The following is a 144,179-nucleotide window of genomic DNA, read 5'->3' as shown; positions in this document are numbered from 1 at the left end:
ACAACCTTGGGTTTTGGATACTATCATCCCTAGCTATGACACCAGATGGAATTGGGTAGTAAAATTCAACCATCCTTTGAGACCTGAGGTTGGCAAAGATTGACACATCCTTTTTGTTCTATTTAAGTAGTTGGTTCAAAGTTAAAGGAAAAATAAACCAGAGTTGCATTATAACAGTGGGAAAAATATGGCTTGTGTTTCAGTTGAGGTGGGGAGAATGTGACTTTCCACATAAATGGGAAGCTACCTGGCTCATGTGTTTATATGGGTTGGAAAATCCCATCCATTTATGACAAGAAGCTTAAAAAGAAAAATATTTAGACTATTGTTATAGCACATGCTATTTTTACCTAGTGCTGATATAACACAGAACTATCCTGTAATCCAAAAACTGAAAATGGTGGCATCTTTCCTCCTAAACCACCAAATCAATCACTAGATTTCCTTAGTATAAATGAAAATTACTGCTGTTCGACCCATTCTTGCTTATTATAAGCCTTGGTGATCCAGAACAACTTAGATTTATTGCTGTTATACTTCAAAAAAGTAATAGGATATCAAGGTGAGTTCTTAAAATAAGCAAGACAATTATTCTTGGATTCAGAATAGCTACATGCAAATTCAACCTAACAAGAGCCCTTAACTCAAGGACATATAATAACAATAAAAGTAAACTTTATCATTGTTTTAAAAAATGGTATTCCCAGTGATCAAATCATTTTAAATCTGGAGCAGCATTCAAAAGTTATCTTAAATAATCACCTAATGATCTAATTTTCATAGAACCATAGCACTAGAAGTGGGAGTTGAGACCAGCCTTTGTTTCATGCAGAAATCCAAATTAAAATATTGTAGCCAAATGATTGTTTACTTCCGCTTAATACTTTTTAAAAAACCCTTCCTTTCTTCGATCCTGAAGTAATACATATAACTATCATCTTTTCAGGCAATTTGTCTCCTTCAAACTGTTCTTTCTATTCAGAAGCTTTTTTTAAAAAAAAGTTGCATTGCAGTCTGCCTTCCTATAACTTAAATTCATTGTGCTGTCTCCTGCTTCCTGGATTGCATAAAAACAAATCTCGACTTCCTTCTATGTGACATCCTGTCAGATATTTCAATATCAATAGCTCCTCTCAGTCTTTCCTGAATTTAATTTAAATTATTCAGTTTAGACATTGCCTGATTTCAACCAACTCTGGGTGGCATATCATAATAGAGACGAATAAAAACAGAATGCAAATTATTATGAAAGAATAAAAGAGGCTAAACATATCCAGCCTTTCAATATTTTTAAATAAGGTTTTGTTTCTGGTCCTTTGTCCCAATTTCTCTGATTTCTTTTTAAACTATGGGGCCAGAATATCTGGGATAGCAATAGCATTTAGAAATGGTATAGGTAAAGTAAAGGTAAAGGTAAAGGTTCCCCCGCACTTGCGTGCTAGTCGTTTCCAACTCTAGGGGCCGGTGCTCATCTCCGTTTCAAAGCCGAAGAGCCAGCGCTTGTCCGAGGACGTCTCCGTGGTCATGTGGCCAGCATGACTAGATGCCAAAGGCGCACGGAACACTGCTACCTTCCCACCGTAGTGGTCCCTATTTTTCTACTTGCATTTTTACGTGCTTTCAAACTGCTAGGTTGGCAGAAGCTGGGACGAGTAACAGGCGCTCACTCTGCTACGCGGCACTCAGGATTCGACCCGCCAAACTGCTGACCTTCTGATCGACAAGCTCAGCGTCCTAACCCACTGAGCCACCATGTCCCTTATGGTATAGGTACAAAAGGGCAAATATAATTTAATACATTACTAAGATCTTAATTTTATATTAATTTCCTTATACTGTAAACAAGTGTTTTTCAACCCTGTCAACTTTAAGAAGCATGGATTTAAACTCTCAGAATGTGCTGGCTGAGGAAACATGTAAAAGTTGACAAAGTTAAGAAGTTAATGTTATGACTCTGTATTCTTTCTGTATTTTTTCTTTCCGTGTTTTAAGTTGCTCCATTTCAAAACATCTCAACTTTCAAAAATATGTAAGCCTTTATTTGAGGTTCTTACTTTGAGGTTATTTCCATCTGTTACAGGATTCATTTTAAAGCTCACTTAATGAATTTCTCAATGCTTCAGCTAAGCACACGGCTGCAGAAAAATAAATTAGTCTTATTGAAATCATTTGTAAAGCAAACCTTGACTTATAGTATTCTTCGTTCTCTTTCTGATTCTCTTCTGCTATCTAGAAGAATGGATAAGAATATCACCTGTGCTGCCTTCTGATACTTTGATATTACTGTTAGATTTGTTCTCTGCAATATTATTTTCCTCTGTATTAGCCAAAAAGAAATCAGTTGCTGGACAGGATAAGTTGTTTTGTCACATACTTGGTTCTTGGCCCTGGAGGCAACATACTTCACAGCTTGATGGCTTTGATTAACATATCCTTATTTCAAGTTTGGTAATACTGAAAAAAATCTCTTTGTCTTCTTAGAGGACATAGCAAAAGCAATAGCACTTAAACTTATATATTGCTTCACAGAGCTTTACAGCCCTCTCTAAACTGTTTACAGAGTCAATCTGGCCCCTTACTTTACTGATCTTGGAAAGATGGAAGGCTGAGTCAACCTTGAGCCAGTGAGACTTGGACTGCCAAACTGCAGGCATTTGGCAGTCAACAGAATTAGGCTACAACACTGCATTCTAACCACTGCACCACCATGGCTCTCACTGACATAACTGCTCATACTCTCTGCCGTTTAAGAATTCACCATCCTATTTGCCATTCTATAATGCTATTTTTCTCTCCCTGAATGCTCTCGGCCTGCAAATTGTTTCTGAGTTCTAGCAATGCAGAACATCAATTGATGTTTCTGTCTTCTGATCGTTAACCGTGCATTTGCTCCTTTGCTTGCCTGTCTTTGTTGTAGAAAATAATTCTTCCACTCTCTATTTCTGTTTGCAAAGCCTCATCTGTTCTCATCCACAGCAGTATGGCCACATGCTGCTCTGATCCTTCGGTGTTTTCTTCAAGAACTCCTATGATATTGCATTTGCTGCAAACATAAGTGTTTTTTTAGAAAGGAAGACAAACATGTGACAAACATTACAGACCACAATTGCATATACCTATCGTTGTGAGTCACACAATGACAATAAAGATATTCTATTCTATTCTATTCTATTCTATTCTATTCTATTCTATTCTATTCTAGTCTAGTCTAGTCTAGTCTAGTCTAGTCTAGTCTAGTCTAGTCTAGTCTATTCTTTCAATTTTCTTCTTAGAACACCTTTACTCCTTTCACAGGAATTTCTCTTGATTTTGAAGGGAAGTTTGTTAGGAATTCCCTCCTTAAACTTTCCGACCAAAATCTACTGAAAAATTCCTATTTCTGATTGCTCTCCTATTCATATGCTCATTTCCAACTTTCTGGAACCAGACTGCTTTTTATTCTCTTACAATTTCTGTTTACTTAGCAGGAATCAGTCACCCAACAGTCCACAACTAAAAATCAAGAGCTCCCAAGATATACCCGTTGCTATCAGCAACTATTAGGAACGTGGCTTTTTTATCCCTTTAGTTCAGCAAACAGCCTTTCAGAACATACAGCTTCCCAGGTCACTCTTCTCTCTTTCACATATTCAATATGAGGTTTTTTTTCTTCTAAAAGCAGTCCAGAATCTTTCATTCTCATGTCTCATATTTTAGTAACTGTATGAGAATTCTGCTATGAAATTATGTGATCTTTAAATACAGCTAAAATCTAAAATAGGCAAGTTTCAATGAAGGAGAATATTTGTAGCTCAGGGCTGAAATGAGATCTCTTTGGTGCTCCCTGAGTTTGGTTGTTTCCTTACAGTCATTTCATTACCCAAACTAGATAACATCATCAGTGCTAGCCCTGATGATGTTACCTAGTTTGGGTAATGAAACATCTGCAAGAAGGCAAGCAAGCTCAGAGAGCACCAAGGACCTCTCATAGGCAAGTTTAGTTTAGCAGTTCAGAAAAGAGGTATTAATGTTTAAATATGTTTATTTCATTTTTCCCCTCTTTAATTATGTTCTGGCTCCAAGAATGGTGTACTCTATTTTTTAACCAATTTAGAAGTTTTTTGTGGTAGGGCTTTGCACCCTGTGAACATAAAGCAGTGATGTGTGCCATATTTCATGGCCACATTGTATCATATGCTAGGGGTTGCATTCCAAAATTTGCGTTCAACTCCAGACATGTGCATTTAACAAAAAACAAATCTAGTTAAGATAACAACTGTATTTTTCCTCCTGTCTAAATAATTTGGTGACAACTTTTGCAAGTCTGTTAAAATTTGTATGTTTTGTTGCCCTGGAAACTTAAGCTGTATCTCTCCAATTTAAATTTTTTTCCTCTGACCCGCTTTTCTTTCTTCAATGTTGTACAAATGAGAAATTGGGATTGGAATGGATAATCAAAGGTAGATGTATCTGTCTAAAGTTCCTTTCTTCCTTCCTTCCCTCCCTCCCTACGTTTAATTAATATTTTGTTATGCACAGAGTTTCTTTTTAGAGATTGTAATAGTATCAATAAATATGTTGTTGATAGGAAATGTGAGGAAGAAACCAGAATATATTCAAGCAAATATGATATTGTTATACTTTGGTTACATCTGGCAATAAAGTCTGAATGAGATAAACAATAAATGAATTCAACAGAGATCATTATGAGAGATATCATTTTACTGATATGTAAAGGAACTAATGGAGAAATAGAAGGAATCATTTAAGGCAGAAGTATTCTTCTGAGTACTGTATACTTTAAAGTTGTGAACCACTCAACAAAGACATGAAAAGTGCAGATTTTGGCACAGACATGTGTTTCATTTCCCTGTAGATTTAAAAAGTACAAATGTGATAAACATACATAGAGCAATAGAATTTCTCATCATTTCCTAAAATCACTTGTTTGAGACATAAGATGCACTTATGGATCTTATATATCAAACCAGAGGATTCGTGAAAGTTGTTGTTGTTGTTAGTTGCGAAGTTGTGTCCAACCCATCGTGACCCTATGGACAACATTCCTCCAGGCCTTCCTGTCCTCTACCATCTTCTGGAGTCCATTTAAGCTCACACCTACTGCTTCAGTGACTCCGTCCAGCCACCTCATTCTCTGTCATCCCCTTCTTCTCTTGCCCTCAACCTTTCCCAGCATTAGGCTCTTCTCCAGTGAGTCCTTCCTTCTCATTAGGTGGCCAAAGTATTTGAGTTTTAGCTTCAGGATCTGGCCTTCTAAAGAGCAGTCAGGGTTGATCTCCTCTAGGACTGACCGGTTTGATTGCCTTGCAGTCCAAAGGACTCACAGGAGTCTTCTCCAGCACCATAGTTCAAAGGCCTCAATTCTTTGGTGCTCAGCCTTTCTTATGGTCCAACTTTCACTGCCATACATTGCAACTGGGAAGACCATAGCCTTGACTATATGCACTTTTGTCGGCAGGGTGATGTCTCTGCTTTTTAGTGTGCTGTCTAGATTTGCCATGGCTTTCCTCCCCAGGAGCAAGCGCCTTTAAATTTCTTGGCTGCAGTTCCCATCTGTGGTGATCTTGGAGCCCAGGAAAATAAAATCTGTCACTACCTCCATTTCTTCCCCATCTATTTGCCAGGAATTGAGAGGGCTGGATGCCATGATCTTGGTTTTCTTAATGTTAAGTTTTAAGCCAACTTTTGCACTTTCCTTCTTCACCCGCAACAAGAGGCTCTTTCATTCCTCTTCACTTTCTGCCATTAGAGTGGTATCAGCTGCATATCTTAGGTTGTTGATATTTCTCCTGGCAATCTTAATTCCAACTTTTGATTCATCTAGGCCTTCCTTTCTCATGATGTGCTCTGCATATAAGTTAAATAGGCAGGGTGACAGTATACAGCCTTGCTGGACTCCTTTCCCAATTTTGAACCAATCAGTGGTTCCGTGTCCAGTTCTCACTGTTGCTTCTTGACCCGCACATAGGTTTCTCAAGAGACAAATAAGATGGTTTGGTACTCCCATCTCTTTAAGAACTTGCCACAGTTTGTTGTGATCCACACAATCAAATGGTTTAGCATAGTCAATGAAGCAGAAGTGGATGTTTTTCTGAAACTCCCTAGCTTTCTCCATGATCCAGCATATGTTGGCAATTTGATCTCTAGTTCCTCTGCCTCTTCGAAATCCTGCCTGTACTTCTGGTAGTTCTCGATCCACATACTGCTGGAGTCTAGCATGTAGGATTTTAAACATAACTTTACTAGCATGTGAAATGAGTGCAATGGTGCAATAGTTTGAACATTCTTTGGCACTGCCTTTGTTTGGAATTGGAATGTAAACTGGTCTTTTCCAATCCTGTGGCCACTGTTGAGTTTTGAGTGTAGCACTTTTACTGCATCATCTTTAAAGATTTTGAATAGCTCAGTTGGAATACTGACTCCTCCACTAGCTTTGTTGTTGCTCAGCTTTCCTAAGGCCCACTTCATTTCACATTCTAGGATGTCTGGCTCGAGGTCAGTGACCATCTCATCATGGTTATCAGGGACGTTAAGCTCATTCTTGTATAGTTCTGTGTAATTTTGCCACCTCTTCTTAATCTCTTCTGCCTCTGTTAAGTCCCTGCCATTTTGGTCCTTTATCATGCCCATTTTTGCATGAAACATTCCCTTCATCTCTCCAATTTTCTTGAAGAGATCTCTGGTCCTCCCTATTCTATTGTTTTCTTCTGTTTCTTTGCACTGTTCATTTAAGAAGGCATTCTTATCTCTTCTAGCTGTTCTCTGGAATTCTGCATTTAATTGGGTGTATCTTTGTTTTTCTCCCTTGCCTTTTGCTTCCCACCTTTCCTCAGCTATTTGCAAAGCTTCCTCAGACAGCCATTTTGCTTTCTTGCATTTCTTTTTCTTTGGGATGGTTTTAGTTGCTAGCTCTTGTACAATGTTGCGAACCTCCGTCCATAGTTCTTCAGGCACTCTGTCTATCAGATCTAATTCACCTCTACTGTATATTCAACAGGGATATGATTTAATTCATACCTGAGTGGCCTAGTGCTTTTCCCTACTTTCTTCAGTTTAAGCCTAAACTTTGCAACGAGAAGCCCATGGTCTGACCCACAGTCAGCTCCTGGTCTTGTTTTTACTGACTGTATAGAGCTTCTCCATCTTTGGCTGCAGAGAGCTATGACCATCGTATTCTCTTGACAAAATTCTGTCAGCCTGTGCCCTGCTTCATTTTGTATTCCAAGGCCAAATTTGCCAGTTATTCCGGTTATCTTTTGACTTCCTACTTTAGCATTCCAATCCCCCATGATGATAAGGACATCGTTTTTTGGTGTTAGTTCTATAGGTTGCTGTAGGGCTTCATAGAACTGGTCAATTTCATCCTCTTCAGCACCAGTGGTTGGGGCATAGACTTGGATTACTGTGATATTGAATGGTTTGCCTTGGATTCAAATTGATATCATTCTGTCATTTTGGGGATTGTATCCCAGGATTGCTTTTCCTACTCTTTTATTGACTATGAAGGCTACTCCATTTCTTCTGAGGGATTCTAGTGTACCTGATGGTCATCTGAATTAAATTCACCCATTCCTGTCCATTTTAGTTTACTGATTCCCAAGATGTCGATGTTCAGTTTTGTCATCTCTTGTTTGACCACATCCAGCTTTCCTTGATTCATAGATCTTACATTCCAGGATCCTATGGAGAAAAAATCGGACTTTCCTTTCACCACCAGATACATCCACAGCTGAGCATCCTTTCGGCTTTGGCCCAGTCACTTCATTCTTTCTGGCGCTACTAGTACTAGCCCTCTGCTCTTCCCCAGTAGCATATTGGATGCCTTCCGATCTGAGGGGCTCATCTTCCAGCGTCATATTGTTTTGCCTTTTGGTACTGTCCATAGGGTTTTCCTTGCAAAGATACTGGAGTGGGTTGCCATTTCCTTCTCCAGTGGATCACGTTTTGTCAGAACTCTCCGCTATGACCTTTCTGTCTTGGGTGGCCCTGCACGACATAGGTCATAGCTTCATTGAATTACACAACCCGCTTCACCACGACAAGGCAGTAATCCATGAAGGGGTCGTGAAAGTTAGTTCTGGTCTACTATTCTGAACCCTAAATATGTATTTGCCTGAAACATAGATGCTAGGGAAGAGCAAAAGGTTCAATTTAATTTAAATTAAATTAATTGTTTTGTTTTAAACCACAATATTTATGTGTGAGAAAGCAGCCAGCAAGCAAATTAAATTTGGCTACTAAGAATAAGCAGGTGATGAAGCGGTAAATCCTGGCAGCAGACAGAAAATACTTTGGAACTTGCAATGCTGACATGCCATTGAATATGATCTTAAACAAAAGCAGTGGGAGCATCAGGCTGGGTCACTGAAGGGGAGCTCAAACTTCAGAAGAAAGTCTGAGACTGAAACATCTGCAAGCAGCACCAGTGAAGAGAAGCTGGGGAAACCCACCCGCCCAGGTATTCTCTTGCCAAACAGTCTGCACTGAAAGCCAGAATTTTCCCATCCTTCATATTCCATCCTCCCCCTTATCCTCCCTGATGCTTCCTTCTCCTGCTTCAGATCAAAAAGACAGCAACAGCAAAGCAGTCTGCCAAGGCAAAGATCCTGGAGCATCTGTTCTAAGGAGCCACTTTAAAAAAAATAATTGCATGATCGCATGGGGAAAACATCTGGTCAGCGTGTAAAAGACCACCAGTAACACAGCGGTGGAAGATGGGATAGGAAAGAGGAGGAGAAGAAGGCCAGAATTGGGGATGGTGGGAGGGAGAGAGTCGAAGAGAGCAAAATGCCCTGTGGGGTGGCATGACCTTAAGAGAGGAACTGCTTATTTGGTGTCTTTAATTTTGAATCCTACACCAAAGGGAGAGAGACTTCTCGCCTGCTGAGCTGTGTATATTGGCAGGTATTAGCCAACATGTGTGACTTTGAATAATCCCTAAGGAAGATTGCCTTCCAAACTATATAACAAAAAGGATTTTGACTAAACTTGATTCTACTTCCCACCAATATATTCCAGGCAGGCGTGAATTTGAGAAAGTCTACCATGATGGAGATAATCTTTAGGAGGAAGAAAGCTGACTGCCATTTCAATTCACTAGTCAGAATTGCATTGGGTTTTTATATGATCCATGCTATCCAGATAAGGGAGCTGACAAATTCAAAAGCAGAGGCTGCTTCAATCTGACTGTAGTTGTAGGCAAAATGAAGTAGTCTCTTCAGGTAGTATACTCAAGATGAATGGTAGAAGGGGCTAAGCTTGCAGCAGTGTCTTGATTGCAGTAAAATATACAGCATTCCCCAGTCATTGGCTTGATACAATCATCATTCAAACAATTTTCTCAAGTGAGGCATATTGGCTATCTAGCTACAAGGAGTGGCAGCTAAGGGTAGGGGTCAGAAATGATAGATCTGCAGTTGCAAGTTGTAGCCTTTGTCCACACTGTATAATATTTCCTCCAAAGAGAGGGAATTGGTATCATTGTAATGTGTCATATTCATGGACCTTCAATGGATATTTAATCTACCATCAAAGGAAAAACATGCTGAAAGTAAATTTATTTGAGCACCACCCTTCACATAATTTTTATAAATAAACACTTTGAAAACTTCTTCATGAATCTGATCATTTTAATTAATCCAAACATTTTTAATTACTAAATGCAATATGCATCTCATTAAAAAAAGAATACAGAATAATAGAGTTGGAAGGGATCTTCAAGCAGGAGACCCTATACCATTCCAGACAAGTGGTTGTCCAATCTCTTCTTAAAAGCTTCCAGTGATGGAAACAAGCCATTTCATTGGTTAATTGCTATTACCATCAGGAAATTTCTTCTTAGTCCTAGTTTGCATCTCCTTGATTAATTTCTTGTTTTGTCTTCTGATGCTTTGGAAAATAAGTTGAACCCCCTCTTCTTTGTGGCAGCCCTTCAAATATTAGAACTATTGATTGAAATATTAATCAATCAGTAAAACAAACTATTCTCTCTCTCACTTCCTTTTTGTTCTAACAAAAGCTTTTGCTAGCTTTTTGCAGGTGTCCATTTAAAAACGCAATTGAATTTGGAGTATTTTTGAACTGCCCAAATGAAATTTGACTCTTCTGTTGGCATTAGTAGCCATTTTGAATGATCCATCATCTATTAGTGTTCCTACAATCTACTTATTATAATGTTCTTCGATGATGTAAAAATACCCAGACACAATCAATAACAGTAGAACAGTACTTAGACTTATATACTGCTCCACAGTGTTTTACAGCGCTCTCTGAGCAGTTTACAAATGTCAGCATATTACCCCCAACAATCTGGGCCCTAATTTTACCAAGCTCAGAAGGATGAAAGGCTGAATCAACCTTGAGTGAATCAGTATTGAACTCCTAGCTGTGAGCAGAGTTAGCCTACAATACTGTATTCTAACCATTGCACCATCACAACATCAAGTGTGTAGCTTAATGCCAGAGTTTGTTCTCTCTCTCTCTCTCTCTCTCTCTCTCTCTCTCTCTCTCTCTCTCTCTCTCTCTCTCTCTCTCTGTGTGTGTGTGTGTGTGTGTGTCTGTGTGTGTCTGTGTGTGTCTGTGTGTGTCTGTGTGTGTCTGTGTGTGTGTTTTAAGCCTAGTAATGGATTGATGCTTGCAGTAGTGTAATCATGGCCGATAATTTGAAGATCATCTCTTAGCACCTGACAAGCACATGGCTACATAAAGGTGTCCAGTGTAGTTTTGAATCCTGTAAAGTTAAATGTCTGTGGAGATTCTCAGTTATCCAGGTCATGATTGTCCCAAAGGTGCTTTTTCAAAAAGCAAAAGCATCTTTGAAAAAGTATCTTTGGGACCTGTAAAGTTAACATTTTGCAGACCTGAACTGGGGTTAAAAGAATTGAAAAATGTTAAAGGAGTTACCCTTCCCCGAAATACACTAAATACACTTAGCATAATATTTTCCAACATTGCATCAGGACCAAGGCATAACTATTTTATTTTATTTTATTAAATAAATTCTAGTAATTAATCCCATTGTATCTCACTTTTTTCCTCTTTCTATCCCATTAAATTAAAACATTTGGAGAAGTTCTGGGGATATATTTTTAAATATCTTGGAACTGTAGCTCTTACATTTTCTATTTTCATTTTTTCATATATTTTTAAGTTATCAGCATGCGTCCACTTTGTATTGTTCTATAATGCCTACTGGAAGCCTTTTGGATTGCAAAACAAGTTTTTTGTCTTAAAACAAGAAACAGGAAAAATGCCCTTTTAAGGGATGAAACATTAAAAGATGATTGCCCTATTATTCTGCTTGCATTATTCTGCTGCAGAAGAAAAGCAAATAAGCATCCTTGTTAATCAGCTGCTGAGTCTCTTCCTACAAAATGCTTCATTTTTTGTCATTTGGTTAAAAATGATTGACTGATGTTGGAAAAGAACCAAGACAAGGTCTTGTTTGATTTGGACATCATATTTAAAATTATATTTCATCAATGCATAAGAGCCATTAGAACTGACCCTGAGAATGTTGCTGCATCCAGCTAGGTGATTTTGGACAGAAAAGTCCTCTAACAAGCTCTCTTCATAATTGCTAAGGAAATATTGCAACAATTTTGGAAGTTGTCTGTTAGGAATATAATTGGTTTTACGGGAATCTTTCAATGCCACAATTGTCTATTCCTCTCATGGGGCTGGCCAGAGCAGTTATGGATTGCTCTAATACCCAGGTAAGCAAAAACTAGGACCAGATAAGAAATAATTAACAAAGAAACAATACTCCACCACCCAAAAAACTAAGAAGAAACAATGCCTCAATCCAGGCTGGTAAGACAAGTTATCACATGTAGACAGGTAGAAACTCCATTGCTCCATGCATATAAATTACCTAAACTGATACTGAAATGTCTGGAAAAAAGAGAAACCAGCTCTTGGAACACCAAGAACCCTCCTTTATCATACATCCAGTGGTGGGATTCAAATATGTGAACAACCGGTTCTCTGTGTGTATGCCGCTTCCAGAAGTCCATTCTGGGCCTAGGCAACAAAAAAATAGCTACCGGTTCTGCTGAAGTGGTGCAAACTGGCTGAATCCCACCACTGCATACAACTTTCTGCAAACATTTCTTGGTCAACTTCATCAGGAGTTTTGCCGGCAACATTGGCAGGTGCTGTTAAGTTGGTAAAGGAAGTGTCCCATCTGAGTCAAGGGCACAGTACTTGTTATGTTTCAGGTTTGGACAAGCAAGAAAGATGCCAGGCACATGAGTACAGAAGAATAGTTGCTTTATTCATAACCGTAACTATACTGAGGATTAGGGGTATCCATGCAGTCTTTATATAGTCTCCCATAGTCTGAACAACCAATCAGATTGAACCCATCATTCCCGCCAAGTTGACTGCAGCCTGGACTGGAAAGTCCCATCTGTGTTACCGGAGAACCGTTAGCTTTCCAATGTACACATGATAAGGTCTTCCCAAAAGCTCAGTACATAACAGTACTTATCTCCATTTCTAGGCAGAGGGAGCCAGTGTTGTTTGAAGACATTTTCTGTGGTCAGGTGGCCACCATTGCTATATGCCAAAGGCACACAGAATGCTGTTACCTCCCCATCAAAGTGGTACCTACTCACATTTGCATGCTTTCAAACTGCTAGGTGGGCAGGAGCTGGGACAGGAACTGGATCTCAGGTCTTGAAACCGGGCAATCAGCTTTCCAGCTGATTATTTATTTATTTATTTATTTATTTAATTTGTATACCGCCCTTCTCCCTAGGGACTCAGGGCGGTGAACAGGGCAATACATAAAAATTAGATACAAAAGTTAAAATTATTAAAACATGATTAAACAATGCCCATAAATTAATACAAATTTAGAATTAAAATCATTTATAAAAATCCCACCCCATCCCATCAGGCCAGGCCAGCTTATTTAAAGAGATGGGTTTTAAGATCGCGCCGGAAGGAGCGGAGATCGGGCGCCATCCGGAGCTCGACCGGAAGATGGTTCCATAAATCCGGTGCACCCACAGAGAACGCTCTCCCCCTGGGGGCCACCAGTCGGCATTCTTTGACCGGTGGCACCCTGAGGAGGCCCTCTCTGTGGGAGCGTACTGGGCGGAGGGAAGTTGACGCCGGCTGCAGGTGCTCCCCAAGGTATTCTGGACCCATGCCATGAAGGGCTTTGTAGGTCATTACCAACACCTTGAACCTCACCCGGAAGACAACTGGTAACCAATGCAGCTCGCGGAGCAGAGGTGTGACATGGGAGTATCGGGAGACTCCCAGTACAACTCTCGCGGCTGCATTCTGTACCAGTTGGAGCCTCTGAGTGGTCTTCAAGGGTAGCCCCATGTAGAGAGCGTTGCAGTAATCAAGACGAGAGGTCACGAGCGCATGAGTGACCGTGCGTAAGGCATCCCGGTCTAGATAGGGCCGCAACTGGCGCACCAGGCGAACCTGGGCGAAGGCCCCCCTAGTCACAGCTACAATATGGTCTTCTAAGGAGAGCTGTGAATCTAGGAGGACTCCCAAGTTGCGAGCCCTATCTACAGGAGATAATGACTCACCCCCCATAATGAGGGGTGGGATATCCTGAATAAGCTGAGCATCTTTAACTATTGATCCATTGCACCCCCTGCTTTTAAGAAGGACAATACAAAAAAAGAAAGAAGCAAAGAAAGAAGCATCAGTTCCTCAAAAATACTACCGATGATGATGATGATGATGATATAGGATTTGTTGACAGAATTGGAATGGAGAATGAGATTTTTAATTTAATTGATCAATTGATCATATATTGTTCTCCCATTGTGGCAAAGGTTTAAAAAGGAATGCTGAAAAAATAAGGTGGCAAATTATGTGGAACTAAATGTCAATTGGACTTTTTTGAGAAGACATCTCTAGGACTTTGTTATCAAATATTCAAATTAATTGTATTAGAAAAGTCAATAAATCCGAAGTATTTCCAGGTTCTGCTCCTAACTTTCTTGTCTACTTCACCCTGAAAGCATCCTGGCTCCTGGTAGCTCCTGGAGCATCCTGGCTCCTGGTACATTATTTTCCCTAGACCTTGGCCCTAATTCATAAGCTTCTACCCAGCCTTTGTTTCCTGGCCTGCACCCAAAGGAACAACATTTCTGAACAAAAAAGTTGGCAATCCAACCAATATAAAAATCTTTAATTTAGTGGCTCCTTCTGGAGCTAGTTATCTAAGGAATTCCAATAGATATTTCTTTGACGAAGAACATTTTGCTTAGAACACAGCTGGTGTCTCTGAAGCAATGATACTTCTATATCCTTTGCCACCCCCACCACACTATGTTGCTCTGCAATTACCCTAACCCTCATTTATCGTCTAACTCCTAGACAGGAATCCTGTGATCCACTAGATGTTGCTGTTAAACTACATTTCCCAGCATTCTCCCCAGTCAGCATAGCTGATTGGGGACAATGCCCAAGAGTTCCAATTTAGCAACATTATTAATTCAGCCGATCTGAATCCGACCGATTGCGACTAAGAACCCATATTAGGTCTTATCTCGCAGCGATGAGGGTGGCGAGGTCTAACTACTTCGCTGCCCTCATCACGTCCGCAGATAATCGCCTGGCCGCCCTGTTTAGGGTGACCCGCTCCCTCCTTAATCAGGAGGTGAGTGAGGAACCCTTGCAGGGGCGTGCCGAGGAGTTTAGTCAACATCTGTCGGACAAAATCGCTCGGATCCGGACCGGTCTGGACTCCGACTGGGCAGCATCGGACGATCAGGACATGATCGGTCTTGTCAATGTTACCTGGGAGGAGTTCAATCCTGTAACTCCGGAGGAAGTGGACAGGATTATGGGGAGGCTGAGCTCCACCACATGTTTATTGGACCCGTGCCCTTCCTGGCTGGTTTATGCAGCCCGGGAGGGGACACGAGGCTGGTTCCAGGCGGTTATATCTGCCTCTTTGAGTGAGGGTAGTTTTCCCGCCGCCTTGAAAGAGGCGGTGGTAAGACCTCTCCTCAAGAGGCCTGCCTTGGACCCGGCTGTGTTAAATAACTTTCGTCCAGTCTCCAACCTTCGCTTTCTTGCGAAGGTTGTTGAGAGTGTGGTGGCGCATCAGCTCCCTCTGGTCCCGGATGAAGCGGATTATCTAGACCCATACCAATTGGGCTTCAGGCCCGGGTACAGCACGGAGACGGCATTGGTCGCGCTGGTGAATGATCTCTGGAGGGCTCGGGACAGGGGATATTCCTCTGTCCTAGTCCTATTAGACCTCTCAGCGGCATTCGATACCATCGACCATGGTATCCTGCTGCGGCGCCTCAGGGGATTGGGAGTGGGAGGCATGGTCCTTCAGTGGTTCTCCTCCTATCTCCTGGGACGCTCACAGTCGGTGTTGGCAGGGGGGCAGAGGTTGACCGCGAGGCCTCTCGTTTGTGGAGTTCCTCAGGGGTCGGTCCTCTCGCCTCTCCTGTTCAACATCTACATGAAACCGCTGGGTGAGATCATTCATGGTTTTGGAGTTGGGTATCATCAGCATGCAATTCTGCCCACAGACTGGAATTCGATCTTGACGGGCTTAAGGTTGACTCAGCCTTCCATCCTCCCAAGGTTGGTAAACTGAGGACCCAGATTGTTCGGTGCAGTTTGCAAATAATGCTTACATTGCAAACTGCCTGGAGAGTATTGTAAAGCACTATGGGGTGGTATATAAGCCTAAATGCTATTGCTATTGCTAAAACAATAAATATAATACAGTTAAAACTTCAATTCATTGATTTTATTTTAGTAGAGATGGCAATGTTTTGAACTCTACCGAATAGAGTTCACACATTTTTTCAGAAGGCTATATTTTTATACATGGAGGGTAATGACAAACATGATGAAGGGAAGGTTCTCCCTGCCCTAACATTTTGCGGGGATGGGGGTGGAAATGAAAGAATGACATAATAGAATAAGAGAACAGAATAGCAAAACTTTTTTGCTATCAAAAAGGTAGAGCTATTGAGATAAAAGAGTTCTCAAAACAATCTGTACTGAACAAGCAAACTAAACTTAACTTTGAACTAGTATATACAAAATGTACTTGGTTTCTATCCAAGATGAAACTATTAGAATTTTTCTAAAATATACACTCATCTGATTTTTCCAAAATCTGGAAGGCTGGTCTAGCTGGTTGCGTGCCATTTTCCATGCTTTATTGCCTATAGTAAAAAACTCCAATTTCCCATGCTTTATTTGCAATAAACCTAGCATGGCAATGATTTGTGCCAGTTCTACTACCAGTGTAGCATTTTTTTTTCACATCATACGTAGGCATGTATCTGTACATATATACTTTTATACTGTGTAAAAAAAAAGAAATGCACCATTCATACGACAAGGACAGTATATGTTTGTATCAAATTTGAATTTGCTAATAGAAAAGTCATGATTTTTTAAGTACTGCATCCAGGTAACTCTTTACCAGTCTTTGCTTTATTGTTGTTTCTATTTGTTTTAGTTGTTTTATCTATATATATATATCAGGTTTGGACTGAATTGCCCTTAAAACAGAGGAATATCTTTTGGAGAGACAGTAAGTCCGAGCATAAATAAAGAAACAGAGGCAAAAAAAGGTTCTAATTTTCCAACTATCCAAGTACAGGAAAAAATCGTTTTATTTATAGTAGCGACCTGTGTAAATAATAAATTCTATCACTTGCCCCAAATCATATGTGTGAGGTATCTGTACGCTTTTGTAAGTGTGGTTGAGATGAAAAACAATTTGAAATCAACAAAATGTTTCTTAAATCTGTTTATTCTTCACCTTTTTTTTCCTTTGCATCTCGTCCTCATATTGCTGTCTCTGCTTGGAGTCATTTCAGGCTGTTTACAATCATTTGCAATGATTCAAACTTTCAGCCACTCATTATTCCGTCACTCTATTATTCTAAAAAGGGCTGCTTTGTGGATAAATTGTAAAAGGCTAAAGGACATTATATTTATATAAATAATGTATTTAGCCTTTTACAATTTATCTACAAAGCAGCACTTTTTAGAATGTGTGTGTGTGTGTGTGTGTGTGTGTGTGTGTTTATGTGTGCATATATATGATGGGATTAGCCATTCTAATAGATGTCTATTAGAATATTGGGAAAACTGTGTCTGCATCTAATTCATGGAATGAAACAAGACAACTTGAGCCCAACAAAAGCAGGCACTTCATTTCTCCAATGAGCACTTTAAAATGCCTGAAAGTATCCCAGCCCTGTGAAGCACTTTTTAAAATAATAGTACAGAAGGATGTAACATGAGCTTAATCATTTCCAAATGGATCTTGAAAAATGTTTGGAAATTTACTATTACACAAAATCACAGCAATGCTACTAGAAAGTTACAACAGTTTCCACTAAACTTGAACTTTTAAGTTTCCTCCATGTGGTCAGTCTCAGAACATCCAGTTCTCCTCTTTATTATATGTAAAACCTAATTACGTCTTTCAAGGTCTTTTTAAAATATTGGTATTTATCAAAGTGTTGAAACTGGCATTCAAATACAAATTATGTACAAGTGTTCCACCTCTGAAGACTCATTGCTAGATGTAAGAGGATTATATATACCCCAGCTAGTTTAAGATGCTCTTTTTCTAAAAGGCCACTTGACATTACATGTTACCGAATCATGACCCAGTCAAAGCAGTTCGTGTAAAATTCCTTATTTTCTCTACCAATATGAAAATATTAGGGAAAACGCCAGTTATGAAGCTGAGCTGGTGTCATTCCTGGACATTTCCTTCTTGCAGAAAGATTTAGTATCCTTTCATAAAAACCGTCTGTTCCCCATTGGCTGACCACTGTGACTTTACATTGGCAATAAATATACTGCTGGTGCAGAAATCCATTGCTGGATTGTAATAGTTTCTCAAAGGAAACAGAGAGAGATGGTCCTGTGCGGCAGGCAAAAAGAGTCCTGAGATCCAATTTAGAGGTCGTACTAGAATAATCTGAGAAGCAGAAGGATTAAAAGGACTACAGAGACCTAAAATTCTGAAAATATCAAGTCTCTTGATTGTGCAATGACTGTGTAGAGCAGGGGTCTTCAAACTTGGCCCTTTTATGACTTGTGGACTTCAACTCCCAGAATTCGTCAGCCAGTGTGCCTGGCTGAGGAATTCTGGGAGTTGAAGTCCACAAGTCATAAAAGGGCCAAGTTTGAAGACCCCTGGTGTAGAGCTTAATCACTTATGCATGGAAAGAAGGTTCTGCAGAAGAATTCATCAGAATGTGTGACAGTTATGACAACGTCTGCAGAAGCCTTTTCCCCCCTCCCCCACTGATTTACTGGAATATTTGCATGAAAGTGGCAAACTTCCAGCCACTTTCCTTGTAAGAGCCCAAGAAACCAGATAAGAGGATTGCAGTCTATGTAGAGGTGCTTAAAGTACTCATTAGAATTCTTGCTACTTTAACCTAATAAATATTACTAATCCAAGGTCTGTGATTTGTTTTGGGGATTAAGTGTTGTTAGGGGTAAAATTTCACATTTATTGCACCTGTGGATTGTTACTCAGCAGCACTTTATAAAGTGTCTGAAAAAACCTATAGCAGACTGCTATGACAAGGTCACCCACCACTTTGTATGTAAAATCTCCAACATTTTCCCAGAACTGGAAGTGAATTGAGAAAAGTCCTATGAGATTATTGGGTTCCAGCCTCATCAGATAAACTAGATCAGGAAATCAATTCCACAGGAAGATTAAAATTATTTTTATTGAGATTGGTTATATATTAGAATATTGCAATTCTGATTATACTGCACTTCTTCCTCGCATGTGAATTAGGGAGGCATCCGTTTCAGCCACTTCCTAAAGCTATCACACTGTTCTGGGCTTAAAAAAAACTGGACTGTTTCTTCATACTTCCAACAAGGTCATCTTGCTTCTTCTTTATGATGGAAACTATCTGACAATACTATTTGGTACTTGATCAAGCCTGGACAGATTCCTCAGTAAGTCCACTACTGCCACTTGTAGTCTTGATCCATGCTTCACTACTAGTATAAAAAGCCAGGGAGTAGAGAGGTAGCTAAATCTCAGTAGTAATAAATGCCTCACTACTTGAGGGACAGATGCCTGCAGCCTTGAAAGAGTCACATGCATGTCCTTATTCAAAGAAGTGATCATTGAATATAGTTGTAATAAACAATTTGTTATGTGTGACTTTGAGTCAGTGCTAAATCAATACTGTTGAGCTCCTGGCAAATGCCTGGATAAGTCCCTGCAGTATTCTTGGCAAGATTTCAGAAGTGGGTTGCCATTGCCTACTTCCTAAGGTTGAGATACAGTGACTGGCCCGAGATTGTGGGTTCTCCATCACTGGAGAGCCACTTGTCTGGAATGGTATAGAGCAGACATGTCAAACTCACGACATCATGTGACGTCATGCGATGTATCAGGACTGTTTTGCCATTGCCGGCAATGGGGTGGGCACGGCTTCTGTGTGACATGTCTGGCCTGCGGGCCGGCAGTTTGACACCCCTGGTATAGAGTCTCCTGTTTGAGCATGGGGTTGGACTAGAAGACCTCCAAGGTCCCTTCCAACTTTGTTATTCTGTTTCTCTTCTTCTACCCAGCTAGCTTTCTGGGTAACTTGGGACTAGAACTCATGGTCTCCAGGTTTCTAGGTTGATGTCTTGACTATTGTACCAAACTGGCTATTTTTTTAAATTAAACAACTATTTCCTGATCTAAATTTCTTTTTTGTTGAAGGTTTGTATAATAGCAGTTTGAAAAGATTGTATAATAGCAGTTACAAAGAGTCCTGAAGGAAGTAGATAAGTGGTGGGATTCAGCTGGTTCAAACCGGTTCGGTAGAACCGGTAGCTAAATTTTGTTGAGGTCAAAGAATTGACTGAACCCATGCTGCTTCTGGAAGTCCATTGTAGGCCTCGGAGGCCTGGAGGAGGCCTCCCAGACCTAGAACAGCCCACAGGAAGTGCATGGATATCACTTTCAGAAGTCCATTCTAGGCCTCAGAGACCCAGGTCTGGATCCACGCAGAGAATCAGATGTTCACGTATTTGAATCCCACCACTGAAGTAGATATATGGACCATTGTTTCAGTCAATGTTTAGTCATGGGCATGGGATAAATGTTGCATTGGTCACCTTCATGGATGATCCATGTCAATACTTTGATGAAGGGGACTTCTTGCCTTGCTGGATCTCCATGCAGCATTGACCCTGGTAGACTACTGAGTTACCTGTAATGGGTTGAGATCTGGGGGCCTATTTTAAGATGGAACTTGAGTGGTAGATTTCAACCAGGATTATGGAGAGGAATGGTTAAGCTGTAAACAATCCAGTACACTGGGGTTTGGCCTTTTTTCCATTTTGTTTGACAAAAATATGAAACCATGGAAAAAGTCATCTGTTTTAGAGGGTACTTATTATTTATTTATTTATTTTATTAATTTAATTTGTATACCGCCCTTCTCCCGAAGGACTCAGGGCGGTGAACAGGGCAATACATAATAAAAACAAGATACAAAAATTAAAAATTATTAAAAGTAATTAAACAAAGATGCCCGTAATAAATTAGTACAGATTAAAAGTTAAGTTAATTTATAAAACCCAACCCCATCCCATCAGGTCAGGCCGGCTTGTTCAAAAAGGTGGGTTTTAAGATCGCACCGGAAGGAGCGGAGATCAGGTGCCATCCGGAGCTCAACCGGAAGATGGTTCCATAAATCCGGTGCACCCACAGAGAACGCCCTCCCCCTGGGGGCCACCAGTCGGCATTCTTTGACCGGTGGCACCCTGAGGAGGCCCTCTCTGTGGGAGCGTACTGGGCGGAGGGAAGTTGACGCCGGCCGCAGGTGCTCTCCAAGGTATTCCGGACCCATGCCATGTAGGGCTTTGTAGGTCATTACTAACACCTTGAACCTCACCCGGAAGACAACTGGAAGCCAATGCAGCTCGCGGAGCAAAGGTGTGACATGGGAGTGTCGGGAAACTCCCAATACAACTCTCGCGGCTGCATTCTGTACCAGTTGGAGCCTCCGGGTGGTCTTCAAGGGTAGCCCCATGTAGAGAGCGTTGCAGTAGTCAAGACGAGAGGTCACGAGCGCATGAGTGACCGTACATAAGGCATCCCGGTCTAGATAGGGCCGCAACTGGCGCACCAGGCGGACCTGGTCGAAGGCCCCCCTAGTCACAGCTACTATATGGTCTTCTAGGGAAAGCTGTGAATCTAGGAGGACTCCCAAGTTGCGAGCCCTATCTACAGGAGGTAATAACTCACCCCCCATAGAGAGGGGTGGGATATCCTGAATGTCCCGAGATGCCGGTACACACAGCCACTCGGTCTTGTCAGGGTTGAGTCGAAGCCTGTTCCTCCCCATCCAGACCCGGACCACCTCCATGCAATGGGACATCACGTCGAGGGCATCACTGGGGTGGTTTGGGGTCGAAATAAAAAGCTGGGTATCATCAGCATACTGATGATACCCAACTCCAAAGCCACGAATGATCTCACCCAGCGGTTTCATGTAGATGTTAAACAGGAGAGGCGAGAGGACCGACCCCTGAGGAACTCCACAAACGAGAGGCCTCGCGGTCGACCTCTGCCCCCCTGCCAACACCGACTGCGAGCGTCCCAGGAGATAGGAGGAGAACCACTGAAGGACCGTGCCTTCCACTCCCAATCCCCTGAGACACTGCAGCAGGATACCATGGTCGATGGTATCAAAAGCCGCTGAGAGGTCTAATAGGACTAGGACAGAGGAATATCCCCTGTCCCGAGCCCTCCAGAGATCATTCACCAGCGCGACCAATGCTGTCTCCGTGCTGTACCCAGGCCTGAAGCCCGATTGGTACAGGTCTAGATAATCCGCTTCATCCAGGATCAGAGGGAGCTGATGCGCCACCACACTCTCAACAACCTTCGCAAGAAAGCGAAGGTTGGAGACCGGACGAAAGTTATTTAACACAGCCGGGTCCAAGGCAGGCTTCTTGAGGAGAGGTCTCACCACCGCCTCTTTCAAGGCGGCGGAAAAACTACCGTGGCTCAAAGAGGCAGATATAACCACCTGGAACCAGCCTCGTGTCCCCTCCTGGCCAGGAAGGGCACGGGTCCAATAAACATGTGATGGAGCTCAGCCTCCCCATAATCCTGTCCACTTCCTCCAGAGTTACAGGATCGAACTCCTCCCAGGTAACATTGACAAGACCACCCGTGTCCTGATCGTCCGACTCTGCCCAGTCGGAGTCCAGACCGGTCTGAATCTGAGCGATTTTGTCTGACAGATGTTGACTAAACTCCTCGGCACGCCCCTGCAAGGGTTCCTCACTCACCTCCTGATTAAGGAGGGAGTGGGTCACCCTAAACAGGGCGGCCGGGCGATTATCTGCGGACGCGATGAAGGCAGCGAAGTAGTTAGACCTCGCCACCCTAATCGCTGCGAGATAAGACCTAATATGGGTTCTTAGTCGCAATCGGTCGGATTCAGATCGACTGGACCTCCAACCGCTCTCTAGGCCCCGTCTCCGACGCTTCATCTCCCGGAGCTCCGCGGAAAACCATGGAGCCCACTGGGATCTGCGCCGGGTCAGGGGCCGCAAGGGTACAACTCGGTCAAGTGCCTCCGTGGCCGTCCTTTCCCAGGCTTCCACTAAGGCATCTGCCGAGCTGTGAGCAGAGGAGGCAGGTGGGGCCCCCAGTGCTGCCTGGAACCTCTCAGGGTCCATTAAGCGTCTGGGGCGGAACCATCTAGTTGGCTCAGCACCCCCACGGTGGGGAGAGGCAAAACGGAAGACCAGCCGCAGGAGATGATGATCGGTCCATGACAGGGGCATAACAATTGGAGAGCCCCCACCAAGATCATCTAACCACCGTCTAGATAGGAAAACCAAATCCAGGGTGTGACCTCCCACATAATACTCAGTACTCAAGATAGTGCCTTTTCAGAGTCTGAGAAAGTAGATAGCTATTTGCAAAATATTGCTAGTGATCCACAATGTTTGTAGGAAACATATTTTAATGGTGCATATTTAAAGTAATCTGGAATGCCATTGAGCCCATCTCTGAACATAGAACACAAAAGAATAAAGTTGGAAGGAACATTGGAGGTCTTCTAGTCCAACCCTCACTCCAGCAGAAGACCCTATACCATTTCAGATAAATGGTTGTCTATTTATCTGAAATGTACAATTTATCCAATACTATAAATGTACTAGAGATTTATAACTATACTATACATTTATACATTTATTTATACATATTTATTTATACATTTATAAATACTATAAATGTGCCATTTATCCAGTACTAAGTGAAAAGTTCAGAATGGTGATTCTAATTTATTTTTCCCAGCCCCCTCACCCCACCCCACCTAAAATCCAGACTGTTTACGCAAGTATCTTGGCAAGTCCCAAACTGGATTCTCACTTCATACTGTAAATAAGCAATTACAAATTGCTTTGTTACTCCCAGGATATGCCCAAATTACCACCTTGGGGATAATTACCCCCAGTTTAAGAACCACTGGTCTAGAGTCTCCTTATTGTTCTGCACATGAATTGTGAGTGTTAAAAAAGGAAATTTTTAATACATTATGGTAGAAAAAAATTGAAAATCAACATGTCCAAAGTACGCTGCAAATGTTCTTATAACCTTAGTGTGTTTCTTACAACTGAAAATGCCTGGTCTACAGACGAATCTATAGTTTCTCAGCATCAGCAAATTTAAGATTAAACTTCCAGAATTCCCCAGCCAGCATGAGACTTGAAGTCCACACATCTTAAGCCTGCTGATATTGAGAAACTCTGATTTAGTTAATTTGGCTTTGCTTTCATCCAACCTTGTTTGTTGGAGAACTCTTCACTTTTCTCAAGTCAGATTTAGAAGTCTGAAAGTGTGCATATTTGGGGGTATGTTCATCCAATGCATAGCACTAAAGCTGCTGGGGATGTATAATTTTTCCTAATATGTGCATTTTTGTACATAAATTTTGTCACAAAAATCCAGAAAAAGTGCAGTTCTGAAGCAGTGTAATGTTGAACCCATCATTGCACTTGGAATCTGGGTTGCTTGCAGTTGAAGCTTGAGCTGGTCTATTTATTTAACTTTTGCCTTAAATTATTGTTTGCTCCTGCTGATTTGGCCCCTCCAACTTCTCTGGACAGTTTTCAATCTGTCTGGAAGAAGCCATTATCTAAGAAGAGACTGGACAGCCATTTGTCCGAAATGGTATAGGGTTTCCTGCATGAGCAGGGGGTTGGACTAGATGACCTCCAAGTTCCCTTCCAACTTTATTATTATTATGATTATATATGGATTTTCACTGAGATTTTTTGTTTCATTGGGATCTTATAGAATGAAAACAATTCTTGCCTTGCCTGCTTGGATACCAACGCGCAAAGTTTTAAGGAAAAGTTTTCCTTACTAAGGTTAGATTTTTAGCATTTTAGTCCAAAACAGTGGAGGGCCTTTACAATGGGGTATCAGGATAGCTGTTTGAGGGACAGCCTTGTAGCACCCACTTACAGGCATTGAAAAGATGATGGGATGTGTTCTTCTATGCCAGGGGTGTATAATTTTCCTAAGGGAACACATGAGAAACTGGAACTGTTGTGGAGGGCTGAACCAATATGGCTCTGAAGGTGTGTAGGTATGCACACATGCACATATGTAAATTGAAAAAAAACACCTGTTACCTGCAAAATAAAAGCAATCTATGCAGGCCAGACATGGACTGCCAAAGGGATGGACGTGGCCTGGGGATCATAAATTGCCCTGGTCCAAGACTTAAACTTGTTTGTGTTAACATTCCCCCCCCCCCACAAAGTCTATATTTATAAATATAAGAACACAATACCAAATTGGATGGTGGGTGCAAGATGCCATTGTATCTATCACACTCTGGCTTTATTTGTCTCTGCTGCATTGTAATTGTAATAACTTTGTTCACGTTCTTCTGTAGAAACCCTAGAAATTGTTTGGTTCAGATGTTGGCCAAATAGATATCCAACAGAATGTTCATAAATAAATGTAACTTCATGTTTACCTATTAACTCTTAACCTTGGTTCAGACACATTAAATAACCTCATATTTACCTTAAGTCATTCATTTGTCACATTAATGCAATATTCCAAGGAGCAAAAGTAACCACTTTGTCCTTACACTGAATTTTAGTCTGAAGGCTGCAGCTGATTGCAACTTTGAGAAGAAAGTGCATTTTGAATGGAAATATGTAATGTAATATGTAATATACATATGTGGCTAATTTGTATGCCTTTTAATACGGCTTCATTTTCCTAGCTATTTGGGTGGATCTCAACCAAATTTTGTTACAGAATAGGTTAGGGTTACACTTTGCTCCTGGTAGATGAAATCTTTCTGGCCATTGCTTGCTGATGATGACATCTTAAATTACAGCATATCACGCTGGGAAGAATCGTTTATCTAAAAGAGATTTATTATAGTTTTTTTTAAAAGAATTGGCAACGTTGCTGAAACATGGGTGGAATTTGGCACTTACTGTAGACTAAGAAGTATGCAGAGGATTCAAGCAACATAAGACTGAGAATGCTTTGTTGAAGAACAGTGGCAAAAGATAGGAAAGATAGCACTCAGGCTTCTAAGCTATGAATTTGATTTGCTGACATTGAAGATGAAGAGTCCCTGTGTTTGCATGTTTTTCTTCAGACAAAAAAAAGACTATTCTGGCCAGCTAGAATGATCATGGAATTTCCATTCTACTGTTAAATCTTCAACCCCATCAACAGATCATATGTGAAAAACAGATTACATGTTAGTCTTTGGATACATATGGGAACAATCAGTCAAAACTGGAAAAAAAACCCACTATATGTTAACACTTCAGATTCAAATTCTAATATCTTAAGTTTAAAATATCCCAGAATTAATGGAATTCTAGAACTAGAATAATCCTTGGAGATTATCTAGTCCAACTTTACTCATCTGCTCAAGGAAGAAATCTGCATGCTCCAGTTGCCAAGTGGATTAATTACAACTATTTCAAAATGCAGACGATGCAGTTAATATTTTCAGATGCCTTGCTTATAGACACTTTATTAATGAAAACTGTGTGAAGTATGGTAGGGAATCCAAAAAAATAACTCCAATATTGTTAATGGTTTTTGGTCAGACCAGAAATCAGATTGATTCACTGCTTATGACAGCTTAGACTATTTACCTTACTGAATCTACCTTGCAGCTTCTCTCAATGTCTCAAGAAGGTGTTCCTCACCCTCTAAAATCTTTAGACAGAGATACCAGGGTTTAGATCTTGAATTTTTTTCTATACAAAGCATCCACTCTTCAACTGAGCTATGTTTCATATAATTTGAATAAGCCAAACTTAATCAAAGAACAGCTCTCATCCTTAAAATGTAAATGTTCAAAACCTCAAAAGTGGGACAAGGAAAATATGTGGCTGAATCCAACCTTAGCTGGGTTTTATGCATTTGTAATATTATTTTAAATTTTCTGGGTTATTTTGATTAATCTTTCTCTGCACAGCACACTCTTTTTATATTGTTGTTCTACCCTCATTCAATCTAGGTGGGTTTCATCATTAACACATGTGGAACCATTGCCTCTCCTACACCTTTATTTCAGGTTCCCATTTCCTCTCGTTCAATATAGACTGTATGCTAACAGATGAAGCACTAAATCTGTATAAACCTGTGATAGTATACCATTTTTTTATAGTAGAGGTGTGTGTGGGAAAGCAGGAAGGAAGGAAGGAAGGAAGGGTTTTTAACATTTTTTGAGATTTATTTTAAAATTATAGTAAAATCAGAATTTAGTACCGCAATTATAAAAAGATCAAGAATATAAGAATGAAATTAAGTTGTACTAGTCAGACACAGACAACATGAATTTCAACAAAGACAAGATGCAGACATGAATGCACAAGGGAGTTTTGATAACAAAGGCGACATTTAAGAGTGCCAGTGTGGTTTTTACCAAAGTTTAAATGTCGGAAAATAAAGTACATTTCAATCCCCTACAACAGTCTCTGTTTATATGGTTTTGTGCCAATAGTGGGGCTAATAATAACTGGCTATGGAGATACTTTGGAAGACATCTGCTAAAGTTATTTTTCTTCATCATTTGATCATCCTTCTTTACTTCAATAAACCAACATTGTCAGTTGCTTGATTGACTTCAAGATTACCAAAGAAAGAAATATAAGAACAAAGGATCTTTATAAATCAGTAGGATTCTCTTTCAAACCTAAAATAGTAGAAATGTCTCAACTACAATAAATTTAGTTGCTCGTTCTGAATTGACTAAAGCAGAGCAATGCAACGCGAAGGAAATGCTCAATAATCATGTTAAAGATGAAAATAGCAGAACTTGGATATTTCTAAAATTAAAAAAAATCACACTGTTTGGATGGAAGTGATGAAAGACGATAGGATGGTCTCAAGAAGTAAATGAATTTTGTGCATCCACAGATATAAATATTTACAGACATTAATATTTAATGGAACAAGTACACAGATCAAGGATTCATAATGTTCACAAGAAAAAGGAAAAGAGAACTTTAATCCCTTTTTTTAATTTGTTGATAGGAGATCATAGTGATCTTTAAACATTATTTCCTGATGGTCCTGATTAAGATATTCTGCCCAGCTGATGATTGTTCTAATGGGCAGGACAAAAAGGGATGTGGCTCTGTGGTTGTCCTGTTACATTTCCTTGTTCACGAATGACACACAGCATCTACTATCTTGCTTCCTTCTTCCTCACCCTTGTTCCTTAGTTTGGCTTTAATTGTATATTCCAATGAAAATCTGTGAGAGGTTTTTGAAATAAATCTTGCACCTTTATATTGTAACCAATGTATGCCTAAAGAGAAAAAAAAATCTAATTCTAATATTCTGGTTTCCCCATCAAGAACTTAACTTTTGACAGGGAAGAGTAGTAAGGACACTATTTATGCCGTCAGTTCCTACATTTCGTGACCCTGGGCTGGTCTTTGAAATTCCATTCAACATTTCTTCTTGTTGATTCCCATTTGGCATATTAGAATAATAATCAGTGAGTTTAATGAGTTCTGGCAGTCTCTTTTGTCATGGCTTGAATACTGACTTCCTGAAATGATATGTCTAGTTTGCAAATTCTCGCCTTATTCTTAGTAGGGAGTCTCCAACCTTCACCACATGACTCTTCCTTGGGCATCCAAGAGCATGAGATGGTCTCATCTGCAGATGTCCCCAAATCAAAAATAATACCCTAGCATCAGATGTGTAATTCTACAGTCACAAAATGGTTTTATGATGTTCCTAATCCAGTGGGGAAGGTTCTACTTGCCTGCCTTATGTCTATCAACATTAAGAGAAATCCCAGGCAGGATATAACCTTAGGCATCCCAGGAGTAGGTACAGGCGTAGTAGCCTTCTTGGGGTCTGTTTTCTGTAAGACACATTTACCTAACCAAAACTTGTTGCAGCTCTTTCAACTTCTGCCACTGATATGGATCACTACAAAAACTGGCTTCAATTTTAAGTGTAACAGAAACCTAGGAACTCTTCTGTATGTGCTGGCCACTGTTTCTGCTTTTCCCGCCAGGACATTTATGCTTTGGCATTTGCATACAGCTGTCCAGCTGATACTGACGCACTCTGGGTGGCCCATTTACCTCCTGAGATTTCACAACTGCTGCTGTTGCTGCTGAGAAGTGAACCTGAAGATTTCCAAACTCTCCTACAAACAGATGAACTTGCACACAAATCGAGTGATTTCTCAACACTCCCACAGAATATATTTTTTTCTTCAGATAGTGCTCCATCTGCTGCTTAATTAGACAATTAGATTGCTAATAGTCTGATCTGATCCAAGGCCTCCTTGCATGAATATATGTCTATAGAGATAATCTTCTCATAAGAGTAGAACTATTTGCAAAGATCTTCAGTGCATGTTCTAAGCCACATCCTCAAAATCATCTTTTTTATGTGGAATTTATATTTTGGTAACTATTCTTTTCTGAAGGATTGAAAAACCTAATAAGAAAATTCACAACTGGAAGCTAAAGGTTTCACTGAAACTCTGGAGAAGTTTCCAGCTGGTATGACTATTACTCAAGTTGAAAGTTTCCTTTCCCATAGGATGCTTCCATAGTTGATTATAACCAAAATCTGGAACAAACCCAAATAGCAAAAACTAGGGCTGGGTCTCTCCCCCTCCCACTTCCTCAAGAAGAATTAAACATTCAGATAACTGGGTAAGATTAATCCCGTCATCTCTCAAGGACCAGCCAAGCTGGAGTCCCACTTCAAGTGGATCCAAGTCACTTTGTCCACCAGATGCTTAGTAGAGCACATTCCTCACAAGGACCCTGCACAGGGTTCCCCCCAACTCCTTCATTCCTAGGAGGAATCAAATAATGATAAACAAGGTTACTGGGTGACTATCTGTGGATACATTAAGACAAAGAAATAAGCAGGTTTTGCTGCCTTTATTACCACAAGCTAGTCCTCAATGGAAGCTCTTATTAGTGCTCAGTTGGACTTACTCTTTGTCTTTGAGTAGTACTCCAGGAATCTCTTGCATCTCTTCATTTCCTCATGATATTTACACAATAGAATTTAAAAGATTTGCTTATCCCTGAATCTTTATGACATGTGTATGAAACCAGTAGGAATAATAATCTTGGAATCTATGAGTAACAGAAGAAATAAAGCTTTTCTATGGTCAGCTGATGATGGTCACAATGAACAGATATGTAATCAGGTGTTCATTATATGGAAACAAAAAATGAAGATGTTTCTTACAGCTCTGAATATATAACCCTGATTAATTGCTCACCACAATGCAAAGTGACATTCCTCTACCTAGTTAAATGTAATTTATTTTCTCCTGTGAAAGAGGCAGGATCCCTGATATATAGTGGTCCCTATTTTTCTACTTGCATTTTTACATGCTTTCAAACTGCTAGGTTGGCAGAAGCTGGGATGAGTAACAGGCACTCACTCTGTTACGCAGCACTTGGGATTCGACTCACCAAACTGCCGACCTTCTGATCGACAAGCCACCACATCCGTATAATAGCAGCACAACTCACCAATTCAGGTCTAAGGCTGGCAGCTGAGACCAGCCCATCTACTCAAAACACATCCCCACCCAATCAGAACACAGCCCCCATTCAAAACACACTCCCACCCAATCAGAACACAGCTAACCCCCCACCCAATCAGAGCACACCTCCACCCACAGACCACACCCCCTCTGGCAGTTTAAAAAAGAAGAAAAAACAGCCACTACCACACACTTCTCCCAGAAGAACGAAGCTAAAGTCACCATTATATATATATAATGTGTGTGTGTGTGTGTGTATGTATGCATGTAACAAGCACACACTCAAATACATACGTGGTATAACTTTTTTTATAAAGTCAGTAAGGGGTTACATTGAAAAGTAGCCTTGATAAAATATTACTGGAAATTTGGTCTTTTATGTAAATTTCTCTATTTGGGATTCAACCATTTATTTTAAAATTATTTAATTTTAACTTCTGGTTTTAATGATCCATTTTGGATACACAATCCTTTGTGTATACAGAAAAGGAGAATAGAATGTCATAATCAAGCGAGTAGGCAAACAGCACAGAAGAGATTTCACTGAAATTAGTGTAAATATAAAAAGGTATAAATTCGGGTACAAATTTAGTTCATTGATTCATTTTTGTTTGTCAAGCTCTTTTTAAAGTACATGCTTTCTTCTAAAGTCAAGGTATCTAACCACAGATGTGCACATATATGTAGATTTACTCATTTGTTCAACTGATTAATTGATTAATGCAATCAACTGACAAAAAATAATGATGATTAATCAATTGTGATAGTAATGTTTTGGTCCATTTATATTTTCTTACAGCTGAGAGTGGAAGCTCTTAAGGGAAGGACTAACTGATGGTAATATTCAAGAGCAGGGCCTTACTTCAGAAAGCACAGGGCCAAGACTTAATTCTACTTAAAAATACACTTGACCCAGACCTTTCCATGAGAAGTTTAGTCTCAGGAATTGCTGAGGACTGTGTGCTGATTTGAGTGAGCTTCTTACTGGAAGTGATGACAAGAGCTTTCTAAAGAAATGAACAGCATTTTAATTTCCCACAATGCTTGGTTATTTACTCTTAAATGTCACCTTGGCACTCAGTGGGGAAAACATGATCTACCTCCTGAGCTCCAAGAGGAAATAAGGACATTATCTTTCTGTTTGGTAACAATACTTGGCATGAGGTTAACTTTTTGGCTAATAAGCAAGGCCAAAATCTGAAATATAAACAAATTGGTTTGCTTAGAAAGCGCTTTTTGTTTATTCACAACTCACTGCCAGACTGTTCCTTAAAAAGTATTTCCACGAAAAGATCCTCTGTTATGGAGGTGACACCATCCAGAGTCATCCTTTGAGGGAGATGGGTGGTTTCTAAATTAAAACTTATAATGGGTATGTGTATGCGTGTGTGTGTGTGTGTGTGTGTATGTAACAAGCACACACTCAAATACATACATACACACACCCCATTTTAATGACTGCTGGTTGAATAGTAGGCCTTATTCCAGGCCTATATGCATTAACTGCTGAAGCTGTCTGCCTCTAAGAAATCAATTGGAGGGTCTTTACCACAATCCCTACTGTTCTTTCACAATACCCCGAAAGGATAAATATCACCCAATGAATCAAATTGTCATATACTGAAGCTAAGAGTTGTTATTCTTTTCCAACTGACGAAAAAGGAGTAATGTAAGGAGCAAGTGGTCCTGGAATTAACTTAGTTTGGCTAAAAGAATACTGAAATCTTTTCTTTGTAATTCTGTTCTTACATAGAAATACAACCAGGTGGGTAAGGGCATTGTGTCAATGCAACCAATTGTGATTCAGTAAATAAAACCATGATTTAAAATGGTGGCCAAACAGAATGCCAGACTTCACTTTTATCAAACTCCCTCTCAACTTTGTGTATTTTAAATTTCATCTCCAACCTGATTTCCTGCAGATGTGGCGCTTTATGAATCCCATCATCCTGCATAGCTTGCACAGAGAAGGGTCTTCTTAAGAAAGGCTACCCTAACGACTTCTCATTGTGGCTGTTTTAACCCAAAAGGTAGTTCTTTGCCCTAGCTTAATTCTTCTGCTTGTCAGTTTGAGTTTTTCAAATACTTCTTCTGGAATTGCAGCAAGTCTTCAAAAGCACTAACTGTTCGTTTTTCTTTGTTCCCATCAAAGATGAAAATTCCTTGCCAAAGTAACAAGGATTCCCATTTAATTTTGACAGTTGGACCTGAGTTAGTCAAAAACCACCCAAAGGTAAATGGAATAAAGGCAGCAAGAGGGTGGTTTGTGGGTTGGGTTTTGGTGGGGGTTTTTTTTCTCTGTGGGTCAGTGACTCCTAAATCTTTCTTTGGCATGTAAATCGAAAACCTCTTTCCAAAGTTGGTCTGTGTTGAGGATGATTAACTAAAATTTGGACAGCAAAATTAAGCATTGCTGATGCTGTGTTCAGGGAAGGATTTTGAAAACTTGATCAAATATACATTCCAATAATATCGTTAAGTCCAGCCTCTACATTGCCCTAAATCAGTGTTTCTTCTTAAGAGTTGTGGAATTACTCAGGCAGCATGCTGGCTAGGGAATTCTAGTAATTAAAGTCTGCATGTTATAAAGTTGCTGAAGTTGAAGAAAAAAGATAAAGGTTACCCCTGTCCAGTTGTGCCTGACTTTAGGAGGTGGTACTCCTCTCCATTTCCTAGCAGAGGAAGCCAGCGTTGTCTGAAGATGCTTCCATGGTCACGTTGAGAAATACAGGATTAGACAGCAAAGGGAGATAACCTGGATTGGTTTGGATGGTTTTTCACATACTGTAGCTATAAGAGTTTTTGGCCAAACAATTTGTGCAAATGCTTTCATCTGTTTTATTGTGTCAGTGTATTTCTTGGTCTGTCTTTCCAGGCTGGCAATGTTGTAAACCTTACATAGATCTACCATATCACATTGTTGTAAGTTAACCTATCACTTAGGAATCTCCTCCAATGTGATAAAGGTGAGTCCCTGGAATCCATGCTCATTCGAACCATTCCCCCGCATTTTGAGATTTTTATTTTTTATAAAACTGATGCAAAAATCAGCCAATATTAGTCTCTAATTTTAGGACTAATTTTTAAAAAAATATTTTGTCCATTTAAGTTGCAAGTAGTTGCATTCAAAAAAAACAGTTCATTTGCAGTGAAAATTACTCACAGGTGTAAAAAAAATGCTCACATAGTTTTGCATTAGTAGTTCACTCTACAATACTGTCCGTGTCTACTCAGTTGTATGTATTGTTATATTTAATGAAACTCATTGTGTACAGCAGTCCCAGTTTTGTGCCTTGAGATATTTAATTGTTGGAGAATTCAAAAGTTGTAATCCAACATATCAGGGAGATATAAAGTTGGCAAGAAAGGCATATTCAGATTACTTTAAGTATATAATTTGTATGTTTTAAAGAATATACTTATTTGTTTTGGTTCAGTTATTCAAAGATCATTAAGATAATTAAAATATGTGGACACTAAGTTGATCTTGAATTTAATTACGGCAGCGAGACTTTTAGTAGGGCAATATTGGAAGAAGGAAGAACTGCCGACTATAGAAGAATGGACTTTAAAAGTTTCCAACCTGGAGGAAATGGCAAAGATTTCAGCGTACTTGAAAGACCAGTTGCAACAGAGATATATTGTGGAGTGGAGAAGATGGATTGATTATATCCAGAATAAATATGGGACTAAAAAGTTTCACCTAGCATTTGAATAAGTATTGATGTGATATTTATATTGCTTGTAGTTAGTTTATAAGAGTTAAAGTGCGATAGATTTAATAGTTTATTGTTGTTTGCATAAGGTAGTCTATGATTGTTTGTATTTTTATACTCTGTATTGAGCTCTGGGAAGTCGGGGAGGGGGGAGGGGGAAGGGAGGGAGGTGTTGGGGAGGGTTGGGGAGAGGGGAGGGGGTTGGGAGGGGTTTTGTTTTGTTAAAAAATGTATTGTAAAACTTTTCAATAAAAAAAAAGATAATTAAAATATCATAGAAATACCTACAATGAAAACATAGGTGATGTTGTGTAGTGAGTTCTTCGGAGGCAGTAAGCGAGACGAGAGGTTGCAAACAGCAACATTACTTTATTGAGGCAAACAGGAACAGAATTGAAACAGAGGCTTCTGCCCAGCTACTTATACGGTTGGGCACTAGGTGGCGGCCAATAGGTTTAAAGGAACCAATTTCTGCCCCAAATCCTCCAATGATCTTCTTGGAGACAGCTTGTCTGGCAAGTCAGTGACCATTACACAGATACACCAATTGAGCAACCTTAAGCAGCATTCAAAAGACACGTGAAAACAGTTCAAGTAAATCCCAATACATTACAGGTGACATGTTGATTTGTGAGATTTTCAAGCATATTTACCAAAAGAGTGTCAGATGTTGGGATTCCTCATCTACCAGAATTTTCAACTGTGTCACCAGAACTTATTGTCAGAAGGGTATGCCATCCATTTTATGCTGATTTTAAACTGTATTCAGTTGCATGAGTTCCTTTCCCTCTAGTCTGCTTCTTTTCTTTCTTATCCTCCCATCAAGCAAGCAAGCAAGCAAACAAACAAATAAATAAATGCTCTAAATGTATCCATTTCCTTTTTTTGGTGATATGAAGGTGTGTCTGCTGTGGAACCGACAAAACACTAAGTAATATCTTTACCATGTTTTGACATTTTCCCTGTTGTTGCTTTGTCATTTTAATTTATTTTATTAGCATGGAAACCTCCCATATGAGGAAGTTCCACAACACTAATTGTGGAACCAACAATATTTAGTTGATTTATGCTGCCTTCGAGTTAGTGTTGACTCCTGGAAACTGCCTGGACAAATCTGTGAAGTTTTCTTGCTAAGGTTTTTTTTTGGGGGGGGGGGAGTTTGTCATTGCCTGTTACTTGTGGCTGAGAGGGATTGACTGGCCCAGGGGTAGGCAACCATGGCTCTTTTATGACTGGTGGACTTCAACTCCCCCAGAATTCCTGAGCCAGCATGGCTGGCTCATGAATTCTGGGAGTTTAAGTCCACCCAGTCATAAAAGAGCCAAGGTTGCCTATCCCTGGACTGGCCCAAGGTCACCCAGCTGGCTTTGTGCCTCAGCAGGACTAGAACTCCTGGTCTCCCAGTTTCTAGTCTGATGCCTTAACCATTACAGTATATCAAATGGGCTCAGGTTGAATAATTCAGTTCAATTTCACTTCCTGTGCTAAGCACATTGGGATACAAACATACTCCACAGTTGAATATTGCAATAAGTAGCAAATTATTATGGTTTTTAAAATCTGCTTTTTAAAATTTTTAAAAAATCAGAAAGCAAAGTTCTGTGTTAGGGTGATGTCATCGAACTTGACTTAAAAGTAAGCAAGAGCTGGTCACGTTTGCAGGTGATACTATGCAGTCTAGTAAAAAAAAGGTGATATTATGCAGGGTGGTAAAAACCATACCAAATATGAAGTGTCTCTTAAATATCACTCAAACAGTACATTCAGCTTAACTAATATACATTAAGGCAAAAACTCTTAACTTCACATATGCATTGAGCTCTCTGCAACTAAGCAATAAAAACAAATCCTTGAGGACATAATGAATCAGACAATAAAGACGTCAGTTCAGTGCTGGGCTGCTGTAAAAAAAAGTCGAATTCTATGCTGTAGATCTTTAGGAAGAGAGCTAGAAATAAAAATGCCAACATTTGTTCATACAATCTCAGGATCTGAGATATTACAATTCTGGTTGCTATGCTTTTAAAATTTAGAATACAGCTGAAAAAAAAACCCTGCAGAATGGAGCCACCAAGTTGATCAGACAGCACAAACATCTTTCTATGATGAGAATCATGTGTCTTATGACTAGTGAAGTTTCAAATATGTAAACTAAAGAAAGCAAGGTCATAATGGGGCTGACCTCACAATCATTCAAGTGGTTTTTTTGTCTGTTTCCTTTCTTTCTATATTCCTATTATTTGCACAACAGTTTTATAGTTTGTTATTGGGAATTGACACAGAAAGAAAAAGAATGCCAAGGTGAAATTGAGGTGATGGAAAATATCAATGTAATGCTGTCATCTAGTGGACAAAGAAAAATTATTATTGCAATACTAAAATATTATACAGTTGCAGCCTGCCTTAATTAAGGTTGTTTGCAGATGCGGCCACCACTATAGGTGCCATTTAAAATATTGTGGTCAGAGTAATACCATTACTTGTAATCTTACAACACATTAAGCTATGGTTTGTACACATATAATACACTTGTAACTCATATAATACACATGTAATAAAGCATGGTTCACAAACCACACATCCTAGGTCAAAATACTGTAAAGTCTTGTTAAGTTTTCAACTTTGAATATAGTGCTAATCCAGCCTTTGGTTTGGTTTCGGTTTCAATTCATATATTCTGAGTAACAAAGTCGTCTATGCACACTACAGTGTTTCTGCACTTTGACATCATTATTCTACCAAATGTTCTTTTTTAAAAAAAAATCATGATCAGGAAAAAATACAGGCATACAAAATAATTATATATTTAATCCAGTTAATAAACATTTTTGATTTTACTTTATAATATAAACTTTAAATTAAAGTTGATTTTAAAAATTGTATTATTCAATAGGCCATATTGCGAATATGGAATAGATATAAACCAAGGTGGTGCCCAAAAACTCTTCTGTGGATTTCAGCATAGCAAGCATTTTTTAGAAGAAAAGCAGCAGGTGAAAGAAGGAATTATCAGAAAATTCTCAAGGGGAATATAATATTAAATCAGGAGAGCAACTAATAGCAGAAGGATATAGTTGTCAATGGTCTTCCTATTTACAGTTAGCAGAATGATTCAAAATAGGTAAAAAAACTTATGGAACAAAAGAAGGCATAGTTTGAAGTACAATATGGATCTATATTGAACATATAATTGCTATTTTTTTAAAAAAAACTTTGTTGATATTTTAAACAGAACAAGAACAGGTTAAATAATGTATGATAAAATCAGCCAAGAATTTTAGTTGTAATATACAGATGGATCAGTGGAAAAACATGCAGTTAAAAGGGTTCAAATTTATATTAGGGTTGTGATCTTAAAAATAATGCGACTTGAACTTTCATAATAATGCAATTCTGGGTGATGTATTTATTTACTGTCTTTCATTTACTTACAATACGAAATAAATAACCATGCAGTGTTACTAGACAAACTGGCAAGACAAATCATCATAGTCTAGAGATCAACTGATTAGACAAATAATCTCAACAAAAGAATGGATAAACAAGTAGGTACAATGAATTTGGTCTGCTGCTAGACATTTTAAAGTCTTAAAAAGAAATAAAAGAAGACACTATTCCAGAAAAGAGAAAAGATAATCAGAGCTACTTTAATTATCCACTATTAATGGAATATAATAACTGAGCCAGTTGTAGATGAATCAGATAAATTCATGAAGGACAGATTTGCCTATCACTATTTAGTCATGAACTCCCATGTGCAGAAAGCCTCTTTCATGGTGGCATCTAACTAACTTCCCAGAAAGGCCCAATGGGACCTTCTTTATGTTCATTGCATGAAGAACTCTTCTCCACTCCCACCGAGAATGTGGGAGATTGTGCAAATTTTAATAAACATGATTATTTAAAGTACATGATTTGTGCTTTCCCATTTTACTGTGGCACTTTATATAAAATATTTATGTTTACAGTGATATACAGTATCCTCCTTGTTTTGTCAGGACTCTTTTATTTTAAAGTTTTGTCACCTAAAATCATCCAGAGAATCCTATTACTAGGCAGGGTGCAAAGAATGATGATATTGATAACACTGATTTAAAAAACAAGATATAAATCCTAAAATGTATTCTTCCCAATCACAATTCCTGAACAACATTGACTTGTGGACTTTCCACAGAATTTTAACTATCAGTGATTGAGGGCCTTTGATCTAGTCAGGCAGGGCTACATCAAAAAAACAAGACAATAAAGAAATACAAATGACTTGTTTACAAGCAGCAAACTTATTTTCCAATAAAAGGTAATGCAAGAATAAAACTTGTTTTCCAGCAAAATGTAATACAAGAATGAAACAAATTGTCATTGAGCATTTCCCCCAAAAATATCTGATTTGCAATTCACAAGGCTTCTTGTTCCTCTTGTTTGGCAAAACCTTTCATTGACTTTCTACATTTAAATGGACTGATTGCCTACTCATTTTTTCCAGTATTGCAGACAATTTACTTAAATAAGGAAAGATGCTCACTATTCTAATGGTTGTCTTATTCCTACTATAAATTAGGACCATTATTTTACAAAAACTTTTCCAAAACATGGCAGAGAGTTATCAGTTCCTCTTTCAAGCGAGTGGCAATTTCTGATAGTTTCTGTGGTGAATCAAGAACTTCCACATTGCAGGTAACAGGGTTGTAGTGAAGAGGAAAAGGCTTCTTGATTGTAAGAGCATATTTCCTATGGAGCAAGGAACAAAAGATGTATTTCTGGTCTGAAGAAAAGAATGGTCTTTTCCAGTTGCATGACAACATAACGTGCCATTACCTCTAGCACTAAAGCAAGATTATTATTATTTTTTAAGATGGGTGTGCTATCTGAAATATGAGGGGAATCTCATGGTTCTTCCCCTGCCTTTGATCGACCTAGACATATATCATTAGGGTTTTTAATAAGAACCTTCAAATGTTAAAAAAAATGTGAAGGTCCTAGTAACCTTTATTTCCAAGAAGACATCTGGGACCCCTTTTTTGGAAAATAAAATAGATGAATAGCTGCACCCCAGTATGTCTAATTGCCCAGAAAAGGAACACGTAAACATAGATAGCATAGAATGTTCTAAGGAAGTGAGTGGCTAGAACAATTGACATACGTGCTCTGTAACTAGTTATGTCCATCATGGGAATCATTCTCTGAATGGCTCTCACCAGCAAATAATTTATAATTGCATCCTCAGTATGTTTATACACTCCAAAGATACTAATGCCAACTGTCTAAAAAGACCAGGAGTCCCTGCTACATATTAATGAAAGAAGTTCTAAACCAAGATTACACAACTTTTTAAAGTTGTGGGTTCCATTCACCTTGAAAGTCACATCGAGTTCATGACCAAAAAAAAATATGGATGGGATTACTTTGCTTCAAACAAAGTTTAAATTTAATTAACATTTCATTAAATTGCCAAATATCGTTTATGATTATTCCCATATATCTAATAGTTTTCCTTCCCCCAAATTGAAAATCATATCTCAGGATCAGTTTCACAAGGATTCTACAGAATATATTTGATCATGGGCATCTAGAGATTGCAGGTTTTGCACTCATGCTATAAATTCAGATCAACCTAATCTGGTGATATGAATCTACCATCTTTATACTTACTGTAGCTGAGACTTTGCATCTTCAAAACAGTCTGCTACAAAGTAAATGGATTGAAAGGTCTGGTCATGATAAGGTTGGACCACCATCACATCTGGATCAAAGGGTTTATATTCTGGCTTTTCTGATAAAGCATACTTTTAGTGAAGAAGAACAGAAGAATTCATTTTAGATTGAAGTCAACTCTGTTGACAACACAATAGATAATTGAGAGGAACCAAGGATCTGAAGTGAATGGATGGATAGGGTGGTAGAGTGAAATTTCCATGAAATCCAGGGAGCTTCAAGAAAAGTTGTTTTAAATTTTGCTTTCCCACATCATAGAAACAGTTTTCTGTGCAAACCAACATTTAATTCAGCTTTTTCAGAGTTCAGATTTATTTGATTTGCACATTGCTAATGTCCAGCTTTGTACATTTTTAAAGACAGGTGAGAAGGAGCAAGCTTAAGCAAAACCTATTTCTCATCTAAACTGAAAAGTATTCGATTTTAATTTTTAAACTCTACATGGAACTACTTAAACTGTGAATTGGGACATCCTGTTACATTTTTCCTTCCTTCCTTCCTTCCTTCCTTCCTCCCTCCCTCCCTCCCTCCCTCCCTCCTTTCTTTCTTTCTTTCTTTCTTTCTTTCTTTCTTTCTTTCTTTCTTTCTTTCTTTCTTTCTTTCCCTTCTAGTTAGTTTTGATTCCTGGCAAATGCCTGGACAAGTCCCTTTCTTGGTAAGATTTCATTGGTTTGCTATTGCTGCTTTCCAAGAACTGAAAGAGAGTGACTAGCCCAAGGTCACAGAGCTGGCTGCATGCTTAAAGAGAGACTAGAACCTCACCATTTCTGGGTTTCTACCATGATGCCTTAACAACTACACCAAACTGTCTCTATTACACTAAGCATCATGTAAGGTAAAGGTAAAGGTTCCCCCGCACGTGTGTGCTAGTCATTTCTGACTCTAGGGGCCGGTGCTCATCTCCGTTTCAAAGCCGAAGAGCCAGCGCTTGTCCGAGGACGTCTCCGTGGTCATGTGGCTGGCATGACTAGACGCCAAAGGCGCACGGAACGCTGTTACCTTCCCACCGGAGTGGTCCCTATTTTTCTACTTGCATTTTTACGTGCTTTCGAACTGCTAGGTTGGCAGAAGGTGGGACGAGTAACAGGTGCTCACTCTGCTACGCGGCACTTGGGATTCGACCCGCCAAACTGCCGACCTTCTGATCGACAAGCTCAGCATCCTAACCCACTGAGCCACCGCGTCCCTCTAAGCATCATGATACGGAATCAAATAATATCTCTCCCCAATCAACTAACGTGACTCATAAAAGAAATACATTTTACTCTTGCATGCAAAAAGGATGTGGCTGCTTTAATTAATAATAAAGAGGTGCTATGCTCATGCCCAGATATTTCAAAGGACATTTCCAGCAAAGTATATTGACCAGTCTCTTTGGTACCTGGAGCATTGTTGTTACTGTAGTCTTTTTTTTAAAATAATAACTTTATGAAAGTTTATAAGTACAAAGATAAAAGACTAATTCAAACTAAGAAAAAATATAGAAAGCAAAGCAAAGAAAAAGAGAAGTGCAAAGAGATTTTTAAAAAAGAAAATTTAAAAAACAAGAAAAAGAGCTATATAAAAGATTTCCACTCTCTCTAGTCAAGTATAAAACGTAACACCTTCTCTAATATTTTTTAAAACTCTTATTCCCATATCTCATCCCTTATCAATAATCAAACTGTAAAAAGGTAGCATTTGGTACTAATCAACAAAAATTTGGTAAAAGCTACTAGAATTAGTAACACACACATACACACAAACACATTAACTTTAATCAAATAAATCCATTACATAATCTAACCTATCACTTTCTTTAAGAAATAAAACAAATCTCTCCCCTCTTATAAACAGATCTTTAAAATTTCATTGTTCAGTCTTAGTAAAAAAAAAAGAAAATCCATTTATAGCTATCAGAAACTGGTATATATTATTTGATCTTGGTCAAATAAGTATATTTTATAATCCTTCTATTTACTTTTTTAAAATTTGATTTTTAATCCCATCAAATAACATCCCATAGGCTGATTTCTTAGCATTTGCTCTTTGTTTCCTTTCAGGAATAGCTTCAGGAGTTTAGCACATCCCTTTTGTAAAGCCAAAATAAAAAAGCTTTCCAAATAATTGTTCCGAATTACTATTCGTATGTTTCCTTTACATAGTATCAGCTGGTTTTGTTTGTAAGTCCATTGTGCCATCTTTTTCCATGTCATATTCTGACATTTTTAAATCCATTTTCAGACCCAGTGTCTTTTTTCCATGTCACTTTTGTAATCTCGCATATTTTTAAAAATTACATTCAAATCAGTCTCATTCTCTGTATTATCCAATAAAATCTATGCTTCTTCTATATCCTTTGTTTTAGTATCAGATAATCTTACATAATTTCTGAGTTCCATAACAGCCTTAATTTCTTCTGTACTCAAATAGTATTGCTCCCTTGGATCTTTTCTCCTTTAATTATACTTAATTCTCTCAAATTCCCTCTGGTCAATCTTCAAAATTCCCTCTTATCATCTGTTTATTTTCCAGTCAGCAAACCTTTCTTTCAGGAGTATTTCTTACAGTTAATTTGAAAGCCTTCATATATTCTTTTATTAAAAAATTAAACACCCACAGGAAATATGGTTTCAAGTGCATCTAAGTCATTAACTTTCCAACATCCACATTCTAGTCTCTTTTTTTTTTGCTGTTTTCCAAAAAAGAAAGTTCTTCTTTTTAATGCTTAAACGTACATGGAACTTCTTTCATCCAGAGTAGAAGGAGATTCTCCCAATGGAATAAAGCATATCCTTTGGAAGGTTCTACACTTCTAGTAAATGAATAATGAGCAACTTCCTAGATTAGTTAAGAAAGGCGAACCCATTGACTCTTTGAAGATGCTTAGCCATGGCTTAGGCAAGATGTTTTCCCCCCTGGCTCCCAGAGCTATCAAACTGGATTGAGATGGCTATCTCTTTGTTGGGAGATACTGTATGGTGCAAACTTGTGGGTGATCATTGTTCTCTCTCCTTGATCCAGAGAGGAGTTCCAAGAAGCTGATACATTTACCAGTTCCTCTAGTCCAGGGGTAGGCAACCTCAGCTCTTTTATGACTCGTGGACTTCAACTCCCAGAATTCCTCAGTCAGCATAGCTGACTGAGGAATTCTGGGAGTTGAAGTCCACGAGTCATAAAAGAGCCGAGGTTGCCTACCCCTGGTCTAGTCAATTCCTCTATTGTTGACTCCACAAACGTGGAGCTGCCTTCAGTCTGCCATTACAACCCTGGAAGTCCTTGCTACTGTATTTCTTAATTTCCAAAAAGGTGGAAAAAGAGTGTTCATAGCAGCTTTACCCAGCTTTGGCACTCTCCAGATACATGGGTTCTCAATTCCCAGGATTCTCAGGCACAATGATTATTGCTGAGATTTGATTTGGCAGCTGGAATCCATGAATTTGGATGGTGTCCAGCTTATGTAAAGCTGCTCCAGAGAAACATCCTTGCCTGTGTCCTCATATTATGACTCTTATTGGAAGTGTCAGGAAAAGAAAGAAAAAGAAGAAGAGATAAAGAGGATGTCTTTCCAGAAATAATGATGGTATTCTAATATAACTCAATAAATCCCAAATTTAATTTGTGTCAAAACTGGGCAAATCTTATTGAAACTCCTCTGATTTCTAATTTGACCCCTCCCTGATCTTTTCCATGCTCAAAAGTTACACAGGATCAGATCTAGTTGTAGCTGGATGGCTATCACTAAGGAATTCCAAAGAGGTAAATTAAACTGGGAAGCTAAAAAAAATCCATAATAAAGGCACTGAGAGGCTGCTTCTAAGGCTGGCTTTTGGTCATGTACAGGAATCATAAGGAGTTAAACTAGCTAGCCTGAGAGTATCTTTTTTCTGTACCAGCCTGCTACCGGCCCTGCAGAAAAGGCAGGGACAACCCCTTTTACAAGAAGGCAAGAGGCTGGAACTAAGCCTGCCAAATTTATTAACATAAAAACATAAACAGAGCAAAGAGAGCAAAGAGAGCAAACACGAACCATGAAACAGGAGCTATTCAAACGGTTGCCTTCAGCAAACCAGCCCTCCCACACATTCCCCTTTTAAACAGTTCAGGGCGTGGCTTCTCTCTGCCTCCTTCCGAGGTGCCCCATTGCCTTCCTCTGTTTACTCCTGATTGACTGCCTCCTGCGTCGGGCGTCCTTGAACAGGGCCAGCTGTGGGTCATCTTCATCCACGCTGTCAGGCTCACACAGCTGGGTCTGCGTCGTGACCAGATGGGAGGGGCCTGGCTGAGGGCTCTGTGGAGCCTCAATATTATTCTCAGCAAGCTCTCCAACACCCCCCTCCTCCTCCTCTGAATCGTCCGACCCAACTGCCGAACCCACAAGCTGACCCTGAATCACAACAATCTTTATATTTTGAAACTTATAATATCTCCCAAAGTCAAAATAGGAAATTTAGGACAAAAAAAGCAGCCTTAATTCCCTTCCAAATGCTGAATTTTAGCTGGACTTAAGCTCTATTATTTACTTTGTAATTGCATGGTGCTTAGTCGATTCTCCCTGTGAATATTCCTTAAATCTAAACTAGATCCATTTGTAATAATACGCAGATACATAATGCTCGAGGCTTACCAATACATGTTGAAAAGTTTTTATAATCTCAGACCCAGCTTTTCTTTCAGAATCTGTCATCCTTGAAGTGGGAAGATACGCTTAAAAAGTGCTTGATGACCCCACATAACCCTTCACAATGAAGGGAGGTTTGTTTTTCAGCAAATGAAGCACGCAGAGGAAAAACGCCTGCCAGCTGTGAACTATGGGCCATTACATTTTACTGTACATGGGCTCAACTCCAGCCTGGGTGTTAACACAAAATTCATTCTATATAATGCAGAACAGCTGAACATACAGTAAAAATATAGTGCAAAACTGAGTTTGTTGGTCAGTTTTCTAAAGTTCAAGACACATCACATTCACTGGCATGGTAAGATATGGGTTCAGATAGAGTATGTTTAAATGTCACCTCCCATTTGAAGGACAAAACCGTGTTACAAAGCCAAATGGTACTTGAAAATGAACTCTGAAATTTGCCTTCTTTTAAAAATACGGCTAGTCATTGCTTTATAAACAGATGTATTTAACAACAGCATTACAACTGGAATCATTTTGGATAGCTCCAGCTAGGACAGCCAAGTGAAATCTTCCACCCATAGTGGTGCCTTAAAGATATACCAGACTACGTCGCCTGTAATTCTCAGCCAGCATGGTTAGAACAAGTGAGGTAGATGCTGGCGTAGCATCAAGCAGTGGCCAGGAGTATATACATTAGAGGCACTTTATGTCTCTATAAAAATTCATTGAATTTAAAGCAGGTCCATTAAAAACAATAGGATTTAAATTAGGCATGACCGACTGTAAATCTCATCTACTTAACTGAATTACTGTAAGTGTTACTAATTTGGGGGAAAATTTAACTTCAGTATGTCTGTATGCTAGGTCATCTGAGAACAGTTCTAAATGAGATCTAACTTAATTCAGGGGCATCCATAGAGTGGGACATGAAGGAAAGCAGATATTTAATTGAGGTCCCGTTCCTTTTTTCCATGTGCTACATATTTTTATGCATATTGTACATAAAAATAAATTGTCATAAAAAAACCACCTCCGAACATTTCTACTGTAGTTCCATTTATTTTAATGGATCCATTCTACTTATGACTAGGTTTGAATCCAAGCCACACATTTTAAATACAGGTAGTCCTAGGCTTATGACTACAATCAAGCCCTAAATTTTACATTGCTGAGCAAGACAGTTGTTAAGTGAATTTTGCCCCATTATACAACCTTTCTTGCCGCAATTGTTAAGCGAAACACTGCATCTGTTAGGCTAATAACACCGCGGTTAAGTGAATCTGGCTTCCCCATTGACTCTGTTGTTAAAAGGTCACAAAAGGGGATCATGTGAACTTGGGACACTGCAACAGTCATAAATAGGCCAATTGTCAAACATCCAAATTTTGATCACATGCCCACAGGGATGCTGCAATGGTCATAAATATGAAAACCAGTCATAAGTCACTTTTGTTTGCTGTTGTAACTTTGAATGGCCACTAAAGAAATGAATGTGTTGTAACTTTGAATGGTCACTAAAGAAATGAGTGTAAGTTAAGGACTCCTACACTGAAAGCATGACCAATCTGAGCCTTCATTATAATTGGTTGATGAGAAGTATCTTGTTCATCATTAAAACCCTGTGGAAGTTTTATTTCATTTTAAAATAAATGTATAAACCTCTGGCTCTGAGCTACTTCCAGTGTTCATATAAACCTCTGGCTCTGAGCTACTTCCAGTGTTCCCGGCTGGTAATCCCTATCTATTGCTAAATATTACACACTTCTAAGCTGTTGATGTTTCTAGGGAAGACATATATCAGACAAAAATATTTTAAAAAACTTACTATCAGTTCCCCATAGGAAGAGAGGAGACCAGCTCCATAGGCTTTGATAGATTCATTTTGTTTGCAGAGACCGAACTCAACTGTAAACCAATAGAACTAAGAAGAAGAGATTATTAGAACTTATCTGAGAAGGAAGAAACAGATTAATGAGAACAAATTGTGAGGAGTAATAGAAATTTTCCAATTCTTAATCCAGAATTTGCTACCACTCATCCTTGTGTTAGTGGAATTGTTTGTTCATCTGCCTTGGTATTCCTTTGTTGTGATGAGAAAGTATTATGTTGGCAACCTTTCAATTTTATCACTGTATCTCTACTTGATACAACATTTGATGCATTCTGGAAAAACAACAACAGCACAATATCCACCAGCTGAATTGGGACCACCAAAGTTCACTTCTGTAAAGGAAAAGGGGGAATGCAAATATGTCCCAATGGGAATTGCTTCTATCTAACCACTTTTTCCAATGTTACACCTTCCTAGTGTATTAGAAAACACTTCCTATTTGGATGGTTGGAGATAGCCATGCTATGGGTGCTTGGATCCTGGATGGCTGGATATGGGGAGGAATGCTATACTATGAGAACATTTTGCAAGAAGTACCCAAGATAATAGAATATCTCTCCCTTTCTCTCAACATGTCTGTAAGGACAGCACAAGCTGCATTTTCTTGCAGAAAATAAGTAATATTTCCTGGCTCTTTGGAAAGCATAGAATATTTATATGATATGTTCTATTGATGTGCATTACTGCATACATGTGATTCCTTTGGCATTGTATTTCTGCTGTGAAAATGTGTGTAGGAGATGACCAGGCTGAGCCCGAGGGAGGGGACAAACACATCAAAAGTCAAGAGTCCCTGCATGCCTGCAAGAGATCAAATGCTTTTCTTATCTCCCGCTCATTTCCCTTAACGGCCAGTTGGTCAGATTCTTGTAGAGCGCTTAAGCTTACAATAAATCTTTATACTTATTAACTGCCTGAATCTCCTGATTTCCCCTGTGCTTGACAATGTGATTTGTACTCACTGTTGATAATTTTTCAATATCTTCATCAGATGCTCCAAGAGAAGCCAGCCCAATATCCTAAATCAAGCATATTGATTTTTATTAAAATCATAAGATGTTTTGCCACTCCATTCCATAAAAACCTTTCAGAATTATATCTTCTTTTTTGTTGTTAAAAAGGAAAAAAATAACAGAACACAAAGAAATATATATATAGTAAAAAAAAAAGAAAGAGCAGAGTTATATTATTTTCAGTAGCATCTTCAGGAGGTCACGACCTCTCCCCACGAGGGGCAGGGCTTGCACGGCAATGCTACATTTTATTTATTAAATTTTTAATGCCATCCATCATCCCTGCAAAGTGACTCTGGGTGGCTTACATGTTATAAAACAAGTTAAAAATAATAATAATAATAATAAAAATTTTAAACATGAAATATTAATGTTATTTTATTGTTAAAAATCATTATTGATTTAATTATAGCATTAATTATTAAGGTTATAATAAAAATATGAAAGCATTGCTTTGTCATTCTGTTTCCCTACTCCTTCCCTTTAGGACCCAGCAGCGTACCATACCAGTCAAGAAGAAAGAATTAAAAAATATGCTGTAAAAAGTCCCCTGGTCTGTAACTTAAGAAGGGGAAAAAATTTGGAAGCTGAAGACTTCTCATGTGAACTAAACTCAAGCAAATGTTCAGTTCGGAAAACTGTCTCCATTTAATCCAGTATACTTTTGCTGACAGTAGTCACTGAAGTACTGTAGGTGCAGGAAGCCAAAAGATTGCTCACAACGTTGTCCTTCATCAACTGACCAGAGATATTATATGGTTCCCTGGAACTCAGAGGTCTAATAACAATAGCTGGACACGTTCTCCATTAATTTACTTATGAGAACACAGAGCCTTTTCCCAGGAATGTTTATACTGCAATCAAGGTTGTCATCTTTAGGATAAACATCTGTAGGGTTTGTTCTGCCTGCAACTTCCCTTAGGTCAATTTATTATTTCGTGATTGTTAATAATGCAATATAGAGCCAGGACTTCATATTTGGATTCTTATTTAGCCAAGAAAAAGAATGTATGGAAGTGAAGCATATACTCTCTAATATGAAATAATCCACCCCGTGTGATTTGAACATCTGGCAACTTCGGTGCAGAGCTGTAAATCAGATGGTTTATCCTAAAGCAATTTAAGCCAGCGTTGCTCAGTCCAACCCAGGCAACAGCTGCTTGCTGAAAATGGCCTGTGCAGCATTTGAAAGGAGGTATAACAGGAGACAGTTTGCCATTATCCGCTGCTGCTGCTACTGTTGCTCTCCAGAAAGTTATGGAACAATCAGCTGGTCCAAAATGCAATGACACAGGAAGTGTGGGCCCATTTTAATATGGCCATGAAATTCCACCACTCTGCAAGCTGCACTGGTTAACACTCAGCTTCTAGGTATGATTCAAGTGCTCGCTGTTGTCTATAAAGTTCATCGTGACATGAAGTCAGGTTATTTGAGGGATGGATCACCTATATCCCATATTCATTCATTAATATCAGGCAGAGCTGGTACTTTTCAGCTCCTTCAAGTAAGCTATGCCAACTATCAGGATCCAGGAAGTGGTGCCATGGCACCTGTCCTTTGAAGTGCTATTTCCCCTCATAAATGCATGTGACTTCCACTTTAATGATATTTTGGGGGGGTCTTCAAAAATGTAGATATTGTCCCAGGCCTTGGGATAGAGCACGTGAAGATTTTTTAAACATATGGGATATGGTAAGTTTTTTCTATCAGCTGAAATCTATCCTCCTCCACCTCCTCAGGAGCTGTGGTGGTGCAGTGGTTAGAAAGGAGTACTGCAGGGTACTTCTGCTGACTGCCAGGTGTCAGCAGTTCAACAATTCGATTCTCACCGACTAAAGGTTGACTTAGCCTTCTATCCTTCCGAGGTCGGTAAAATGAGGACCCAGATTGATTCTGTAAACTGCTTAGAGAGGGCTGTAAAGCATTGTGAAGTGGCATATAAGTCTAAGTGCTATTGCTTCTATTGTTGATGTTGCTATTGTTATCATCATTATTTCCCAAACTTTAAACTTATTACATGGTAAAAATGCTTTTAATAGACATGTTACTACATATTTTTATTTTTGAAGGAAAATATTTGTAGCTCAGGGTTGAAATGAGGGGTCCTTGGTGCTCTGTTTTTCTTGCAGACGTTTCATTACCTTAATTGATGATGTTACCTAGTTAGAGTAATGAAATGTCTGCAAGAAAACAAGCAAGCTCAGAGAGCACCAAGGACCCCTCATTTTTATTTTTCTACATCACCCTACTTTAAAACCTTGATTATGTTTTGCTTTTATGCTTTATAAATTCCTCTAGAAAAATATTTTTAAAATACATACAAATGTACAGTAGATAGACTCAGCCTTTTGTTTACACTTAAGAGCTAGAGTGACCCCTTCTGGTTTCATGAGTGAGGTTCAGAATCCACATAGCTGCCTAGAAAAACTTACCTTCTCTATCAAATTTCCTAACATTCCTCCAACTTCTGCTGTGTTTTGCAAAACTTTGCCCTAAAAATTAATTCTGCTTTGGTAGGTACCATTAGACAGAAATTATGGTCATCTCCTATCTGGTCTAAATTACCAAGTAAGATGTCAGGTAGAACACTGCCTCATACTAGGTCAAGCTGTTTGTCTAGCTCAATATTAACTATATTCTCTGAAAGAGTTGAACAAAAGAAAGTTTTTTGCAGATGTTAATAAGAATTCCAGAGGAGGAAATAATTTTTGTAGAAGACGTAAATGGAGTGCTAGATCCAAGCTTAGACAAATCATCCCAAAGGAAAAAAAAGGAAGACAGCTTCCAAGAAAAGAAAGATAACTTCCAAGTATACATACAGACAAATTTATATATATATAGAGAGAGAGAGAGAGAGAGAGTGGATATATATATTTATATATATATAAATATATAAATCCACTCTAATATTGACATAACATCCCAATGTTAATTCTTTTAAATTTGATTGTGGTTGTTGTTTGTTTTCATTTGTTTGCTGTGTTGTGCTGTGTTAGTTAATGGTTCAGAGAATTATAAAACTCAAAACATGGGTTAATGATTTAATTACTCAAGTATATTCCATGAACACAATCAATATGTGAACCATCACCATGCCAGGGGCATTCCTTCCATCAGAATAAGGAGAACAAAATTACCTGTGAAAACTGAGCAAAGTCCATATCAGCTAACATGGGAACATGGCCCAGTAGTTCGTGGCAACAATCCCTGCCAAAATAAACAGATTAAAAATTGCCATAATGGTGTCACCTCATTTTTAATAAGTGAAAACTCTTGATTGCCACATCAAACCACAGAAATCCTATGATCTACAGTATATATGTACCGTCTTGTTGTTTCAGCGGTTTGTTTTCTGCTATACAGTATTGAAAAACCTTGACATAACCGATTCTCCAGGTGGCGTGTGGATTTCAAAAGCTATGCAGGACTCAATTTCCTACCTATTTTGCATGTTTACCAAAGGACTACCCTGAGCAGACACAATCCAAATTCAAAGCAAATGGAGCATCCATAGACCAGTTCCCAAGGTGGCCCAAAACTACTGCAGCATACACCTGGCATATTCAGTCCTCTATCAGTTGAGGAAGTCAGAAACCTTGAGGGACAGGTATCAGAACACGAGTACTTTTAATTTGGAAAGGTCTCCAAATGATCCTATAGCCAGCCATTTCTGAAATGGATGAAATGGCCAGCCAGATGAAGGTGCAGCTCCATTATGAAATATTTTAAAATATATCTTATTCTCTAACATAAGATTTAGATGAGTGAATCAGCCAGTGTTTTGGAGTTTAATAGCCAGTCAGAGTGCTGGCTGGAGTCTTTCGTCATAATAATGCTTTGTCTGGTTGCACATCCCCAAAGAAGTAACTGATTAAGTCAGCTCACCACAGTGCTTGGATATATAACATGCTCCATGTGTACATGCACAGCTACAGTCTCAACTGGGTGGTTGGCATAATACACTGGCAGGTGGCATTGAAGGAGAGATGGTAGCTGGGGCGGAAAGCTGGTGGTCATGGAAACATGGTTGCACAGTTTCTTTTTTAAAAAGGGGGCAGAAGCTCAAACATAAAATGATACACTAATTCCCACAATATAAGAGTGGATGGTAAAGGTGATGGAATTAGCGGAGATGGCAAATTGTTTTAATTGTTCCATGCGCCTTGGAGTATAGTCATGCTGGCTGCATGAAAATGGAAGCATCTTCAGACAACACTTGGCTAAGAAACAGAGATGAGCACTTGCCCTTAGAGTTGGACATGACTGGACAAGGAAAACCTTTATCTTTTATCTAGTTTTCTTTCTACGGTATTTGGAAACTACTGGATTTTTGCTTGAAACAGAAAAAAAACCCAGAACTTTGATTTTAGGTTTTGATATTAGAATGAATTAGTTATTATATAAATGGCTTGGAATGTTGTGAAATGTAAAGAAAAAGGCTGAGGTTGTAATTATTTTTTTGTATTTTATTGCACTGAAATAAGTTGGTAGTCACTATTTCTTTCTTTCTTTCTTTCTTTCTTTCTTTCTTTCTTCCTTTCTTTCTTTCTTTCTTTGCACTTCACTCTCTCTTCCTTTCTCTCAGTTCTCTAATTTTTGTTTCTTTTTGTATGTTTATCTTATAATGAAACTCAGTAAAATCTATAAAGAAAGACAGCAGCAACGGGGTACCAGCCAATAAAAAGATCTTAGGGATCCAGTGATGGCTCAGGATCCTCCCAAACCAAAATGCCAATGTATATTAACATTGACCTTAACTGTGTTGGCTGGCCCCATTGAGTATTATGGTGTCAGATCACAGATACCCCATCCAAGGAACAGACCACTGTAGTGCTGGTAAAGAGGTTTTATATTATATTGTTGTTTTAAATATCATTCATTACTGTATAAGACCTGTGGTGGGACAGTGGTTAGAATGCAGTACTGAAGGCTACTTCTGCTGACTGCTGGCTGTCAGCAGTTCGATCCTCACTGGCTCAAGGTTGACTCAGCAAATGAGGATCAGATTGTTGGGATCAATATGTTGACTCTGTAAACCACTTAGAGAGGGCTATAAAGCACTGTGAAGTGGTATGTAAGTCTAAGTGCTATTGCTATTGCTATATAGAAGATGTAAGATACATACAGTATCATGAAAAATTCCGAATGAGAATGTTCCTTCCTTTTTACATGAGCTGCATACAATTCCATGCCTTTGCAAAGTTGTATTTAGGAGGAGTTTTTTCAGACTAGGTTTACACTACAAATTGTTCTGTTCCATCTTTTCTTTGGTAGCTGACCAGACTACCATCTGTGCCTGTAAAAATATATTGATTTCTTTTCCACTTTGAAAAACTACAAAACAAACTGCAAAGTAAAGAAGGAAGAATACCTGTCTCTTCCAATATTGGTCTCCTATCAGAGAATGCAACTGGAAGAAAGAAGGGAGAAAGAGAAGTAGGAAGTCTGAATGGGTGGGAGTACACATGAGCAACCCATGTGTAGTTTAAATTTCAGAGAAATTTATACAAACATTTTTTAAATGATAGAATTTGGCAGTGCCCATGCTGATATTGCTATTGCTAAGCACATTTGATTTGTACTTAGACTGTAAGCCGCCCTGAGTCTTCGGAGAAAGGCAGGATATAAATGGGATTAAAATAAAATAAAAATAAAAAATATTGGATTCTGATGTCAAAAGTTGAAAAGAATGTAATAAAATATGGCTGAAAACAAAACTGATGGATAAAAGAAATGAGTGTGTAGCCTAGCCAGAAAAGAGTGTTGGGTGTGAACACATCATAAATGATTGAGGCTGACAGTGAACAACTGTGTGAGTGCTAAGTGAGCAAGAATCTTAAATGCTTCCTACCTTTTTTTTGCCTACAAGTTACTTTTTAAGAATTACATCCCTTGTGTCCCAATTCTGGAAAAACTGAAATGCTGGCTTTGCCTTCTTCAAACTGGAATCATCCAACATTTTGAGACCATGGTTGGCAATTCCAGGGCACGGCATCAGTAGCAGCTGTTAAAATGCAGCCTTCAGTGACACACTTAGAAAATCATGACATGTACCAAATTACTTCTACTTACGGTTCTGGAGAATGCATGGGTGATGACCAATGTCTTATGTACTGAGTACTCTGGAAGACACGAAATGCCAGGGCAGCAAGGAAATCCCGAGCAGATAGTAGCCCTGCAGCTGGTCTCAACCTGAAGCCTGTTCTTTCTATAAGAGAAATTTACAATGCAGTTCGAGTCGTGGTGAAAATATATTTATACCTGAGGAATGATGCAATGTACCAAGCTCTGCTGTTACTTTATTATTCCATGTTCATGTTTATTGTTCTGCCCTGAAAATGTCTCTGTTTCACACGTGCACTTCTTGTTAATGTAGGGCTCTTCCCTTTTGTATTCTATTCTTCTGCAGGATTGTAACTTCCCATCTAGTCATGGAACCTTGGATAAATGATTTTGGAACTTTCTCAGGGTATTTGCCCCTCACAGAGCAACATGCAAAAATGTAAGAAAATCAAACAAGTTCACAGTGATATCTCCAAGGGAAGTGGGGGAGGAAGATCTGAAAATGAACTCTACTACTAAAAGAAAGGTGATGCCTGCTCAGAAATGTCAAGGATTGAGTATGAGCTGTTCCCATAGAGTCAGAAGCTTTGCCCCAAAGTTGGAAGCTATCCTTGGGAACATTAATCCTTTCACCTGCCCTTATCTGTTGTCTTTTCTGGATAAAACTCCCCACAGACTTTTCTGGGCTACTTGAATGGATTGGTATCTTTGTCCTCTTCTATTGTCTCATCAAAGATCAGGAACTCAAGGCAACTCCCTGTGAACTACTGTAGGCTGGCTTAAGAAAGAGTCACTGATCCAAAGATTCAAAGTGGATCTCCCTAATGCCAATTCCCAGCCATTAAACACAATGCTGTCTAAATGGGAACCATGAGGCTATAAGCTAAAACACAGAGGGGAAACCATTAAGCTATAAGCTCATAGTGTTCAAAGTCAGCAAACGTCATCAACTGTGTTCTTGAGATGTTGTCATGAAAAGAGAAGCTGTTCAGTATAATTGATTTCATCAGGTTTATAGCTCTGGTGGTGCCTGTGATTCCATAAAAGCTGCTATCATCATCTCTTTCAGAGGTTTCCTTTGAGGTCAATTAAAGTCCTCTTGAATCCGTGAGAATAAGTTTAAGAAGGCAGTGTGACAAATGACACATTTCAACTCTAACTAGCAAGCACGTATTGCAGCACATGGATAGGAGCTAATAAGGACAGAAGCAGCACCCATTTGAGACATGCAGACGGAGTACTTATGGGGCTCTTTTCCGGCTAAGGTTTAAGAGCATACAATAGTGGCCAAAAAGTGTACAGTAGAAATGCCATCTTTGGTTAAGTTTCCACCAATTTTTCTTCTAATTTCTTTATAACTGTAGCCTTGTTCACTTAATAATACTATTTTACATTGCTTTCTGGGCAACCAGTCAACTCTTTGCACCATTACTTTAATTTTATTACGTTTTACAAGCTCACTCAATGAAAGAACACAAAAAAACTCCAACCAACTTGATAGTGATCACATGACACACTGACAAATGTCCCCCTCTCAGCTTCAATACATGACATCAATAACTGAATCCTACTGTGATCTGATTGGCTCATTCCCAAAACAAGATGACACCTGATTGGCTCTCTAAACCCTCATGCTCATTGGCTACAATCAGATGAAGGAAAGCTACCTGATATCAACCTAAGCAAGTTGTGCTTCCTTTTTCTGGTTATTTGACTATAGCTTTTCATAGAATACAGTACAGATAATCGAACAAACTTTGTTGCATTACATTCTTGATTAAATTATCTTTCCACTGATAGATAATGTCATGGTACTACTCCAAAAAAAGTGGTGTTATTAGCCATCAAACCTCACTTTTTTAAAAATTAACACCAGTGTGTAGGTTTCCAAAGGTAGTCCTGGAGTACTGCTGCCTTTGGCAAATTTCAAAAACTGGCTGACTTCCCAAAACTACGAGCTTCTTCAGCTGCATAAACCTTCAGAGTAGAATGCTAATTATTGGGCTAGAAACAGTGGTGGGATTCAGCCAGTTCACACCACTTCGGCAGAACCAGTAGCTAATTTTTTGTTGCCCAGGCCCAGAATGGATTTCCGGAAGTGGCATCCACACAGAGAACCGGTTGTCCACATATTTGAATCCCACCACTAGCTAGAAAGAAGTGCCACATTGCTTGGCCTGGAGGCTCCTTGAAGTGTGTTTCTACACTAGCAATCCTACAATTGTGCTAACCTGTTAGAAAAGCAGAGACATCTTGGAGTTGAGGGATACAATCCGCTTGGTATCCACAATATTTTTCTAGTTGATGAAAGGCTTCCAGGTACTGCTTACAGGCATGGGTGGGGTAGAGGGCACTCAGCTTCTGGTAAATTTCTTTCCTGAAAATAACAATTGTTAACTAGCAAAAAGTTCACTTAAAAATGAATAAAAAATAAATCAGAGTCTGTATTTTGTGTCCACTGAGTCTACAAATGGACTACCATGATCACCATTTTCTTATTTTGACCCTTCCCTCCTCATGGATGCTTCTGCTCCAAAAATTCTTACTATAATGTTTTATGAGGAATCCTTGGTGCTCTCTGAGTTTTCCTGTTTTCTTATAGACGTTTCATTACCCAAACTAGGTAACGTCATCAGTGCTGGTAAGGAGTGGGATTTGCCCTCCATTTATATTCTAGTAACCTTTCCTACTTTGGTGCCCTCTAGATTCAATGGACTGTGTCTTTTATCATCCCCAATAAATGTGGGGTGCTTCAAATTGTATTCTAGTACATTGGAAAGGTAACAGTCTGGAGAATTTGGCCACATGAATAGCTGAACATTTAAAATAAAAATAAATATAGTGTTGGTGGTGATGTAGTGTTATATATGACAGCATAAGGAATTATTAAATGTAGGAATGGTAAGAATAATAGCAGATATATTTTATTTTAATTACCTGCAAATGAAATGAAATGATATTCAGTTTGTATTCTGGACCCGTCCATTAGTGTGAAGAATTTGGTCTACTCAAAAATCAAATACAGATGCCAAATGGAACCAGTTACATATCTCGAGTTTGAAATGGAATATTGTACTGGCAATACTAGACCAACCTTTCCTACATTGGTGCCCTCTAGATTCAATGGACTGTGTCTTTTATCATCCCCAATAAATGTGGGGTGCTTCAAATTGTATTCTAGTACATTGGAAAGGTAACAGTCTGGAGAATTTGGCCACATGAATAGCTGAACATTTAAAATAAAATAAATATAGACAACTCAGCTCGTTTCCTTAAGTACCGTAATATGACTGCTCTTTTTTCTAAGGAAAGATGGGCAAAGACATGTATTTTTTATGGGTGTGAAAGATACTGTAGCATACAAAAGTTCCATGAATCACTATTTATCTAAACTGCAATACAAGCACAGCAAAACGAGCTTAAAGTACTATTGCAGGTAGACCTCAACTTACAACCAGAACTGGGATCAGAATATCCATTGTTAAGCAAGGCAGTTGTTAAATGAGTCACACCTGATTTTAATGACTTTTTTCCACAGTTGTTAAGTGAATTGGTGTAGTTGTAAAGTAAATCATGCAGTTGTTAAGTGAATCCAGCTTCCCCCATTGACTTCGCTTGTTGGAAGCCAGTTGGGAAGGTTGCAAATGGCGATCACATGACCCTGGGATGTTGCCACAGTCATAAATTCATGCTGGTTGCCAAGCATATGAATTTTGATCCTATGATGTGGGGCTGCTCTGACAGGCTGCTCTGAGAGGACCAGTTACAAGTTACTTTTTTCCAGGGCCATTGTAGCTTTGAATGGTTGCTAAGTATTTGATTATAAGTTTAGGACTACCTATACTGTAGATGAACATGAAAACTGCAAAATAGCAATAGCAATAGACTTATATACTGCTTTACAGCCCTCTCTAAGCAGTTTACAGAGTCAGCCTATGTCCTCATTTTACTGACCTTGGAAGGATGGAAGGCTGAGTCAACCCTGAGGCAGTGAGATTCGAACTGCCAAACTGCAGGCAGCGAGCAGTCAGCAGAAGTAGCCTGCAGTACTGCATTCTAACCACTGTGCCACCATTGGCAGTGGCACTGTCAATTCCCCATATGCAGAAATCCCTTCCATGAATCACTATTTATCTGACTTCACATACGTTGAAGTCATACACTTACCAAGTAGCAGTTTCTTCAGCAGTGTACTCAACTCTTGGCAAAGGGTCGCCCCTGGAAAGGCAAAGAGAATCAAAATAGCTTCCATCTTTGAGCTTTTTATATTCGGTATATATGATCCATATTGCCAAGCTTCACACAGCCAGGCAAAATTAAGAAAGCAGATTTCAGTAGGCTATCTTTAATGCTAAGCTGGAGTAAATACAGGAACCTAGAAACTGCACTATGATTTTCCTAAGCTCATTTATAGGAGCTAATTAAGGCAGAGTCTCTGAATACTGTATGTTCAAATGCTTTTTCCCAGAGTTTTCTGCACTTGGGCTGAGTTGTCATTTGTGAGATAAGCTGTCCCGCTGCTCCCTCCCCCCCATTTTTAACATATGTGTTTTCTTCCATTTCTCTCTTGGTCTCCCCAAAACCTCTCACAATTGCTAGTTCTTGACGGGTTTTCTTAAGGTATTTTATCAAGGAAGGCTGACAACGCAGGAAGCCATAGATCTTTAATGAATCAACCCAGTGCTCAAATTTTCAGGCAGAACTGCATAGCTGTTGGCTTGAGGGCCACACCAGGCTTTGGAGAACATATCAGGGCTGCATTCTGAAAATGAGTGGAGCCATGTCCTGTTTTGGGTACCTTAAAATTAAGGACGAAGGTATTCAGATTACATAAAGCTTATTCTTTTGTTCAGTTATTAATTTGTTGCACTTACTGTCTATAGTTAAATGCCAGCTCAGCAATAAAAGCCCTCCTTTTCCTATATTCTGGATCAGCATAACCCTAAAAGAAAAAGAAGAAGAAAAATGCTGCTTGCCAAAATCTAGTGCTTGGATTTAATTGTGACAATGAAAAGAGAATTTTAGAAAATCTGAAACTTAAGTGAACATGAACAAGAAGTATATATCGGAGGTGGTGACCCTTTGAGAGCTGTATGCAACGAAGTTTCATTTTGATGTATGCCGATTGGTGTACATTCAAAGTGACAATAAAGTTATCATTACATTGGGACAAAAGATTTCAGATTTTTTTTCATGGTGCCCTTAAAAAGATGAGAAACAGAGACACGATAAGCGATTTGCTGACTTGTTTTGAGTAGGTGGGTTTTGCCTTGCCTTTCAGCTTCACTCTGGAGGCAGTGTATGAAACCAAACTCGCATAAAATTAGGAGTTTGTTGTATTCCTTGACTATAAATGGGGAGGAAAGAACCAAGTACCAGTAAACGAGAATGTTTGTAGCTGAGGGTTGAAATGAGGAGTCCTTCCGTGCTCTCTGAGCTTGATTGTTTTCTTGCAGACTTTTCATTCCACAAACTACATAACCTCATTGGTCACTAGCATTAGTCACTAGCACTGATTATGTTACCTAATTTGGGTAATGAAACATCTGCAAGAAAATAACCAAGCTTGGAGAGCACCAAAGACTCCTCAAAGAGCCAAGTGACAATTGACATGTAGAGAAAACCCTTCCATACTTTTGGTGTAATTGATCCATCTAGGATTCCATAAAATGTTTTCATCTTTTGTTCAGTTTGGTTCAATAGCTACAACCAAAACCCAATTTGCCATTGTTTGGGACTATAAGAGTCTTGCCCAGCTCTTATTTTGCCTTCAGTGGAATATGTGTAGATCTATTTGGATTTGAGCAAGCATGTGTTGTTGCAGTTTCATCTCTCTTCTACATAAGCCCCATCACTATCAGTCCTCCTTCATTAAAAAAAATAGTTTAGTTTTTAGAGGACAACATCAGCATGGACAGCCAGTCTTCAATCTATATTCTGAACAGTGGTTGTAAGAAGAGTAATTATGCTAGGAAAAATAAAAAGAGCAACTATCTTCAACTGGATGGTTATGGTACCAAGAAGCCTCTATTTTATTATTGGTCCAAGATTTGATAGGGATGTTGGTAACTCCAAGCCTAAATAATTTAGAAAGATACAAACTTAACTTACTGGGTGGTCAAAATTCAGATCAGGGTCGAACTTGGTGATCAGATGATGGCAGTAGTCGAGTTCTCTGATTTTCTTTGGGAACCATGGAACTGTTGACAATAGTATCAATTGCACATTGTAAGAATGTGACATTTATAGGCTTCATGAGAGTAGCAATTTATTTGTTCAGGGGTATCACATACACTATTTTTTTTCAGTGTGGTACCTTCAGAGATGTTTACCCCACAAAGCCACAAATCGAAAACAGTCTAGAAATTCTGATAGTTGTAGTTTCAATATTTCTGTAGATAGGCTCAAGCTATACAGTCAGACAAAGAAGTTGATAAATGAGATCATTATGAAAATAATCTTGACTTTACCAGCTGAGGGATTGTTTAGGAACTGATGAATATAATGCCAATGTTCCTTCATTATCAATTGAAAGACCTCTGCTTATCAACATGACATTTTGTTACAATAATAAATAGAATCTAAATCCATACAGAGAAACTATTGTACAGACAAAATGTGGCTCTTGAATCACATATTATCTTTAAGATTCTGTCTAATGGCCTTTAAAATCTTAGCATGTTGGTTTAATTATAGGAATCCCTGGTGTATACTGAAGAGGTATATTAGGAAGAAAGAAGGTAAAAGCCTTTTATGACATACCTTTTTCTTCTCTGATAGCTTCCACATCCTCTGCCACTCTCTTCAAGGAATTTAAAAGACTGCTAACCTCACAGTCCTGAACTTCACATCTTACAAAAAATTCAAGGTTGCCATCAGCGTTCTTTGATATTCCAGCTGCTCTGCTTTCAAAATGATGGATTTTGGCTTCAAACATCTATAAAAGCCCAACACAGGAAGACTTTTTTTAAAAAACCACTTTAGTTTGTTAAAGTAAACGAAGCGCAAACCTGTTTTTTCTTCTAAGAATATTTCCCTTTAATACTCAAAACAGATCAACCACTTCCCAAAATATTAATCACTCCCCTAATAAACAATTCATAATATCTCTTGTTTATTTTCACACAGAGTAGAAGCTACAACCATAGAACTCTCCAATATATCTGAATTATGCTTAGAATTCCCAAAGATGCTTCCGAGTGTGCAAAGTGTGAACCAAATCTAAAGGCAGCTGTGTGTTTTGCCTGTAGATGTGCAACAGCTCAGAAAAAATGTTGTTACTCCTGATAACAGAATTATTATTTTTGTTCTCTACTTCCCCTTTAAGTTGAAGAGTGCTGCTGATACAGGGCAAAAGATAAAGATGTGTTTAAATCTGGCAGATACCTCAAGAGAAAGAGTACAAGAACAGCCACGAGCTCACAGAGATGCTGTAGGAGGTATGATGTTACAATTAAAGGAACTAGTAGTACTAATTTTAAATCCCCATCTAGCTCCAAAAAAAAATCTTGGACTAGTTAGTTTCTCTGTTAAAATCATCCCATGGAATTTTCATTAGGATAACATGATGAGGAAGGAAGAGACAGTGTCTGTGCTACTTTGAACTCCTTGGAAGAAATCCAGGATGGGAATTTAATGTACTAAGTAGCACAAACAGTACTGAATGAACGTGCATGAAACATCAAAAGAGAATGGTTGAGTTTCCTTGCCAAAAATATCCAAATATATGTGTGAAATATATTAATGCAGTTTATCGTTTGCCTTCTACTGCTAAGCTTGTAAGCTGCCCTGAGTCTTCGGAGAAGGGCGGGATATATTTATTTTAAAAAAAATTAAAAAAAAAATGGGCTGGGTATCTATTGATATAATTCCATACAGCAGGAAATCCAGCCTATCCTGAACTATGGAATTGGGGTAAAGTGTGCCAGGAGGTGCTTTCAGTGTCAGCTTTCTACAGCCTGTTTCCTTCCACGAACCGAACCCCAAGCTTTAATGGCCTTTTCTCTTTAGAAGACACAAGGTGTGAACCTGTCGGTATAAGGCGGAACTTTCAACAGACGTACCTCGAAAACTCGAGCTGTCTTGGAGATGCTGGCTTTCTTCTTGTTGCTCAGGGCGAAGGTGAGGGTCAGCATAGCGCTCCGCTCTTCTCTTCTCCGAGTCAGATCCGGGGATAGCTGCGTCTCTGACGGCTCCATCTCTAGAGATCCGAAGAGCTTGAGAGCGATCCGAAGAGCTCTCTCGCGAAGGTGACGGCGGTTTCCCCGACGGGATCGATCTATTCAGCTGCCCAAACGCGTCTCCTAGGAGCGCGGCGGTGGAGTTGCCTACCTCCTTCGGCCGGGGAGAACCGGGGACCGGATTCTCAAGTACGGGACAGGTGGTTCCCGTAATGCTTCCTCCTTCTCCTTCAATTTAGTGCCTCCAGCGCCAATGTGAGGCCGTCTGGGGATGACGGGAGGGGACTTCAGCACATCCGGAAGGTACCAGGTTGGGGGGAATGTTTGGCACGTGATCTATCCCACTGTCAGTGATCGACCCTCGGAGACAGAATAACTCTTGCCCTCAAACTGGTTTGACAATGACTTTTGCGGTTCTTGCATTGTGGTGTAATGCTGGGGTGTGTGTTTTTTTCTGGCTTATGTATCAAGTTTGCCCATTTTTTAACTGACCACTAGCTGCTTTGAGAACCATGTGTGTTCAGAGACACTTAGAAATGACTCCGCTCACACACGTACACACACACACACCCGAAGAAAAACAACCAAAATAGACTAGACAGAACATTCGATAGCAGTCTTCAGACCGCTTAGGCTCAGAACATTTCAAAGGCTTTATTCTAGTTGTGTGAACATTACTCCTTTTTCCCCCTCCTGCTCCGGTACAAGAGGGATGCTGTTGGCTGTCAGCTAAATTGATCTGCTGTAGTGGGTAAGAAGCCCGTTACACATTCAGTCGCATTCGCACCGTACGCTGGGCTTGCCTGGATTTGGATTGTACGTAGTTCCGACGTTGTAGGGAAACCTAGCTATTGTGATTTGATATTCTGTGATTCAGAGCATCATAGATTTTATTTGAACAAGCAGATAATAGGAACTCAGCAGTTGTGCTTCTTTGTCGGGGTTTATGGATAAACGTGACATTTAAGTATGGTTCTTCAGTTTACTTGGTAGAAATTCCACGGAATTCAGTGGAATTCACCCCAAGGCAGATGGTGGCATCGGGGAAGCAACCTCGCTCGAAAGGCTCTGAGGAAGGTTTGCAGTGTAGAATAATTTGAATTTAGTACCAAGCACATTCTGTCAAATTAAAAAGAAATCAGACGTTTTTGATTTTCTGTCAAAAACATGTACAAGTTGTATTATTAAGGGTACCTTAAAATCTCTTGAATGAATAGACTCCCTAATAAATTTGATCCTCCCATCCCCCCCTCCTCGGCAACACCTATTTTCTTATGTCATTTCATCTGCCTCTTTAAACTACTCTCAGTCCCTGCCGTTTAAAAAAAAAACAACCACCTTCGTCTGTTCTTTACATGGAAAGGGACAAACTGGGTGAAATATGCCCAGTTCCTTGATATTGTCTTGGTAAATGCAGAATTGCCACATTGCACGAATAGAATCTTGCTTGAAACCTTTCAAGGAATAAACTCTTAAATGCAAACAACACCTGCACGATTTTTGCAAAACCTACGAACCCACAACCCAGACTCCAAATATGTGTTTAAGGTACTGAAGAGCTCCCTTACAAGAATTTAAGATCCCGTTGCTCGAGACTGAAACACTTCAATACCAATTCAAAGCGGTTGGACACCATTTCATCCTTCACCCCTATGGGCAATTGCAAATTTCGTAGAGGCACCACGGTGCTGTCCTCGGTGCTGAAAAAAAATGCTCGACAGCTGAATCCACACCAGTGGATTACATTGATATAGTTCTCTTTGATTTGTGTCTCCAATTAGTTTTCATTTAAGAGGTGATAAATGTGCTTGTGTGTCTCTGTATATCATTGTGAAGCACAATTTCTTCAAGATAGTATAGAAGTCTGCTTTTGAGGATAGCTGCTCATTATTTTTCTTTGGTTATTAAACCCTTGATTTGAATGCAATTTAATTTAAATTTGAATGCAATGTAATGTAAACTGTGATACATAGTATGTATATATTAATGTGCCATGATTTTTTTAAAGTTGGTATATATTAACTATTTTATGGGAAACAGAAATGTTATTTCTAAAAGAACTTTAGAAGGAAAATAAATATTTTGTTGAAAATTATTGTTTTGTTTACACTGTTTTTATTTTTTTATTTTTATCCCATTTATATCCCGCCCTTCTCCGAAGACTCAGGGTGGCTTACAATCTAAGAAACACAAATCAACGTGCTTAGCAATAGCCTTCACTCTATGTATATGCCTGCTTATTAGGGCTTTCGGAAATCCAAGAGAGCTAAAGGGATCTAATTGATTTAAGTAACATAGTAATAATAATATAAAATGTTTATCAGCAAAATTTGAAGACTGTAATTGATGGGTGATTGTGCTACAATTTTAATAGTGGGATATAATCATAATAGAAATGTTAATCAAATAATTTTCAAGCAGATGTATGATTTTATGAATATTTGTAATAGTAGTTAGGGTTTTAAACAGTAGTTCAATTAATTGTAATTTCATTGAGAGAAGCATGTTCAAGAAAATCCCAGAAACTAGAAGGAGAATTCCAAGAATCTGTCTATGGGTGAGATGGGAGACAGGTTTTTAAAAATGGATAAAATAAATAAATAAAAGGTATACAGTAGATTTCTCTTTTTGAAAGGAATTGGTTAGTTGCATACTGAACAAAAATTGTTTCAGGACGCATGAGGAATATAAGTCTGTCTCATAAAATGTGAATTAGTCATTTTCTTAATAAGTCTAATGATATTAAAGTATTAAGTAATTATATGAAATTTATTCTTGTATTCATCCCTACGTTGGCTAGGTCAATCCCAGGTGATTTTTTTAGATACCTCTGAGCTGCAGTGACTCTTACAATTAAGGACAACATTCAATCTTAATTAATTTGCTCCTTTTTTGTCACAACCTTGGAAAACATGGATATAATTTAGCCATATTAAGCGATGTTATATTTTATCAGCTGAAAGAGTACTTATTAGGAGTCTAGCAGTTGCTTTTCAGATTGCTACTAGACAATGAAATCTTAAACGTCCAATTAAACTTAATCCCATATAAAGAAAGTAATTGCTGCATACTGCGTTCATTTAAAATGTTAATTGGATGATTAGCTGGATCATATGAAATGAAAATCACATGGCTTCTCATATTCAGCTTATCTTCATAATTCCGTTTTTTTCATATCAGATATATAATGCAAATAGAAAATTTTCCAGTAACATCAACCTAGTTCACAACATACCCATTCCTTCATTTGTGGATTACCAGATTACATTCCATCAGAAAACCACTTATGCATATATTTTAACAAATCTTTTTATTAACCCCATTGCATCTGTTCCTATCTTAACATGAACCATCAAAATTTCATTGAAAATGAATTGAAAATGTAAGTCAATTGTAATTAATACATTAATTTTAGAGAACAACTATTATGAAAACCATTAGGTTCCATGCACAAAAATATTTATTTATTTATTTAGATTTATATACCGCCCTTTCCCGAAGGACTCAGCAAATGTATTGTATTTATTTGAAATAATTATACATTTTAAATATTGGTTTAAGAAAAATATGATTGACATTTGGGTAATCTTTTCTACAAATTAGCTAGCAAAGAACTTAAATGTTAGTATAGATTAAAATGTTTAGCTTTACATTAGCTAGTATTTGAATCATTTGAATAAGGGTATTAATGTATACTCTTCTTCAGATGATAAATGTAAATAATTCATATATATATTTAAAGATAGCAGTAAAAATTGTATTTTTCCCTGTAAACCATGAATTTGCCAACATATGCAGCACATAAATATTCTGCCACTGTAATGGTTCTACCAGCAAAAATATACTGCTCAAAAAATAAAGGGAACACTTAAACAACATAATGTACTGTATTTAATAGTAGGATGTGTTATCTTGTGTTCCCTTTATTTTTTTGAGCAGTATACATCAATAGAATGTGTAAACTGGGACAGAGTTGTATGTAGGACATGAGTAGTGAAGAAAAAACATTTGCACAGCATGCTGGACTTTTGCATGTCACAATTATCTTTTTCCCAATAGGTTACCTATGGAACTTTACAACAATCCCAGTTGATCAATTTAAAATATTTATCTTTAACCTATTGGACATTATTACACAATAATATATGATACCTAACATCAACATAATCTTGATATCTAATCCATAGATAATTAGCAGTGTGAGAAAGTAAAAGTAAAATTAATAGACTTTCATGGTTCAGGTGTAGCTTCTTGAATTCTTTCCTGAGATGTATTGGATTTTTTTTTTAAATGAAACCTTGACCATATGCAATCATTTTCAATTTCACTCTTTCTTATGTCATTTCTTCTCCTACTCCAACTCTGATCACCTGCCATAACATTTTCAGAGAGTTACCCTGTTAACAGAGTCTTGATAAGCTTCACAATGTGATATTGGATTGGAAAGAATAAAAGTACACTTCAAAAATGTATAGCTCTTATATAAAAGATGAATTGAGTATGCTTATCTTTTCTACTATTTTCCTACATTTTGCCTTTTCAATTATATAAGTTGCATTGGTTTATACCAGGACTTACTGTAACATTATAAGCACTTAGCATATAGAAATCATATTTGAAAGGCCTACTTAAAGAATTATTTGTATTAATTTTGTAGAGACTTATATGATCATATCAAAATCTGGAGAGGGATTTGTTTATAGATATACATAAGCATATAATATATTAGATTTTGTTACTTTTCTGCATTATATGTTAATTATGGGCAAACTGACTTCGTTAAAAGAAAGAAAAGAAGCAAGGTGAGCCGAGAAGTATCTCTTTCACTTTATCTTCTGGAGAGCATTGCAAAGAAGTTCCATTTCATCTGCAAAGACATCAAGAAAACAAAAGTTTTACTTTGCTCTATATGTATTACATTTGCATTTTCTTCATGGAATACAAGGCAGTGCGTATGGAGTTATTCCCGGTTTACTCTGTCAGTAGAGATAATAATGCAGAGATTACTGGGCAAACAAAAGAAAACAAATAGTACAAACTTATTGCCATAGGAAGAATGCAAGGCAATTCACATATATGCTGATAATATATGTGTTTGGAGGAAAAGTATTGCGTGACCTATGAAAAAAAATGAGGTGATGAACTGTGCTACAACTGCAAATTTATTGTCTATAGATTCCATACAACATAGAAGCTCCCACTGACACAATAATCTTTTTGTGCACAACCATTAATAAACACTTTTTCAGTTCTTCAGATCTTTAATAGGAAACTATTAAAAAGACATTATTGAGGCTGATAAACAGCAGATATGCATATGGTACATATACAAAACTACATTCATTATGAAACTCCTCTGAATTCCAGGAAAGAATGAATACAACTGTCACCACAATCTAATCACAAAAGGGTTTATTTTAAATATGCTACTAGAATTGGAGTTTAAAAAACCTGCTTTCAATTTATTATGGATGTGAAAATCATGATACTTGATTCCATCTATCTCATATAGTGCTTTGAAGTTTAAAAATGCACTGGAAATCAAGCATCCATTTCTTTGTACATAAGGAATTATTAGTTGAATAAAATGAAAAGACAAAAGCACACATATAAAAGATTCTTGGCATCCGAATAAAGCCATCCAAAGTTGTGATTTTAAATACTTACTGCCAATGGCATCTGCCAAATTCTTTAATTGCTTGATATTGTCCAAAACTTCAATTCTTTCAGTATATGGATTGTAGCGGACTGAAAATGGCCGTGAAATCGTTGAGGCATATTTTCTGTACAATGCAGAGCAAACATTTAAAGGTAGCCATATGTTCATTTCTTTTGGCGAAATGTCATTCTTTACAGCTGGCAACTGTAAATTTTATGATTTGTTTGAAATGTAAAGATGAACGATAAAACTGAGATCTTGTGCAATAAATAAAAACTATTATGCATGCCTTAGAGGTGGAGTGCAAGCTATTCCTTTCCTTTGATAAGGGGACAAAACAGAGTGTGGTGTTTGTTTGTTGGTTTGTTTTGCTCTTTCAATGTATTTCCTGCAGTCTCAATTTCTCAGTCTTCTCTGGTTTATCCCTTGGTCCAGCTTCTCTGGGTTATCATTTATATCACAGGTGACCTTTTATTAATACCTTTATAACACCTTTTTCAAATTAATGATTGCTGTGGTAGCTGGCAGTAAACCTATGGTACTGATACCCGTGAAACCACTTGCAATAATCTAAGCAGGATGTCAACGCTGCTAACATCGAATGTTATTGCTTGACAAGAGATGAAGAAGTAGCCATTTCATATGTTAAACTTGTGTATTGCTTTAAGAGATTGGGAGGGGGGAAGAGGAGGATTGTTCCTCAAGGCCATCTGAAATTAAAGAAGATAAGAGCTTGGTAGGTTTTCTAACGGAAGGGAAACTGATTCTTTAAATTAATAGGAGAATATGATTAATGACAAAATTAGAAAGGTGGAGAATTGTGTTTTAATATATTGTGCAAGGGGGCGGAGATTTCAGATTCCAGCTTCCTTCGAGCAAGCAATTGCTGGTGTATTGGGCTAATAAAGGACTTTTAAGGTAAACAATGCCTCAGAGTCACTTGAAAAGCCCATACGTCAGAAACTTGACACAGATCCTACCTTAACTTCTGTTTTGCATCTTCAAAACTTTCAGCTACGTAGTAAATGGGCTGGAATTCAGTAACAGGATATTTTTGGATTGCAGTCTTTTCCAAGATGAGAGGTTCAGTGACAGGTTTATCTGACAGAGCGTGCTAAAGGAAAAGGACAGAAGGGTTTTTTTATTTTAAACAGAAATTATTGTTGCAGCCACAATTGAAGCTTAGTAAATTCTAATAATCCTTTCCAGTACTGAATAGAATTGGGGAGTGTCACTGTATTGTAGTCAAGTATACAGAGATACGTCCTAGGAGTGTAGAAATGCAAATTAAATTAGAGCGCCAAAATATCAAGGAAAACAAACAAAAAATCTGGCTGAGCGCTTAGCATCCTCATAACTCAGATTTCAGAAAAAATATTGGAAAAAAAAGGAAACATGTGGCCATGATGGAATGTCTTTACAGAAGGGAATTATGTGATGGCAACTCAAAACTGGGATATTCCATTTAGAAGGATGATTATATTCCATTTTTTCTTGCAGTACTGTTTTATATATTAATTAACAAGGGTGATAGATTTATTGATGCCTTCGTGGACTAAAAGAAGATCCACTATCTTACAACAGCATTCTTTAACACGTCAGCCTCCAGATGGTATTGGAATAAAACTCCTATTGTGGTTAGAGTTAGCAAAATATTGGATACGCTGACTGATAATAATGAAGACTGCAGTACAATACTTCTGAAGGCACCAGGAGTTCAGGAGCTCTACCCAAAATTCATATCATTTCTGGCCAGTCCTTTCCAATGACCAGCATAACCACAAAGGAATCCCTTCAGTTCAATAGGACTGAGATGGACTGTAGTTTCACAATTTAGCATGTCCTAAGTTTATCCATTGTTCTAATGGGTCTATGGGAAATACCGTATATACTTGAGTATAAGCCGAATTTTTCAGCCCACTTTTTGGGCTGAAAACTTCCACTTCGGCTTATACTCCAGTCAACAAAAAAACTTACCGAGGACTTGTGCGCGGCCGAGGCTTTGGAGCTTCCGGGATCGTGCTCACCTCTCCCAAGCCGCCGTCCGGAGACCTGCCGAAGTTTGGGGAGGTTTGGGGAGGTGCGCGCGCACCTCCCCAAACCTCCCCAAACGAAGCCGGGTCTCCGTTCCTCCGCCCCCTGCCTGCCTGCTTCTTTCCACAGCGGAAAGAAGCAGGCTGGCAGGGGGCGGAGGAACGGAGACCCGGCGACGTTTGGGGAGGTTTGGGCGCCTCCCCAAATATCCCCAAACGTCGCCGGGTCTCCGTTCCTCTGTGCCCTGCCTGCCTGCTTCTTTCCACAGCGGAAAGAAGCAGGCTGGCAGGGGGCGGAGGAACGGAGACCCGGCGACGTTTGGGGAGGTTTGGGCGCCTCCCCAAACATCCCCAAACGTCGCCGGGTCTCCGTTCCTCTGCGCCCTGCCTGCCTGCTTCTTTCCACAGCGGAAAGAAGCAGGCTGGCAGGGGGCGGAGGAACGGAGACCCGGCGACGTTTGGGGAGGTTTGGGCGCCTCCCCAAACATCCCCAAACGTCGCCGGGTCTCCGTTCCTCTGTGCCCTGCCTGCCTGCTTCTTTCCACAGCGGAAAGAAGCAGGCTGGCAGGGGGCGGAGGAACGGAGACCCGGCGACGTTTGGGGAGGTTTGGGCGCCTCCCCAAATATCCCCAAACGTCGCCGGGTCTCCGTTCCTCTGTGCCCTGCCTGCCTGCTTCTTTCCACAGCGGAAAGAAGCAGGCTGGCAGGGGGCGGAGGAACGGAGACCCGGCGACGTTTGGGGATGTTTGGGGAGGCGCCCAAACCTCCCCAAACGTCGCCGGGTCTCCGTTCCTCCGCCCCCTGCCTGCCTGCTTCTTTCCGCTGTGGAAAGAAGCAGGCAGGCAGGGCACAGAGGAACGGAGACCCGGCGACGTTTGGGGATGTTTGGGGAGGCGCCCAAACCTCCCCAAACGTCGCCGGGTCTCCGTTCCTCCGCCCCCTGCCTGCCTGCTTCTTTCCGCTGTGGAAAGAAGCAGGCAGGCAGGGCGCAGAGGAACGGAGACCTGCCGACGTTTGGGGAGGTTTGGGGAGGTGCGCGCGCACCTCCCCAAACCTCCCCAAACCTCCCCAAACTTCGGCAGGTCTCCGGGCGGCGGCTTGGGAGAGGTGCGCGCGATCCTGGAAGCACCGAAGCAAGTCCTCGGTAAGCTCTGGGCGGTCACTTGCTTCGCGTCTCCTGAGGGAAGGGGGGGCGACTGGAGCAGGCATGTTTCCTCGCCTTCTGGGCACCGCGATTTGCCCGGGGAACGCACGTGGAGCGAGGAAGCGGACAGCCAGGGCTTCCCGGAGAGCCAAGGCCACACAGGGTATTCCTGTGTATTCAGGCTTGCAAAATGGCGGATCGAGCCTCTGCTGGCGGCAGAGGCTTGCAGAACGGCGGATCGGCTTATACTCGAGTCAACAACTTTTTCCAGTTTTTGGGGGTGAAATTTGGGGTCTCGGCTTATACTCGAGTCGGCTTATACTCAAGTATATACGGTATATCAATCTCATTTCTACTCACAAGAAGAAAAATACAAGATGGTCGCACAGACTAAAAACCTAGCCAAAATAATACAGATGGAAATGAACTTTGAACCCACCCTGGTTCTTTTATCAAATTTATTTTAGGCATATCACCATGGCTTTTCTTTCACATGAACCCAATAGTCCAGGCATATCAAACCCATGACGTCACGTGATGTCGCGGAACGTATCGGGACAGTTTTGCCATTGCCGGCAATGGGGTGGGCGCGGCTTCTGGATGACGCATCCGGCCTGTGGGCCGGCAGTTTGACACCCCTGCAATGGTCCATAAATAGCACACTGATATTATTTTTGAAGAGCCATAGTTTATTGATTGATTGATTGAATCAGTGTATACCACCACCCATCTTGCAGTTGTCACGCACACCTTTGTTTTCTTCCTTTTAATTTTAAAAGGGTTGGAGAAGGCTTGTGCAGCATGATATCTTTCTTTCTCTAGAAGGCATTAGGAAGAGGAGGAAGAGGGAGCAGGACATGATCTCTGTTTATTTAATTATTATTTTTTTATAAGACAACATGTCACCATGAATTTGGGACTCCCCATACTGAGAGCATGAGGGTGCTGCCAGGGTTGAAGTTTCAAGCACAGAGTGACCACCTTCCATACTGAGGGTGCTCACTCTGTGCTTGATCCTTCAACCCCGGCAGCAGCAACTTAATGCTCAGAATGAAAATGAAGTGGGCTTCCACAGTAATGGATAGCCTGTTTTAAAATATTCCTTTGCCCCAAGATGGAAAGTAAAGATGTGGCTTGCACAGTGATGTCACAGCGACTTCCCCCCCCCAGGAAGCAGAATAGCGTTAAATTTGAAAATTTGTAGAATAAGGATTTCAAGGAAGAAGAAGACCATAAGATACCAGAAAAAAAGCCACCGCATTTAAGGTAGATTGCATTTGAAACAAAACTATATAAACATCACTAGGCCAAATTTTTACTTTGCAGAAAGGTTCAGCAACTTCATTTGCAGAAATCATGAATTCGTACTTGCAGTTCACCATATGATGACAAGAGTCCAGCACCGTAGGCCTTAATTGCATTGCCTTCTTTACAGAGGCCAAATTCCACAGTGAACCAGTAAACCTGATGTAAAATAAGGTGTAGAGATTATTTACTGTGGCCTACAGAATTTCAGATGATGCTGAAATAGGGCTATGAAATAAATGAAAGGAACAGAATCAGTCCTAAAAAGGAAAATTTTGTTCTATGAATAGTTCATCAATGGATACTTTCTTGATGATTCTATTATCAATGAATAATGGTTACTTCTTTATTTGGGTAGGATCCTGACTCTCTCTGCATATAACTAACCTTCAAAATGCTATTTGTTTCACCTGTACATAATATGCCAATGCATTAATGGTTGTAATCTTTTGGGAAATATTTCAAGCTTATAACAGTACTACAATAGTTAAAGAATTTTTAATGGTTAGCTACATTAATATAATGTACTTATCATGTAAAAATGAATTATTTTTCAAGGGAGAATTTCAAGATAACTCTGAAACCAGCCAGCCAATTAACCAATTAATTCCTTATTAATTGCAGGATGTGACTGAAGCTATTATCAGAATTGAACACTGACCGTTGCAAGTTTCTCAATATAATCATCTGGAGCTCCTAGAGAAGCCAATCCAATCTCCTGTAGAAGCAAAACATTTTCAGTTTTTTATTTTTATTGTCATTTACACACATTCCTGCACACACACATGCACAAACAACTTTTTTAATCTGAAAAACGAAATAAAAGGGAGAAAAATTATCAAGAAAAATATTTCTTTTTTCTATTTGTAAATTGCATTTCCTTCCAACATGGGGAATTACAGACATTGTTATGTATGTAGCTTGTAGAGGAAAAAAATGCATCTATGCAACATGCATACAAGTTGCAAAATTGGGTGCAACTCACTTAACAAACACCTTGCTTAGCAACAGAAATTGTGGTCCCAGTTGTGATTGTAAGTTGAGGACTACCTGTATAGGAATGCAGCTTTACTGATAAAAGTGAACTTGAGGGTGAAGGTTCGTTCTCCGAGCTTGTGGGTTGGTTTCCGAACATTTCATTACCTGGCTAGGTAACATCTTCAGCGGAGTTTAGGGGATGTCAGTGTTGGTGTTCTTCTGCTTACAAGGGCTTTGTGTGGTTAGTAGATCTTGTGATGGGTCAGGTGTGGGTGTGTCAAGTGAGGATCTTGTGATGGGTCAGGTGTGGGTGTGTCAAGTGAGGATCTTGTGATGGGACAGGTGTGAGTCATCAGTGGGAGTCTTGTAATGGGTCTTGTGAAGGGGAGGTTACATCAGGTGAGGCTCATCCTACATCCAAGCTACAGATATTCACCACTATTGCAAAATTGAACTTTCTGTCACAGTATTGGTGTTGCTAGTATTTCAATAATTTTATTTAATGTAGCTATTTAAATTTATTGGCTACCCAAGTCTGATGGGCTCTGCATGATATAAAAAAACTAAAAAAGCATAAAAATAACTAAAAACATTAAACCAAATAGGGAGCCCAGACTAAAAACGACAGAATCAACAGAGCAAAGCAAAACAAAGCAACACAAAACAGGGCCTTAGACAAGTAATAAGCATCAGCCTCAGGCCTGGGACCAAAATCAAGTTTTCAAATCTTTCTGGATCCCTTGGAGAACTAATGGATTCTCTCCTGCCTGAGTGAATTTCCTGCTGGTCAACTATCAACATTAAAATTTAGCTTTTACTTACTTGAGAAAACTGAGCAAAACTAGGGTCAGCAAATAGAGGGACATGTCCTAGGAGTTCATGGCAAACATCACTAAAAGAAAACATAAACCAGTATGAAAACTTTATGATGGGATGTGTTTGTGAGAGGGAAGAATCCTTGCTGGGAGAAGCAATGTCTTTTGCTACACATGTTTTGGACTTCTTTCAAGCTTAGCCAGCCAAAAGCAAGAGAATGCAAGAATTTTGGCCAAAGATATATGGAGTATACCAGATTACCTGCTTTTTTTGGCTTGCTAACAAAGAATCTCAGAAGGGTATGGCTGACTTATGAGAACAAATAAGTTTGAAATGATCATATCGGTCTCCCTTTATTCTTTGTTAGCAAGCCAAAAAAAATTTTTTTACACAAATATGAGCTGCCACTGCTGTGGCTACTGCCTGTAGATGGCCTTGGGCTAGGCTGAAACAGGAAATAAGATTTGTCCCGTGTCTGGGACTAAGCAAGTGTATTCTGAATGCTTAACAAACATTTAACATATATATATATATATATATATATATATATATATATATATATATATATATATATATATATATATATATATATATGTAAAGGTAAAGGTTCCCCCGCACATATGTGCTAGTCGTTTCCAACTCTAGCGGCTGGTGCTCATCTCCATTTCAAAGCCGAAGAGCCAGCGCTGTGTCTGAGGACGTCTCCGTGGTCATGTGGCCGGCATGACTAGATGCCAAAGGTGCACAGAACGCTGTTACCTTCCCACCGTAGTGGTCCCTATTTTTCTACTTGCATTTTTACGTGCTTTCGAACTGCTAGGTTGGCAGAAGCTGGGACGAGTAACAGGCACTCACTCTGTTACGCGGCACTCAGGATTCGACCCACCAAACTGCCGACCTTCTGATCGACAAGCTCAGTGTCCTAACCCACTGAGCCACCGTGTCCCTTTTCCAACATATATATATATATCCTTCCCTTTTTTTCTTGTTCTTTGTTGTACCAACTTATAGACTCATGATCTCTAAATAAAAACCAATCATCTCTGGAGAATATTCATGCATATCTTCTACAAATTGACTATAAAGTTATATGCACATTTCTATACTGTTTTGGTTCACTTCCCCTTTGATCTTGCATAATAGTCCAGGCTTCCAACTATAATACAACTGTATACTTTATAAGACCAAATACGTACGGTTCGGGTGTATACATTGGTTTTGATGAATGACGAATGTACTGTGTAGAGTGAAATACTCTAAAAGCCAAGCCACCCAAAAAATCTCGAGATGAAAGAAGACCAGCCACGGGCCGTAAACGAAATCCAGTACAGCCTGGAAAGAACAGAAAAGTTCTAGATTACCATGTGGCTGAAATCAGATTTAGCTATGCTCTAAAGTTCAATTCAGCATTCTTATTCAAAAATCATTGAATTACTTACTCCTATTAATATACGGACAGAACTGCAGCCTGATGGCTTCTGATACAGAAGTCATGGTTTTTCAACCAGTTTACTTACTTCTCAAAAAGTCTGAGACATCTTCGAGCTGGGGAATGTTATCTTCTTGGTAGCCGCAGTATTTTTCCAGGAGTGGAAAAACATGGTTGTGTTCATAGCAAGCATGCGTAGGATAGAGAGTCTTCAGCTCCCTAAAGACTATCCCCCATGTCTTCTTCTCTTCCTCAGTGTAAGTCACCCTGGGTATAGGTTGTCCACTGAAAGGGAAGTCAACACAAAAAACTGATTGACCTCTAGGAAATACATTCCCATCTTATCAACATCAACACCAGAAATTCAGTTCATTCAGTCTGATGTGCTGTGGCAGATCTTTACAGATTAGGCAGGGAAAGTAATCATTACGATGAACTTTTTGCTACATACATGCATCCTTTGATTTTTCCACTGTAGGTTTAAGCAACTTTATGCTAATATTCAACCACCACCACCACCCCGCCAAATATGCAACTGCTTATAGTTCAAATACAAATAAGGCACCTCAAAGATTAATGTATGCTAAAATTCTCCTTACTCATAAACACCATATTCTGGTTCAGGTAGCCCACTTTGAGACAGCTTGATTACTGTTTTTATCATGTTTTTCACATATTAAACTTGTTGCGGAATAATTAGAGCAGGGCTTTTCAACCTTTTCACCCATTGTACCACTTTTAGGATATGGCAACATCCGAGTACCACCAGTTGCCTAGCAAGGTGTCAAAAACTTGATGACCGAAAAAAAAGGAAAAACTGATGAAGTACAGGTAGTCCTCGACTTACAACAGTTCGCTTAGTGACTGTTGGAAATTACAACGGCACTGAAAAAAGTGTCCCCCAAGCCATAGTCAAGCAAGACACCTGCCTGTCCACCCAGCAGTGCTCTTCCTCCTGTCCGAGGTTTTCATTGTTGTGAGCATTTCTGTTGAGGATTGGCAGTGGGGCTGGGGTAGGGGGTGTTTGGTTTTTAATTCCCCCCCCATCTGCTGGGTGGATGCAGCAGGTTTTGGTCACTTCACATGACCCTGGGACACTGTGACTGTCATAAATATGAATCAGTTGCCAAGCATCTAAATGTAAATCACAAGACCCTGGAGATGCTGCAACATTCCAGCTGATCGGTGCTTCTTCCAGCTGGAGCCTGGTGCTGATCCTGGCACTTCCACTGAGCCAACAGCCCTGAAGAAACGCTGATCCTGGCGCTTCTGCTGAGCCCTGACATCCCTGCAGCTCCAGCCATCTCTCGCTCAGGCTTGTGTGGTGCTGCCACCGGTTCAGCTCATTCCCCTCCGCCACTACTTTTCTAGGATGGTCACGTACCACCTGCCAGGTGCCAATGTACCACAGGTGGTACCCGTACCACTGATTGAAAAGCCCTGAATTAGAGTCCTGATCATTTTATTTCAGTCTGCTATGTCCATATGAAGTTGTCTTATATTGGATCAAACTGACATTATGCTGATCTTGCAATTTCTGAAAAAAAATTGCATGAAGAAAAGGTTGCTTGTTAGGCTTATTATCAGATATTTGGTGGCTTTCTTCCACTGAGAAGCAACAGAGGACATAACTACTAGGATTGCTGTTTTCTGCTAAGCCATCTTTCCATTTCTCTGAGGCTTCTGTAGGTGCCCAAATCCTTCCATTCTCCACTATTCAGGCAGAATGGAAGAAGCTTCTTGGATGAGAAGCGAAACATCTTCAAGGAAAAACAAAGTCCAGTTGCCTTTTGAAAATGCACCTTTGGGGTAGTTTGGAAAACTTTCCAAACTAAAACAGGCTGATAGGATTTTCCATCAAGTTTGAAGAGAAGTGCAGAAAGTCAGGACAGATACAACTCTGAGATATAACACTCCAAAGAGACAATTCTATAATAAAAGGCAGGGCATTCCTTGGCCATCTTATAATGTAGCAAACATGCTCCATCCATCAAAGTACTATGGGGAAAAAATCTTTCCTCCACTGAAATAAATTTTGAAAACTATTTCTCTTTCTTTAGAATGAATGAACGCCAGAAAAAAATGTAACAGAATTTTTCAGCACAGCATTAGGTTGAATTATTTAACAATGAGAGGGTTTTCTATTGCAATCTTCCCCAGTCTGATGCGATTCTGAGAGCTTCCAGAATTCCCAATTAGCAGGTAGATCAGGTAAATAGGTGCACAGAGCAACAATAGCAAATGCAACCCTACTGTTATTATAAAAAGAACAGAAAGTGTTCTTTGCAACACTTTCTCTTTGCTCTTTGCAAAAGAGATGAACATACACACTTATCTCTTTTGCCCCACCAAGAGGATAGCATCAGGTTTTAAAAAAAGCTGATTTCTAATGAGGTCTCCCTTCCGATAGACTTTTTAAAAGCCGCAGCAAACAAGCAGTGCTCCACAAAGTTGGGCTCTAATTCCTAAAATGCTTCAGCAAAAGACAATCTGGTATAACACAAGCAATTTAAATATTTAAGAAGATGCAGGAAAAAGAGATGGCAAAGAACACTGCTAGGATTCCAGAAGATCTGATAGCTACTTTTGTCCCTCAACCATGGCACTCTGTTATTTATGGTTAAATTACATGAATTTGGGGAAACAAAACACCTGTTGGGGATTAATTCTTAAGAAACATCACCACCATTCCCAACGTCCTTACTTCTTACTATGCAGTAACAGTTTGGCCTAATTTCTCCCATGCTGTTCTTGCTTTGCAGCTTTAATGATCCGAAGGTGAAATAATCTGATGTACATGTCATCGACACTGAAAACCAGGCCCGTGTACAAAGCAGCTGAGCTTAACTAAACAATGCCTTCAATCTCTCCTGGCCTTAAAACTGGGGTGCTAAAAGTCAGCCCAGGTAATGGCTCAGCAGGAATGGCAGATCTGTTTCTTCCCTAAATATAGGTCCCCAACAGTCAGCCTGGCTCTGTCTTGAACCCAAAAGGAATCCTTTGACTTGCTCAACTTGTTGCCTTGACATTAAAACCAGGGGTGAGGTGGTGGTGGTGGGGAGATCGGCTGTTCAGAAAATAATTTTAAACATAGACAGGCGATTTATCTAAGCCTTTCTCTCATTCTGCCCCAAATCAAAGCTTCTTTTTTTTTCTTCCCGCAATTGAATAGGGTTTGTGGCACCGTGGGGATAATAGGAGGGATTTCTAAAGTGGCAGCTCTTTGTCAGAAGACAAGTGAGACTCCCACCATTCCTTGTCCCTTCACTTCAGCCTGATCCTAGGGGCAGTCCCCCAATAACTGTGCAATTTTCTGTGTCTCTGCACCAGTCCTCCTTGATCTCTGGAGCCTTAAACATGATTTTGAATGAGATGGGGTGTGTGATGAAACTGCTTTGGTTTCTATAGCATTGACATTTCTCATTAATCCTTAGGCCACCTTCGTGGGCCTAAGAAAAGAGGAGAGGTTTAAGGCTCTGCGAGACACAAATTTGAAAGCTGCTGAGATCAATAGACCAAGGCTCAGGGTGGCAGGTGAGAAGGAAGAAATGAAGAGATGGGGGTGTAAGTGTGGGCATACATAAAGGGGGGGGAACATAAAGATGAATGACCGAAGGTCTTAAAAATGAACCACACGACGCCATCCTAAATTGCCCCTCCTGCTCCACCGATTGTCCTTGAAAGAACTATAATTTGGTGTTCACAGCTCCTATTTGTTTGCATGTTTATTGTTTACCTTTATACACATACACATGCATGCAATAAATACTACACCTTGCCTGATTGCCGGTTTATTTTATTCTCTTTTGAAGGAGCTCATCTGACATGCATAGCTTGGTTTCTTTCATCTTCATAGCAACTTCAGGAAGTGGGCTTGGTGGAAAAGAAAATTCACCCATCGGCTTTGTGACTTCATTTGAACCTATTAAACCGCCTATCTCTACAACTCTTTGCCATGAATCCATGCCAGCTCAGGGATGTTTTAATGCATGGTTTTATCCATATATTACACCATAAATTATACTTTATAAATCACAATGGCAAGGAAGGAAGGAAGGAAGGAAGGAAGGAAGGAAGGAAGGAAGGAAGGAAGGAAGGAAGGAAGGAAGGAGGATAGTCTCTGGCCATACCATTCCCCACCCCTTTGATTTATTAGCTATTAAAGATTGGTTGTCTTATGAATTTAAAATGAGTCCTACTTGAGATAGACAATAAATAAATGAATCTTCTATAGTTCAATACCTCAACATTTGCCCACCTATGTTTGGATAATTTTAAAAAATTGTATATTGTTTGATGAGCTTAAATGGACTCCAGAAGATGGTAGAGGACAGGAAGGCCTGGAGGAATGTTGTCCATAGGGTCGCGATGGGTCGGACACGACTTCGCAGCTAACAACAACAACAATATTGTTTGATCAATTTTGTTTTGTTTCACTTGCTTTGGCTTTTCCTTTGTTGTTCAGTGAATATATTGGCCGTTTTATAAATAAATTCAGGAATGCAAATTTTGGTGAATTATTGGCAGAATAATTAGCAAAAGAATATATATTGGCAAAAGAAAGCTCAGGACCATATAGGTTGAAAACATGCAGATAGATAGATAGATGATAGAGATAGAAAAAGAGAGAGAGAGACCTATACATACATACATATGTCTGTACTTCCTAACCCTAACCCTAACTTCCTATTAGTTGCTAACTAGATTTAATTATCAAATTTCATCAGGCATAAAATTACTCCTACGCTATCTCTTCAGTCCCACAATCTAGAAAACAGTGTGAAGACTAACCAGCTCATTGAACATTTTATCATGCAGCTGGAAGAGTGACGATAGTCACAATTAGATCAAGAACATACGCAATGCATTATTTTAATCTTGCTCATAGTCCTTGCTATAATGCAAATTATAGACACTTCTTTCCTCTCCCCTGTTTAATGTGAAGCACCTGAGATGCTATTTTATTTGGTGCCTGGTGCTTTGTAGTCGCCTCTGATGCTGCAGCACAATTAGATAACAAAGCTTTGTGGGGGCTGGAGGATGATCCTCATCTGAATGCCATTTATTACCAGAAGGCTATAATTGGAGGATAAGCACAGTCAGAGGAGGATCTAACAACAGAGGAGGAAGAAAGCAAGCATGAGAAAATAAATATTTTATGGAAAATTTGACTGGAAAAAACTTTGTCTGATGGTCCGCTTTATTTAGACTCTCAGTGAATTCAGGTGGATCCCACATGAATGAATCTAGAGTTCACATTAGACCTTCCACCCTCATTTGCTCTGGTTAGCCTTTTCTTATTTAATTTGATTATGAACGATTTATTTAAACTTTTCCTCCTTTCATTCCCTTGATTTCAAAATACCTAGATTTCCTCTCTGTTCAAAGGCTTCCAGGTCTGCTACTGATAATGCTACCAATGAAAATAAGATTTTTGTCCATCTTGAGGATTCTTTTTGATAAGACTGGATCTTAATTTAACATTCTAAAACATACTTATCCAAAGGTAAAAAGATCCACAGATGCTCTTAGGATTTTATGAATTTAAATTCAGCTGAACAACAAGAGAAATGTTGTGATGGTCAAGATAGTTCAACAATCAAATCAAAAACTTACAGGGAAAGTGAGATGATCCTTGTTGGAGATCTTTGGCCAAAGATTGAGGAATAAAGCACTATGGACACTCCAGCTCTGGGAGACACTGATCTATTATTCTTTGAACATCTATAGATAGCTTGGCTGCTAGTAGTCTGGAGTTCGTTATTATTCTATTATTTCATGCTGCATCCAATCCAACCTGCTCTACCCAGAATAAATTCATTTCACTTTTCTTCTTCCTCCTTCAGGGCCATAATTTGCACCATCCCTCTCACTGACCAAATGACCAATGCCATTTCCACATCCTTCTCAGCCAAGTGGTCAGTTCCTCAACATTTTCAATGAAGCAGTACTGTTGCAAAGAATAAACAGGGAAAAGCAAACCTTGATTTATACTGTGTCTAATATGCTCTTTATCACTTCTAGATACCGTAATTCAAGATGCCCATTTCTGCAGTATCTTCTGCGGGACTCAAACTTCTTTACTGATTACTAAATAAACATTCAACTGACTGGTGGTTGAAGATCCAGAGGCCATTACTAAGGCAGTGAATGGTCCTGGACAGAAGATCGATGGTGAATGTGTCGATGCTGTTGTGGGCCATCATCTGGACTCTGTGGTTTAATGTGGTCTGTAGACCACTGTTTGAAAATCACTGATCAAAAAGAGCACCTATTTTGTGCCAAAGAAGTTATTTTAAGAGTAGTTTCTTCTTTCTAATCTGCATACTTACTGCCTGTAGTTGTATGCTATGTCTGCAAATTCCTTTCTTCTGGCCCGGTAAACTGGATCTTTGAAACCCTAAAAACAGATAATAAAAAAGATTGATTTGTGAGCATTTAAAAATGTAGGTACAATTTAATGAAAATGGATATATTGCAAGTTGATTTAAGGCAAATCATGCTTTAGAAGGGAGTGGAGGAGTGAACAAGTTTCACCAAAAGGTTCAAATACCTGACCTAGGCATACGAGGGAAACTTGACAGCAAGTTTAACAGAAATATGCAATAGTACAGCCCTGGGAGAACATAATTAGTTTTCATTGTTTTAAAAACACCAATTAGACCTCCATCCTGTCCCACATTGGAATAGCCTTCCTGAAGAGCACTGATTCACTGATTTGTATTGGTTTTAATCCTATGTTAGCAGCCGAAATGAGGCACCTGCAATTTCAGTGGTCCTATAAATTGGATTAAAGGGACGCGGTGGCTCAGTGGGTTAGGCCACTGAGCTTGTTGATCAGAAGGTCGGCAGTTTGGCGGGTCGAATCCCGAGTGCCACATAACAGAGTGAGCGCCTGTTACTCATCCCAGCTTCTGCCAACCTAGCAGTTCAAAAGCACGTAAAAATGCAAGTAGAAAAATAGGGACCACTACGGTGGGAAGGTAACAACGTTCCGTGCGCCTTTGGTGTCTAGTCATGCCGGCCACATGACCACAGAGACGTCCTCGGACAAGCACTGGCTCTTTGGCTTTGAAACAGAGATGAGCACCGGCCCCTAGAATTGGAAATGACCAGCACGCATGTGCGGGGGAACATTTACCTTTACCTTTATAAATTGGATTAAATAAATAATGAAGACATTTTTCATTATTTGTAACCACACAGTAGATTTTATTTATTTACTCTTCAAAGTTTAAATGCCTGCCCATTTTAATGAAATAACTCTAGGTATTTAACAAGCATAAAAACAAAAACTCTCATATAAAAACATTAGGGGGAAAAACCAGCAAAAATTCTCCCTAAAAAGTCTGTTAACCAAGAGAAAATCAGAAATCTGGCTTAACTATTGGTAGGTGCTAAAGCCTGAGAGATGACCTGGATTTTTAAAGTTTTCCAAAAGGCCACAAGAGCAGGATCAGGGACACCTTAAATCAGCTGTTCTCCAGGGCAGGCACCAGAAGAGATCCCAGATTATTTTGGTATTTATGAAAATATACTAGTATTCTAACCCTGGATTTTATAAATCAAACAATAATATACTTACTATAGACAAATGGTTGGAAAGAAAATGCCTACTTTTTAATTATTTAAAAATGAAAATAAAAATGTAAAATGACAACACATCATAATTAAATACAATAATGATTATGATTATAATGATAAATTGTATCAGAAGAGAGAAATACTGAGTGATAACTGTCAACCAGCCTGCCTATTCTAGAGTCCTGCTTTTCTTAGTAAATCCCAAACCCCCAAAAGACATTTTCAATGTCCAAAATAAGGTATTGGTTGCAGATACAAAATGGAAACCAGTGCAGCTGTATTAAAAAAATATTCATCCCTAGAAGAATAGCATCAGGATCACAAGAGTGATCACTCTATATTAGTATCACTCTATATTTCACTGATGACGGGTCTATGACAATTTGCCTTGGCCAACTCACCATGGCCAACTCACCACAGCCAACTTGTGGTCAACTTGCTGCAGGATAACTCGCCATAGGACAACTGCAGGACAACTACTGCAGGTCAAATGTTACACTGATATCAAAGAAATAGTGGGATAGAACCATTGAGGAAAGGATGCAAAAGGAGGGACAGAATGAAATGTGAATGACAAAAATTAAAATATTTTTAAATTTATTTTAAATAATTAAATAGAATTGTTAAATTGTCCCGCAGAGAGTTGTCCCACGGTGAGTTGGCCATGGTGAGTTGTCCTGAGGGAGTTGGCCATGGCGAGTTGGCTGCAATGAGTTGGCTGTGGCAAGTTGTCCCATTCTGCTAATGAGGCCAATACCTGGAATATTTCATCCAGTTCTATGATACAAAAAAGATGCTGAAACACCAGACAGAATGCAGAGAAGAGCAACAAAGATGATAAAGAGGTCTGGAGTCTGAACCGTAAGATAAACAGTTAAAGGAACTAGATAATGTCTAGACTAAGAAAGAGAAGTCTTAGGGATAAAGATGATGGCTGTCTTCCAGTACTTGAGGAGTTATCATAGAGATGAGGGGATTGACTTATTGTCCAAAGCGCCTGAGGGTATGTCAAGAAGCAATGGATGGAAGCTCATTAAAGAGACATCCAACCTGGAACTAAGGAGGAATTTTCTGACAGTGAGAAGTATTATCAAATGGAATAGCTTACTTTCCAGAATTGTGGGTTCTCCATTGCTGGAATTTTTAAAGAAAAGATTTTTCTGGGATGGGCAGGGGATGGGTTAGAAAACCTCTAAGGTCTCTTCCAGCCCTATGATTCCATGATAACTCTGTACTGTTAAACACTTGGGTGATGGCATCATGATAATAATTGTATACTAGAATCTGATAGCTTCACTTATCCTACATAGGGCAGATTAATTCCCTAGGATGAAGCTAAGATCTAAGTAGGCTGAAGCAAAATTAATATATATACTGAGGAAATTTCAGATAATATTTTCAGTTTGATGTATTATAGGCAATATATAGGTATACCTTTGTTTCTCCATTCCAAACAAAAACAACAGCAAACCCTACAAGAAAAGGGCCACTGATTAACTGTTTCTAGCAGTTGGAATTGAGATGAGTCTTTCATTTGGATGCATTATCTTTTGTTACTGTGCTTCTGTATCTATAATATTATTCACTTGTTCTTCAGGACAATGACCCCCATTCACCTTATTTTGTTCTAGGACTCGACCAAATATTGTGTGTGCCAAATAATTGTATGGGGTGCATTATTCATTTTAGATTAAACTAGTGAGCTAGTGAAAGGCTAATCACTGTTCCTCAATTAGTGTAATAGCAGTATTTTTGCTGTATTCTGTATAATTTATTTACAAGTACCCAGCTTCAGTTAAATTAATAGTGATAATTACTGGCTTTGCTACATCTTCTGACATCAGAAGGATACAGAATGTTGTTTTCCTGATCAGTGGTAAGCAATTATGTGGTCATTCATCCAAAATTGTATTTGCTACACAACAGTGTGTTGTACTGTGAACCTCTCCCTCTCTCTCTGTCTTTCTCAACTAGTGACTAGTAGAGAAAGGTCCCCCTCCTAGCACCCAAAAAATGTTACTATCACCACAAGCTGATCGTTGCTTTAAATCCCGCCCCCATATCTCTCCCTCTGTCCTTCCCCCACCACCACCACACACACACCTTTCTCTCTCTTTATTTTAGATTTTTACTAGAATACCAAAATACATAATTTATCAAAGCTCTAAAAACACTGGAACCAAATGTTTAGAATTTTTTTAAAAAGGGATTATTTAGAGAAAGAGTTAAAATGGAGAAGAAGAAAAAGGCAGAATAAAGAAGATACCACATCTTTCAGGGAGATATAACAACTCTATGTGTTGCTTGTTGTCTGCTGAGTACTTCCAAACAATAAGGGAGCTTATTTGATCTCCCATTAAAATATTTCCTGCATTCAGAGCTTAATTAACATCACTTAATTATAGGAGCCTCAAGTCAATTAAAAATGCCCCTCACTGTTTTTTCCCAATGAAGTGATAGCATAAATTCTGATATCAGTGGTCTAACTAATCAGATACACAAAAACCACTCTTAATTACTCTGAATTCACATGTTAAAAAAAATAATCCAAAGTTTTTGTGATGTTTCTCAATCTCACAAACCCTAGATGGCACTGTTGAGCTACAACAGAATTTTCCTCCTCCTCCAACGTGGATATTTTTTAACCTAAATTTCTTTAAATGGTGACATTGCATAATAAGTAATTTTGAAAGTTATAGTTATTGTACATCACTGTGTTAGGGATTGATGACAAATCTACCAAATTGTAAGAAATCATACATTCTTGGAAATGGATAGATTTTTGTTTAAATTATCTATGCACATTTTCATCTGCACCATTTGGATTATAAGAAATTCCCTACTTGTATGATTCTGACTGTTTCTTTTAAATATGCCCCTAACTTCACAAACATGGAGCTTTATACCAATAACCACAAATGAAGGTCATAATGCAGACTTTTTTGTCTATGTGGCAACCATCCTGGTGCCCTGAAAATGTTGTTTTGGGCTCAATTGCCAAAATTCTCACTTCTGGAATTCTCAATTCTCAAATATGAATGATATTTACATTTTAAAATGTAAAAATGCATATGAGATTAGAAACAGATTATTTTTTAAAATGACTGGGTAAAGATTTTTTTTGTCTTTAACAGATATTATCCTTTCTTACAGGATGGTCAGCATCCAGTTCTGCTCCATAGCTGAGGATCTGATTGGCAAATCTGTCCAGTTCTTGAATAGTTCTTGGGAACCATGGCACTAAAAAGCAGAAAAGAAACACCAGTTGTGATTAGTTCCTTGACACTTCATAACAGGGTAAGGAATATTAAGTTAGATTCCTGTTACTTTATTCAATTTTCACTTGACCTTTACACTGAAATATAAATAATAGATCATTTACTATATAACATTGGGTTAAAGAGTGGAATTGCTAGACTTGTTCAGTAAATTTTGTCCTGGTGGCTAAGAAAGAGCTCAATGGCTTGCCCAAATAACTGGAAAAAATACAGATGAATATATTGGAGGCCATTTTCTAGGCCACTGTTTTTCCAGTTTATATTCTGCAAGAAGCAAGAATATAAACAAACCAATAAAATGATTGGTGTAAAAGAAAGGTGTGAGCATAGAACTCTTACTGATTGGACCACTAAAAAAGATTAATATATATTGAAATGCATCCATTTTTTCTCCTTGGCAATGACCTCTTGATAGACTTGTATCCATATTTTCCATTTCCATTTTTCCCCAGTTTTTCATTTTCTTATTTTCAATTCTATTCACATCTCTCCAAAACTTTAGTTGTATTCCATCTACACTACAGAATATTAAAGTGAACAACAGTCTATGTTGCATATATAATATCCATTTTGTGTTGTGCTTTGAATATATGGTGTGATTACTGAACCAGGATCTTAGGGAGGAACATAAAACATCTCCATTATAGTCTCTGAGCTGTGTTCATTTTTCACATTGGTCTATTTTATTTCTTTTGATTTGCAGAAATGAGGACTTTCTTATGAAGCTTAGTCAGGATTTAAATAAAAACTACTGGGTTTTGTTTTGGTTTTTTGAGCCACTTGATGGCAGCAGTAGCAAATATTATAGCTTTGAGCATATATATATATATATATATATATATATATATATATATATATATATATATATATATATATATATATATATATATATATATATATATATATATATATTAATCCCATTTATATCCCGCCCTTCTCAGAAGACTCAGGGCGGCTTACAATCTAAGAAGCACAAATCAATGTGCTTAGCAGTAGCCTTCATTCTATGTATATGCCTGCTTATTAGGGTTTTCGCCCCGCCCCAAGCGGCATTTTTACAAAGTCAGCTTATTGCCCCCAACAATCTGGTTCCTCATTTTACCTACCTCGGAAGGATGGAAAGCTGAGTCAACCTTGAGCTTGGTGGGACTCGAACCTGCACTAATTGCAGGCAGCTGGTGTTACTTAAGGAGGCATTAGCCCACTGCTCCATCAAGGCTCTTTGTGCATGGAAATCTCTTTTTAACGGAAATCCAAACTCTTTGGAGAAACAATTGTGCCCTGAAGATTTTTAACAAAATAATTGAAGCAAGACACCCAGTTGGATCCATGCCTGTTATGATCCTCAGGCACAGTAACACTCTCAAATACTGAGGTTTCTCTTATGAAACTGAATGCTTCTAAGACCCACAGTTACATAACTTGAGCGGTTCAGGAACTTGAGAGCTAATTTCTTGACTCAAATTCTACAGATCAAAAAACTTTCTTTCATCTTAAAAATTCTCTTTTACTTATTGCATTCTTGCAATCCTACTCACATTGCTTGGCATGTTATTAATAGTGACATAGTAGCATCATATTCATATAAGTAACCAACTTGTTGACTAAGGATCTTCTTTGGGACTTTGAGGGGGAAAGAGCTGCTTAAATTTATGTATCCTAGGAAGAGGCACAAGTTATAAGAAGAGGCTAGATTCCTCCAAAAGAAGTTAAAGGGAATTTTCAGAAAGTTTTAAATTCCTTTGTTTTGCTTAACACATTAAATTTAAAGTTGAATAAAGTTCAGAGCCCTATTGAGAATAAAGAATATTCAAAACTTTGCTACCCTTGCAGATATCACTGGCATGGTTCTCTCAATAAAAAGCAGTCTGGTTAGTCAGACCAAATGACTCCAAGCAGCAGCGTTGCTTCCTACAATAGACAAAAAAGTGCCTGTGGAAAGCCCATAACAGCGAGCACAGTATTGTGCTTTGTTGTTTATTTCCCAATAACTCTAATTTCAAGGCACTAGCTTATAGACCTCAAGGCTGGTAATGATGCTCTAATCCTTCAGGAGCTTCTCCAATCAGAACCGATGTGCAAAAAGTGGGTTGCATGTACCTTACAAATATCTTTATTTAGACCTTTCCAAACATTCCTATGCATTAGATAGAATAATAGAATGGAATAGAATAGAATAGAATAGAATAGAATAGAATAGAATAGAATAGAATAGAATAGAATAGAATAGAATAGAATAGAATAGAATAGAATAGAATAGAATAGAATAGAATCTATACCATCTCAGACAGGTGATTGTCTAGTCTCTTCTTAAAAATCTCCAATGATGGAACGCCCAGGATTTCTGGAGGCAAGCTGTTCCACTGGTTGATTGTCCTCACTGTCAGGAAGTTTCTCTTTAATTCCAGGTTGCTTCTCCCTTTGATCAGTGTCTAGTCATTGCTTCTCATCCTTCCCTCTTCCTTGTGACAGCCCCTCAGATACTGGAATACTATTATCTTTTTTGGTTGCTGTTGCACACTGTGGGCTCATGGTTAAGTGATTGTCCACTAGGACTCCACAGTCCCTCTGACAGTTACTGTTTTTAAGCCAGGTCATACCCAATCTGTACTTGTACCTTTGATTTTTCCTGCCTAAATGTAAAACTGCTTTTCTCCACATTGAAACTCATTTTGTTGGATAGGGCCCATTGTTCAAGTTTGTCTAGATCTTTCTGGATCCTGAGTTTGTCTTCTGGGGTGTTGGTTACTGCTACCAATTTGGTATCACCTGCAAATTTAATGAGTTCCTCTTTAATTCCCTCATCTAAGTCATTTAGGAAGATGTTGAAGAGTACTGGGCCTAAGACGGAACTTAGGACATACAACTCCCCCCCCTTAAATGTTTAGCATTTTATAATGGTATTTTAATACAAGTTTGACCTTTCACTGGAATAGTGTCCTCACCTCCACTGTAGCTTTTGTTTATTTTCGTAGCTTTATTATTCTGATTCTAACTTGAAAATATATTATATAAAATGAGGATGTGTATATGTGCATTTATGTGGTTCTGTCCATCAGCTTTCCTCATCCTGATTCTTCCCAGATATGTTAACCTGTAGCTCCTTCATTGTCATTGTACAATAATAAGAACATTTGCTGGTTTGGAATGACTGGGTTTAAAGTACAACGTATATGGAAGATGGGAGCCAGTTTGATGCAACAGACTAGAAACCAGGGGAGAGGGAGTTCTAGTCCTGCCTTAGACATGAAACCATCGGTGATTATGGGCTGGTCGTTCTTTAGAAGAAAACAGTGCCAAGCTGCTTCTGAAATGTTATACCAAAAAACCCTGCAGAGACTGTCCACCTACTTGCCATAATTTTTACTCAAAATTATGAAAGAGATAAAATATAATACCTGCAGGGAAATTTTAATGCAGAAAGAGAGAGAGAGAGAGAGAGAGAGAGAGAGAGAGAGAGAGAGAGAGAGAGAGAGAGAGAGAGAGAGAGAGAGAGAGAGATTGATTCAGAACTAACCCCAAATTAATTTATATTATTTCATCCCATATAAACACGTGAAGGACTACTTTAAAAATAGAACATTTTAGAGCATGCTGGGATATATATTTTTTCTGAGGTTGTTAATGAATGGCCAGCACAAGCAGTTGCAACATTGACACTCCATGGACCTCTGTAGGGCCCACGCAAGTTGTTTAGTAATAAATATTGATTTGTATGCAGGAGGAATAGCAGCATTTTATGGTCCTGCTGGGGACACCCAAGTGGTGACCAATTTGCTAGAGGTCAGATGCTTAATGGGATGCTAATCAGCTATTTATATGAGAGCAAGGAAACCAAAGAGATTCAGAGAATCTCCAGAACTTTGCCCATTTGGGGGAGGGGGTCAATGACAGGACTTCAATATTTATTGCCATTTTCAGCTCAGGTTGGAGCCTTCTTTAAACATGGCCAACTGTTCTGGCCAGCCCCAGGGCCCCAAGCTAACAAGGCTTCTACAGACCCTCAGCTTCCAACATGTCTCCAAACTGCAATAAATTATTTCTGTTTTCTCACTGAAACTGAATCATATTTAATTATTTCGCTCAGGACTCCAAGGAATCTAAGCATATTGAAAGCACTACATTGTGTCTTCATGACAATTCATTTGAACCTTTAGTGCAGTTCGATTATCAACTATACAATTACCCCAGAACCCTGTGATCAAAACCATAATTCATTATAGATATTCTGAAGCTTTTGGGGCCAGCTGCCAAATTTAAGATTTTGAGAAGTTATTATGGGCACTGTTGCAACAAAATGTGGTTAACCTGGCAAACCACAAAAGTCCTTTTCATCAGAGGGTAACTATAATAAATGTAAATAAATAAATATCCCCTTTAATGTAGAAGGGTCTGTCTGATGCACAGCTTTTTTCAGTCTTTTTATCATTTTAATTTTCTAAAACTGCCTTTGGGGTTTTGCAGAGCCCCGAAGCTTGTTTAACATCAAAAAACTATTAGATGGGGTAATTCATATTTGAGGTTGGGGCTTTGTTTTGTACTACAGTAAGTCTCCTTTCTGCTGTTAATCGCTAAATTCTTACAGCACATGGAAGGACTATCCACTCAGGTCTATCTCAATCTCACTGCAGAGTGTTACACAAACTCAGCCAGAGGGTGAATCTAAGTCTCAACTCGTGTTAAATGTGGGTATAAGAATTCTGATCATAACAGAGATATAAACTCTAGAGACTTATACTAGAGTCTTCTGGTATACAAACAAATGGTTCTCTTAAAAGCAGGGTGGGTGGGAAAGCCTTCCCTGCTGTGTGATTGAGGAAAATGTATCACAAACAAAGCTTAACTGCTCTATGATATTCCTAAGATTAATGATCCTGCTCTTAATGATGGGCAGGATACCCTATCCATCACTATTAATTTGTCATCAAGACTGTACGTATCTCACCATCTGCCCAGCTATTGTGCAGTTGTTGTGTTGCCATCAGAAGCTAAAGTAGTTCAGACCTGGATAGTTACCCACTCCTATTTACTGGTATGTGTATGTGCTTATTGCATGCTTTTATTTTTTTAAAAAAATCTCTTTCGTTCCTTCTCTTTATCAATCATACCAGTTCCACAAATACCGTATGTGCTTTTTCTTTTAATTTAGTTTCTGATTATACATTTATGAATGTAGACCACGGGGGGGGGGGGAGAGAAAGATGTACAAATCTAGTAGCGTGTGTTTACAGACACCTATATATACAACAGATCTTTAGATCTGGAAACATATTGGTCATCTGGAAATATATTGATGAAGCTGGCTATAAGCAAATCATTTGAATGGTCTTACTCTGTGGATTTGAAGTTTTTTGTTAGTGGTACACAAGGCTTAGAAACAGAAAAATATTCCTTCTGGACTGTCAACCCACTGCACATTTTAAAATATATTATTTGTATACAGTTCAGCTTTGACTGTAACATTACCATGTATTAAATCAGGGCTTTAGACTTCTGTGTAATCTGGTGATGATCTGTCTATGTATACACACACATTTGTTAGTATTTCTTAAATACTAATCCTAACCTCCAAGGCCTACAAGTGACCTAAGGATGGAGCAGATGGGGTTGGAATACTTTTTGCCTCTTTTTTTACTTTTTCAGACTTCATAGGACAGTTCCATAAAATCGGAGGCATAATGCATCTATTTTTCTATATGTGTGTGGGGGGGGGGGGAACGGGGATTTCAAAAAGTGCAACCATGTATCTGACAAACCCACCCAATAGATCAGGATAATCTATAAAATCAACAAATAAATAAAACTCAATAGTTGGGCAGATTGTGCCATTGTGAGTTCAAGAGCTGCAGAAAAGTGGATCATATATCCCATGGGATATGGGTAGCATATCCTGGTTTTAAAAAAAATCATTATATCAATTAGCCCACAATAATCCATCTTAACCAGATTTATTTGAAAATACAACTAATTTGTTTCAATGGATCTTACTAAGATGAGTAGTATATATAATTGCCTCCAAGTAGAACCTTCCCCCTTATTTCTTTTCTTCCCTATTCTTTATGGCAGAATTATGATAAAGAGGGAAGAATGAAGATATTCCTTTAGCCTCCAAAAGTAATTAAACTTTCAATTTTAAGTTATTGTGGCTCCCTGACAAGCCATAACATTTTGCCTGTCATGTTCCTTTCCTTTTTTCCTTTTACAATGTCATGGGTAGGACACAAAAGAGAGGATAAGAAGATTATCAGGATTCATTTCAAGAAGATATTATTCCCCTTTCATGTTGTTCCCAGGAAGGAAAAAGACACAGCAGACCTAAAGCATTTTAAACGAACCTTTTCTGAAATCCTATTAGGATCACACCTGCCATCTGAAGAAACCATGATCAGAAGATTTCGATGAACGTACATGACACAAATGTTTACTAAACATGTAAGTCCCTCTGACCGTATTTTCTTCTAGATTCTATATAGTGAATACAGGTAAGTCATAGATAAATAAGTATGTGCATGAATGTAGGTCTGGTTCTAATTCTTTGACTTATGCCTATTAGAATTAAGAAGTCATAGAAATCTTTGAATTTTTATGTTATCTTATGAATGTGGCATGAAATAAGTTGTCCAGATAAAATAACTAAGATAAAATAATAGCCAGTAGCCAGGCCAATAAAAAATTAATTATAATTGGAGATAACACTCAGGACCAATTGACCTAGTTTGAGGCTATGTCAGTCTTTCTTGCAGTCATTCATGAATCTGTTTTATCTGGTTTCTGTATCAGAAGGACAGAATGTAATCATTCTTAATATATTTTAATAACTAAAACATTTTTCTAAATAACTCAAGCCTAATATGCCTCTTAACTTATATTTATATGCAGTATGCACATTTCAGGATATCACAAAGGAGTATCATAAAAGATTAAAAGCAAAAATGTGTCCTTCATCATTTCTTTGTTTGAAAAATGTGAATCAGGCTGGCAGACCTTACAAATGCAAGCCAACTGAAATTCTTGAACATCCCTTGGTAAAAACAGCAAAAGCTCCCTTTTACAAAAATTTGTTAGGCTGAAACCTTTTTTTCTTACCTGCATCTTTCTTCTTTTCACGTGAAAGTTCATGAACATTTGCTCTGATGTCTTCTCTCAAGGTCTTGATGATATCTGGAAGGGCAGAAATATTCTTGCTCTCCAAATTAATGAAAAATTCATATTCATCTTTATTCAGCCGGGAAGGTCTAGATTCTATGTGAGTCAAGTTTATCCCCTTTTCCTAGAAGACAATGAAACAATTTTTTTTGCAGGTGGCCTAGAAAGTATCTGACAATGTGTTTTCTGTGGTCTGTGCAGAATAGAGTGTGTAAGAATCTTTGTTTGTTTATAAAGTATTCTAGCTATTTTTTAAAATAAAAATGTGTATTTCTGAGCTCCACAGAAAATAAATTGGTAATTGTGTTATACAAGATTATAGCCATGTACATGCTATTGTAATAAAGATTAAGTAGATACCTCAATAAGACCTGAATATCATGAATGTCCTACCTTTCTTCATTGCCAACTACTCTGTTTCCCCAAAAGTAAGTCCTACCCCAAAAATAAGCCCTAGTTTGATTTTTGGGGGTGGGCCTAATATAAGCCCTACTCCAAAAATAAGCCCTAGTTTTGGGGCGAGGCACATACTTAAAAATCAAGCTAGGGTGGGGGTGGGGTGGGTAGATCTACAGCCAGGCCTCTCCTTGCTGGCCCACTTCTTCTGCAGCATCTTCTGCAGTCAGGCCTGCTTTTCGTAGTCAGAGGCCTTTCTGGAAGGCCTCTGCAGCCAAGAACTGAGCTATGGATTCAATCCATAGCTCGGTTCTGCAAGACCTCTAAGGATTGAATCCATAGCTTGGTACTCGGCTACCTAAACCTTCTGGAAAGGCCTGACTGCAAAATGCAAGCTGGAATTCATCTGCAAAGTGAAGCTTCTCCTTTGGCCCCAGAAGCGGACCTGTTGGGCAGGGCTGTTGGTGCCAGAGGCAAGACATCCCCCGAAAATAAGACCTGGTGCCTCTTTTGGAGGCCAAAAAAAAAAGTAAGACCCGGTCTTATTTTCAGGGAAACACGGTATTAGACCAGTGGTCATTAACCTCAATGGCTATTTGGTACCATTCAGCTCACAGATATCTTGATTCTCAATAGCAATTGCTATGGAACATCAATACAAGATAACTACTGTCTCCATCTTCTGTCAGGTGCTTGTTGTGAGCATCTCATTGGCCACTGGGAAATAGGCTGTTGCTTCAGGTGTATCCTTTTATGTTCTCCTATGAAGTATTTTTGAGGAAAGTTTACTTACAGTTAGAACCCTTACTGTTATCCATTGGGGGCATCAGAAGGCCAGATAACAACCTCCCAAAATGAATACTGTATGGAGACTCACCAAATGCCTACACTCAGATCGTTCCAGGTAATACAGTAGAAGGCTCAAACGTGACATAGATACGTGACATATTACTATCCCAGTAAACCAGGAATAGTTCCAACCCTCTTGTGCTATATGAAAGATGGCAAGTACCTCCATTTCAATAGCTGATTTAAGAAACAGTCTTGTCACATATATGATGGCAGGGATGTGTCATTGCAGTCAGTCATTGATTTATTTTTTAATTAAAAGAAACTAACAATATTAAAGATCAGGTGGGGCAGGTCTGATAGTTCTCAAAGAAGGTAGACCCAAGGACTATATACACACTCCATGCCAAAGTTACTTTTTCTTTTTTTATATAGTTGTGATCATGAAAAATGTCTATTTGAAAGACAGCTACAAAAATGAATCGAGCTATTAGTGATGTGTGATTTTAAATATCACAAATACATAACAACACCAATATAGCGAGGTGGTTATTTTTTCCCCCAGAGCTGAATATTTAATATATTCAAGAGCAGGGTATTACAGGCAGAGAGAGAAATTCAAAAGGACCATCTGCTCAGAAACAATGTACACTATTGGATCTGTTTTTTCTGAAGTTTTAAGTAATAAGCACCAAAGATGGGCTAAACTGTTTGGCCAGATACCAACACAACAAGTTGAAAAGGTCAGAAGTGCATTCAAATCCCCTGGCACAGGAAAGAGATCGTCCTAACAGGGATGGCCTCCATGCAGAGACCTCTATTAACCAAGCTGAGCCCTGAGGTCAAGTTGTTTTAGCTCTCTAAAGATCTGCACTGGTCACAGACAATGCTTTGTATTTGCTATTTAATTAGGTGCTCACAAATCATTAGAGGGCTCCAGAGCTAGGGAAGGGTGAAGTTTAAATTACTCCATGTAAGATTTATTATGATCAAGACCAGACCCTAAAACTCACAGTCCGCTCTAAGCAAGAATGCCACAGTTGGCTCTAAGCAGGAATATTATGCTTAATTATAATTCCAGTTTACTATAATTCCAATAATTCCATCATTGGAATTAAGATTTGGGATTTATAGTGAAATAGCAAGATTCTTTCTTTCAAGAAGTTGTGGTATTTCATGAAATTAATGAACAGAGAACACTAGATGGAAATGTGAAATTTTATCTTCATCTCTAGTCTTCTTCCATTGCCCTTTTGAGCTAGACAAAGGTTGCTGTATCCACCATTTTTTACATAATTGGCAGAAGCCAATAATCAAGGAGTCCTGGAAGATGACAAGCGATTAATCCCTCTAATTCTATACAGCATAACAGATACATGCTTGATTATTATGAAAGACATACTAGGGAACAAGCCTGCATCTTGAAATATATACTTACCTAGTCATATAATCCGAAGACAGGCTGCAGGAACAACACAACACAATTCCTACCAGCTGCATCTGTGGTTTCTTTAGTTGTGTGGTGGATCAGATGGGAAAGGTTTATCAAATTTATGAAATTCAAAGGAATTGTGGGAAATATAAAGATAGCCAGATCCTTTCATTTTTTTAAAGCAGCCAGATGGGGGGAAAAAACTCCTGAAAGCATCAACCAGTCAACTATCTGCATTACAGAGCACTGTGGATCAAGGATCTATTTAATAATTTAATAATAAACCTTTATTGTCAAAGTACAACATGTGTACATTGAGATTAGCTGAGCCTCCCCCCCCCCCCGTGCTCTCTCCCCCAACACACAGTGACAACAAACCCTCCATCCTACCACATCATGTGAACCAACAACACCACACACCGGCCTCCCAAGTCAATTCTGCATAAGATTATGTCCCATTTAAAAGCCTAACAGCCCACGGATAAAAGCTGTTATTCAGCCTGTTCGTACAGCTGGCTATACTCCTATATCTCCTACCGGATTGTAGGAGAGTAAAGAGATACCGTCCAGGGTGTGAGTCATCCCTGAGAATCTTCCTCACTCTTCCAAGGCAACGAGCCCTGGCGATGTCATCCAGTGGTGTCAGGGAACAGCCCACAATGTCTTGTGCTGTGCTCACTACCCTCTGTAATACTTTCCTATCCGCGGCTGTCAGACCAGCATACCAAACCACAATACCATACGAGAGGACGCTCTCTATAGTAGACCGGTAAAAGAGGGTCATTAGCTGTTGTTCTACCCTGTTCTTCCGCAAGACCCTAAGAAAGTGAAGCCTCTGTTGGGCCTTTCTAGCCACCTGGGTTGTGTTAACTTTCCAGGTCAGATCTTCACAGAGGTAGACTCCCAGAAATTTAAAGGAGGAAACTCTCTCTACACAGTTCTCTCCGATGTGAAGTGGGGCAGGTTCCTCCTTTTTTCTCCGGAAGTCTAACACCATCTCTTTCGTCTTGCCAATGTTTAGGTGCATGTTGTTGTTACTGCACCATATGGATAGTTTTTGTACCTCCGCCCTATATGCTGTCTCATCCCCACCTGTAATAAGACCCACCACAGTTGTATCATCTGCAAACTTGATTATCGCAGTGGATGGGTCAGATGATACACAATCATAAGTGTATAAAGAGTACAGGTAGGGGCTAAGCACACAGCCCTGTGGCGTGCCGGTGCAAAGCTTCAGGGGGGTGGACAAAGCAGTCAGCTTCCTATCTTCCTATCTTTATTTTCCTATTTTCCTATCTTTATTTTTTTATGCTTTTATGTGACAACAAAGTTAGGATTGCCATATGAGTATCTCTCATTTTGACCAGCAACTAAACGATAGTTGTCTCGATAGAAGAGAATATTTATAGCTCAGGACTGAACTGCGGGGTCCTTAGCACTCTCTGAGCTTGGTTGTTATCTTGAAAATGTTTCATTACCAAACTACGTAACAACATCAGTGATAGTATGGAGTACGGTTTGCTCTCATTTTATATATTAGTGGCTTAACCTACCAGTGTTGATGGGAGTGATCTTAGTGGTTCCTTGATTGGTCTGTTTATTGTTAGCTTGTTTGAGTAGACAAAGAATCTAACAGTAATACTCAGACTTTCAAAACAATCAGACAAACTAGCTAACAGTAAACAACAGACCAATCAAGGAATCACCAAGACCACTCCCATCAACACTGACACTAGTATATAAAATGAGAGCAAACCACACTCCCTACTACCATTGATGATGTTACTCAATGAAATGTCTGCAAGAAAACAACCAAGCTCACAGAGCACCAAGGACCCTGCAAGATAGTTGATTTGAAATTTTAAGCCTAGATTCCACGCTAGATTTTCCCACTTATTCACTCTCCCCATAAAGGAAAAAAAATGAAGGAGCTTCAAGCACAATCCCAAAAAACCATTCATTTGTCATGGTGTGGAAGGACATAGAATTTTATGATCACTTCCAATAATTTCTATTACATTGTTTATATGTTTTATCAGTTTATGTTGTACATTTAGGTCCCCTTAAAGGCCATGAAAAGAGTTTGTGCAGCTGGTATCAAGCTCTCAGCATTTCTCACGTTCATATATTTTTGTAAATTTTTATTCTCTTATCAGGGAATCAAGTAGTGACTTTGGGATGTATCCAATTTATTTGCAATATCAATCCTTACTGGTAAAGTGTGGATGATCAGCAAGATAAACAAATATATTTACTTTTGTTTGTTGGTATAATATTTTCTTCCACTATGTTTCTCAGCCCCTACCCCTGTGAATTCAATAAATATGAAGTTCTGGAAAAGCATAAATGTTAAATTATTTTATCAAATTGTCTGTGCTGATTTCATAATGTTTATGCCCATGTATAAAAAAGGATCAGATTTGTTTTTTTCAAATGCAGATATATTAACTAAACTGAACTATAAAAATTTGTTCTGATATTAGAGTATGTAAATTCAGCAGATATGTAATACCTTTCTTTTTAAAATTTTATTTTTTTAAAATAAACATCCTAACCATTCCTTTTTTGCCTCTTGTGGAAAATTCTGCATTATGTTTGAACGTACATATATTTTTTCATTTCTCACAGCAGAGGAACAGATGGTTAATTTTTAACTGCTTCAAACAAACACATTTGATCTTGGAGTTGCTCTGAATTCATGTACAAACATCACTCCCCTATGACAAAGCTCAGCACATGATCATCACTTCCTCTGTTGCTAAATTATGCTGCAAACATGAGTATTTCAGCTAAAGTAAACATTGCTCAGTTCATCCAAAATGCTGACAGATAGTTACAGCTTTGATACTTATGTAATGAACCTGGAAAGGAAGAAAGGGCAGCCATCTTTCTTAAATGACCCCTAACTTGCTGCATGTTTTTGTAACAGAGGTGCAAAAAAAGATGTCCCACAGAGACCCCCTTCAGAATCAATGACTCATTTTGCATTTTTGGAAACATATCAGAGGAAAAGCAACTATGTTGGACAAAGCCTTAAATTAAAAACATTTATCCCATATCAAGAATAAGAACTCACATTTTCTGTTGAGGATGCAAATAATCTAGTACAGGGGTAGGCAACCTTGGCTCTTTTATGACTTGTGGACTTCAACTCCCAGAATTCCTGAGCCAGCCATGCTGAGGGGAAAGGGAGAGGTTTCCATGCTTAGCCATGCTGGCTCAGGAATTCTGGGAGTTGAAGTCCACAAGTCATAAAAGAGCCAAGGTTGCCTACCCCTGATCTAGGAAGTGATGGGTTTTGGCTGGGTCCAAAGTGGGAGGTGCTATCCTTTTTTCTTCACTTTTTCTTTCCACTCTTTTGTCTGTTCTTTCTCCCCGCCAATGGTCTAAGCAATTACTTTTACTTGAGGATTTAAATGTCAGGATGAAGACAGCATTTAAAATTAACTGAGGGACAATAATAGTAATGATGATGATGATGATGATGATGATGGAAGGGGTCTTGGAGGTCATCTAGTCCAACCTCCTGCTCAGACAGGAAACTGTATACCATTTCAGACAAATGGCCGTCCAGTCTCTTCTTAAAAACCTCTAGTGTTGGAGCATTCACAACTTCTGGAGGCAGGTTGTTCCACTAATTAATTGTTCTAACTGTCAGGAAATTTCTCCTTAGTTCTACGTTGCTTCTCTCTTTGATTAGTTTCCATCCATTGCTTCTTGTCCTGCCTTCAGGTGCTTTGGAGAATAGCTTGACTCCCTCTTCTTTGTGGCAATCCCTGAGATATTGGAACACTGCTATCATGTCACCCCTCGTCCTCTTCTTTATTAAACTACACATACCCAATTCCAGCAACCGTTCTTTATGTTTTAGCCTTCAGTCCCCTAATCATCTTTGTTGCTCTTCTCTGTACTCTTTCTAGAGTCTCAACATCTTTTTTACATCGTGGTGACCAAAACTGAATGCAGTATTCCAAGCGTGGCCTTAGCAAGCCATTGTAAAGTGGTATTAACACTTCACATGATCTTGATTCTATCCCTGTGTTAATGCAACCTAGCACTGTGTTGGCTTTTTTGGCAGCTGCAGCACACTGCTGGCTGATATTTAAGTGATTGTCTAGGACATTTCACTAAATGCTTCTTAATTTAATGGGTCTGCTTAAATCCTTCTTTCCACCTTTCTGTAACAGATTTTCAAAAGTTACTTTAAAAAAAACCTTCTTTTTTGGAAAGATCTTGGTTTTCAAAGGCCTGATTTAGGCAAATAATTTTTAACCATCACTGGCTTAATTATTTCTAAAGCTACAGTTTTGTGGGCATGCTATTGTTTGTTAAACAATTTAAAAAGTTTAATGTTATTTCAATCTTTTTACAAAAAAGACAAGGTAAAAATATTTCAATATAAATATTTCTACCCATGATATTGCGAGAATGTGTGACACAAGTATATAAATAATTCTGCTACTTGTAAAAAATTCCCTTCTCTAACTTCTCCATAAATCCTGAGAGAAAAACTAAAAGGTACTAGTGGAAATTTCCAACCCACAATCTTCTAGTAAGTCAAAAAACATTCTCCAAGTTAAATATTCCTGTTCCATTAAATTAAATTAAATTAAATTAAATTAAATTAAATTAAATTAAATTAAATTAAATTAAATTAAATTAAATTAAATTAAATTAAATCTATGCCACATAATGGCTTTCTTCTAATAAACATAGTATATAATTTGACACTTATTTTGTTGACATCATGGAGTGCAATACCTCAGTGGTTAAAGATGTTGAGCTTGTTAGCTGAAAAGTTCCCATTTCTTGCCCCAGCTCCTGCCCACCTAGCAGTCTTAAAGGATGCAAATGTGAGTTGATAAATAGGTACCATTTTGGTGGGAAGCTAATAGTATTCCATGCCCCTCAGTGTATAGTCATGCTGGCCATATGACCATGGAAACATCTTTGGACAATACTGGCCCCCTCGGCTAACAAATGGAGATGAGCACCACCACCTCCCAGAGTTAGAAACAACTGGAATGGGGAAACTTTACTTTTACTTCTGTTGATATCAGTTGGCAATACTAATATGAGGCAAGTAGGCTATGAATACACATACAGAGACAGACAGACATGCATACTTATACAAAGAAGCCTGTGCATTGCCTATGACTTTTATGTAAATTACCCAGAATCTCTGGGAGCCATATAGTATATAAATATAGTATTAATGTAAATGTATTATAATATACACAATAGTGTGAAATATGTAGCTACCAGTTCTTTAACTTGTATTGGCCTTCCTTAGTCTTATGATTTATCATACAATCAGCCAGATGTTTAGATTCGGAAGTTTTATCCAACTACTGAGTTTTATCCACCTATCGAGTCCCTTCTCTGGCAGATGTGGGAAAATTATTACTTTGCTATGAGCTTCTGTGGATGGAAGCTAAAACAAATGGGCTTTCCTTATTGACAGCTGTAAAATGAAATAGGGTTGAGTCACATGAGGGATAAATAAATTCTGTTTAACCTGTAAAACTTTACTTTAAAAATTGAAGGCCATCCTTTCAAGCCTATGGAATGCCCTTGGCCAGTTAGCCCAAACTGGTGCCTTTAAACATGTTGGATTACAATTTCCCATAATCCCTAGCCAGCACAAACAATGAAAGGCCAAAATATTGGAAGGGTATCAGATTCAGAAAAGCTGAAATATATAACATTCAACAAATGATGAAATGAACTCTTTATAATTAGTGCAAAGAAAGTTACACAAAAGTACATGTTTGGGTCCATTTAGCCCAGATTTGATTTTTCAACTTTCTAGTATTAAATCAGGGGCTGTTTTACATTTAGATCCACATCATACCACCGAGACATAGGACTATCTTTTTTTTTTCCTAATGCCCATAATAATTTCTTGACAGTCTCTCATTTGGCCCAAATTAATTAAATGGTTATTCAATATGACAGGCAGGAAGCAAGAAAAGCTATTACGGAATAGAGAACAATTAAATATAACACAGTACTTTATTGTAGTATAATACTGTACTGAGAAGGACTTGTATCCTACAAAATTCAGGCTGTCAGCTAGAAGAGGACAAATATTTGCTGAGCCAAAGGTTAGGATTAACTGTAATGATCTACATGTTAAAGGAGGAACACTGCTGAATTTGCTCTTGATGTTAAGAGATATTTAAAAGTGAAACAATTTTCTGGAAGGGGAATAATCAAGTCTTCTTTTTTAAAATGCTGAAGTCTCCTTTAAGCTGAATTAGATTCTTGCTGATTTTTTGGAGACATACATTTAGTTACCTTGGCAACAATTGGGAAATAATTTGCCATTTCCTTCTTCCAGGAAGGGTTTTTTTTAATTTTAAAAATCCCAGTTTAGCCTATAACCCTAATATTCCTTGAAGACCTCACATATAGATACTAACAAGCTGCTTTGCCGCTGAGCCCAGACAATGCCTGTCTCCACCACTAGACATCTTTAGACAAGGCTAGCTTGTCAACTAGGAGGTACTCTAGCTCTGAATTTCATGTGTCAAGCTGATTCTATGAGATGAATGAAGAACAGAGCTGCACACTCATCACAGCTTCGCAAGAGCTCCACAGGAGAAGGGCAATGTGTCTACGGAGGCCGAGGCACTTCAGGAGAAAGAGGTTAAAGGAATATTGTTTCTCCACTCTTATACACAACTAAGAAGTGCAGCCAAGCTCCATCAGATTGAAGAACAGCATTTCAACCTCCTTTCAAGTTAATGTCAAGTGAATCCATCTGATTAACATCCTCCAGAGAGAAAAAACAAAAACCAAGAACATATACTGCTTCTCAGGATACTATTCCACAAGCCAATTAGCATATCAACGAAGTATATTAGTCTTTACGCTGCTATGGAGTGTTTGTAATGTTTTTGTTGCTAACAATAAGTAATTTTATATATATATCAGTAATCGGTAAGGAACCTGATCTACATGTAGGTTTTGTTTGCTTGGACCCTCAGAATCTCTCTAGACCAGATCACAGAAACTCAGACTGTACAACACGATTTTGCTTTCTTTTTATTTATTTGCTAAAATACCCAGCAATGTAGTTATCTGACACTACTAGGATTAATACATCTATTTGATTTTAAATCAACCCTCAAGGGATGGGTTTCACCAGAAGGGTGAAAATTTTGACAGAAACCCTCTGGTAACATCATTGTCTAACCTCAGTGCCCTCTGTGTAACTCACAAGCAGGCTGTTGGCTTTTTTTTAAATTTTATTTTAATGCAGCCTCCGGCTACAAACTTTTGCCTGCCCATGATCCAAATGACATCTCAAGACTTGAACAGAGCCATTTTGTTATGTAAAGTGTCTTGTTTCCATCCCACATACTGTACGTTGGGGGAGGGGAGGAATTTTCAATCAATGCATCTGACTCAAAACATTTTGTATATCTTTTGAGCAAAGTTTGAGTTAGATGCATTGATTGAAAATCCAGTCTGATGTCATTGAACACAGAAGGAAAGGTTTTACACATCTCATCCGGGTAATCATTAGGGCTTTTTTTTCCTTCAGTTATGAAAAAGACGCCTCAGGAAGAAAAGAAAAAAACAAAAAACTACCTGTCTCTCACCACCCTGTATTTCCTCTCCAATTGCAGCTCAATTGTTATTTTCCTAAATAAAAAAAATCCATGGAACTCTGTTTATTACACAATTTGTCTTTCAATATAACTTTTTCCTAGACATATAATGCATTAAAAACCCACACTAGATCAAAAAGAAAGAAAGAAAGAAAGAAAGAAAGAAAGAAAGAAAGAAAGAAAGAAAGAAAGAAAGAAAGAAAACCACAAATCCTGGGATTTCCGAAGGGAAAGTAGCTACCAGAAAGCAAGTAGTTATTATCATACTGTTATTATCTTTTTGGCTCTTACATAGGGGGAGGGAGAGAGCATCAATGCTCTCTATAGAATGTTTCTGCATAATTCAGAATGTGTGGAAATATATCTGACATTAAAAACAACTAGTGTTCCTGTCATAATTTCTTTTTCTGTTCCTCCCATCATCGTTCTCTTTCAGTTTGATTAGAAACACCTGTTTTTGATTCTCCCAACCCAAAACATTTAATGAAATTTTCAAGAAGTTGGGGATACTTACATAGAATTTAAAAAGTGTATATTAATGTTCCCTCTTTCATTGTAAAATCATTTCTGGCTTCTCAGACTTAAATCCCAAAGGAGGATATCACAGGAAAAATCCTTATGTTAAGGTTGTGGGATTGTTTCCTTTTTTTTTTTTAATTTTTCCAGACTGGGAAATGTGGACAGCCAAGGAGTTTTCAGAGTTATGGAAAGATGTGCAGGGAAATAAACTATTTAAGAAATAACTTTAAAGTAGTTTCCTATAACCATATCAAGAGATAGATTTAAGAGGATTCCAAATATGATAAATGCAATTATATTAATTGTATATTATGCCTGAAATTGAGGGCAGATTTCTTTAAACAAATCTTCTCAAGGTGGATTATATGAACTAAGCATAATGTATGATGCTCTTAGTCTATAGTGAAGAGAAAGATACCCTTGAAATGTTTTGTTTGCATTTCATCTATGAGCAGTTCAATGAGACTTTATGACGACAGAATGACGTAAAGTTCTATTAAGTGCAATAGAAAGGAATGTGGTTAACACGTTTAAACCAAAACATCATCAGGATGCAGAAGTTGACAGGAGCTGAGGTGAAAACAGGAGCTCACCCTGTCCCTTTGTGCTTAGGTCTCGAACCCAGACTGTCAGCTTTCTAGCCCAGACATGTCAAACACAAGGCCCGGGGGCCGGATCCGGCCCGCGAAGTGGTTTCATGCGGCCCACAAAGCCATCCTGGAAACAGTGAGGGAACGGCCCCTACTGCCTTGGCCCTGGCCCAGAGACCCTCCTTCTGCCAGAGACCCTCAGATCTGTCCCACTCCTGCCCAGGCCCCCATAGGCACCCTTGATGCGAACAATGTAGAGTTGGCCATGCCCACCCAGTAGGCCATACACACACTAGCCACGCCCACCCAGTAGGCCACGCCCACGCAGGCCATACCTACCCGGCCCCCTGAGGGCAACTGCAATGTTGATGCGGCCCTCAATGAAATTGAGTTTGACACCCCTGTTAGCCAATAAGCCCAGAGTCATAACCGCTGAACCACTATGCCAACCTAAAGAAATTAGACAAAATTTCTTTAGGAAAAAAAGATACAAGTATTTTTTGCAGGTGAAGAATGGCTGATGAAATTGGACAACAGATTTTGGTAAACAGTTAATATAAAATGCAGCTCATTTTGAGTTGCTGCTTTCTGCAATTCCTCACTATTTTCCCTTGCCAAACGGCCAATATCATAGAATACTGTAGGAGCACAGAAACAAAAGAGTAACAACCAGTGTTTGGGAGGTGACAATTTTGAGATTGTCATCTGAGATTGTCCACAAAGAAGATGACATCTGTGATGGCTGGATTGTCATTTTGCAGCATTGGTGGGATCTCTCTTCCTACAACTGCTTTTGCAAAATACATACCTCAATTATGCGAAGAACTTTGGCCAAGGCTCCAACTTCTTCTTTGAGGGAAAAAATCAGAGAGATTGCATCTTTCTGGGAAGTGTTCTCTTCAATGTACCTGGATTCCTATATAATAAATATGAAATTAATTACAAGGCTTCGGTGTCTGGAAACTGACTGCATCTACTCTAAGTTCTAAAATGGAATCTGGCTAGCTGTTTTACACTCTATTTTTCCACGTTTTTTTATAACTCGCATCCACCTTAGTTCACATATAAGCAGACTGATTTTAAAAAGGTTTTTTAAAGGTTAAATGTCTTTAAAATGATAGTTCTTGCCATTGGCTTGTTTCCTTACGGATGGGGGAGCAGCCTCTACTGCCACAAGCTTCATAAAATTTGAATTGCACAGACTATATACTGCGCAGGAATGGAAGGAGGTTGTTGTGAAGCGGTAAGTTGAATTACTCCATTTGTAAGATGTCCCTCTGTTCTTAGGTTTGGCAAACTAAGTTTTTTACAGCAGTGATGATTAGAAATCTAATGTCTACCTCCTCCGTTTTATTAGTATTGCCAGTCTTCCTCACTACTTTCTTAAGCTACATGTGTTGAGTCTTGAGACAAGAGAACTTCTTGTTAAATATCCTATACTTTTCCCAGCACATATCATTTCTGGCATTAATCCACTGGCCCAGATCAAGCCTATGAAGCTCATGAGGCGTACTTATTAAATGTCAGACAAAGGTTCAGCTAGAACTATTCAGTGGCTCTTGGTAAACAGAAATGTCTGTTTTCAGTAAATGTTTGTTACAAAAAGGAAAAAAAAATCAGCTCAAACCATTTTGGTTAAACTCTTCATGTTGGAGAGCAAATTGCATGGTTGATATATTTTAGGACTAAGGTGAGAAAAATATCTTGACATAAAAATAAAGTTCTTTATTGCTTCATTGCTACAAGCAATCTTCGCAATTAAGGAATTGTGAAGAAATTAAGCACATCTAAAGACTGGGAGGAGGGAGGGTTATACCCTCTTATGAGGAAAATTTTGAAGAAGTCCAGAGTTACTACGTTTATCCCAGCAGGGCACATTTGATGTTTTGTACATCCTTTATTTTTATTCTTGGAAAATCAGGAATTCATTAGTGGATTTCACTGTGGTATTTGTTTAGTTCCACTTTACTTAATATGGAAAAACAGCTTTTTTAAAAGAAGCCAGAGCCATAGCGTCCCATCCACAAAAGCCATGGAACTACTAAACTGTTTGAAGAATAAGAAACAACAGCAGCTAAAAGTCCGTTAATATTAAATATTTCAGTTCAGAGACTATCCGAGCTGAAGGAAGCCTCTGAAATAGGGACAGTTCAATGCAACTGACAAGTAAATCTGCTATTTGTTTCCATAGTCTAGGTACATAGGAAGAGACTGAAGCACCTTCAGGTTTCTCTGCTTTCAAACGCATCCAACTGTTAGATAAATCTTGATCTAGCTTATAACTCCAAAGACCAGAATTATGCATGCTACAGTATTCCCTGTGATACATTATGAAAACAAAAGTTGAATTTGAAGGACAGTAGGAAGACTACTGAAGCCTTCAAACTTGCTGTTGAAGAATATTCTTGAGAATATTGTGGGGCACCCAAGAAAACAAATGAATCATCAAACAATTCAACCCAGGGTTCTTACTTGAGACACAGATTACCAGGCTGAAATTATTCTATTCTGGACACAGTATGCAAAGATCTAAGTTTTTGGAAAATGTTGGAATGCTAGGAAAGACGGAAAGAAAGAAAAGAAGGTGGCCAGTAGCAATGTGATTGGGCTGTTACAGTAGTGATCAGTGCACCTTTGGAAGACCTGAAAGACCAAGTTAGAGATAAATTGTCATGGAAAAATTTGTGGATTCATTAAGAGTTGAAAACAACTTGATATAATCACTTAGTGTTCTAACTTTCATATTACACTGAGGCAAGCATTCACCAGATTTTAGATATGTTTAGCTATTGGTGATAAACAAATACATTTGAGAATTACTTGCTTATACTGGGGAAAGAAACGAAACATTGCCATAAAGATATTGGATGACATTATTTTCTTTCCTCCAAATTCCTTTCCTCACAAATTCAAGGATCTGGGGTTTCTAATTGTAGATATGTTTTGGTGTCCATGGTTAGCATACGATAAATATTTCTATCTATCACGTAATTCATCAAAAATATCATTCACCAGGACCCATCCCCAGATTCTAAGAAGGCTGCATGATATATTATGCAGTTAGTGTGGTTAGTGTTTAACTGCAGTTTCTTAACATGAACATATATTTTAAATCTCAATGTATAGAAACTATGTAGGTTAGACTTAACATACATTTATATAACTTATTTATTTGTTGTGGGAAACATTCTCTTAAATACCTAACTTTTTCCACAGTTGCTGAAGTAAACATATATTTATCATAATACAAATTATTCATAGGAAAATCTATGTGGAAAAATTGTTTTGCCTGCAAATTGATCCCCCTTTCCTCTGTTCCAGAACAATTAAAATGAAAATGAAAATAAAATAAAATAATGAAATGAAATAAAAAATAAAAGCATATGTAGGAATAGAAAGATAATGACATATTAGCCTATAACTTTTTACCTTGCTGTTGAAGGCATAGAATTGAAAGTTGCATAACTAGTCACTGCAACATCATGCATTCTTTAAAAAATACACATTAGTGTTTATTTATAACATTTAAATAACTTCATAATATAATGGACTTACTTGGAAAAGATCTCCATTCATGTTGCTGGCCTTTTAGGGTTTTTTTTTCCCCTGAGCACTAATGAACAGTATTTTTCCTAGAACTTGAAGATATGAGCGATTTTACAGTGTTTGCAGGTTCTTCTGCAAACTATGAACACACATATTTAAAGCTGAGTTTACTACTGAAGGCTCAACCCCTCTTTTGATCTCAATTCTTTGGCAGAGTTTGGACAAAGGGGGGGGTTCTTCACACACCCTCTACACCACCCCCTTCAACTCTAAAGGCATCACGGTTTGGCCATGAGTTGCAAAAAACCAAAAATGGGCTCTTTTGTTCTTCTACATGTGCTTTCTGTTTGGATGACAGTATGAATTATTTCTTGTCTTCTTATGGTTTGCATTGTGCAACTCTGTAATTTCAGTTCTGGAAATATTCCTTCCTTACCTACATGAACCAACCATAACAATGCTGCTTCTTGGTAGCAATACCAGAGAGGCTTCTGCAGATACTTTTTAGATCCTAAATGGATGATCCAACCAAACAGGATGTCCAATTCATAGTTTATTCATATTTATTTCATCATGTTTATATTAGAGGGAGAGAGTCTTTTATTGCCCAATCCTGAGGCATGCATTCAAATTTAAATGGGGGCAAATTCCCTGTGAATAAAACCACAAAATTAGCAAGAACATAAATTATATTGTCCACATCTTGACCTGCCTGTCTTCACAGAAGTAAGAGTATCAGATTGCTAAATTTCACAAGATTCCTGTCACTTATTTTCAAGTAATCAAACATAAAATTGTAGCCAACTGATAATGAAATGAAGGTACTTTCAGTTCTCCCCATGTTTTCCATCTGTTTGTACAAATTGCTGCAAGAAATGAGTTCAGTGAGACTCCCAAATGAGCAGGTAGAAGCAGTGCAGACTTCTTAAGCAGGATGAAATAGACCAAATGAAATCAGGACATATTGATTGCAACGATCACTGAAACAGCTTCCCAATGTCACCCTGGGCCATTATGAAAGACAACAACCAGCTCCCCCAGAGGCAGTAGTGGGAGACAATGAGAAGCAAGTGACAAACTATGACCAAACCCTGCAACTTAAGCTTTTGCAACAAGATACAACCGAGTAGAACAGAGATGGCCTCATGATATCAGTAATACTGTTGTCATTTTTAAGCAATCTTGGTTTGCAGCAGACCCCTATTTTCTTAGATATCAAAAACCAAAAAATAATATAATTTAATTATGTGCCTGACATTTGTACATGCCTGGGACACTAGATTTCCCAGTGAGGATTTTTGACTGGGATCAAGCACGATATTAATCTTTTTTTTAAAAAAAAATCCACCCTTTATTTAGTTCTCCATTCTCCCTTGAATACTTGTGGCTCACAATTTTAATTATTTGTTAATGCTGGCCTCTCTATAAAGCTTGTGCAACTGTAAAAACAGGATGATTTTAATACAAAAGACAACGTGTGGATGTTATATTCAGGGAATGAGGATAAAGCCAATATTTTTCTATAAACTTTATTAAAAACTTTAAAAAGAAAATAAAAACTAACCAAAATTGATACATAATTTAAAAAAGGCAAAGAGAAAGAAAGGGAAGGTATAAAAATAGAAAGAAACTTCAATTTCCTTGTAACAAATACAAGTGATTAAAATTTAACTTTTGCTCTATGGTTACAAAAAGGCTGTCTTTTTTCTATTATCTAATATTTTCTAATCATCAAAACCATGAATCAAAAGTTTGTTTTCCATTTCATGCAAAAAGTTTATAAGAAGTTTATAGTCAGCAATAAATATATTGTATTGTCTTCTCTGTAATCAAAGAAGTCAATTTAGCTATCTTTGCAAGTTCCATCATCCTCACCAACCATTCTTCCATTGTGACTAGTGCCAAACCCTTTCCTCTTTCAAGCGTATAATAATGTTGCTGCAGTTATTATATTTTTAATTCCATTTTTAATTCCATTTATATCCCGCCCTTCTCCGAAGACTCAGGGCGGCTTACAAGCTTAGCAGTAGCCTTATATATAAAAACAAAGTTCCATTACTTTTTTCTAGCTGCTTATCCATTAATCCCAAAATACAGGTCTTTGGTTTCAATTGTACATTACTCTTTAGAATCTTCTGAATTAGTGCATGTACTGAATACAAAATTTTCTGGTTTTTTTTACACATCCACCAAACATGATAAAATATCTCTTTAGGATAGATAAAGCCAATTAATGGGGACATGGCACAAAAAAAGAGTTTGCTAGGGAATATTTCTACTTACATGATTGGGTGCAAGTAGGGAGAGGCCCTCAAGTCTTAAGACAGACTGTGAAAAGGGACAGCAATTCCAAATTGTATTCACTGGTAGTTCAATTTGTATGTAGATACTGGATTGCTAGATCCTATGATTCTAGAGCTACAATATGTCCCATTTGTACAGTTTTTGGTGTTCATAGACAAGTAGGTGGCTACTCTGACCAGGAACGCCTTTACACAAATTCATCTGTGATTTATTATATATTTATCAAATTTTGAAACCACCCATGTCCCTCAACAGAGGAACTACCTGGAACATGTGGCTTAGGACAGTTGGTCATCGTGTATTTGAATTATTGCAGTGTGACTTTCCCTGAAAATAAGACCGGGTCCTTTTTTTTTGCCTCCAAAAGAGGCACCAGGCCTTATTTTCGAGAGGTGTCTTTTCCACAGTCTCACCTCACGGCTGTGGCACCAACAGCCCCAACAGCCCACTTTTTCTGTGACTGCCACTTGCGCGCTTCACCCCTAGCCTCCATTTTGCCGTCAGATTCTATCCATAGCTCAGTTCTTGGCTTCAGAGACCTTTCCAGAAGGCCTCTGAAGTCAAAATGCAAGCTGGTGTCAATTCATGGGAGGCCTGGCTGCATCGGTAAGTGGGTGTGTGGCACGTGGGGCAGCTCCACCCCACCCACCCTAGCTTGATTTTTAGGAGTGCACCTTGCCCCCAAAACTAGGGCTTATTTTTAGGGTAGGACTTATATTAGGCCCAGCCCTCCCCAAATCAAGCTTTTGCCATATTTTTCCATCTATAAGACGCACCCTTGTATAAGACGCTCTGGCATGTTAGTTTATCTGCTTTCTCTGCAAGTTTCTCTGTGGAGTGCTGAACAGCTGAGCCGGAAAATCCGGAAATATGGCTGGCCAACAATCTTGCCCCCTCCTTCCTCCCATCAGTGGCAAGCCCACAGGGGTTTGACACCTGCACCAGGCGGCATAGCAACCCACACAGGCATGCCCTGGGCTGCGGAGATTACCATTATTTTTCCGTGTATAAGACGCTGCACTTTTATAAGACGCACCTGATTTTTGAACAGGGTGTTTGCAGGAAAAAATAGCGTCTTATATACAGAAAAATACTGTATTTTCAGGGTAGGTCTTACACAGTAGTTAAGAGCATGCTATGGCACATACACATCACCTCTGCTTTATAAGCTGTACTGGTGTACCAATACCTGTAGGTTTCCTAGTACAATTCAAGGTGATGTATAAAGCCCTTCATGGCATAGGCTGGTTATTTGAATGGCCATCTATCTTCCATAGCTTCTTTCCTTCCTAAATGATGACACAATCAGCAAGCTTTGCATACTATCAAATAGATAGTATCACCTGATAGGGGCAAGGAAATGAACCTTCTTTTTCAGCACCTGCCCTCTGCAAAGAGGCCTCCACGATTTGCATAGCCCCCACTTTGACCCTAAAACCTGGTTCTTCCCACAGGCCTAGGATTAAAGTAGTTGGTGAATTTCTCTGTTTTGATGGTGCTGGTACTCTTTTTATGGATACTTTTTTATATGCTCTCTATGTTATTTTACTTTAACTATTTCACGTTAAGGTAGTCCTAGACAAGCTATTAATTAATTTAATAAGTAAGTAAAATAAAACTATCTTTTTAAAGGTGTCCTCTATTTGAAAAATTATTTGAGCTGTCCAAATTTAAAAGAGAAATAACATCAGACAAAGTCTTCAAATTATCCATCTAGGTGTCGGCCTTTTGCAATTGGGGGCACAGTTGGATTGTCAGGCGGGAGAGCTGAATGCTTGCAATGGCTCATACATGTTTTCTTCTTCCTAAAAGGATTGTTTTGTCAGCAGATGGCACTCTGTCTACATGAGTTTACAGAAATCTCACTCTGGCATTTTCTTTGCTTTAAATACGTCATAGAGCTGGAACCGATGCAAATAAACAGCATCAGACAGGGCATGAATACAAGGAACTGCAATCCCTCTGCACCTGTAACAGCACCTGCCACTCTCTTCACTCTAGTTAATTGAGTCAATATGGATTGGCTCACTGCAACATCCAAGTGCCACCAGTTTTCAAGCTCTTTGATCAGTACACAAACAAGCAACACTTAGCAAGGCTTTTGGTCAAAGTTATAATCACAAGAGGTTAGTTAATACTGAATGGTGCTGTTTTGTCTACACTGGTTGGCAGTGGTCCCCTTCTAGGGTTTCAAGAATATTTTCCAAATCACCTTGAAGGTACAAGGACCATTCTTCAGACCTGTTGTGTGAAAAATATGAGGGGAGCACACCAATTACTGTACTGAATGAAAATTTCCCATACATTTGACATACACAAATACGTAGCCTGGGTTAATTTTAATCAATCAATACATGAACAGGTATAATGTTTTTGATTCACTTATTTAACTGGGTTCTTTGTATCTAAGTTTAGGTCTTGTGTGGAGAACAGATCTTATTTTAGGTCATATTTATGCATAAATATTAAATATTCAAAGGTGTTCACAAACTTTAAAGAACCACTGTATATCAACACAGAGAGTGGGTTCATATAACAGATTAACAGATATAGTGCTTGTTTGTATAATACCCAAACACCTAAACAAAGTATTATGGCTTAATATGATAGTCTATTAAATGAGCTATATGCTATATTGCATACCACTTGATTCTTCAGTCTTATGGTACTGCACAATTAAGATCAAAATGAAATATACCTAAAATGAATCAAATCACATTTCAATGATAACATTAAAATTAAACTAAATAGGTATCCAGTGACCTCATGCCAACTTCCAAATGAGATGGGTGGCTCAAAAAATGTGAAAAATAAAATAGAAATGAATGCCTTTCTGCACAACTTCTTCATTGAAGTTTTCTTGAATCTCAGAAGCAAAGGAACCATTCACATCTGTGACAGGAGGCTGTTCAAATGGGTGGGTGCTACCATAGAAAAAGATGCATTCCTTACTTTCCCATGAGGGAGGAAGCTGCAGTATGTTCATCTAAGGCAAACACACCAGCTAGGTGTGTTTCCACCTGAAGAACTGTGTAATGGAATGTGAGAATAACCTTCGGAGACAGGAGGAAGATCCACAGCCTATCTGAGTCCATTCTCAGATAAGACAGATCTGAGTCCAAAGCTGGAATGGGATTGCAGAAAGTGTATCAGAAGGGACCCTACATAGTTTCTGGAAAGCAAAGGCAAAGGGAAAAATGGCTTTCAGACTTGCAAGATTCTGTTACTGTAACATTCGTACTCATGGTTTTAGTTTTCTATCTTGTTTATTACAAGGCTGACATATAAGTACTCAAATGGCAAGACATGTAGGCCTTTGTAGGTCTATACCAGGGGTTTCAAACTCAATTTCATTGAGGGCCGCATCAGCATTGCGGTTGCCCTCAGGGGGCCGGGTGGGCATGGCCTACTGGGTGGGCGTGGCCTACTGGGTGGGTGTGGCTAGAGTGCATATGGCCTACTGGGTGGGCGTGGCCAGCTCTACATCGTTCGCATCAAGGGTGCCTATGGGGGCCCGGGCAGGATTGGGACGGATCTGAGGGTCTCTGGCAGAAGGAGGGTCTCTGGGCCGGGGCCAAGGCAGTGGGGGCCGTTCCCTCACTGTTTCCAGGATGGCTTCGCGGGCCACATGAAAGCACTTCGCGGGCCGGATCTGGCCCCCGGGCCTTGTGTTTGACATGTCTGGTCTATACCAACACTTTGAATTGTACCTGTAAACCTATTGGCAGCCAATGCAGCACCCACAGCAGAGATGTTATATGTAAAGAGCAACTCTTATCTGCTAGCATGCAGCTGCAGGACCTTGTACCAATGCAAGTTCAAATAGTCTTTGAGGCATCCCATGTAGAGGCATTGTAGTAATTTAGCCAGGAAATGAAGAGTCTAAGTTGCTTCCCAAGAAATGACCGCACTGGGACTCAGCCAAAGCTAATCATCTGCTCCTCTAGCCACAACCTCTGTATCTATAAAACAATAGATGAAGGTGAATGTAGGAGAACTTTCAAGCCATAGATCTGCTACTTCAGGAAGAATGCCACCTCATCCAGATTAACCACTGGAGCAGTTAGAAACACATAGTTTCTGGACAAACAATAATCTACCCTTGCTGGGACCAGATTCCAACCTGTTTCTTCTTATCCAAATTCTTATACCTTTCAGTCACTGGATTAGGACTTTTACCAAGCCTTCCTCTCACAGAAACCTGAGGCAGACCCTAAAATTCTCCAAAACTGAACAAGTCACATCTATGTAGATTCTCAGTCATCCAGGTCATGATTGTCCTAAAGATGCTGTTCGAAAAGCAACTGAACTTTCTTGGTTTTTTTCTTTGAAAATGTTTTGCTTCTCATCCAAGAACTGAAGAATGGATGAGAAGCTAAAAGTTTTCAAAGAAGAAAACAAAGCAAGTCCAGTGGCCTTTTGAGCAGCACTTTGGGGACCCAACAAGTCATCTTAAACAGAGCTGCTGCTGGAGTATACTCTAGTAACACACGATAAGGGTGGAGAGGTAAGAACACTTTGCTTTGATGTAGGCTCAAATCCGTGTTCAGTTGAGTTCATTTTCAGTATTTTGCCACATCTTGTTTCAGGATTTTTATTCACATTATCTCCTTCTGTACCATAATAACACCAAGGAACCTCTTGGAATCTGCAAATAAGGAGAGGTTGCTTGAGAGCAAGGCCATGAATTTTTGTAGTCTCCCAGAACCCCACACAAGAACAGAAGTAGAAGTCCTCAAGGACTAGAAGCAAGCATCAGAACAGTGATGAGTTTCAGGAAGCCATGGAATGTACTGGCAAAGACCAGTAGCTCAACTTCCTGTTCTCTTATTCTAGAATTCCCCAGCTTTGGGTGATGCTTTCTCTACCTGTAGTGCTGAACCTGCTCATGGTCTTGTAAATGCTCCAGACCAGGGGTCCCCAACTTCCGGTCCATGGACCAGCACCGGTCAGCAGCATGCCAGCAACCGGGCCACGCAAACAAGCAAAGCTCCATCTGCAGGATGCAGGCAGCACAGGAAACCACGTACCCTCTGGTTCATGGAAAAACCTTTCTCCGTGGAACTGGTCCCTGGTGCCCAAAAGGTTGGGGGGCTGCTGCTCCAGACTGTCAAAGTTACCCAGGCATCCCCAGAGTCATTCAACTACCAAGGCCCTCTGGCCTGGCAATTCAGCCTGCACTAACACCTAACTGGCCAATCTCAGTTAGGTGTTACACAATGTACTAATATACTGCAATGATTCCCAAACAGTTTGAACCACAATTCCCCCATTGTAGCCTAGCGTAGCTTGCCTTATTGAGTGAACTCTCCTAGTTCCAAATCAAAGCACAGCTCTTTCTCTTCAACATAGAGCCCATTTCTTTCAAAATCTGATCACCCCTTCCTGCATATTATACTTGTAAGGACTGAGCTGTAGGCTATCTTCTGAATCACAAATTAACAAAAAAATGATAGAACAAACTAGAGGACAAGTTTCAGAACAAACTAGTCAGCATGTTATACTTCAAAAGAGGGTTTGTTTATAGTTTTGCCTGTCCAAATGGAGTCAATGATCAGCCAGAACTGGTGGAGCCAAGCCAAATTGGATGATTCTTTCAGAGTGGCTGGAATTTCATGGTGCACCACATGCAGCACCATTCAACATTTCTTGTCATTTACTAAAACAGCGCACAACATTGAGAAGCATCACTAAAAAGGCAAACAAAAACTTCTTAAAATGTGATCCCAGGAAATAAATAAATAAATAGGAGTAGCAAAGTTGCAATTAATCTTCAAGATTGCCATAAAGGAACGATATCTTCTAAAATTAATCAATTTAAATATATTGTAAGACTATAGTGCCTTTCTTAGACAGAATGGCATCTGTTTTGGGTTGTTGCTCCCACTTTACTGTTCCTACTCCCAGCTCTCTCCATGCTCACTGTTGTCCACCACAGATTACTTTCAACAGATTGCAAACAGTGACCAGAAAATCCCACCCCTAGAATTCAATTTCTTCAATTTGGTGTCTTCCCGATGGGCTGAATTTCAACAATTGCTACATTCAACTACTATTCGTATCTGGGGATGATAATTATCTGGTCCAATAGGCTAGGAGGGAACAAGATTGGGAAGGTGGTGTTATGTTAGACCAGAGGTGTCAAACTGCCGGCCCACGGGCCGGTTGCATCATGCGAAGGCCGCTCCCACTCCAGCTCCAGCAATGCAAAAAAACTCACAGTACATCGCGACACGTCACGTGACATGGCGAGTTAGACACCCATGTGTTAAGACTATATATATATCAAGGCAGAAACTGATTAGGATCTTGGCAAAGAATATCAGCATCTGTGTCAGCATCAGTCTCCACAAATTAATTACAATACCAGCTTTTGGCTATTAGGGAGGTTTCTATGGGTTTTTGTAGACTGCTTTCACACAAGATGCTTAAGCAATAGTTCATTGTCCTTAATCTAATAGGTCAGGAATTCCAGGAACTTATGGTCTGAGCTTTCTAGACAAATACTTCTTCCTGTCTCACTTTGCCTATTAGACAGAATCTTCAAGTATGCACATATTGTAGTCATATTAATTTGCTACTGATTGGCAATTTGTTACAGGAATGCAAGTATTTGTTTACTCAAATTGTTGTTCTACTTGGCAAGAGTAAGTCGAGTCACCAATATGTACAGTGGTGCTTAAGTTTGTGAAGCCTTTTGAATTTTCAACATTTCTGCATAAATATGATCTATAACACAAGCCCTAGAACTATATAAAGAGAACCCAATTAAAAACATGACACAAAACATAATTTATTGAGGAAAATGATCCAAGGCTACAATAACTATTTTCCAATATGACCAGTTACTTCATCATTCCTCAAAAAAACACAAAAGGACCGTCCTGGACAAAACCAAAGGTATTATCACAATAACATCCCAGCAGAAAGCCCACCAGCAGAAATGAGAACTACTACCTATCACTAGCAATTGATCCTAATGGTAGCATATAAGCAACATGACTAGTTTATTTCCTCAATATGTATGTATCAAATATCTCTGTATTTCATACATAAAAATATATTAAAAAATCAAAAGAGCCCTAATTATGTAAGACATATGAAATAATTGGCTTCAGCCACTATCTCCAAGTCCCATCTGCTCCAATTAGCATGGCCCACAATGGAGGATGATGAGATTTCAACAATATTTTTAGGATCATATATTCCCTTCTCATCTAAATCCTTTGCGTTCAATGAATGGACCAGAACTTTAGAAAGGTGACATCTCTCGCATTACCATCATGAATTTTAGAAACCATAAATAAAACAAAATATCCTAGAGAAATCATCAGTCCCATAACAAAACTTTAATAGAAATTTAGTAGAAGTTGAGCAGAAGTAATTTAGGACTTTGATAAACTTACTTAGTTAAAATTTCCTCCTCAACCATGGATTATTATAAGGGAAGTAAATTGCTCTTCACAGCTAGTCATCCAAGAATGGGTGGCTAAATATGATAGACCATTAATCTTAAATAGTCTGTCATAGATATATGCAAAGTAGATATATAGACACTGATTTTCATGAGCCGCCCTGAGTCTTCGGAGAAGGGCGGGATATAAATGGAATTAAAATAAATTTTAAAAAATGAGATCTCTTGCAAACCTATTTCCAACAGCACTGAATCATTCCCACACCCTCCCTTATATTAAGGTTATTCTTTCCATTAAGGCCAACTATATGAGTACAGAAGGCACATAAGCATTTCCTGAGGACCAAAGGCAATTTTTTCCAGCATCTGGAAGAAGCTAATTGATATTGTTGTTAAGTGTGAGAAGCAGATGTGAGTTATCTTAATGAAGTGCTTTGCCCTTCGGCAACTAATTTGCTTCATCATGTTACAGAAGAAACATGATTGGCCTCAACTCCTTGCATGATCTTGAAGTTTCATCCAACAATTGTGTGAAGGCAGAAACCTCATATCAGAATTTCCAGGAGTTGACTGTGGGTAGTGCATGAAGCTTTTGGAAAGGTCCACCCCAGTACAACTTTTACTGGAACCGCCACAGGAGGCAGCATAGTGAAGCACCAGAAGTGCTTTTAGAAATAGGGTATATGTATGTAAGTCACTTTACAAAGCAACTTAGAAAAGAGGTTTTGCACAAGAGTTCTTCGAACAAAATCACCTGAAAACTTTGCCCAGGGTTACTCATTGCTGCTCCTAGCCTTCCCATACATTTGTCTAGTTATGAAAAGTCATCTAAATCGAGGACCAATGTTACACACTGCACATTCCATCCTTTCACAATATCATATTTAGCCACCCATTCTTGGATGACCAGCTGTGAAGAGCAACTTACTTCCCTTATAATAATTCATGGTTGAGGAGGGAATTTTAACTAAGTAAGTTTATCAAAGTCCTAAATTACTTCTGCTCAACTTCGACTAGGCCAGGGGTAGGCAACCTCGGCTCTTTTATGACTCATGGACTTCAACTCCCAGAATTCCTCAGTCAGCATAGCTGACTGAGGAATTCTGGGAGTTGAAGTCCATGAGTCATAAAAGAGCCGAGGTTGCCTACCCCTGGACTAGGCTGATAGGGATCTGGACCCTTAATGCTGCAACTGAAGAGACCAGCGGCTCCACCTTCTTTCTTCCTTCCACTAAAAACCTTCACGTCTTTTGGGGGCTCCCGGTATGAACCCGACTGATCCGCTTGCTCCACCTCTTATCAGATATTCCTCCATGCCTTCTTACGCTGCCAGAGATGCAGCTACCTTGTCCTCGGGTGCATAACTGAGCTAAGAGGCCTAGGCTGGAAAGCGGCTGCCAGAGAGTTATAAAAGGGCGGTATTTCAACTTCAAGAGGGTCGGGGAAAGAGAGAGAGAGAGAGAGAGAGAGAGGGAGAGAGGGAGGGAAGGAGGGAGGGAGAGAGAGGGAGGGAGGGGGAGAGAGAGAGAGAGAGAGAGAGAGAGAGAAGAGAGAGAGAGAGAGAGAGAGAGAGAGAGAAGCGCCGTCCTTCCTTTCTTGGCTGTCAAGTCTGGCTCCCAACTTTCGAATGAGCGCCATAACTGAAAGCAAGAAGCCAGATGGGCAATGACCCGCTTTGATCTTTCCGGCCGAAGGAACGGCTCTGCTCGTACCCCGCCTTGGCCGCTGATGGACGCCACACACGTGGCCCTTCAATGCCGACACACGCCGAGCCAGCCGCCTGCCTCCAACCTTCTCCCGAGATCCTTTGCGCGGGAAGGCGGATATAGGTTGGTGGTGAGGGGGGGAGAGAAGGCGGTGCGTGTTGCTAGGGGCGCCTGGCAAGGCGGGCGAGAAATAGCTTGGCTTGCAGAGCCCGGGCACGCCCGCGGCAGAGTAAACTCTTCTTTCTTTGCTCGTAAAAGCAGCCAAATGCGCTCGCTCAGCCCGCAAATAGGATGGAAGCGGGGTGGTGGTGGTGGTGGTGGTGTTTTCTATGATCTGCGCTACTCTCGGCGGTTCCACGTCCCCAGTTGTTTTCCTTTGGGGAAAGGAAAAAAAAAGGTGCGAGCGGCTCCCACTTTCTCCAGATTTCGCTTCTTTCCAATGGGAGCGAGTCTTCTTCTCCCCCCTCCCCCCCCCAACACTGCTCATTAGCATGAACTGGAGCTAAGATGCTTAAACCAGCGTTTCCCAACCTTAGGAACTTGAAGATGCGTGGACTTCAACTCCCAGAATTCCCCAGCCAGCTGGCTGGGGAATTCTGGGAGTTGAAGTCCACGCATCTTCAAGTTCCTAAGGTTGGGAAACGCTGGCTTAAACACCTCGTTCTTGAATGTGTTGTAATGAGGCAGAACGGGGAGGGCGGCTCTTCGAGGCCGAGCATAAGTTGCAGCCTTCCACCCCTCCCCACTGCATTTATTTTTGTCACGGAATCATAATGAGAAAAGTTTCCCAAAGAAGGGGCAGAAACAATGGAAGTTTGAAAAACAAGGCAGAAACCATCCAGTAGTGCTGCGCTGAGGTCAATGCCACGGCCACCCCATTCTGAAAGAGCAAATTTAAACAGCGAGAAAAGGGAGGAGGGGAGAGATCCCGACCCAATGGAAGGGTCCGGATCTCCCTCCCCGAAATCCCACTTGCCCCGTTTTGTTTCATCTTCCTTTCTCCATCTCAAGTTGCAGAGGGAACCGTTGGAGGAATCTTTCTGAAATACGCAGCGCGGGTGGAAATCTCCCGTTTACATTACTTTTAGCTGCCTCCGGGTTTCCTCCCCCCCCGTTTTTGTTTTGTTTGTTTGTTTCATTACGCACTAACACAACGAGCAACACGCTTTAGCCGCTTCTTGCCTAAAAATCAACTTGACGCCGCTTTGGAAAGCGGGAATGGAATAAAGAAGAAAAAAAAAACAAAGCAACCTAGATTTATTTTTTTATTTATTTTAATTCCATTTATATCCCGCCCTTCTCCAAAGACTCAGGGCGGCTTTACAAACTTAGCAGTAGCCTTCATTCTATGTATATGCCTGCTTATTAGGGCTTTCACACACACCCCAAGCGGCATTATTACAAAGTCAGCTTATTGCCCCCAACAATCTGGGTCCTCATTTTACCTACCTCGGAAGGATGGAAGGCTGAGTCAACCTTGCGGGGCAAAAGACTTTTTAACAAATCCGTGTAAAATTATTCCATTTAGGCATTTATGGGAACTCCAGCCACAAGGTTTTGGGACGTACGTCTTTCGTTGGAAAACATTCAAAGCGAGTTAACTTTCTCTGCCTCTCCTTCCCTGGCAGCCCAGGTCGGTTTTATTTTCCCCGACTTGCGCCCTATTCTTCCTCGATCGCCCCCCCCCCCCCCGCCTCCTTCCTCGGGTATTCAGCGGCCTGGAGCTGCCAGTGCGCGCGCGCGGCCGGACGCTCCGCTCCCGCGCCAGTTGCCACCCACTGCACGCTCGCTCGCCTGTTACCGAGGTGTTTCTATACAAACTTCAGCGTCCAGTTGTCATATTAACTATTACACGGCGTAATGGCTGAAATCGTCAAAATAAGAGGGAGACGCGAGAGACCTCAACCCTCGCCCCGCGATCTCCCCACCAATTTTTTTTGTCCTTCTCCTCCTCCACCACCTTTTTGCCTGCTCAAACTCTTTTTTTTTCTCTTCCCCCAAAGAACTTTTGCAACAAAAGCGCTAATTGGGCTCCAGAAAATACTCTGACAAGGCATGGAAGATAAGTTTCATAAAGCTCCACGGTTGTGAAAGGGGGGGGCAGAGGACTCTCAATAGACCCCACGCTTCTTTTCTAAACTCTCTTGCTGAGCCAAAAAAAAAAAAATAGGCCGATTCTTGAATACTAGGCCAGCAGAAAGAGCGAGAGCGCGAATGCACTGCGTATTGTAAAGGTCCCCTTTTCCCTCGCTTGTTCTTCCCCGTCCTCCCAACCAGGCGAGTTATGTCTTCTATGGGGAGAATAAGCTGGGCTTTTTTAATTTAAAAAAAAACCCTGATGAAAGACCTTTTACTTCGTTTTTTTTGATCTCAGAGGTGGAAAAAGAAAGAGTGGGGGGGATGTGCCTGAGTTCCAAGCCACTGTAACAAAATACGGGCATAAGAATCATAGGGTTCCTTTCTCCTCTCATAAAACTTCCAAATGTACGGTTTCTTTTGAAGATCTGTATTTAGATTAACAGCTTTCCTTATAGCTTCCAAAGGCAGGCATCTCGCCCTAACTAACACGCAGAGGGATGAAGGGGAGCGCTGGGGGGGGGGAGCTTTAAAACAAAGTAAAAAGCAGAAAAACGGGAAGAGAAAAGAGAGCAGATGTTTAAAGGAAATAGGGCAGGGGCTGCGACACCTTCCCTCAAGAACTATACTACAATAATAACATGAGGATTTCTTAATTTAAGGTGATCGGGATAAAGAATATTTTATTGCTTGATGAAATTAAGGACTCTTAATTGCAAGTGATGACCTAGGAAGAGTCCTGGATGGTCTGTAGAGCGAGATCCTATTTCTCTCTATGTAACTCTTTTAATTTGCCTTTTGGCAGGGCTTGATGAATCAAAAGTTGGAATTAAGATTGCCGGAAGAAATATCAACAACCTAAAATATGCAGATGAGACCACTCTAATGGCAGAAAGTGAAGAAGAACTAAAGAGCCTCTTGTTGCGAGTGAAGAAGGAGAGTGCAAAACTTGGGTTGAAACTAAACATTAAGAAAACCAAGATCATGGCATCTGGCCCTCTCAATTCCTGGCAAATAGATGGGGAAGAAATGGAGGTGGTGACAGATTTTATTTTCCTTGGCTCCAAGATCACTGTAGATGGGGACTGTAGCCAAGAAATTAAAAGACGCTTGCTCCTAGGGAGGAAAGCCATGGCAAATCTAGACAGCACACTAAAAAGCAGAGACATCACCCTGTCAACAAAAGTGCCTATAGTCAAGGCTATGGTCTTCCCAGTTGCAATGTATGGCAGTGAAAGTTGGACCATAAAAAAGGCTGAGTGCCAAAGAATTGAGGCCTTTGAACTATGGTGCTGGAGAAGACTCCTGCGAGTCCCTTGGACTGCAAGGCGATCAAACCGGTCAGTCCTAGAGGAGATCAACCCTGACTGCTCTTTAGAAGGCCAGATCCTGAAGCTAAAACTCAAATACTTTGGCCACCTAATGAGGAGGAAGGACTCACTGGAGAAGAGCCTAATGCTGGGAAAGGTTGAGGGCAAGAGAAGAAGGGGACGACAGAGAATGAGGTGGCTGGATGGAGTCACTGAAGCAGTAGGCGTGAGCTTAAATGGACTCCAGAAGATGGTAGAGGACAGGAAGGCCTGGAGGAACATTGTCCATAGGGTCTCGATGGGTCGGACACAACTTCGCAGCTAACAACAACTCTTAACTTAACAGCTACATTTCTCTGAGACATAATTTGAATAAGAAACCAGAAAGCCTGCTTGCTTAGGAAGTTTTTAAAGGAATTTTGAAATTTTCTCTGACAACTTAAGAAATTTCTTGGTAGTTCTGGCAGAATTGGAAACCTGTCTTGGTTAAATTATGTTATAAATAGAAAGGTGACCATTTCCCCCTCTTTTTCTTTCTTTCTTTCTCTTTCTTTTCTTTTTCCATTTTCTTCTATGGCATTTGTGAAGTTGAGCTATGTACCTCGTGAGCATTTATTTATTAACGTTATATGCTACCCATGTCACTGTCGAGCAGTTCTAGGCAGCTTACAATATAAAAAGAATATTAAAATATTAAAATGTTAAAACATTAAAAATTAACAAAAATTGCATAAACTAGAAACCAGTACATAAATGGAGTAGAGGTGGAATCTTCTTAATCCACTAATGACCTTCCAATTGGCAGAGCTAGGTTTTAAGGCCCTTTCAGAAGGCCAAAAGGGTGGGGACAGACCTTACCTCAAGCAGCATGAACTTCCAGAGGGTGGGAGCCACAGGAAAAAAAGCTCTTCTTCTGATGCCTACTGGCTGAAGTTCCTTGATTGATGTGATTTGCAGCATCCTTGTATTGGAGCAAGTGAAGTGGGCCAATCCTACTAGGGTGAAACGATTCCTCAAATAACCTGATCCCATGCCATAAAGAGCTTTAAAGGAGTTAACCAATACTTTGAATTGAGCCTGGAAGCAAACCACCAAACACTGCAGCTCATGCAACAGTGGTGTTACACAGTGATCCCTAGGGGCTGGTAGGACTGTCCTTGTAATTACATTCTGTTCCAGCTGTGGCTTCTGAATTCTCTTCAAGGGTAACTTCATGTATAACATGTTGCAGTAGTCCAAACACAAGATGACCAGGGGTGATGACAAAGTGCAATGCCTCATGATCCAGGAAAGTACAAGTAAGTAAGTAAATTGGGTCTAGGACAACTGGCCTCTGCCAAGTCACCTCTACCAACTTGCTGCAGGACAACTCCACATGCCCAACTGCCATGGGGACAACATGGTGGCTGAAGGAAGAGCCAAGCATCAAGCAGGTGGTGGCAAGCGGGCAGCAATGAGCTGCCTTTGCCAAGCTAGCTGAGCTGTCCCATTCCAAATAGGTTTATTGTTGCAACCACAGGTCCTAACAATATAGCACAGCATAAAATAACTATGCTATTTAAAATAGCTTAAATATTTCCTTCAAAGTTTAAATGACAGAACAAATGTAACATCCTAACTAACAGCTGGAAACACATCTGAGATTTGAGCCTTCCAGTTCACCTATCATTATTGAATTTGGCCCCTATATCATTGTAAAAGATGGTTGATCCACTTGATGTTGTTCAACAGGGCATGTATCTAGTGGTGCAAGTCTGCTTTTCTGCAATCATTATGGTCTATTACCAAACTGGTATGTTGTTGTCATAGACTTATGATAATTGAGTATTTAAAATTAAAAATGCAACAGTAAATCCACAATGGTCCATTCCATATACGACATGCCAGTTTATTATGTATTCATATTTCAAAATTTTGGCTACCAAATTCCAACAATTCTGAGTGGCTTAAGCAATAACAACAAAATCAAAATAAGACCACAAAAGTGTGATCATCCAGAAGGATTTTTCTCAGCTGCCTAATCAGATCCACTCCATTAGGCTTCAGAGTAGAGGTAAAGAAGGATTACCTGACACTGCCCCCCACCCAGCCTACACACATTGTCATACCACTGTTAACCATTCTATCCTGGCCATTCAACCTTAAGCAGTTTTCATACCAGTTGGTCGTCAAATTTACCTTTTCTCCAAGTCTCTGCCAAGCTGTTTGTCTTATCTGATAATAAGCTTAGAAACAGAAACCAGTCCATTTCTGGCTAAAGTGTGGATTCTACATGCTTCAAATCTTGAATAAATATTTAAATAAAGTCTTTCTGCATCTTTGTGTGTTGGCATCTTATGCAGAATCCGAAGTATGGCCCTAAGCAGTAGCTTCTGAATGAATATATGTGATTGTACTTACCTGTCCCATGCAGCAATGGAGGAAGCCTAGAGAATTTAGTTTGCATGATGGAGAAATTATGCTATGGGCTAAGATACTGCACTGTAATGTTTAAAGTGGTGAAACTATTCAACCCCCCCGCCCAGTTAATTTAGATACCATCACAATACAACAGATGTTCCCTCAAAATGATGTTCAATATTGGACAGAGGTACCTAATAAATATATAGGTTCCCCCTATGTACATAATTAACCATTCACCTATAGGGCTCAGAACTGTGACATAAATCCTTTATTGGCCTTCACAGATTTTCAGTCATTTGCCAAGTTGCCACTCAATTCACTTCCACTAGATATCTAAAAGTAACTGCAATGATTTTGTGGTGAGTCGTAAATCTGAAGACTTCAGAGTGCATCAAATGCTCTGTAAAATATAGTCTGATGTTCTAAAATATAATTATTTTGACTGTGTAAATTAAAATTAGCTTTTCTTTATTACTGATGAATGTAGGTTTCTATGATTCATGATGAATACCGTACATTTAAGAGATTAGGGGAAGCTGCTATACACGTATAGATAAAAAACATGACAGAAACTTAAAAGTTTAAGCACAAAATGCATTCTTTCTTTTTTAATGCTCTATTTTATTTTATTTTTAATTTACAAATAGTCTTCCTGTTGCAATCTGTTCATGCTTGAACACTTCTGCTAGTTAGCTGCTCATGAATGCCTAGAATGGGAAGCCTTTAGTGGGAAGAGACCAATTCTACTACCTCTCATGCCCAGTGCAGGAATTCAGGTTAAAAACACCCCTAGACAAATGTTACACGAATCTTTATTTGACCATGTTCAACAAAAGAGTCTCCACCGTCACTCTAGACAACTGATTTAATTGCCCAACTGTTATTATCCTTAGGAAATGCTTATTAACTTTCAACCAGAATATAATGTATAGTTTATCCCAATGATACACATCGTTCCATTTTCTCCACTCTGGGATAATAGAAAGCAGATCATTGCTGCTGTCGCCTCCTTTTCTTCCTTCTGTGTGATATCCCTTTAAGAACTGGAAGATTAGATTCATACAACATGCTTAGCTTGGCTACAAAATTAAGCAGTTTTCTGGATCTGTACCGCCCAGTGAGTCCCAAATTAATAAAATGTGCTGCCTCAGACAACCTGCTAAGTCACAAATAAACCAAGTTTAAACTAACCTACCTTAGTATATTATATAAATACAACTGCAAGATCTTTTAGTCACCTAGATAAGCGCTTTTGTAAGCTGGAACATTTAGGTACTGATCTACTATATATCCAAGATCTTTTGCACATGTACTGGTTTCTTGTAAAAAAATATCTTCTCTGGCTAATGGCCAGCTTCCAAGTACAATTTAAAATGTTGTTTATGAATTATATTAAGTGTAAGACTGTTTTCTAACATTAAGTAGTTCCGGTTTTCTAACATTAAGTAGTTCTGGAAGAACCTTTCTCTTGGTCCTCCACAAATGTTTAGGAAGAAGAAAAATGGCTACTAGGTTTTGGAAATCTATACCAAAGGATAGTCAGCTAATAGTTCCCTTTTTGGTGACCTTCTGCCAATAGTTGAAAATGTTTTATTTTGTCAGGATTTGGAGATTTTCAGCTAACAAAATAGATGGATATTTTTGTTGACTTTTTAAAAGAGTATCCTTTAATATAATTTAATCCTATTTTAATTTATTTGTTAGCTGCCTTAAATATCTTTTTTGGCAAAGAGGTGGGGGGATGGGATCGGGTTTTATTAATGTGTTTTAACTTTTTTTATTGTGTTTTAACTTATTGTAAGAGTTGTGGGCATTTTGTTTAATCTCTTTTAATTTTTGTATTTTGTTTTTTAACATGCATTGCCCTGTTCACCGCCCTGAGTCCTTCGGGAGAAGGGCGGTATACAAATAAAATAAATAAATAAATAAATAAATAAATAAATACATAAATAAATATATTATATAAATATATACATATTTTCACTAGCAGGTATAGTTTCTTTTTCATAGGCTAAAGTAAGGGTGTCAAATTGCTGGCCCCCGGCCGGTGGGCCAATTGCATCATACGGAGGCCACGCCCACCCCAGCTCCAGCAATGCAAAAAATGTCATGATACATCGCAACACGTCATGTGACGCAGCAAGTCTGACCCCCTTGGGCTAGAGTATTACATTTTTATGATCTCATGTTTTCAGTCTGAACCACTGTATAATTTCAGAAGTTGATAATGCTGTATTCTACTACATTTGCTGACCTGTTCTTCTGATGGGATTAGGTCTTAGGGAACTCTTGAAAAATATACATGGCCTTTTCACATCACTATTTCCCAAGCTTTTGTTTTTCTCATATGGTGGAATTTAGCTCACTTCATTCTCAGTCACCATAATCTAACAGTCTTACACTTTAGGTCTACCTTACACTTGATATCTGGCATAAGTGAGAATACAAAAACAATGCCAGCAATGATCATGACAATGATCAGCATCCCAGGCACGTAAGCAGACAAATGCAACTATCTTGGTATTATTTATTTATTTATTTTAATTCCATTTATATCCCGCCCTTCTCCGAAGACTCAGGGCGGCTTACAAGCTTAGCAGTAGCCTTCATTCTATGTATATGCCTGCTTATTAGGGCTTTCACACACACACCAAGCGGCATTATTACAAAGTCAGCTTAATTGCCCCCAACAATCTGGGTCCTCATTTTACCTACCTGGGAAGGATGGAAGGCTGAGTCAACCTTGAGCCTGGTGGGATGCGAACCTGCACTAATTGCAGGCAGTATTATGTCCATTTGGACCATCAGTTTACTTGTCCTTTGGCAGGCCTGATTCTTCCTCCCCACAAAGCTGTCATGAAGAGAAAGCCATATGAATGAGATTACTCCCATCACCTCAATTTCACAAGATAATCTCTTCTGTCCGGCTCAGCTTAACCATATTCTGTATGCAAGTGGATCTACTTTTAAATCAAGTACAGGGCTATTGCTATTTTTATTTTCCAAGTGTGCCAAGAGATACCTTGAAAATAAATATGAAGCTGTATGATCACATGTATATAAAATTCATTTAGTGAATAATTTTGTAAAAACACATCATCTGAAGACTGGAGCCAGGAAAGTACCAAGAGAGGCCTAAGTGGTGCTCATGAACCTAAGACTGCTTCCCCTGAAGCACTGTAGGAGAGATTTTCTTTAGAAGGTATTTCATGCCAAGCTATTTGAGAAATGTAATTCCCCTCTATCACTCATAAAAATGAACTTAAATCCATACGATAATTCTTTGGGCCTATTTACAATGGTGGCTGGATATTTGTCCTCAGTGAGCCATTTTATAAATCTCTTCTGAGTCTTGGTGTGCTTGTAGCGAAATTTGTGCAACTACAAAGTTCCCTGCTGTAAAACAAAGTCAAAGTACAATGGGGCTTTGGATTTATCATCTATCCAAGAGACAGATATGGCTTAAATCTTGGGGGGGGGGAGGGAAAACACTATATTACATCTGGTATGTATAGTGAGTGTGCTCCCAAGAAGCAGAGATTTCCTCTTATTTGAGAAGAAATTCACCAAAATGTTTCTTCCAATTTTATTTATTTCAATGGAATTATACAGTATGGTTATCCATTTCACCAGTACAACTCTAGGCAATTAACAAAATGCTTTTTAAAATAATGCAATATAAGAATACATAACTTGACAAACTAGAAGTAAAAAAAAATGGGCATCAAGTTCTTGTTTGTAAGAGGAAACCATCTATGTACACGTGTGAGGATGAAGGTTTGTTCTCTGAGCTTGTGGGTTGGTTTCCTAATGTTTCATTACCAGGCTAGGTAACATCTTCAGCGGTGTTTAACATCCTACACCCAAGCTACAGATATTTGCCACTATTGCGAACATTTGTGTTTCTGTCAGTTTGACAATCATTTTTACTCAGATGTAAACCCAATCAGGGTAAGGAATCTTTTGTAAATCAATATTTTCAAATCTGAACTTCTTTCTCACAAGCTAATCTCTGTTGCAAAACTCTATATGATTTCCTACTGGATTCAGACCTGGAAATGCAGTCCAGTCCAGCAACATTCCAGTCAAAGAGGCACTATAACATGGCTACCCGCAGCAATTTTCTTTCACTTTATGGCCTGCAAATGAATTGGATTCAGAGGTTTTCTGCACACCGGTAGGCTTTGGGGAAATATCCATTTCTGCACCCACCAACTTCTCTATGGAAATATATAATGTGATTTTTTTCCCCCTCAATTGTTTGTAGCTCATTTACTTGTAGCCAAGTAAATGGAAGGTGGAGATAAAGCAAAATACTGGAATAAATAATGACTTGAATCAGTATTAATCTACCTGATTATTTCATATATTGAATAATTCTAGTTTGGCCCAAAACTGTGTAAAGTATTATCCCCTTAACTTAAAGGCCTTAAGGATAGCTGATTGGACAACACTTATTGCGGTGTTGGAGTATCTTCAGTTATCAATTCTGGCGGGCATGAGGGTAAATATGGACGCTATATTAGGACCAATCCTCCCTGAACTCTGTTGGACTTGTTTCCAAGCAAAGACGCATCAATCGGCTAATGCAATTTCAACGCGTTCTTTCTTTTTCCTTTGGGAAATACCGTTAACAAATTGATCGGGCAATTTAATCAATCAGTTTGAAAGTATCTTGCCTTTCCTCGCGGACTCCTAGAGCGCCAGGAGAAAAAAAAAAGAAACGGGGATTTAAGCATCCTTTGTGGGAAAAGCCTGTAGCTCGTGGACGCCGCCAGGTTCGCACTGAAAAGCGGCCGTCCCTTTCGACCTCCGCAAGCTTCCCCAGCGCTTTTCAAGCGGGCGCTCCACCTCCGCCTCTCTTTCCTCTGAGCCGCCTCAGCGCGTTGCAGAAAAGCTGGCCCTTCCGCTCGTTGAGCTGTTCCCGACAGCCCGTCCGCCGCCTTGGGCCACCCAGCTGGCTTTTTTTTTCTTATATTCGAACCAGAGGCGCCGTCATCTCCCTCCACAAAGGCCTACAAGCACGAGAAAGGGTCCGGACCCCACGGGCAAACTCCCCGTCCCTTGGACAGCCTGCCCCTCTGCTCGAGCGCCCAGCGTCCCGCATCCTTCCCGGCTACCTTTCCTCCATCCCTCTTTCTCCACCACCAACCCCCCTCCCCGTCCCATTACCGCCTACTTCTACGGTCGACCAATCGGCGCTCGCTGATCCGTGCGGGCTCCATCCTTCCTCATCCCAAGCTGTGGTCCAGCCCAATTGTTTATTCAGCGGCTGGGCCAACGGCACGCGCCGGGCGCACGCACTTGCAACAACAAACCTTGGAAGGGGAGAGGTGGAGGGGAGAAGGGGCGGAGCCCATCCAACGCGTGTGCGGGGTTTTCGCCGGGGGTCTCTGCCTGTGCGCGCGGGCGCGCGCGGGCGCGGGACGGGTGGAGGGGGACGCTCCCCTCCGTATCGCGCTTTCCTCGCCGTCCATCCATCTCTTCTATCCAGTCCTTCCTCACCCCACCCCACCCACCCCCGCAGTGAAAAGGCGGCAGCTCTCTTCCGCTCACTGCCACTCACTGTAAAAGCCGGGAGCGTGGAAGGCGCAAGGTGCAGGGTGGGCGTGAGGAGACGGAGAGGCAGCCGAAGTGGGGGGGGGAGGAGGAGGCGCGAGCGTAGAAGGGGGGGGAGTGAAGTGTGAAAAGAAGAGCGGGGGGGGGGTTGAGAGACGGTAAGCGGAGCTTCGGCCATCCCTTATAAGAGAGACAATCTCTGGTCCTTTTTTGGCAAAAGAGCTTTGGCCAAGCAGGCTGCACACACGCGAGCGCCACGAGCCTCCTTCGATTGCAAAGAAAGGGGAGGAGGGAAAGCGAGCGGTGCCATCGGAGCTCGCTCGCTTTCTACCTTCTGCAAGCCTTTCCCCCCCCTCCCCTTTCCCTTCCCGATTCACTTCTCTACCTCCCTCGCGCCTAAGGCCAGCAAACGCCGCGAGCCCCGCCGCGCGCCTTGCCTCCTCCGTGCGGCCGCCCAATGGCCAGTGGCAGCCCTGCCAAGATGGACAGCAGCGCCAGCCAGCCGCCGCCTCCCCCGCCGTTCCTCCAGCCCGCCTGCTTCTTCGCGGCCGCCGCCGCTGCGGCCGCCGCAGTAGCCGCTTCACACAGCGCGCAGCAGCAGCTGAGCCCGGCGGCGGGCAGCCAACAGAACCAGCCCTCTCCGGGCGTCGCCAAAGCGTCTGCTGCGGCTGCGCCGAAGCAGCCTCAGCAGCAGGTCAAGCGGCAGCGCTCGGCGTCGCCGGAGTTGATGCGCTGCAAGAGACGCCTCAACTTCAGCGGCTTCGGCTACAGCCTCCCTCAGCAGCAGCCGGCGGCGGTGGCGCGGCGGAACGAGCGGGAGAGGAACCGCGTCAAGCTCGTCAACCTGGGCTTCGCCACCCTCCGCGAGCACGTCCCCAACGGCGCGGCCAACAAGAAGATGAGCAAAGTGGAGACGCTGCGCTCGGCCGTCGAGTACATCCGAGCCCTGCAGCAGCTGCTCGACGAGCACGACGCCGTCAGCGCCGCCTTCCAGGCCGGCGTCCTCTCGCCCACCATTTCCCCCAATTACCCCAACGACATGAACTCAATGGCAGGCTCGCCTGTCTCCTCGTACTCCTCGGACGAAGGGTCCTACGATCCCCTCAGCCCCGAAGAGCAGGAACTGCTGGATTTCACCAACTGGTTCTGAGAGGCCCTGGTGGCCCTCGCCGCGTTGACTTGGCAGCAGGTGGGTTTGGCTTAGCGTAGCTTCTCGGGCAGGGATCCCAGGCGCGGAGGGGAGATGGCGGGTGGCAGCCGCGGCGGTGTATTCTTGGGGCGCCGGTGGCCCCTGGTGCGCATGGAGAGGAGGAGGAGGAGGAGGAAGAAGGAGGAGGAGGAGGCAGCACTTGCTGCTCCGAAGAAGGGCGTTTTAAAAACCCAGCCGAGTGGCTTGACCATAAGGAACGTGCCAGAAGACTCCAGAGGCAGTTATGAGGGTTTGGGGAATGAGAACTACATCCCATTTCCAGTCCCACAACAGTCTTAACCTAGTTCTTGACAGGGGCTGTCATAATGACCACGAATCAAAGCAAATGGCTGCTTTGCAGAAGATGCTTAAGTGGCAAAACAAAAGCCCAGCTTAACATTAACCAAGCTTGACATGTTGAGCCAGAGCGGCCATTAATTTTTTAACTGACCTCATTAAGCTGTTCTGTGCATGCAGCCAATGAGAACCGAGAGGCCAACTCCGCGGTCCGTTTTTTTTTCAATGGATGGCAGTAAGGTAGAGCAAATGGTTTAACTGACAATGGGGTGACTTTTTCAAAATTAAAGATCTTGCTTAGATCCCCAAGTGACAAGTGAGAGTGGGGGGGATGTTGCTTTACAGTATTTGCATGTGAGGCTGCTGCAGACAGCTAAATACTCCTGTAGTAGCTTGAGTGACTTTAATAATACCCATCAGTAAAACAGCCCTGGCATAAATGGGTTTGTAAAATCTGACTCTCTAGATAGGAAAAAATAATTGTAGTAGCTCTGGAAAAATAGTTTCTATAGTTACTGGGAATCTCAGTAAGGCAGAGGGCTTTTCTCAAGTAACTGGATTCCACTCCCCTTAGACTGATGTTGTATGTTTCCTTGCATTGGTCCCACCCTAAAATGTCTCACCTAAATAAACAAGTGTAAAGATCAATTAGAAGACATCATAAGCTATCATATCTGAGTTTCTGTTTGCTGGCATTATAATCCAAAAGCATTTATCTGGAAGAAAGTCAACATTTCCAGGTAATTGGGCCCATAGTTTTGTGATACAAACACCCAAAGGAAATTATTTCCAATTGTGACTGATAGGGGATGACACCCATCCTGTAACAATTAGCAGGAACATCCATGGCCATAAGTAGACAACTTACTTCATGTCATGTCACACAGGTCATATCTATCACCATAAATAGATTTCCTGTGTCATGTCATTTAAATCCTGAGCCTCATCAGTGCCTGATTGGAAGATTGTCTAGAGGTTGGGTGCGCATTCTTTTGAGTCACCATGGGAGAAAAGCTCAGAAAGACTAATTAAACAGTCCTATATTTAGTGCAATTAAATGCTTATATTTAATAAGACTGACTTCCTATGAGATGTTTAACACTACAGACTAAAGCTACAAGTACTGTATGTTTTTTATATATAATTAGCTCCAAGTCTTTCAGAATAGACATATATGACTGCACATTCTAGGACAAAATTGTTAATTGGGAATGGGTGTCACTGAATATACTGAGAATTGTATAACAACCCCAAATGATTAACTTGGTAGTATTAAGTTAAATCCAAATGTGCTAGTAGAGTGCAATCACATATACACATATTCAGAAGTTAGACTTGTTTTGCTTTGTGGAATAGCAACCTGTCATTCAAAACCCAACTGTTTGAGAATTGGTGTTTTCCATTCGGGTCATATGTTAACAATGCTTTCTCTTCTCTTTCCTTATATTGCACAGGATTTCCTGAAAAATCATTCCATCTTACTACCACTATTTTTCCCTTTCATTGTGGAAAGGAAAGCCAAGATACTGAAGCACAGAAGGAATTAAACGTCCTCTCCACAAAACCTGAAGCACTCCCAAATTCTGCCTTTGCACTCCAGCTGTTTAAAGAGACATACAGCTCAGGTCTGTGGGCATTTACTAGGAAATAAAGTCCACTGAGCTGAATAGGATTTACTATTCCCAATAGGGTATGCATAGAATTGCAGACCAATGCTTCAATCTCTTATACACTTGCTGAAAGTGGGGCTTACTTGCAAGTAAACGTGTAAAATCAGGCTGCAGACTATGGACCCAGAAGCAAAAGGGAGAGTTGTAATGTGAAAACATCTATCTACCTATTCTTTACCCCCAAAGTTAAATTATACTGCCTATTTCACTACTGCCTATTCATAAATATTCAACAGAGCCAGGAGCTTCCCTTTTTACTGAAACACAGTATTGCCTCTTCCCCCTTCCAAAAATGTTTTTACTACTTTCTGGCCATAAATTGAAACACAATCTAATTGTATGTGTCAAGAAGTAACAGAATTCAATCAGATATAATTATTATATGTGGTCAGACCAATATTAAGCACATTTACTAAATTCAGTAAATTTATTTTGAAATGTGTGTGAAAAGGCCTGCCATCCTAGTTGCCTAATGCTTGTGAAGCTGTGGAAAGTCCAAAGTATGGTCTACTCAAAGAATCGTCTTAAATATGTCATCTCCGATCTTTGTCTACTTTCCCACTAACATTGCCACTATAAAATGCTTCCATTTTTTTCTTGCAATCTTTTTATTATATAAAAAGTTCTATTTGTATCATGCTTAACCAACTTGGGGAATATATTAAGCTATTTTTGTATATAAGAGCCAGAGAAATTTATAGCCTTTTTTGTACAAATGGTATAAAATATGTATATCTTGATAACTTTTTTAAAGATATGTGATGCTTATTACCTCTTCCTATGTAGATGTGTAGACAATAAGACCTTACAACTGCCATGTTTTTGTTATGGGGTTTTGTAAAGGACTTGGGAATGCCTCCAAATGTACTTTAGCACCAATGTGTCTTACTTTTTTATAGAAAGTTTGCTAATGTATTAATAAACAATGTTCAAAATGAACAAACTTTATGCAGCTATTGTCCAAACACAAAATGGTAGCTATTTATTTTACAAGCTGCTGCCTTTTGAAGAAAAAAGAAAAGAAGAGGAAACACTCTTCTACGGCCTTTCCATTCTGTTTTATTATAAACTCACAAAAGTCATGTGTAACAACATTTTATACAAATTAGTTTGGTAATAAACTTTGTTTCATTTAAAATGAAGTCTTCCTGGTTGTTGTTTACCGTCCTGCCATTGATTAAACCTGTACAGAAAAGGCAAATATTTGGGTGGCATGTCACGTATAAATGGCCATATATAGGAGTTCTATACAAAAGCTCCTATATTATGCTGGTATTTTTTTGCCTTTCTATTTTGCAAATGTCTGTTAAATCAAGAGAGGCCTGCCTGTCGGCCTCTTCCATTGTCCTTCATTGTAACCACTGGACATTTCAAAATTTTCTCCAGAGAATGGAGCCCAACAGAGAGGGGGCTCTTTCCTGCATCTACAAGTCTTTCGAATTTGACCACCTCCTGATAAAACAGGGTGTTGTGGATGGATCGGATTGGGCTGGGAGGAAATTGAGGGGCTGACAAGCAGGGGTTTGTGAGGAGAAGGGCATAATGGCTATTAATATATAATTGCTTTTATAAGGCACGGTACATAAAATTGCTGGAGGTATATGTCAGTGATGGAAAAATGAAACAAAAAAAGCAAGGAAAGAATTGCCTACCTTAGATTTAAGTAATTGATCTTTCTAGCTTTTATGTTCTCTCAACAGCGTGATCTGTGTGCAAAAGTACCCAATTACCAAGACTCAAAAAGAAATTGGGGCCTTCTCTCTCACTCCTTTTTTGGCTAGCCTCCTTGTCAGTTAGTAAAGACGTGACTAGAATCTATCTCAGGCTCATTCCCCACTACCGCTACCCTCTTCCCCATCCCCTTCCCCCCCTCCTGCTTTCGTGCTCAGCTCCTCCAGCGTTGCTTTCCAATTCAGTTTGCGCGTCCCACCACACTAAGTGGTGTGCATCCTATGAAACAAGCCTCCTATCCAATGAAAATCAAATTACTGAAAGTAGGCAGCCACCTCTGTCTTCTGAAATCCAGCTTGCTCAAAACGAATAGCAAATCATGCAGAAATTCTTCAGGCATAGGATACAGAGGAATTTTATTTAATTTGCTAGCATTGCATTTCCATACATTCAGTCTCTTTTCTCCCCCCACCCCTTTCCCCCATGATTCTCTCTTCTCCCCATTAATATGCTGCTTGGAGGGAATGGGAAAGCAAGCAGAAAACATCCCAGCACCCTTTACTTGAGTACAAATATTCATTGTTGAATTTGATCTTGGAACCACTGTTTGATTATGAAAATAGCAACGGTTATCACCCACCCACTTTACTGTTTTCCCCACTTTCCTAAGTCTGATTTCTCTCTCTCTCTCTCTCTCTCTCTCTCTCTCAAATAGACTTTTTAAAAAATATTTATTTTTACACTGGTGCCATAATAGCTTTTCAAACTGAATTTAGCCATAAGGCTCATTTTGATCTGAAGGGCCAAGTTAACATTTCCATACGTGACCAATGTTGTGTTGTTTATTTTATTTTATTTTATTCTCTATTCCTCCCCCCACCACACACACCCCAAATCAGATCTGAAAATGATGCTTCCTCAAGAGAGAAATTAGGTTCTTTCACTGCTTATAACAAAATTCAAGACAGAAACACCCAGATTTTCTCCTCTGAAGGGACCACGTCACTTTCTTGGAAAGAGGAAGAAGGGACCAAGAAGGAGTGAGGTAAATCTCTGAGCATTTAATCTCTACAATAGTCTTTTCTTGTGTTCCAACTAAAGCTACTCAGGAGCTCTGACATGCTGGGTTCAGCATTTATAAACCCCTTTAATTGCATGATTAAGTTTTCAAGTTACCCCTATGGAGTGAGATGGGTGAGGACCAGGTCGATTCACTAGAAATGCAGGTGGACATTTTAGATGTGTTTAAAATGAGAAGGCAGAATCTGACAAAGCCTTTTGCAAATACATCTCAGCTATAAACAATTACTGGATCAGTTCAGTAAGCCCTGTTTAAAACACAGACACAAAACATGGCTGCAGGCAGACCAAGAGGCTGCAGGGTTTCACAAAAGCAACTGGAGGGTGTCTGCAGAGATGCCTTGGCTAGAGAGGAGCTGATGGGCTCAGACAGTCAAAAGAAGAAAAAACAGCTACCAACATGCAAGATCAGGGTGCACATTACAATGGGCTAGCATCCATACTCATCGTGATGTTCCTTTTGGAATAAGCAATCCTATGTAGAGCACAGAAACAGAGCAAGAAATAATAAGCCAAAGAAATTAAAGATGTAAGAAAAAGAATCAGAGGTAAAACATGCTTACAATAAGGTCATGCATTATACCTCTCCACATCTTTTTTATCCTTGAAAATCCATACCGTCCTTACGGTACATTTCAACCTGCTCTGTTTTCTAAACTTTTGAAAGAGAAATACTCACTTCTAAATAAAGGTGGACAAAAACATGCTATTTTTGCTTGTTCTGAAATTCATTTCTTCCTTAAAGCAGACCTTTCTACCTCTATATCCTTGTATTAAAATTTCTCAGTTTCTCTACTTTTAGTAACCATGACAAAATATACAAATTCAAACTACTAGTCCTAATTTTTACTGTTATATGTAACTGTTTATTATGAACATTCTGCTGTTTCAGTTATCTGATTCTAACTAGCTTACAGCAAAACGTACAATATATGACATTACACTAAATAAATCTCTCCCATCTGTAAGAATTTTTGGATTCAATAAAATGTCAATCCAAAAGATCAGTTTTCTGATCCATATACCTTGTTTGCATCATATAATCTAACTTTTGCTGCAAATCACTCCAATAATCAGTCAACAACATAGAATCATTTGTATACCAAAGTACATTCATACCCCCAATCAGCACATCTCTAATATCATAACAAGCACTCCTTAGATTTTATCCATAAACTCACGCATCTTGGCCTTATTCCATGATCAGTGCAAGACTGTTTGCTAAGCATTTCATATATTCTCATGCATGCTTTGCTTTCATGTATACTGTTCCGATCATATTCAGCAATCAAACTTCAACCCCACATTTGCCCAAAATATTTCATAATTCAAGTTTAATCTCTTTATCCTATTGTATGTCTTTTGTAAATAAATAAATGGATCGTAAACATTCTTCTTCACATTCATATTTTCCCCAGTGGCCTGTAGCTCATATACTGTACCATCAGTTGGGAGATATAGGCTTTATATTAACAAAAAATTAACCTAGTCAATACTGTGTGTATTTGTATTTGTATGTGTTTGTTTGTTGAGTCAGTGAGTACATGTGGCCAGAGAGATAGGGGTGCAACAGGATTTACATATGAAAAGAACAACAGTTGATACTAAAGGAATCCCAGGGTTTTTTTGAGAACCTATGGCAAAAAATAATAATGGTTAGGAAGGCCTCCAAATATGGAAGATTGATGATCTATACAGGTATATTAAACATCAGCACCTAAAGAGAAGGGTCCAAAAACTATTTAAATCCAGTTTCAAGTGCTTAGCTTCACCACTAAACCAAGGGACATCCTCTCTTTTCAACACATATTTGAGACAGACATCATTTGGAAATCCCTTTTCATGGGGGTTGTGCATGGACAAAATGGTGCAATATTAACAGTAGACAAATTGGACTGAAAAGAGCAACAATTATGAAAAATGAAAAGTTTATACATTTCCCATCTTCCCCCTTTGTTTAATCCTTCCATCTTTATTATGAATGCATGATTCCTACTTATTTCTTTTCTCTATAACAGCTGGTCAAGCTTGACATCTCCCAGGCATTTGACACCAGTTTCCATTTGAAGTGTATCATGACACAATCGTACTCTATAACCTAAACTTCCCTTGTCTGTGGAGATTCTTAATCTTCCAGGTCATGGTTGTCCCAAAGGTGCTAATTCAGTTCAAAATGGAAGAAGCTTCTTGGATGAGAAGCAAAATGTTTTCAAAGAAAAATAACCAAGGAACTCCAGCTGCCTTTTGAAAAAGCACTTTTGGGCCAAGTTTCCCTTTTAATCCAACAACACTGTGTTCCTCCTCTTATGACACCATGAGTAACCAACCTACAGTTGCTACTACTGGTTAGCATTTTCTCCACTATTCCACCTCAGCTTCAAATCAATCATCTTAGAGCCAAGATCAAGTATGATTAGGAAATGTTGGAAGACTAGACTCCATTCCTAATCTGTTTCCTGAGTTCCTTTCATGCTTGTCATCTATTTCCATTCTATTTTGACACCAACATCTTTTTAAATTTCCACAATGTATGAAATCTTTATGAAAGGGACATATCAGGCTCTTCTATTTTAACAGTATTGTGGAATGCCATCTGTAGGAATTTTTAGATTTTAGATTCAGCAACTGTCAATTCAACAAGCTGAACAGACTAATCCCATACAAGTCATGATGACTTATTGTAACAGATATATTAACAGAATCTGGCAAGTCTGAATGTGCCTCCCTCTCCCTCACTTTATTTTCATGTGAACTAGGGAGGGATTGTTTGAGACATTTTCTCATGCTATCTTCTTGGCCCAGCTCAATCCCCTTACAGCAGACATGTCAAACACAAGGCCCGGGGGCCAGATCCGGCCCGCGAAGTGGTTTCTTGTGGCCCGCGAAGCCATCCTGGAAACAGGGAGGGAACGGCCCCCACTGCCTGGCCCAGAGACCCTCCTTCTGCCAGAGACCCTCAGATCTGTCCCACTCCTGCCCAGGACCCCATAGGCACCCTTGAGGCGAATGATGTAGAGCTGGCCACGCCCACCCAGTAGGCCATATGCACTCTAGCCACGCCTACCCAGTAGGCCACGCCCACCCAGGCCACACCCACCCGGCCCCTTGAGGGCAACCGCAATGCTGATGCGGCCCTCAATGAAATTGAGTTTGACACCCCTGCCTTACAGTATATGACCATTGCCTTGGTAGAATCTCTTCCTCCTGTCCCTCAACACAATTAACTCTTTCCTTTACAGCAACTCATCTCTCCCCCCCCATATAAAGAAGGATCAAACTTTTGTTGCCTATGTCCTAGTTTCTTTACAATTACTGCTTCAATCATTTCCTTTCCCTTCTCTCCTTGAAGAGATGACTGCCTAGCCCAGGGGTCTTCAAACTTGGCCCTTTTATGACTTGTGGACTTCAACTCCCAGAATTCCTCAGCCAGGCATGCTGGCTGAGGAATTCTGGGAGTTGAAATCCACAAGTGATAAAAGGGCGAAGTTTGAAGACCCCTGGCCTAGCCATTAGTCAGTTTCAGTTATCTAACACCATAGCAAATTCCATTATCATGGCAGGATATCTCTTCTATATCTTTGGACAGATTTTGCTCGACTCTTCCACTTGTTTATTTTATTTGCAGAAGTTTGTCCAGGTGAGGTATGGAACCTTATGGATAGAGAAATTAGCTTAGGGAAGCTAGGGTAAAGTCAATTCGCTGTAGGACTCAGATTATGTTTTCCTTACTGGCTAATGATGTACTGGAAAGGGATGATAGCAAAACCAGAAAATGGTCACCCTATCAATAACAAATGAGTAGGATGTTCACCTTTGAAGAATATTAAGTGCCCTCTCTCAATTCTTGGTCAAAAGTGCCATGTACCAAAGGCCATAGAAGGACATTTCACCCTAAAGTGGAAAATCCTGCAAGCATCTACAATCCTTCCCCCATGGTACGTTTGTTAACTATGCATTGAGGAAGACAATCTTTGTATACTTTTTTGTGCCATTTGGTTGAGCGGCAAAAAAGTGTAAGTCTACTACTCAAGTTGGAATTTTTCTGCGGCTCTTTTTCTTTTTTTTTGCCCACCAGAATTTTTGCCATCAGTGAATTTTGTGCACCAACTGTTTATCTCTAATTATTTTGTCTGCTTTGCACCTCCCCCAATAGGTTAGGATTAGGATTACTGATTGATGGTCAACAAGTTACCCTTGCAAGAAAGAGCAAGAGCCTTCTCTTCTTTTCCCTGATAACACATCACACAACCGCACCGATATGCTGAGTGGCTTATGGCCCCAAAGCGGAACTATAAATCGTAGGAAGAAATGCAATAAATAACCATGGATCTGTAAAATCCGTGGTTATTTAACACGGTTTGCTTGCTGCCCTTGCAGGATGTCTCCAAACCCACTCTCACCTCTCTTTTGCCTCATGGCACCTAGTGCCGCCTTTAAGAATTCGAGGTCCCCCTATCGCGGCTGGATATTATAGGACAGGGGTCTTCAAACTTGGCCCTTTTATGACTTGTGGACTTCAACTCCCAGAATTCCTCAGCCAGCTTTGCTGGCTGAGGAATTCTGGGAGTTGAAGTCCACAAGTCATAAAAGGGCCAAGTTTGAAGACCCCTGTTATAGGACAGTGCAGAAAGAGGGGGAAGCTTTTCTAGGCGCGGGATCTAACCCCCCCGCACTGTTAGCCCGCTTTCCTTTGGGAAAGGAAGGAAGGAAGGAAGGAAGGAAGGAAGGAAGGAAGGAAGGAAGGAAGGAAGGAAGGAAGGACCAAGGAAGGAAGGAAGGAAGGAAGGAAGGAAGGAAGGAAGGAAGGAAGGAAGGAAGGAAGGAAGGAAGGAAGGAAGGAAGGAAGGAAAGAAAGAAAAAGCGGGAGCCTGCTTTCTTATCCTGTGCCACATCACGCGCTAGTCACCGCTCAGCCTCCGCAGCTGGAAAGCGAACCGTGCCGCAGGCCGGGCCCGCCGAAGCGGAGGGAGCGCGTGGCGGGCTTAATGATTTATTCAAGCGATAGAGCATCCCAGTCCGCTCTCGACGCTGATTGGCTGCAGGCATGCGTCTCCTGTCGTCGCGTGCGCCGAGAGCCCTCCCGCGCAGCCTAGTCGCTGCTCCTGAGATAACAGCGCCCTGGAGAGGCGCTCCGTTTACCCGGTGATGAAAAGGAAGCCCGGGGAGGGGGAAGGAGGGCGGGGAAGCCGGGAAGCGGGAGGAACCGTCCTAAGAAGTGATGGTTGCGGGATGGAGGAAGGAAGGGTTGGGGGTTGCAAAGAAAGAGTAAATCGTACGTCATGCAGCGCAGGCAATGGTGGGTAGCAAAGAGGCGCTTCCGATTCCGAGGCAATTGCTGCTGCTGGAGGCTTCGGAGGCAAGAACTATTTCAGGTTTATTTTTTTTTTTTAATTTTATTTTAATTCCATTTATATCCCGCCCTTCTCCGAAGACTCAGGGCGGCTTACAAGCTTAGCAGTAGCCTTCATTCTATGTATATGCCTGCTTGTTAGGGCTTTCACACACACCCCCAAGCGGCATTATTACAAAGTCAGCTTAATTGCCCCCAACAATCTGGGTCCTCATTTTACCCACCTCGGAAGGATGGAAGGCTGAGTCAACCTTGAGCCTGGTGGGATGCGAACCTGCACTAATTGCAGGCAGCTGGTGTTACTTAAGGAGGCATTAGCCCACTGCTCCACCAAGGTTGGGACAGATTCGTTTTAGCCCATCTGAATCTGGCCACTTTAGGCGCGCAGGAGAGAAAATCTCGTAAGAGATGGCGCCGGTGAAGTGTAGTTTCTCTGGGACATGAAAGGGAGGAGGGAGAAGGCTTTGAAACTAGCCCTGTCTAGTTTTACATTTTGGAAAAGTTAGGAAAGTCTGACTTGACAGCTGTTTAGGACAGTTCAGTGGAGTACAGGGCCTTAATGTGCTTAGTTTTGTTCCCGTTTTGCATTGCTTCAACCCAGCCATTGAGGTTTGTGATTTATTGTTATGTGTGAACTAGGCCACTATAGTTTGATCAACAATCAGCAGTTGGACTAAAACATGCCTGGTTTAGTAGGCTTCAGTTATGTATCTAATAAGCAGTGTGAACTGTGTCACTATGAGATTAGTCATCCATGGCTTCTGATCTGACATGTTTTGTGAGTCTAGCCAATTGCTGTTTATTCAAGAATCCAAGGTTAAAGAAACTTGGCTTAGTGCAAGACAGTTTTACATGAAAGGAAGATAATGGCAGGAAGGAAACAAAATGATGGTGTTAAAGCCCATGTCCAAAGATCTTTTTTGCACTTTCTTTTTTGGGGGCCTTTCTACATCTCTTGAAGGGTGGTTTGTATTTTGGATTTTTGAAATGTACTGTGTAATTTTTGGGTGGTTAATAATAACTATTATGTTTAGCAACCCAGAATATGCAGTACAAATATATTGTATGGACAAAGCCAAACATATATAGACTATTATCCATTCTTCACAGGGACAATTCAATATTCAGATTGTCTAATTTAATATACCCATAAAAATTAAATTCCAGAAAATTTTATTTATTTTATTTTATTTTTATTGCATTTATATCCCGCCCTTCTCCGAAGACTCAGGGCGGCTTACAAGCTTAGCAGTAATGAGTGGTGCTAAGTTATTACAGCAGAATATTTTGACAGGTGGTAAAAAAAGCCATTCTATAATGGTGGGCTAAGTTTTCTCTGATATTTTCCCTTTCATATCATTTGGGTAGGAGAAAATTTATTAAGGATTGATTCAGGGAAGTTTAAAAGTATTGAAGTTGGTTATTAATCATATACCTAATCCTCCTATTGAAATCTTAATGACTCCAACAGGAGAAATAGGAATATGTTTAACAGCAATATCAATCCTATATATGTGGATGTACGCAAGTAGACATATTAAGGAGAATCCTTGACAGATTCTTAGGTTTTGATATATATTAATTTTCGTTGGGTAATTCTGTGCAGATTTTGCAAGCCATTTTCTCTGTATACAATGAGGTACAGTCCCCTAATAATCTCTTTATAACTAGTTCTTGCTTTAAGCATGGTTTGTTGAGTAAACCACAATAGAAGTATTTGTACAACACAGTAAGGAAAAACCAAACAAAATCTGTTATGGTTTGTCATGACATGTGAACCCAGCCAGGAATGCAGTTTTACAGAACAAAACTATAGGTGCCTTCTCAAAATTGTCCCATTGGGTTTAATGGAGATTATCCATCATTTGAAATGGAGAAGAACAGCACCCTCTATAATCAGCAATGACTAGTGGAGTAAGGTAATCCTCAACAGTTCATTTAGCGACCATTCAAAAAGTGACTTATGACCATTTTTCACACATAACCATTACAGTGTCCCCATGGTCACGTGATTTACATTAGGATCCTTGACAACTGACTCACATGGTCAGTCACTCAATGACTGCTGCATTGTCCTGGGGTCACGTGATCACTTTTTGCAACCTTCTGACAAGCAGTCAATGGGGAAGCCAGATTCACTTAACCGTGATACTAATTTAACAACTGCAGTGATTTACTTAACAAATGTGGCAAGAAAAGTTGTAAAATGGGTCAAAATTCACTTAACAAGTTTGTCACTTAGCAACATAAATTTTGGGCTCAATTGTGGTCATAAGTTCAGGACTACCTGTGAAATCCGCGAGGACTCTTTTTTTTTTTAAACCATCCTTTAAATAAGTCCGGAGATAAATTTTCCTCTTGTTCCACTTGATTACCTATTTCCAGGGCATCCATCGAAGAGAAAGGGAAAAAAATCAAGGAGTGACCTTGACCATGCCACAGAAGCCCTGTCTCTTTTTTTACCTGTATGGGAGTGCCCTGTTGACTTTTTCTGATACCTTCCCCCAACATCTGCCTGGTGCTTTTTTAAACTGAGTAAAACAGTTCAGGTTCCTTGTCCAACTGCCAGCTCAGCCACTGATCCATCTCTGAGGTGAGTTAAAGACAAAGCAAAAATGCTGGAAATTCTTCATGAATAATGCTGCT

General features: G+C 39.6%; 3 protein-coding genes across 3 annotated transcripts; 1 reads left to right on the top strand and 2 right to left on the bottom strand.

Annotated features, from left to right (window-relative positions):
- Positions 1-38,343: 38,343 nt before the first annotated feature.
- On the bottom strand, positions 38,344-61,259 carry LOC310642002 (tyrosine 3-monooxygenase-like; the record flags this gene model as incomplete). The annotated part of the gene is made up of 12 exons (XM_083365379.1): positions 38,344-38,503; positions 39,425-39,558; positions 45,919-46,014; positions 46,947-47,003; positions 50,136-50,205; positions 53,071-53,206; positions 55,293-55,438; positions 57,229-57,279; positions 57,936-58,003; positions 59,173-59,261; positions 59,824-59,998; positions 61,125-61,259. 12 exons carry the CDS (start codon positions 61,257-61,259, stop codon positions 38,344-38,346), a joined length of 1,317 nt encoding a protein of 438 aa, XP_083221505.1.
- Positions 61,260-65,942: 4,683 nt separating this feature from the next.
- Positions 65,943-107,689, bottom strand: PAH (phenylalanine hydroxylase). Its single transcript, XM_083366668.1, has 13 exons — positions 107,514-107,689; positions 104,767-104,874; positions 92,554-92,737; positions 85,341-85,429; positions 80,938-81,005; positions 74,694-74,890; positions 74,373-74,508; positions 73,183-73,252; positions 72,044-72,100; positions 71,446-71,541; positions 67,881-68,014; positions 66,909-67,024; positions 65,943-66,108 (listed from the first exon to the last, which is right to left on the bottom strand). The coding sequence occupies exons 1-13, from the start codon at positions 107,532-107,534 to the stop codon at positions 66,065-66,067; spliced, it is 1,320 nt and encodes a 439-aa protein (XP_083222794.1). The 5' UTR covers positions 107,535-107,689; the 3' UTR covers positions 65,943-66,064.
- A 23,044-nt stretch (positions 107,690-130,733) lies between these two features.
- On the top strand, positions 130,734-133,339 carry ASCL1 (achaete-scute family bHLH transcription factor 1; the record flags this gene model as incomplete). The annotated part of the gene is made up of 2 exons (XM_083365207.1): positions 130,734-131,465; positions 133,217-133,339. One exon carries the CDS (start codon positions 130,734-130,736, stop codon positions 131,424-131,426), a length of 693 nt encoding a protein of 230 aa, XP_083221333.1. The 3' UTR covers positions 131,427-131,465; positions 133,217-133,339.
- Between the last annotated feature and the right edge of the window lie 10,840 nt (positions 133,340-144,179).

The sequence above is a fragment of the Vipera ursinii genome (genome assembly GCF_947247035.1).
Source record: "Vipera ursinii genome assembly, chromosome: 6".
In the NCBI taxonomy this organism is placed as follows: Eukaryota; Metazoa; Chordata; class Lepidosauria; order Squamata; family Viperidae; genus Vipera; species Vipera ursinii.
This window is presented reverse-complemented; position numbering and strand designations above follow the sequence as displayed.

Coding starts and splice junctions, on each gene's coding strand:
- PAH (XM_083366668.1), bottom strand. CDS start 107,534: ATGAATGGAGATCTTTTCCAA. Junction 81,006..85,340: donor AACTGGATGCTGACCATCCT/GTAAGAAAGGAT, acceptor ATCTGTTTTTAG/GGTTTCAAAGATCCAGTTTA. Junction 74,509..74,693: donor TGTCTCAGACTTTTTGAGAA/GTAAGTAAACTG, acceptor TGTTCTTTCCAG/GCTGTACTGGATTTCGTTTA.